This window comes from Lupinus angustifolius, chromosome LG05 (assembly GCF_001865875.1).
Source record: "Lupinus angustifolius cultivar Tanjil chromosome LG05, LupAngTanjil_v1.0, whole genome shotgun sequence".
In the NCBI taxonomy this organism is placed as follows: domain Eukaryota; kingdom Viridiplantae; phylum Streptophyta; class Magnoliopsida; order Fabales; family Fabaceae; genus Lupinus; species Lupinus angustifolius.
This window is the reverse complement of record NC_032013.1, coordinates 21397608-21513522: the sequence shown is the minus strand read 5'-3', so window position 1 is coordinate 21513522 and position 115915 is coordinate 21397608. Positions and strand designations below refer to the sequence as shown.

At 32.2% G+C, this 115915-nt stretch overlaps 10 protein-coding genes and 1 long non-coding RNA gene across 18 annotated transcripts in view; 8 read left to right on the top strand and 3 right to left on the bottom strand.

Moving 5' to 3' along the window:
- The window catches only part of LOC109348088 (probable leucine-rich repeat receptor-like serine/threonine-protein kinase At3g14840), an 11204-nt gene extending 525 nt beyond the window's left edge, over positions 1-10679 (top strand). Inside the window, exons 2-24 of the mRNA XM_019588307.1 lie at positions 60-207; positions 3356-3427; positions 3517-3585; positions 3774-3845; positions 3931-4002; positions 4474-4545; positions 4647-4718; positions 4808-4879; positions 4977-5048; positions 5174-5245; positions 5531-5602; positions 6235-6300; positions 6449-6514; positions 6615-6647; positions 6775-6815; positions 7101-7492; positions 7778-7973; positions 8061-8189; positions 8487-8605; positions 8724-8934; positions 9054-9291; positions 9413-9566; positions 10066-10679. Of these exons, the coding sequence (XP_019443852.1) occupies positions 60-207; positions 3356-3427; positions 3517-3585; positions 3774-3845; positions 3931-4002; positions 4474-4545; positions 4647-4718; positions 4808-4879; positions 4977-5048; positions 5174-5245; positions 5531-5602; positions 6235-6300; positions 6449-6514; positions 6615-6647; positions 6775-6815; positions 7101-7492; positions 7778-7973; positions 8061-8189; positions 8487-8605; positions 8724-8934; positions 9054-9291; positions 9413-9566; positions 10066-10467 (2912 nt within the window). The 3' untranslated portion in view covers positions 10468-10679. The remainder of the gene's footprint in view (positions 1-59; positions 208-3355; positions 3428-3516; positions 3586-3773; positions 3846-3930; positions 4003-4473; positions 4546-4646; positions 4719-4807; positions 4880-4976; positions 5049-5173; positions 5246-5530; positions 5603-6234; positions 6301-6448; positions 6515-6614; positions 6648-6774; positions 6816-7100; positions 7493-7777; positions 7974-8060; positions 8190-8486; positions 8606-8723; positions 8935-9053; positions 9292-9412; positions 9567-10065) is intronic.
- On the top strand, positions 16186-27864 carry LOC109348087 (probable leucine-rich repeat receptor-like serine/threonine-protein kinase At3g14840). Its single transcript, XM_019588306.1, has 24 exons — positions 16186-16311; positions 17156-17330; positions 19540-19611; positions 19724-19792; positions 20587-20658; positions 20733-20804; positions 21242-21313; positions 21534-21605; positions 21715-21786; positions 21877-21948; positions 22101-22172; positions 22557-22628; positions 23397-23459; positions 23634-23699; positions 23791-23826; positions 23915-23955; positions 24162-24538; positions 24737-24932; positions 25021-25167; positions 25902-26020; positions 26134-26344; positions 26497-26734; positions 26922-27072; positions 27243-27864. Exons 1-24 carry the CDS (start codon positions 16224-16226, stop codon positions 27639-27641), a joined length of 3024 nt encoding a protein of 1007 aa, XP_019443851.1. The 5' UTR covers positions 16186-16223; the 3' UTR covers positions 27642-27864.
- Positions 37115-42133, top strand: LOC109348085 (protein trichome birefringence-like 41). Its single transcript, XM_019588305.1, has 5 exons — positions 37115-37525; positions 38874-39045; positions 40531-40706; positions 40809-40967; positions 41670-42133. Exons 1-5 carry the CDS (start codon positions 37254-37256, stop codon positions 41959-41961), a joined length of 1071 nt encoding a protein of 356 aa, XP_019443850.1. The 5' UTR covers positions 37115-37253; the 3' UTR covers positions 41962-42133.
- On the bottom strand, positions 40806-41661 carry LOC109348086. The gene is made up of 2 exons (XR_002107699.1): positions 41056-41661; positions 40806-41013 (listed from the first exon to the last, which is right to left on the bottom strand). It is a non-coding gene; the product is annotated as an uncharacterized LOC109348086 (long non-coding RNA).
- Positions 46588-50854, bottom strand: LOC109348084 (B-box zinc finger protein 22-like). Its single transcript, XM_019588304.1, has 3 exons — positions 50657-50854; positions 48367-48792; positions 46588-47163 (listed from the first exon to the last, which is right to left on the bottom strand). Exons 1-3 carry the CDS (start codon positions 50837-50839, stop codon positions 46891-46893), a joined length of 882 nt encoding a protein of 293 aa, XP_019443849.1. The 5' UTR covers positions 50840-50854; the 3' UTR covers positions 46588-46890.
- Positions 56759-60366, top strand: LOC109348082 (zinc finger BED domain-containing protein RICESLEEPER 1-like). 3 transcript variants are annotated; one of them, XM_019588302.1, is made up of 4 exons: positions 56759-56943; positions 57805-59799; positions 59896-59961; positions 60053-60366. In XM_019588302.1, the coding sequence occupies exons 2-3, from the start codon at positions 57831-57833 to the stop codon at positions 59943-59945; spliced, it is 2019 nt and encodes a 672-aa protein (XP_019443847.1). In that variant the 5' UTR covers positions 56759-56943; positions 57805-57830; the 3' UTR covers positions 59946-59961; positions 60053-60366. The 3 variants fall into 3 exon arrangements, with proteins under 3 accessions (XP_019443847.1, XP_019443845.1, XP_019443844.1); XM_019588300.1 differs by having other exon boundaries at positions 57816-59799; positions 59896-60366; XM_019588299.1 differs by having other exon boundaries at positions 59896-60366.
- LOC109348083 (trifunctional UDP-glucose 4,6-dehydratase/UDP-4-keto-6-deoxy-D-glucose 3,5-epimerase/UDP-4-keto-L-rhamnose-reductase RHM1-like) lies at positions 62438-66510 on the bottom strand. The gene is made up of 3 exons (XM_019588303.1): positions 66398-66510; positions 63457-65030; positions 62438-63227 (listed from the first exon to the last, which is right to left on the bottom strand). The coding sequence occupies exons 2-3, from the start codon at positions 65017-65019 to the stop codon at positions 62781-62783; spliced, it is 2010 nt and encodes a 669-aa protein (XP_019443848.1). The 5' UTR covers positions 65020-65030; positions 66398-66510; the 3' UTR covers positions 62438-62780.
- Positions 75265-78496, top strand: LOC109348081 (bidirectional sugar transporter SWEET2-like). 2 transcript variants are annotated; one of them, XM_019588298.1, is made up of 7 exons: positions 75265-75511; positions 75635-75671; positions 75920-76136; positions 76219-76377; positions 76477-76596; positions 76731-76878; positions 78075-78496. In XM_019588298.1, exons 1-6 carry the CDS (start codon positions 75451-75453, stop codon positions 76845-76847), a joined length of 711 nt encoding a protein of 236 aa, XP_019443843.1. In that variant the 5' UTR covers positions 75265-75450; the 3' UTR covers positions 76848-76878; positions 78075-78496. The 2 variants fall into 2 exon arrangements, with proteins under 2 accessions (XP_019443843.1, XP_019443842.1); XM_019588297.1 differs by having other exon boundaries at positions 75266-75511; positions 76731-76869.
- Positions 89620-92851, top strand: LOC109348079 (bidirectional sugar transporter SWEET2-like). Of its 2 annotated transcripts, none has more exons than XM_019588296.1 (7): positions 89620-89866; positions 89990-90026; positions 90275-90491; positions 90574-90732; positions 90832-90951; positions 91086-91233; positions 92430-92851. In XM_019588296.1, exons 1-6 carry the CDS (start codon positions 89806-89808, stop codon positions 91200-91202), a joined length of 711 nt encoding a protein of 236 aa, XP_019443841.1. In that variant the 5' UTR covers positions 89620-89805; the 3' UTR covers positions 91203-91233; positions 92430-92851. The 2 variants fall into 2 exon arrangements, with proteins under 2 accessions (XP_019443841.1, XP_019443840.1); XM_019588295.1 differs by having other exon boundaries at positions 89621-89866; positions 91086-91224.
- On the top strand, positions 94291-109099 carry LOC109348078 (protein NEOXANTHIN-DEFICIENT 1). Of its 4 annotated transcripts, none has more exons than XM_019588291.1 (12): positions 94291-94309; positions 104071-104115; positions 104276-104343; positions 104456-104539; positions 104912-104975; positions 105407-105453; positions 107011-107065; positions 107323-107361; positions 107928-108096; positions 108208-108268; positions 108420-108476; positions 108761-109099. In XM_019588291.1, exons 3-12 carry the CDS (start codon positions 104279-104281, stop codon positions 109047-109049), a joined length of 930 nt encoding a protein of 309 aa, XP_019443836.1. In that variant the 5' UTR covers positions 94291-94309; positions 104071-104115; positions 104276-104278; the 3' UTR covers positions 109050-109099. The 4 variants fall into 4 exon arrangements, with proteins under 4 accessions (XP_019443836.1, XP_019443839.1, XP_019443838.1 ...); XM_019588294.1 differs by lacking the exon at positions 94291-94309 and having other exon boundaries at positions 103959-104115; positions 108761-108837; positions 108877-109099; XM_019588293.1 differs by lacking the exon at positions 94291-94309 and having other exon boundaries at positions 103960-104115; positions 108214-108268.
- Positions 95396-99121, top strand: LOC109348076 (probable sodium/metabolite cotransporter BASS1, chloroplastic). Its single transcript, XM_019588289.1, has 7 exons — positions 95396-96009; positions 97506-97599; positions 97681-97714; positions 97804-97858; positions 98311-98394; positions 98475-98762; positions 98872-99121. The coding sequence occupies exons 1-7, from the start codon at positions 95488-95490 to the stop codon at positions 99031-99033; spliced, it is 1239 nt and encodes a 412-aa protein (XP_019443834.1). The 5' UTR covers positions 95396-95487; the 3' UTR covers positions 99034-99121.

Genomic DNA, 115915 nt, shown 5'->3' with positions numbered 1-115915 from the left:
ATATATAATGTTTTATCAGTAATGACTTTGCTAAAAGCACTTTGATTTGTCTATTTTAGTGGAAGCTCTTAAAGATATAGGTAGAACCCTTGGTAAGAAGGATTGGGACTTTAGCATAGATCCATGCAGCTGGGATAGGACACTGGATAATGTGGTCCATTGCAATTGCTCAATCTCCAATGACAACCTCTGCCATGTTGTTAAAATGTATGCCAATTGTTCCTTTGTAGTTCTTATATACTTTTAAATTATGATCATCGATTGCGAGTTGAGTTTTGGAGATAAATAAAGGGAAATAAAAAACTTAATTACAAAATACATTTGTCATATAACTCTGAAGTTTTTCCTTTCTTCTCCAAACCTCAACTCGCAAAGAATCCGAAACCACACAATGAAAATATACTTCAATGACATCTAAAATGTAACAAAAGTTAGTTGGGTCCTTGTTATGGCGTCTCACAATATCTGGGTAAATAATCTCTGACTGATCAAATAGGTAAATATATATACTCCTATGAAAAAAAATGTAAAATCATTAACTTTTGTTTTGTAATTTAGTTTTAAGAAAATATTTCAAACATGCATCTAATTTATTTTTTATAATAGAAAGGATTGGAAAACTTGTTTAACTTTGATGCATTAAAATTTTCCATTTATCTTTAATCAATACAAATTACAACAAAGCAGTCATTTGATGGGTTGGTACAGCGGAAGAGATCGTTGCGCAGCGTTGACCACAAACAATCAAATAAAAGACATAAAATAAATATAAGAGAAGAAGACAAGAGAATTTGTTAACGGGATTCGGCCAATTATGCCTATGTCCTCGAGAGCCCTGAGCGTCGAGCGTCTACCAAAATATTAATAGAGAATAATGATTACAAACCCTAGCACACTCATGGGCCCACCTGCCCATGTGGTGTTTCTATTTGGTGCTTATATATGGTGCATATTATAACAAGGGAGTTGAGTCTAATGTCTAACATTGGTTACTTACTCTATTCTAATATTAGACAATGTGAGACTAACACAATAACATATTTCAAACATCCCCAACAATCTCCACTTTGATTGAAATAGACGAATATCTCGCTCCTTAGGAAATCTACACAAGAATCTATACCTTAGCGAATATATGACTCCACCTTGTTCAATGCCTAATTTTCTTTAATTGTTCACCTACAGCATAACCTTTTGAGTATCCTTCATGATGTTACCAAGAGCCTAGCTCTTCAAACTTTGTAGTGCAGCTTCCCATACCGCCATAAAAAGGAACACGCTGCCTAGCCACCTATTGCTAGGTAGTCTTTCGATATTGAAACCTCTACACAAAAGTTCACCAACAATCATCCTATTCAATACTCAGTCAAACTGACATTGGAGCTTCATTGGAAAACCTCAACCGCTACCACCATTGTCTACTCTGACAATCCTAGTTCAAAAGAACTATCATACTCCACCATAAGGAGTATACCCATATTGCATCAATGTTAACTAATGTTTGTGTTACATCCTTGCATCCAAGCCAATGTCCATGTCACACCCTTACATCTCTACCAATACTTGTGTTATAACTTGCATTAAAGCCAATGCCCATCTTATACCCTACATCAAAGTCAGTCAACGCCTCTGTGCTTTTGTGGATCTGCTAACAATTAACATTCTTTACTATGACGTCTCAGATACGCCATTAAGATATTTCACTTCTCATCTCAAATGAGAACATTCTCTCAATATCTAGAGATATATTGTCAGCACCACCTGTCTCTAGGTCAAACTCAACAATGAACTTTTGGGGTTCTGGATCAACATATATCGCCTCCACCATAGTTATGTCATATGTCCTTCTCCTTCAACTCATCTGATTTATCCTCATGCATTACCTTTGATAGACCTTGTCCAACCAACACGTTCTTCACCCTCCTTTATCATAATTTGGCGTCTGGGTCAAGAGCCATCAATTATTGGTGCAGCGGAAGTGATCATTGCCTAGCGTTGACCACAAACAATCAAATAAAAGACATAGAATAAATATAAGAGAAGAAGACAATATAATTTGTTAACGGGGTTCGGCCAATTATACCTATATTCCCAGGAGCGCTGAGCGACTACCAAAATATTATTAGAAAATTAGGATTACAAATCCTAGCACACCCATGGGCCCACCTGCCCATGAGGTGTTTCTATTTGGAGTTTATATCTGCTGCATATTATAACAAGGGACTTAAGTCCAATATATAACATTGGTTACTCTACTCTATTTCAATACTAGAAAATATGAGATTAACACAATACCATATTTCAAGCATCCAACATGATGAAAATTCATTAAAAATCAATTTTTCCAATGAAATAGGTCACATGAAGTCAATTGATGAAAATTATTTTGCTTCAAAGGTCAACAACTAGACTACTCCCAAAACTTACCAAATCATGCATGATAGAGTATTTAACCCACATTCATGTGAAAAAAGATAACTCTAGTTGCTGAGTTTTGACCATTTTATCTGCCATTGATTCTATAGTTGAAAGGGTTCTTTGTATCTTAGCTTCTTTTTAAGTACAACAAGAACATGTATGCTTAAATTTGGATCTTCTGTAAACTAACAAAATCTTGATTCATGACCATTAACCTGTTCCTAGATTACAAGTATCTTATTATGCTGTGTTTGGCAACTTTTTGTATCCTTCTTTGTATCACTATCATTTTTATTTTTGAGTTAAATGTGTGTGGACAGACACCGTAAAGCTTTTTATATTTTTATGCTCATTATTTATGTGTATGACTTTTACTTAAATGACAATAATTATTAACATGTGAATAATGAATTGCATAAGAAACTTGTACATATGCACAACCTCTTTTCTCTTAAAGCATTTGAGGATAGTCCAACTTGAAAAGGTTAGATTATTAGTTGGGGAGCTTTAATGACTTAAATACTACATTGAGTTTATTATGATATCTTGTGAGATTCCTAATATAGTTGTCTCCTTTAAGGGTCAATTTTCATGTAGGCTTTTACTTTATCGCCATCAACCCATTGATAGTTATTTCTCTTTTTTAATGGCTTCATTCACCTATCGGTATTTGGTAATACACCTAATTCAGGTTGCCTTTTCTGTGGCACGACTCTCAATGAGAGGAAAAATTATTAGGACTTAAACTCCCAATAAGAGTCCAAACCAAAAGACTAATCTCTTAGATGACAAAACCTAATAACTTAATACCATATTGTGTTTGCTCTGCTACCGGAGACTCGTAACACCAACATGAGTTACTAACTAGGAAATTGCAATCTTGTTACAAACTTACAATCATTTTCAACTTTTTGCTGTGTCTTAAATAAACTGACAGAGTTCTGAAATCACAAAGTCTTCAAGGCATTCTCCCACCAGAACTGATCAGGTTGCCTTACCTCCAACAAATGTATGTAATGCCTTTTATTTGAATGACAATGAATTCACCTTTTTCTGCATGTTTCACAATGAATCTATTTGATTTTCTCATTTTGGCAGTGACCTTACCAGAAACTACCTTAGTGGTACAATTCCTAGAGAATGGGGCTCCTTGAATCTTCAGAAAATGTGTGATTTCTTTCTCTACTTTCAACTTTCCTGTTTTAAATTCCTTCATTATATGTCTTAAGATATGATTCTGTTATGTGAGGAAATTGTTTTATGCCAAATATATACATATTTGTATGCATATAAATTTAACTTATACCTTATACTTGTTTCATGAATATTTTTTGTGTGTTCCATTCTTATTGTAGCTCACTTCTTGGAAATAGACTAAGTGGTCCAATCCCAGTAGAGCTGGCAAACATTACCACTCTCAAACGATTGTGAGTTTCGGGCTATTCTATTTGATTATGCATTTTTTGTAACATTTCAATAGTATGAGTATATAACTTAATTTCAAATCGATAGGGTTCTCGATTTCAATCAATTCAATGACACACTTCCTCCAGAACTTGGGAATCTTGCCCACATTGAAATGCTGTAAGCCCTGCATTTTGATTGCCATCAAAACATACTATTGTTTTCTTCCCCTTGTTTTTAATGTCTCTACATAAGTTATTCGATTCGTTTTCACAGTTGAAATGTCTGCTAGGAGAGTGAAAATATATTTCTTCTCTAATTTTTATTCACTGTTTCTTGAAATAAAAGTGAAATCAGACAATGTTTGAGAGGTGCATAGACAAAATGGAATAGAAAATGAACAGAATATTAATAGAGTGGTTCTGTTATGTTATATTTGGCTTCGCCCCTTTTATTGCAAGCAAAATGTTCCACTTTTTAACCCTACGTTGTATGTTCTATTTATAAAGTTGCACTAAGGAATAGATTGTGTTCATTCTAACGCATCTATCAAACGCTACCTTCCGACTTTCAACTAACCTTTGTACTATAGAAATTGTTAAAATTCCTGTAACATGATATTGGTGCTGAATATTTCTATTGTTGCTAAAGGCATCTAAGCTCCAACAACTTTACTGGAGAGTTGCCTATGACTTATGCGACACTGACTTCATTAACCGAATTGTAAGGTTCCTATTTTCATTTTCTGTAGTTCATTTGAACTATATTGTTATTTTTTGTTCTGAATTAGTAGTAATGTTCATATCTATTTTCACATGAGGCAGCCGAATTAGTGACAATCAATTCTCAGGAAGCATACCTGATTTTATTCAAAGATGGACTAATCTTACGATACTGTAAGGACCATTTATTTTTGGAATGAAATTTAGTTGTGTTTCTATTGTTGATCTTTACATCTGTAATAAACGTACTCGTATTTTGACAGAGCAATTCAAGGTAGTGGTTTAAGCGGACCAATTCCTTCTGGAATTTCATTTCTGCAAAATATTACCGATTTGTAAGTATAGGCCATTGGAGCTTTGTACCTTAACCAGGGTTTCTAAGTTAAATTGCTTTCTAATTGTAATCTTCCATCCTCAACATATGAAACACAGGAGAATTAGTGACTTGAGTGGATTTGATTCTACATTTCCACAAGTTGGTAATTTGAAAGGATTGAAGACATTGTGAGTGAATTCAATTGGTTGTCGGTTTAATTTTGATTTATTTGCGAGCCATTAAGGAGTACAAATCTAAATAATGAGATACTAACAGTTTTTCAGCAGAATTAATATATTTGATTGTATCACAGGATATTAAGGAGCTGCAATATTAATGACATACTTCCTCAAAATCTTGTAAACCTGACAAATTTGCAAGTCCTGTAAGTGCTCATTCATTCCTTTTCGAACATTTACTTGTGCTAATCGCAAAGTTTTCTTTTCTTAGTTTCATATTTAAGATCAGTTCAAATACTTGCAATTTAAAAAGTCCAAAGTGGCCAATCAAAAACACAATGCTAGCCACACACGTTCAGACCATGATCATCTCTTTGGTGAATATGATATAAGTGTGTGTTCTTTTTGTCATGGCATCTACAAAATAAATAATTTAATGTTTCTGTACTTCAGCATTTTTTAACTTATTTTGGACAAAATTTCTTTTGCAGGGACCTCAGTTTTAACAAATTAAGTGGAGAAGTGCCAAGAAACCATGAAGGATTAACGGGAGCAACCTACATGTAAGGAACTTTTTACAGTTTCCGTCCTAAATTTTAGGCATACCACCCTGTTGAAGGTAATTAATAATCAATAAATTTTAGGCTTCAGAATTATACTCCATCCTGCTTGTTAGTCTATGATATCTTAACCGATTTCTTGACATAAAAAATTCGCTTTGTCCCTGGTTAAAATGTGTAATGGCTGTCTAAATCCATTCGAGTACTTGAAGAGGGAACACAAACATAAAAAATTGATGTCAGCCTAGTGGAGCTTAAGTAGGCCAAGTTTGTGACTATGCAAAATGAAATGAGGTAATTTTATGAATCAGATGTGGGCGATGTTCTGAATAATACTACTACATGGATAAGATTGTAGCTGAGAGGGATTTATCATGTGTTGAAAGCATATCCTCTAAAGTTCATTATGGACATTAATCTTTGTCAGCTAGATTCTCTAATTAACTAAAAATATCCATGCAGTTAAACCAATTAGGTTAATGGAAGGATCATTTTAACAATTCAAATTAATTGAATTATTTTTAGGAAAATAAAAGTAAATTGAAGCTGAGATTACAGATGACTAGCCCATTTATCAGTTTGATGGGTTCATCAGTGATGTTTTATATGCTTTGTTTTAATATTATTTCACATAGATATTTGACAGGAAACTTTCTCACTGGACCAGTGCCTAATTGGACAGTGAACTCTAATAAATACTTGTGAGTTCTATTTCAAACCTTGTTTATATGTGTCATTGGATAATTCAAATATTCATCATCATGGAACTACTAGATACACAATTTTCTCCCTAACAGTGACATTGTTTTATCTACTACGTTTCTGAATTACGTTATGCACGTTACACAGAGATCTTTCGTATAACAACTTCAGCATCGAAAACCCAGAGCCAAAGACATGTCGTGCGCAAAATGTGTATGAATATTTGAATTCACGTGATTGTTTGTTTTGTTCTCTTTATTTGGGTAATTTCAAGCAGCAATAAGAGTGCTAATCATATCGTTATTTGCCATAGGAACATGTTTGCAAGCTTTTCAAGGAACAACTCGTAAGTTTTATATTTCATGCACTACCCTTTACCACATGTACATATATACCTTTCCTTTCTATGAAATTTTTAGTATTTATGGTTTGATTATACTGACTTGTTCTGTTTCTTCATTATTCTCTCATAGACCTGTTTCTTGTGAAAGCAGCACTAGAATCTGTACTACAAGTAAGTTAATCTGACATGTAATTTCTACGAACTCAACTGCATTACTCGTAGAGCAAAGCTATGATTTGTGACACTCTTATGTCAACATGTGTAGCAAGATAAAGCGATAAGCAGCGTTTTCTTGTCTAGACAACTATAATTCATTCTCCATTCACAAAAGAAAAGAAGGAAGAAAGAATATAATAAGAGAATGGAACGATATAATTTGACAGAATTTCTTATTGTGCCTGTTTCTTGTGCATGACTCTTCTAAATGTTTCTGAAATCCGACCCTTTTTCTTGCAGCCGTTAACTCTCTCCATATAAATTGCGGTGGAAAGAAGACTATCATTCGAGGTATAACATATGAAGAAGATACAGATCCAGCTGTACCAGCAGTATATAGACAGAGTAGAGGCAACTGGGCATATAGCAACACTGGCCACTTTTTGGATAATAATACAGCATCTGCACAAGGACAGTTTCTCCCTTATACCTCAGAGAATCAAACTAGGCTTTATATGACTGATATTGAACTGTATAGGAATGCACGCATTTCCCCCATTTCTCTTACTTATTATGGATTCTGCCTGGAAAATGGAGATTACACAGTAAAGCTCCACTTTGCGGAGATAATGTTCACTGATGATAACACATTTAGGAGCCTAGGGAGACGTGTATTTGACGTCTACATTCAGGTACATGGTTTCATTATTTCTGTAACTCAACCAAATGTTTGACATAAAACAAGGGCTTTTAAGTTTTAACTGATTGATCACTAGTAACCAATGTTTAGATCCTTGTCAATTTAGTTCTGTGATATATTTATAAAATATCATATTATATATTTAGAGTTGGCACTAATCAGTACTTTGAGTTGATCTGAAGAAGCAGTTGCTAAAATGTTTTCAAAAGAATTCCGTCTGTTTATTTAAATTTGTAAATAACGAATAACATTTAGGTGTGTATCTGAAACATTGCAGGGAGAGCGGGTACTGAAGGATTTCAACATTGAAGATGAAGCACAAGGAGTTGGCAAGGAAGTTATAAAACAATTTCCGGCTCATGTGACTAGTAATGACTTAGAGATCCGCTTCTATTGGGCTGGCAAGGGGACTACTGCTGTCCCATATAAATCAGTATATGGTCCTCTAATATCAGCTATATCTATCAAGCATGGTGGGTTGTCTTCTCTGTTAAGTTTTTAACTCCGGTGTTGTTACCTTGACGGTATCATCTGATATTCTTTATGCAATAATCAAGCAGACACTCCACGTAGCATATCAATATGGGTTGTGGTCGCAATTGTTGCTGCAACGGTGATTATTGTCATCCTGGTTTCTGGTATACTTTGGTGGAGAGGTTGTCTTGGAAAGAAACATTCATTAGATACAGGTGATTACAAAGCAATTAGTTTGCTATCATGATTACCACCCATCTTTCTGAAACATTGAGGAACCGTCATGCACAAAATTGGCTTTTTGTTAATGATATCTACAGTTAATTATCTAACAAATTCTATAGAATATGGTAGAGTCTATGATGACGAATCTTATTAAAACTTTGGTGACTAAATGTTTTACCTTTTTCTAGGCAATGAGGTTTAATAATACTTATTCTTCCTAAAGTATTGATAATGTAGAATTTTCTCAGGCGAATAGATCTCTGAATTTAGTTTGCTTCTAATCACAGAGCTAAGGGATTTAGATCTTCAAACTGGTTTATTTACTTTACGTCAAATCAAAGCTGCAACAAATAACTTTGACATTTGCAATAAGATTGGAGAAGGAGGGTTTGGATCTGTTTATAAGGTATCCCACAAGATATAAAATCCAGTGATATTTGTTTGATCCATTGTAATTGTTGATAATAGTCATTAAACTTGTGTTCTGAAAATATCAGAAAATGTATATCATTCCCTAATTGCAGGGCATTATGTCAAATGGCATGGCAATAGCCGTGAAACAGCTTTCGTCCAAATCAGAACAAGGAATACGTGAGTTTGTAAATGAGATTGGTGTGATCTCAGCTTTGCAACACCCTTGTCTTGCTAAACTTTATGGATGTTGTGTTGAGGGAGATCAGTTATTGCTGGTATATGAATATATGGAAAACAATAGCCTTGCACATGCTTTATGGGGTAAATCATTGCCTCATATGCTCAATTTTGGTTCCTTTTTATGTGATATTCCAATTTTAATACTTAATAGCATGCTTAGCTAAATGATATTGCTATCTAATTTTGTCACACTTGTAAAGGCCCAGAAGAATTTCGTCCAAAATTGAGTTGGCCGACAAGGCAGAAGATCTGTGTTGGTATTGCTAGAGGTTTGGCTTTCCTGCATGAAGAATCGAGACTGAAAATTGTTCATAGGGACATTAAGGCCACTAATGTGTTGCTTGACAAAAATATGAATCCAAAGATATCTGATTTCGGTTTGGCCAAGCTCAATGAGGAGGAAAATAGCCACATAAGTACCAGAATAGCTGGGACCTGGTGAGTTCATATACTTTATTTGCTGATCAAATCCAATTCAGAGAGATTTTAGAATTTAGATATAAAATCATAAGCATTATGTTACCTGAAGTTGCTGCAATACTATATTTCAATCATGCAGCGGATATATGGCTCCTGAATATGCAATGCATGGTTATTTAACCGACAAAGCAGATGTGTATAGTTTTGGAGTTGTTGCCTTCGAAATTGTTAGTGGAAAGAGAAACACTATTCACCGGTCAAAGGAAGAAGAAGTGTTCTATCTTGTTGATTGGGTAACTTCTATTTTCATGGTCACCATTGTTCATGTCAATCTGAATATTTGTTGTATACAATATAATGCTTTCTGTGTTGTGTGAAACAGTTAATGTCATTTAATTTTCATCTCTCTAGAAAGCAATATTTTATACATTTCACCTTTAAGTAGCTTTTAACATGTAGACAGATCAAAACTGAGTGTCGAGTTGTATTCGCTTTTGATTCCACCCTTTTAGTGAAACCGAAATATCCCGCTTAACCCCTTTGTCATATTCTTTTCTAATTATGAAATACACCAAATGTATTTTGTTTTATCGCGTTCTAGCATGTCTGCGAAATGATATCATTCTCATGCTATTTTGCGAAATTCTAGTTTGTGTCCACCACACAAAAGGACCAATGTCCTATGCTAAAGAAACTTTCAGGCTAGGACTTCTTGGCTTGTTGCTATGCTATAGCTAGTATGTGCCAATTACACTCTCATATCAAACTGAACTTTGTTTTTCCTTTCAACAGGCACTTCTGTTGAAAGAGAAAGGTAACCTCATGGAGCTACTTGATCAAAGATTAGGTTCAGATTTCAATGAAGAGGAGGCAAGAGTAATGATCAAAGTGGCTTTACTGTGCACCAATATGACTTCAAGTCTTAGGCCTACCATGTCTTCTGTGCTAAGCATGCTTGAAGGCGGAACTACGGTTCCGGAATTAGTCTCATATCCAAATAAGGTAATGAATGAGATGGAAGCAATGAGACAGTTTTACAATCTGATTCAAGAAAATGAAAAAAGTGAGACAAGAAGTTTGAGCTTGTCTTTTAATGAGCCATGGACTGCTTCATCTTCATCTGTTGCAGACTTGAATCATTTCCAACTTGATGCTTCCTATTTGGATCAAAAGAAACTCAGAGAGTCAGTATAAATTGCATCCATCCATGCATTATAGAGAAACTTTATTTTTTTCTGTAAATTTTCTATCATTTCATATTACATCAAAATATCAAGGAAGTATTAGTTTTTTGCCATTAGATTTTACCATCTCAACTAAATGATCTTACTTGTATGAATAAGACCACTAGACTATGTTGGATCATAAAACCTAAAAACCAAGCTACACTCGTATTTTTTTATCGGCAAATATTAGTATGTTAGTATTTGTTGTAGGTGAGACTCAAACCCTTAACATCCTTCATTCCACTTCTTCTCCTTAACCATTAAACCACCTTATAACACAATTTTTTATTTTTTTTAAATTTGTTATGAGTGAGACTCGAACTTACAACTTTTTTCACTCCATTCCTTAGACCCCTCCACATATATTAATTTTTGGTAAACCCTCACTTTCCTAGCTTTTGGGGTAAGTTAGGCTGATCATATTAATAAAAGTATAATAACTTTTGAGTGTAATGAAACTCGAGCCAAAAATCAACATGGAAGATCATGTTTTGTCAATATCATGTTATATAATTAGTTAAAATAAGTAAATAACACATTTACCAATATCATGTTGTATGACATACATATAGAACATATAAATCTAAATAAAAGTGCACCAAATAAGTTGGAGTGTAATTAGAATTATAAATCAAAACACAATTATTTAATATATAGATTAAACGTTCTAATCCATCCAAGTATCATTGTCTTCATATTTCCTAAATTGACATTGTCGGTTAAAGATACAATTCGAGTGTAATTATCTACATCTTCTTGAATCTTGAAGAAAGTAGTCCAAGTTAAGCGCTCTACTTAGTAATTCAGAAACAATAACATTAAAACTGAAATACTAAAATTATACTGAAATACTAAAATTATACTGAGATACAAAAACAAGAGAACTTAAATACTAAATATACGTGGGCTTAGCACTAACAACAACTTGAATACTAAATATACGTGGGCTTTGATCACAGTTAGCACGTTTATGTGATGATAAGTTAGTGAAAATGTGATAAAAAATTTGGTCGGGGAGAGAGAGTTACCTGGAGTGGGTGGGTTCAATATTTAATTAAAAGTATGCACAAAGGAAGGTGAAGAACAAAAGTGAATTATAACATATATAGTGAATGGCATGTAACTTAGACACAGTTTGTGTCACACTAGGGGTGGCAAAATGGGTTTGACCCAACGGACCAGCCCGTTCGGATATGTGTTTTTAGTGAGTTGGATTGGGGGTTTTAGCCCAAAAGCCCGTTTTGGAAGCCCGTTTTTAGACGGGCCAAGGAGGGTCGGGCCAACATTAAAATTAAAGTTCATTTGTCTATCATGTTTGCAATTAAGATTAAACTTTTACAAATTTAACTTATGTTTGAATCTTTAAGCATATAATTATCATTTCTCTTTGTAAAATGGACATTTAATATCTCATTATGTAATTATTTATTATCTTCACTCTTATCTAATTATTGTGCTTGTTATGAGAAGTTGGAGTTTCACTGACAATACAATTAGGGGTGTTTGAATCAAGTTTAAACATTTAATTAATTGAAATAGAAAATTGGAAACTCAAAGAACTACTGATTTTGATTCCTTTTGGAAAATTAATTGAATTCGACTGAGTTTCAATTTATATTTTTAATGTAGTCGAATTCAAATTAAATTGAGTAATATATATTTTATTGTGATTGATTTATAATATAATAGTTTTGATTCTTATACATTTTTAAAACTTAGAGTTATAAGCTCTATTACGAACTAGGAGTCTAAAAGTTTAAGACTGTGGTGATTTATTGTTTAGAATTTATAAGTTTTGTACTAATGTAATATGTTATTATGAGATTGTGTCTTTTGTTTGTGATTTTTTGTTTTAAAAGACATTTATGAATTGTTTGAATTATTTATTTTTGTCTAAAAGTTTTTATGTGTGTTTTAAAAAAAACAAAACGGGTCAGCCCGCCGGCCTGCCAAATATGGGTCAGGCTGGCATTTTGAGCCTTTTAACAATAAGGGTCGGGGTGGGCCAACCCATATTCTGACGGGCCAAAGGCGGGCCAGACCAGGCCGGGCTAGCCCGTATTGCCACCCCTAACTCTATGTGTCGTGGACTTTTGATTGGTTAGAAAAAATATATTTAAATTAAAATTTAATTATTAAATATTTTTCTGACCAATCACAAATTTATGGCACATGGACAAAACTTATTACATAATAACATATTACAAAATATTTATGGCACATGGACAAATTACACAATCTCATAATAACATATTACATTAGTACAAAACTTATAAATTCTAAACAATAAATCACCACATTCTTAAACTTTTAGACTCCTAGTTCGTAATAGAGCTTATAACTCTAAATTTTAAAAATGTATAAGAATCAAAACTATTATAATAATAAATCATAAATAACAAACTGTAGAATAACAGATATACTCTTATGAATGGCAAAGGATATATCCACAAATAATATCACATAAACAATATCTTAACTAATAAAACAAACAATGAAATCGTTCCACATCTCCACAAAGCACAAACATTGAAGGTGACTGCGAAGGACGGCAACAACTAAGTTTTCTGATTTCTCTCTATTTCTTTTTTCTCGGATCTATTTGTAACTTTCTCCAAGTTTTGTATTGTTTTGTGATTTCTAATTTATTTATTTTTAAATAATTGGATTGGCCATTTTAATCAACCGAGTTATTCCTAATTTAGTTACACCAGATTAACTATGGTACAAAATGATGTGGGAGTAATTCTTGTTTAGTGGGTAGTACCGTAATACGAGGTCACAGAACCGGTCAACGGTTGGACTTTCTGTGCTGGTTGTAATTTGTATTACTTTTTTCTCCAATCACTATATTATTTACTTTTAGTTTTCTTAAGAATTAATAATAATAAATCATAAATAATAAATGATATAATAATAATATATAAATCATTAGTTCATCCATTTTTTTCTCATCACTTTTAGCAACACTTGAGCTTGGGCAATTATTACAATTTGATCTAATAGTGTTTTTTGAATAGTATAAATTTAACAACTTTTCTTACACAAAATTAAATTATTAGTATATATTTCTTTTAGTTTTAATTTTTTATCTATACAAGTACCTCCAGTAACTCATAAACACTAAAGAATAACTCAAAATTGTCACAATTTAGTCGTAAAAATATCATTATCTTAAGCAGTTGATTTTATTATAGTTTACAAAAACATTTAATGAGGATATTTTTTGTCATAATATTTCCCTCAATCATAGGTGATAAGCACATGAAACCCCTACAAGAAAAAGTGCATTTAGCGTCAAATATTTTGCAATATGTATAAGCTGAAATCACTTCAAGGGTAATGGGTGCTTTTCCATTTTTCTTCTCCCTTCTCCAAATGATTGGTTCATCTTCTCAACAAGTGTTGACCAAAAAGTTTCTCCATCATTCTACCATAATCCTACACATAGTCTCAATCTATGAAGACTAATCACTAACTTTGATCCTTATGTTTGTCAATGAACCATATCACTTGCATAACCATGTGCTACTGTGTGCCACCGTTTAGGACTATTTGTTGTCGTCATCTGTTCTCATGTGTAGAAGAGGGGTTGTCAGTATCTGGGTTACTTTATTGAACTGGATAGTAGCGAACCTTGGTGGGTTGTCAGAGCTAGGGCTCAGGGCTGAAGTAGGCAGTAGTCAGCCTTCGAGAATTGTTGAAGCTTGAGCTTAGGCCTAGACAAGGCGACCTTAAGTGGGTACCTAGAAAAACGCATTAATATTCAAGTCAATATTTATAGGAGTATGATTATAGAGTAGTTGAGAAAATAAATTACCACTCCCTTAAGGTGACTTCATGTATTTATTACGAGCTGGAGTGGTTTGTGTCCCAAGGGAATATGTCATCATGCTGGACGGTATGACCTTGTTCTTTTGGTAGCCTTAGACTCACAATATTGTGAACTTGGACTACCTTTATCATGGAACAATATGAATTTGTCGCCTGTAGGTGACTTTACCTTGCAATTGGCATGAAAGGAGATTTTTCGGCATAACCGATGTAACATCTCAATCTTAACATGCGATCTGACCCATAAATGTATTAAGTATATCATCTTAGAACTTAAATACTCTTTGCATTATTTTATTTTCCCTAAATGGAATTTCCCATAGCATAAACCTATGACATAAGAAACTTATAATTATTGATTTCATTGAGTTGCTAAACTAAACTACAACAATCAAATAAATCATGGACTTATGATCATTTAAATTGTTTTGGTCAAATAACATCAAATTTTATACTGCTCAATAATTTCATAAAGTACGATTTCTTACCTCATTTATATATGACAAGGAGAGCGTAATAAATTACACATAGAGAACTTGCGTGAAGCTTAGGTAGCTTTTCCACTGCATGCAAAGGGATTTCCTACGTTGACTTTCTGCTACTTTTGTTTTTTTCTGTTCACACTTCTTTGATTTCATATGCAGAAATCGAAATCAAATCTAAGTCAATCAAGTCAACTATAATTTAATCAAAACAAGATACTAGTAGTATTACTCCTTTTTTATTATAAAAAACAAATTTGATGTTTTTGGTGTTCCTCTTCATAAAATATTTTACATTTTCTATGTAATATTTTTTCTTATTTGATGTGAAACAGTGAATTTTTGAAATTTCCAAAAAAAAATAAGTTAAGAAAATAAAATTGTATTATTGTGTTATTTTTTTAGGTTCAAATAACTTCCCTTCTAAATCAAAGGAATACCAAATTAGCTAACAAAACTAGGGTGGATAATGAACCGAAATAATTTGGTATTCATCCGAAACTCGATTCATTATTTAGCTTGACAAACTTGGTTCATGTATCAAATGAGTCGAACTTGAGGTGAAAATTGTGTTCGCTAAATAAACAAGTTGAACTTAAACTGAATACAGTTAGACTCGTTAGGTTCATGAGTTGAATCGATATATATAAACTTTTTTATGTTTATTGTTATTATATTAAGAATCATGCATTATTTTTTATATTTATTATTATTAACTTATTATATATAAAGAAGGTTATATTTACATATACAACCTTTATTTTTTTAAATGAATTAATTATTTGAGTTGTCAAAATGAACCAATTCAACTTGAGCTGAATAGTTTATAAACTTTAACCGAGCTAAAACTTAAGCTAAAAAAATAACTTATAATAAACTTGAATCGAGTTTCAAACTGAATCGAAGTTCGACTCAGTTCTACTCCTTTTCACCCTTATACAAACTAAAGAAATCATACTTTATACAGATTTCAAGGTTTACAACGTGTATCCATCTTTCTAAGAATTTATAATGTCATATGTATTTAAGAACCATTATTCTTTTGATTAATTAAGAGATATTTTTTTGTTTTTACATATAATAATATAATAAAAGTATAATATAATTATATTAAAAAATAAATGTATGATATTCTTATATTTTTTCATATTATTTGTGATGTATTTGTCTCGTAATTAATTAAGAGGATGATGACTCCGTATTTAAGTAAATTAACATCAGTTTCAAGAAACCTTCCACTTGTTCGTGCTGTAGTGCATAATAAAAAAAATACAAGTTGGCAAGTGATAATAATACTTGATGTTCACGAGATCTAATGGACTTATTCTCCTTAATTCCTATATCAACAATATATAATCTCACTATTCATGCTTTTACATTATCATCAGAAACTTCTACCAGAAACAATATGAATTTGCCTCAACTTTTCTGCTTTATGCTTCTTGCATGTGCCTTTGCTTCTTTGGCTTTAGGAGCTACTCTATCAGAAGATGAAGGTAAATAGCTACATATATACTATGTCTCTTTTGATTATTTCCTCATGCTTTGTTTGAGATTGTTATTTTGTAAGGGCAAGGAAGGAAAGAGATTGTTTTGGAATGAGTTTTCCTTGTTTGAGAGTTGAGTGAAAGAGAGTGAAGGACTTTGGAGATTTTCTATCGACTCTAAAACTCTTTACGTGCCAATTTTCATACTTCCCTCAATTTAAGGTTATTTTTGGAGAGAAACATATCAAAATAACTAAATGACTTTAGTAAAATGTTATAATTATATTTTTTATATTTTTCATTGTTAATTACATTTTTTAAGGAATAATAAAAAATATTATTGCATTATCATTATTTAGTTTCCACTTATCTAATTTCACACTCCCCAAAAGAGATAAATTTGTCTTCCTTTCCCCTTCCCTTTATCATTGCCCCTTGATCCTCTCTTTCTCTTTCCCTTGTAACTCTCAAATATACCATTGGTAAGAAATTATATTGGAATTTATTTTGAACATCCGGAATGAATATAGAAATATCTCTTATTTTAAAGTAAAATAGATATAACTTATTCAAATGTGAGTTTGAGTTATAATAGAGATATCTCATATTATGGGACAGATGAACCATGTTTGGTGTATGTTTTTCTATTGGTTCTATCCAAAATGAAACATTTTGGAATTGTGGAGACAAGCCAGATAATTATGTCATATAGCATTTCATCATGTTAATAGGAAATATTTTATATTGTAAAGTCCTAGATTGATATTTTTAGTAGAATAATAATAAACAATATTGTAGGAAAACAATTCAATTTGGGTGCAACACTAATTTGATGTTGATTTTGAATATATAGTTGAAGTTATGAAGGACATAGGTAAGACACTTGGGAAAAAGGATTGGGACTTTAGTGTTGATCCATGCAGTGGAGAAGGTAACTGGACATCATTTGTTCAAGAGAAAGGGTTCCAAAACGTTGTCTCATGTCATTGTTCTTTTGACACTGGCTCTGTCTGCCATGTTGTTAGCATGTAAGTGTTTTCAGAATAAAGTATTTCCTCCTATAACGAGATAATTTATCTCTGTCAATAAAATTATGATATGAATACTATTTTATTTGGTTTAAAAATGTTTTTGTAGAAAATAAGATATATGTCATAATTTTAGTAATTAGATGAGATAATTTATCTTTTTATATCAATAAATACTTTATTTTCAAAAGTGTTTTATATCTTCATCTTTGTGTTTCCTGAAAAGAAAAATCTTAGTGAAGAAAGGTAAGAAAAAGGTTTATTCTTTTTTCTTTTAGAATCAAAATTTTGAGGAGAAACAAAAAATAGAAAAAAGGATTTTGACCCTCTGAGTCATTGCCGGGTTGTTTTGTTTTTTGTTTACTTGCCAAAGTTTAATTTGGTTTTAGAACTCGAATTTTAATTGATTTTTTATATTTCGTAGTAATTTCTACCACAAATTAAAGTAGCCTTAACTAAAGTCACATCAAATCATTTTGAAGATTATTTGACATCGGAATTTTTAAAAGGACTTTGGAATTGAATCTTATAAAATACATACATTTTCATTTTCCCTTACATCAAATCTTAAACCTCATCTCTAAGAATTTTTTTCACAAAAATTGACAAAAATAAAAAAGAACAAATAATCTTCGGATAAAGTATGTACTCATGATAAAAAATTCAAATACAGTTATCATGGTTATTTTTTTTCTCTAGTATGGATGTTTCCATGTATCTGGTTATCAAATTTATATAAATAATAATTTATTTAGTAATTTATATAAATGTTGGATGATACAGTGTATAGCTTAATAAATAGAGTATGATATATATACAGTTATACACTATATATAAAGATTTATACATAATTAATATATTATTCACCATCTGTTTGTATTACTTTTTTTGAAAAGTCAATCATGGTAAAATGTAAATGATGAACTGATGGTGTATAAAAAAATTTCATTATTAATATATAAATATTTTTCTCTACTAAATAACGATATTAATTGTACATATTTTACTAAGTAAACAGAATCATTAACAATGATAATCTAAAGTAAATGAAAAACGCATCTTAAGTAAGGCAAAAAGGTAAACCGTTATATAATACTATTTTTTATAGTTTAAACTTTGAAGACAAATCATCCAACTAAGTTGATTCTTTTACAATTTTTCATGTTTCTTATATTCCAAGCATACCACTTAGAGTACTTTTCTCTTTCACATTATGCTATCTACATATATGCTTAATTTAGTGCTCCTACTTGTATTGTTTATTATAAAAAAGTAGAATAGATCTTTGCATTACATGTGCAAATAAACAAATTTTGGTTTCATTTTTTATTAAGCTTGATAATATATTTCAGAAACATAATCTTACATAATCTTTCACTAATGTTTAATTTGTCAAGACTTTGAATCTATAGTGGTTTGACATTCCATGCTCCCATACACACTTATACGTCATTAGTTCATTTCTACATTTTTTTTAATTAGTGTATTATTCATAATTCATGTATTAATTATTATTGACTTTTATATAGAATTAATATATATCATTAGTAAATAATCTATAACCGTATATATAAGATTAAACTGGTGAGTAAATAATATAAGTTACATGATGGTATGATACATTAATAAATAATATATGTTTAATTCAATTATAAAGGTATATCATACATATACACTTCATCCATTTTTTTCATTCCCTTCTCCACACTTATTTCCTCTTGAAACTTGTGATGCCCAAAAGAAAGAGTAAGGATCATCTTTATTATTGAAGAGAGAAATAATATTTTTACTCTTAATTTCAAAAATAAAAATGTTATTATAAATATAAAAAAAGATGTCATTATATTTTAGTTTTTTTGCTTTTTTTTACAGCACTTTCATCTCTAATAATAAAGAGGAATAAGACTATAAACAGAAGTCCTTGAAAAAAGTTATATTCTTAAAACAATATAATATTAATGAAAACAATACAATATAGATGGACAATAAAAACTCATTTTAAAAAATAAAATAAAAAATCAGTTTTGAAAGTATAATCCAAATATGTACCCCAAAAAAAGTGAGAATAACCAACATAACTCAAAACAACTATAGAAATGCAATTGATACCAATTCTCCTTATAAAGTTATAATTGTTTTTGTTTAGTTGATTCTATGTTGTTAATCTAAGTAATGAATTTTGATGTTTGGATGTATAATAATGATACAGTAATCTCAAGTCACAAAATCTTTCTGGCACACTCCCAAAGGAACTAGTGAGGTTGCCTTTCCTCCAAGAAATGTATGCACTTCTCAACACAAAACTTCACTCACTCTTTCCTCAATTAAATTTACATCATTTTTTATCATATAATGTAATATTATTCATTTTTATTGTTCTCTCTTTGTTACAGTGATCTAACCCGCAATTACCTTAATGGTACAATTCCTCCACAATGGGGCTCTATGAATCTTGTCAATATGTACTCTCACTCTCTTCTATGATTTATTACCTATCATTCTTTTGTTTATTAATTTTGATAAGGTTTTAAATTTTAGTTTTGGTTAAGTTACACTTATCTGTGTTAATACGTGGAGGTGCCATGATTTAAATATGTGTTGGATTACTTTTCAGATTGTTAATTTGGTTTTGAGATGAAACTTACAACTTATGAAAAATGATATCATAGGTCCTCCTATAGTTAGAGACACTACTACAACATTAACATTATGCCTCAATTGTAGTTGTGTACTGAAAATTAAAACATGGTATGTTTGCGAGTTGGTTTTTGGAGGTTAAGGGAGGGAAGGAAAAGACTTAAGAGCTATAAAATATACTTATAAGATGGCTTCAAGCCTTCCATTTTCTTTCATTCTCCTCCAAAAATCAACTCATAATCAGACCCTTAAGAGGAAGGTTTTAAATGGGAGCCCGTAACTATAGTTGAATCCACAAAGTTAAGGTTTATCACAACTACAATTGCAGCCATATTTTCCCACATTTGTCTGCCATTTGGTAAACAATTTTCCATTTAAAGCGATTCTGAAATCTGATAAATAGGTTTTGTTTCGTATTATTTTTTATATGGTTTTAAATTGTGGTTGCGTTTCGGTAGTTGCATGCTGAAGCACGGCAATTGTGGCCAATGTGGTCTGCAATTGCCACCTGGTGTGTCTGCAGCGGCCCGTTGCGACCGCATCGCGCAATTTAAAACATAATGATAGTATATATATGAAACATGAATCTAATTATACATGTATCTATGTGACATGGCAGTTCACTTCTTGGAAACAGATTAACTGGGTCAATCCCAAAAGAACTGGGAAACATTACCACCTTGAAAAAATTGTGAGTTTTTGGATATTTTTTCGATCTCAATTTTATGAAAAAGTTGTTATGGAAGTTAAACTTGCAATGGATAGGGTCCTGGAGTTCAATCAATTATCTGGAAATCTTCCTCCAGAGCTTGGGAATCTTCCCCAGCTTGAAATGCTGTAAGCCCTTATGTTTTACACATAAATAGCTTTTCACTTTTCAGCAAAAATAAGTCTGCAATTAGTACTAACTATTCTTGCACAAATTAATTTAATCCAAGCTTCTTTATGGCCTGTTATTTTCAGTTATGTTATGTTTTAAGTTTTTGACTGATTTTTACTGCTGACACTTTATTCTTTAGTTTTCACTAATAGATTTTTATATTTATGATTCTGTGGTAGATTTTTCATTTGCATTCTATGCCTTTGACTTAGCTCCTTTAAATGCTTGGACAATCATTGATGAGAAACTATTTACAAATTCATATATTGCTAATGTTGCTTGTATTATATGAAAATGTCAATTGTGGAATTTAGCCATTTCAGACTTAACTAAAAAGTGCAATCTACTGTTTAAGGAATCCTAATCCATATTTTAAATTTCAATTTTTCTGTAGGCTTCTTACCTCCAACAATTTTACTGGAAATTTACCTGCAACATTTGCTGGGCTCACTACATTGAAACACCTGTAAGCATCTTTCTGTTATTTTTCTTTAAAAGGGTGGCCGAGTGCACCACACGGGGCTCCTGTTTAGTGAAGTCGTCTGCGGAGATTAGATATACGCAATCTTACCTTGCTAAGATGCTGTTTCCAAGATTTATTTTCTTTCAGTTCACTAAATTACTTTCACTGTGTTTTTCCATATCAATAATACATTTTATTTGTTGCTTACTCTCTTGTATTGCAGACGAATCGGCGACAATCAATTCTCTGGAACTATACCCAATTTTATTCAGAGCTGGACCAATCTTGAGAGGCTGTGTGAATCTTTTCTCTCTTCTTGCAAAAATGTTTATCTTCAATTGTTTCTAGTGGAATTACATATTATTGAATTGCTTTATCAAAGGAAAGATTTTCAATTGTGATAGGGTGGTGCAAGGGAGTGGTTTGAGTGGACCAATTCCTTCTGAGATTTCATTTCTAAAAAACCTCACTGACTTGTAAGTATGGTGTTTTATTTGGTAGCCAAGGTTTCAAAATTCATTTTTCTCTCTTATTTTGTTTCACCATGTTTAAAATATGTCACACAGGAGAATTACTGACTTGAAAGGATCAGATTCTTCTTTTCCACAACTTAGTAACTTGACAAATTTGGAAACACTGTGAGTTAAAATGCTTGGATTACTATTTTTTTATTATGATTTTCATTTTCTGAGTGAATGTTTCAATATTTCTAACAAAAGAAAGAAAAAATGAGAAGAGGCTAATGCCTTTTTGCAGTCACAAATTTACATATATTTGAATTGTTTCTCAGAGTGCTGAGGAGTTGCAACCTAATAGGAACCATTCCTGAATATCTTGGAAATGTGACTAGCTTAAGATCATTGTAAGTTATGCTTTATTTATTGAGTTTAATTTAGATGCAGTATCAACCAATCATACATCACTGCATATATGAATTTTCAGATAGTTATTAGAAAAATCGATATTGTTAATGATATGCCAATACATGATTGAATGACAATTTAAAAAACTTTTACAATTTAATTACTTATTTATTTTCAATTCTTTTTCTTGGTGTTGCACTCAAAAGTTTCTTGGATTAGAACCGTTTATAATTCATGCATTTTTAACCAGTCTTCTTGATAAAGACCCTCAACATGCTTCTGTACATTGGATTATAGAGACTGAACATTTTCATGCTGCTTTTCTGCAGCAACTTCTTCTATCTCTTAAATAACACTTATACTTAACATAATTTCTTTTTCAGAGATGTCAGTTTTAACAAATTAAGTGGAGATATTCCAAGCACCTTTGGGGACCTAGAGAACATGAATATACTGTAAGCATTGTCTTTAGTTTTCAATGTGATTTTTTATTACGCCAAAATGAGACAGATATCTCTTGATAGTTGGGTGGTGCTGTTCAATTTTATCTAGTGACTATGATTAGTAGGAATCAGAAAGTGCTAATCAGAAGTTTGAACCTGTCAATTAATACCCTTTTATCTTCCTTATTTGTACAATACTACAATCTTACTTTAGGTCCTGACTGGGATGGCTAACTAAAGTACTAAATGCCTAAACCGAATTCTTAAACATACCATGGGAACCATGTGAGAAAGAAAATGTCGAGAACATTATAAATTTATAACGCACTCATTTGCATATAAGCACAAGAATGCATGCAAAAGAGAGAATCAGATTGATAATTCTGCAAATTTTGTTTTCATTTCAAGTCCATCTGCATATCCATCAAACAATTTTGTTTTTAAGTTCAATCCAATAAATATGTACTTCAAGAAGTACCATGAGAGAATCATGTTCCTGCTTCTCACTGATAAAATGAATTGAAAAACGAATAGAGAAGAGGAAACTGTATGGGGGAGATAAGCAAGTAGAAGAGAACAAAAGAGCTAGTGCTTCCTTAATGTCAATGATCTATGATCTTGTCTAAATTAGATATGATCAAACCAGCTAAGTCAATGAAAGAACCCTTGGGGACCATTCAAATTATTGGGAATAACGATTTAGTTATTGGTATTTACCATTTTGATCATCAGTAAATAACAAGTTTTATAAATTAACTTCTTGATATTGTTTTCACTTAGATACTTAACTGGTAATCTTTTCACTGGACCACTTCCCAATTGGATTGATAGACCGGACTACACGTGAGTAATCTTTCAATTGCTACTTATATGGTTTACTATGTTGAATCATATTTTTTGCACAGTAAATTATTCCATCATTATTCTTTGGATTTTTCTTTCCCTCAAGTGTTTCATGAATCAAATGGTTTCTTTTTGCCATATTTGATTCTGAATCACATTCATAAATTATTACAGAGATCTCTCATATAACAACTTCAGCATCGAAGACCCTGGGCAGTTGACATGTCAACAGGGAAGCGTGTAAGAATTGTTGCTTTTGCCTAGTTTTTATTTTTTGTTTTGCCAATTTTAACTAGCTATCTAAGCCTTGAGTATTTACTATGTGACTTAGGAACTTGTTTGCATCATCTTTGAAGGCAAACAACTTGTAAGTTTTATAATATTCTCACTAATTACTTTTATCATGTGTATATAGCTTGTGCTGACTTGTTATGCAACCTCCACTATTTTCTCAGGGGAACGGTTCCTTGTTTGGGGAACATCAACTGTCCTAAAAGTAAGTTGATATGTCTTGGATCTCCTAAAGACTGTTAAGATCTCAGTAGTGCTTTATAACACAAACCAGTTCATTTTTAAGAGGGTGGAAGGTTAATTTATAAGATGGTGGAATATAATATTTGTGCAAATATATTTTTCTAATGTGAGATTCATATTGTGCTTTATTCCTTTTACTAGATTTTAATCCTTTTCTGATTGTCCCAGCTTTGTACTCTCTCCGTATTAACTGTGGTGGAAAGCCGGTAAATACTAACGGAAGCATGATTTATGATGATGATTCACTTGAAGCTGGACCAGCAAGATTTCACCGGACTGGATCAAATTGGGCATTTAGCAACACCGGTCACTTCTTTGATAGTGGCCTTGTAGACTACTATACCTGGCCTAACACAACTAAGCTTGCTATGGACAATGCTGAATTGTACATGGATGCACGTGTTTCTCCTCTTTCGCTCACTTATTATGGATTTTGCCTGGGAAATGGAAGCTACACAGTAAATCTCCATTTTGCTGAGATAATGTTCACTGATGATCAATCATATAAGAGCCTTGGGAGGCGTGTATTTGACATCTATATTCAGGTGCATGGTTTCATCATTTTACACCACATGCTTATTGTTGAACAGATGCCCTATAGCCAACTTGGCTAGTGTTAGTTTTCTGTTCATGTTTACAATTTATAGTCGCTCACTCTAAGTTTTTTTAAATCAACTTCTAGACTGAAAATGTAAAAGTTGTAACCATAATGAATTATTTGTGTTTGGATTGAAGCATTGCAGAAAAAGTTGGTGCTAAAGGATTTCAATATTGCAAAAGAAGCGGGAGGAGTTGGTAAGGCAATTATAAAAAAATTCACTGCTATCGTGACTAGCAATACCTTGGAGATTCGCTTACATTGGGCTGGAAAAGGAACCACTGCTATCCCATTTGGATCAGTATATGGTCCTCTTATATCAGCTATATCTGTTGATCCTGGTAAGCTCTATTTCTCTGCAAGTTCTTTTTCTTCTGCCATACCCTCATTATATAATCTAATATGTAAACCTCTTGTATAATAACACAGACTTTCCACCCCCTATGGAAAATGGAAGCAGCGTAACTGTGCGGTCTATTGTTGCAATTGTAGTTGCTGGAGCCCTTTTTATCATCATGTTATTTGGTATACTTTGGTGGAGAGGATGTCTAGGACAGAAAAGTTCGTTGGAAAGAGGTATGCCGTATGCACTAAAAAGCTACTATAACTATTATTGTTATCAACATTTTAGGCTGAAATTCGCAGAAACTTTGATGCACCAAAATTGGGATTTTGCAAGCATAGGACATGAATTTAGAAGGGGGGAGTGCATGAGGTGGTAGGATCAACCAACTTTTGGCAAATCCCTTGGAATAAAAAGAGTAGCTTTTCTATTAGTACTTCAGGAATGTAAAAAGATAGTGCTTCTACAGAATGTATTTTCATGAAAAATGTGGACATGTATTTTATGGGGACATGTACATTGTTTTAGATAATATCATATGGAAATACTGTCTCATATTGTAAATTTGTGATTAACTATTTTTGCAATTTAAATTATACTCGAGAAGAAAAGTAGTTGAAAAAACATATACTTTCAGTGGTTAAGCAATAAAGTAAGTAGATGTGTTGCTTGTTAATTGACATTCATTTTCCATATATGGAAAATTTCACACTTTTACCATGTTGTATAATTGCACTTAGGAAATAGAAAGATATTGGTACATAACATGTCATATAAGTATGTATTGACCTTGATCCTAGTTAATTATCTTGTAACTCGTATAAACATCATATGGATTGTCCATTCAATGATGCTATTGTGTCCAGACTCTAGAATAAATGTATATTCTGCCAAATGTAACAATGTGGAAATTTTGAAGAAAAAAAAATCTCTGATATATTTGTTGTCCTTTCCATTCAACTGACAGAGCTAAAAGGTTTAAATTTGCAAAATGGCTTTTTTCCTTTACGGCACATCAAAGCAGCAACTAACAACTTTGATCCTGCCTTTAAGATTGGAGAAGGAGGGTTTGGTCCTGTTTACAAGGTATTCTCTCACAATGTCAATCAACTGTTTTGTTTGGTTCTCTTTGAATAATATTATCTATTGTTGCTTCTCTACAACTCCAAACAAACCTTATACCTATCCCGGAAATGCAGGGAGTTCTTTCAGATGGCACTGCAGTAGCAGTTAAGCAGCTTTCTTCTAAATCGAAGCAAGGGAATCGTGAGTTTATAAATGAGATTGGCATGATTTCTGCTTTGCAGCACCCTTCTCTAGTTAAGCTCTATGGATTTTGCATGGAGGGAGATCAATTGTTGCTAATATATGAATACATGGAAAACAATAGCCTTGCCCATGCTTTGTTTGGTAATATTTTCTTCTTTGTATACAAATTCGGCAGGTCTTTCATTAATAACCTACAATCTTGTAGATAAAGCCTATATACATATATATGCGAAGTTACAAACACATGACTAAGTAGTTAAGTTATCTAATATCTATGGCAATTTCAAATGAAGCTCAAGAAAAAAGTCAATTGAAATTGGATTGGTCAACAAGGCAGAAGATTTGCATTGGTATTGCTAGAGGTTTGGCTTACCTCCATGGAGAGTCGAGGCTTAAGATAGTTCATCGGGACATCAAGGCCACTAATGTGTTGCTCGATAAAGATCTAAGTCCGAAGATATCGGATTTTGGTTTGGCCAAGCTCAATGAAGAGGGCCATACCCACATGACCACCCGAGTAGCTGGCACTTAGTGAGTATATTCATTTCTTTTTATGTCGTTTGTTGATCAATATTCGTTATTTTGTATACGTGAATGCACTGTAAGGCAGAAAATAAGAAAACATGAGTATCGAAAATATCATTTTATCTCACTTAATATGTATTTACAAAATGTATTCTCTACTGATTGAGTAATATATGAATTTTGAATACTGCAGTGGATATATGGCTCCCGAGTATGCGATGCATGGTTATTTGACTGACAAAGCAGATGTTTATAGTTTTGGAATTGTTGCTTTGGAAATTGTTAGTGGGAAGAGCAATACCAAGAGCTGGCCAAAGGAAGAATGCTTCTCTCTTGTTGATTGGGTAACTTATTCTCTCATGACTTTTTGCATTCATGACAATATGAATGTCCTTTGGAATATTTAGGAAGACCATTTTGTTGTGTAAAAAGCATTAAAAATCTCATTCATTTTTCGTCTAATGCCACTTTGAAGAGTAATACAATTTACACTATCTTGTATTTTGTTTACTAGGTGCTTCTATTGAAAGAAAAAGGTGATCTAATGGACCTAGTTGATGAAAGATTAGGTGTAGACTTCAAAAAAGAGGAAGTAATGGTCATGATCAATGTGGCTCTTTTATGCACACATTCTTCTCCAATGCACAGACCTGCAATGTCTTCAGTGGTAAGCATGCTTGAAGGAAGAACTGATGTTCAAGAAGTGGTGCCAGACACCGAGGTATTCGACGACAAGAAGTTGGAGGCGATGCGGCAGTATTATCAGCATAGGGAAAAAAGTAAGACATGGCAGACTCAAGAAGAGAGCATTTCAATAGATGAAAATTTTGCAGCTATGTCTGATACAGATCTCATTTTTGTTAACCAAGATGATTATTCTTCATCCTATGAGGAAAATACTATCACTATGTAACCAATAAAAGTTGCATCGCTTTCATCACTTAGTAGATACTACATATTTACTCTTTGCTAGTTTTCTCTTTATATCCATTGTTGATTATTGAGAACAGGAAATATATGCTATAGAAGTTATTTTGTTTTGTTGCATATGTATTGTAATAGTTTATACTATTGAAGAGAAGAACAACTTGGCTTCTGAAACACATTTGTAGAGTCCAAAATTTAAAAACAGATATAGTTTTATTTCCATTATATATGACCAAATCAAACTAGATTTGGTTTTTTCTTAAGAATGTAATATATACATATATAGGAGAGATTCGTTTACACTCAAGTTACACTCAATCTCAACCATTCATTTTCTTAGATCCAACGGACCAAATGAGTGAGTTCAGTAAGTTATTTAAGATTTTTTTTCTCGCTCATCACTTAGAGATTTTGTTAATATATCCCTGATTGCTGACAGTTAAGGATTAACAGTTATTACTCATCCTTATTACTTGAAAAACAAAGTATGAAAAAAGATTGAAGTTAATCGAGAATTTGATCCTTCAAATATCAACATGCTGTTATCAATTTAGCTTTTTAAAGAAACTTGTCACCATTTAGAAACACTATGGCACAACTAACCATCATCAAACTACCTAATGAAAATGCTTTATCAATTTTAAATTAGTTTAACTATAATGGATTTATAAAAAAAAACAATTTATGTTGGTTTTTTACAATTGAAGTTTTAATGTTGTAGTAGGTATATATGGCATCAAACTATGATATTTTGATTACTAGATATTAATGGGAATAGCAACACCATTACTAGCCTGGCTAAGGAAGAATGTTTCTCACTTCTTGATTTTGGTTACTTATCTTTTCTTAATTTTCATATTTTTTTCAATGTTGTTTGTTTTATGACCTAAAACTCTTCCGTTCAAATCCTTAAATAGTTTTCCACTTACGAGAATAAGAACGTTGCTACACATCTGTTGTCCCATACTTTATGTCTCATGTACATATGACTGATCAAAAAAAAAATATTTAAGTTAAAATTTAATTATTAAATATTTTTCTGATTAATCATAAATTATAAGTGTGTGACAAGCTCCTCGTATATCTACTTTGCAGGAGACCACTTTTTACCTCTTAATTTTCTGCCTTCATGCCAACTTTATAGCAAGTCTATTCAATTTTCATTTTTTACAACCTTTTAAAGACAAAATCATTTTGGAACTGAAACTGTTCTAACTAATCAAAAATACTATAATATATTCGTGATACAAATTGTGGATGTTAATTTAACTTCTCAAGTACTTAAATATTGGAAATGTTAGAACTTGCAATTTGAATGGTGTGAAAGAAAGAAAAGCAGTGAGGAAATTAGGAGAAGATAGAAGATGATGAATAGTGTAATTTTAAAAGTGGAAATTTCTGGTTGTTGATTAACAACCATTTCTGCTAGTTATAGTAAGTTTCAACTACAACCTCAATTACTCATTATACAAGGCCCAACTTATTTCCTAATGTCTAAGCTATTGTGAACATCCAATTTTTTCAGCCCAAAAGACATTTTTCAAAAAAATAACAAATAAAAATAAAATAAACATTTTGGATTTCTATAAAAAAATGTCATTTTTTATGTGTTCAAAAATAAAAATGATTTAAATTTGAATTCATGACTTTTATTAAATTTGAATTTTAAACATCATAATATCACAAATCAAAGTTTTGAATTTGAATTAAAAGCAAAAATCAAAATCTCATTAACTTTGTCTTGGAAGTTAATAGGGGATTTGATTTCATTTTCAAACATGTGTCAAAATTTAGCTTTAAATAGGCATATGAGACATGAAATCACGGATCCACAATCCCAAAAATCTCTTATAGACAACAAATTCATATCATCCACAACAACCTCAAAGTCTAATAATAATAAAATAAAATATTTTCTTTTTTGGTAAACATATAGTTAATAATTCATGCAATATAGTAAGGGTACCGTTCAAACGGGCAACTAGGGAGCTAATACTTTCCCTAGTCTGTAATCATTCCTGAACCTGGATATCAAAGTTCAAGGTCCAATGTGATTGAGCCAAAAGATTTTTCTACATTTTTTACTGAAAAATGTAATAGCGACTCTAATAAGGTCGTGTAACCAAAAATCAAGGCACAACATCTATTGAATTACAAGGTATTATACTCAACATTCTCCCTTAATTCAAACTAGCTTGACTTAGAACTCCTAACCTTCTTCTCTATTTTTCGAAATTCTCCTTCTTCAAAGGTTTTGTTAGGAGATCTGCTTGTTGTTCCTCTAATGGACAAAATTTCAGCCTTGAGTTTCCTTTCTCCACTTGACCTCTTAGGAAGTGGTACTTGGTATCTATGTGCTTACTGCGACCATGTGACACTAGATTCTTAGCCAGACTGATTGCAGATTTATTGTCCATTAGTAGTAGCATTGAATCATCACAACATACTCCAAACACTTTTAGTAGAGATTGCAACAATAATCCTTGACAACCATCCAGGCAGGCTGCAATATATTCAGCCTCACAAGATGGGAGTGCCACCACTTTCTGCTTTTTCGAGCTCCAACTAATAGAGGTTTCACAAAGTTTAAACAAATACTTTGTGGTACTCTTTCTGTCATCCTTGTCTCCACTCCAATCTGCATCAGTGTAACCATAGACTGTGCTTGATTTGTTGTCTTTGTTGACAAGGAACAATACTCCAAAGGCAATGCTTCTCTTTAGGTATCTAAGTATTCTCTTAACTGCAATCATGAGTGTGTCTAGGATCTTCCATATGTCTACTAACCAAGCCAACTCCGTAGGTTTTGTCTGGTCTAGAGTTGCATATGTATCTCAATGATCCTATCATCTACATATAGAGAGAGTTGCATCAACTGTTTGTTCATCTGGACTTCCTCTGCACAAGACATTTCCAGTTTCAACTGGTGTGGGAGATGAGTTGCAATCAAACATATCAAATCTCTTTAATACATCAGATATATATTTCTTCTGGTGCATCAGTATGCCTCCACTTGATCTCACAAATTCTAACCCAAGGAAGAATGACAAAGTTCCCAGATCAAACATTTCAAACTCTGATTTCATCTTTATTTTGATGCCTTCTATCTCTTCATCTCTACATTATATTATCAAAAGATCATCTACATACAAGCATATTATTACTGATGTTTCTGTAGGTGAGCCTTTTATGTAGATTTCATGTTCACTAGTGCATCTGAGGAGACCTTGTTTCATAAGGAAGTCATCTATCCTTTATTTCCATGCCTTGGGGGCTTGTCTCAGCCCATAGAGTGCCTTGTTTAGCTTGTAGACCTTTTGTTCTTGACTAGGAACCTCAAAGCCTAGAGGTTGTGACACAAACATTTCCTTGTCCAATGGACCATTCAAGAATGCTGACTTTACATCCATTTGGCTCAAGCTCCAATTTTTTGAGCTCGCAATAGCTATCACAAGTCTTACAGTCTCTATTCTTGCAAATGATGCAAACACCTCATCAAAGTCTAAACCAGGCTTTTGAAAGAACCATTTAGCAACCAACATGGCCTTGTACTTGGCCACTGATCCATCTTGTTTGAATTTCAACTTGTAAACCCATTTTACTATAATGGCCTTCTTTCCTTTGGGTAGCGTTGTGAGTTCCCAAGTATTGTTCTTTTCAATTGACCTAATCTCTTCCCTTATAACTTCAGTCCAGCATACTTCTTTGACTGCTTGATCAAAAGAGATAGGTTCCATTTCAACTAAAAGGGCGATGTGAACTAAGTCCCCATCTGATGTAATTGTGGTATCAGAAAAGACTTTATAATCCCTCAATCTTGTTGGCATATTTCTTTGTCTTTGAGGCCTCTCATTTGTGTCTGCATTGTCTTCACTGGTTATAGCATTCATAAGAGTTCTTCTGCAGTGCTTATGTCCATCTGGCTCATCTGATTTGAGGGTGAGTCAATTGAATCCCAATCCTAGGACAGTGTCTCATCAAACCTGAGATCTTTATTATATAAAATAACATTGGTATATGGATTATAGACCTTATATGCACAATAGAGTGATATCCTAGGAAGATCAATTTCTCCCATTTATCGCCCAACTTTCTTCTCTTGTTATTAGGAATGTGTATGTAGCGAATTGCCCTAAACACTTTGAGGTGTCTCACACTTGGTTTAATACCAGACCGAACTTCTTCTAGAGTTACTTTGTTCAATCTTTTTGTTGGAAATCTGTTGATTATGTAAGTTGCAGTAGCCATTGCTTCAACCTAGAATTTATTTAGAAGTTTATTTGTCTTTAACATACTTCTTGCCATGTTCAAGATAGATCAATTTACCCTTTTTAGCTATTCCATTATGTTGGGGTGTAGGGAGCAACTATCTCATGAATGATGCTTTCTCTATCACAATAGTTATGAAACTCATGAGATGCATACTCCTCCCTCCATCACTTCTTAGAAACTTCATCTTATTGTCACATTGCTTTTCAGCCAATGCCTTAAAGCTTCTGAATTTGTTGAAGACTTCATTTTTTTCTCTTCAGCAAATAGATCCATAGTTTTCTAGTAAACTCATTCTTTAAGGTCACAAAGTAGTTGTTTCCTCAAAGGGACTGAACTTCTAGAGGCCCACATACATCAGTATATACTACCTCTAATGGTTTGGTTGATCTAGATGGTACTTGTGTTTTGAATGAATTCCTGGACTTCTTACTTGTGATACATTCCTCACACAATTCAGTTAGAGTCTTCATGTTAGGTAATCCAATTACCAATCTTTCTTGGCTTAGCATTTCTAAGCTTCTGAAATTCAAAGGACCAAGTCTTTGGTGTCATGTCCATGTCTCTTGAGCTATGGTCTCTAGACATCTATTGTCACCAAGATTGATGCTAATCTTGAATGTCCTGTTATGTGAAAGAGGTGACTTTAAGATGAGAACACTCTTCTTGTTGAAAACCTTCAACATCATGCCTTTCATCCTCATTTTGTACCCCTTTTCAAGTAGTTGGCCCAAGCTTATCAAGTTGTTTTTCATCTTTGGCACATAGAGTACATTTGAGATATATGAGGTTGTTCCATATTTCCTTCTTATCACTACCCTACCAATTCCTTTTGTGATGATGTAACTATCATCTACAAACTTTACCCTTGTCTTCACAAAGTCATCAAAGGACATGAACCATTCCTTATGCCCAGTCATATGATTTGAGCATCTTGTGTCTAGGTACCAATTGTTGGATGAGAGTTGTTGATCATTTTTTGTAGTGACCATTAGCAGTTTCTCATCTAAGCTTCTTATCTTCAAATCAGAAACATCTCCTTCTACCGCCAACAAGACCTCTTCATCTGAGTCTTCTTCTTTGGCTAGACTGGCTTCTGCATCCTTACCCCTCATCCTGAGTTTATATTTTGATGCAAAACGGCCCCATCTTTTGCAATTAAAGCATTAGATTTTGCTTTTGTCCCTCTTCTTATTTCCACTGAACTTATGATTTCCTTTCTTGGCATTCCCTGACTCAACATAATGATTTAAGTCAGTTGAGTTGCTCCTTGGAAATCCTTTATAGTGTTGTTTAGCTTCTCTTCCTCAACCTTCTTCCCTGAATTCCACTTGCCATTGTCCTTGTTGTGTTTGTCAAAATGCTCAAAGTTCTTTTTCTTCTTGAACTGAACACTTAGAGCTTGCTGAGATTGTCTATCTGACATCCTCTCAAAAATCTATGCTCATGTTCCTTAAGTGAACCTTGTAACTCATCAATTTTAAGAATTTCAAGGTCTTTTGATTCTTCAATTTCAACAACAACATTGTCAAATTTGGTAGAGAGTGTTCTCAAGATCTTCTCTATAATACTTTGTTCTGGTATTCTTTCACCACGGCTTCTCATTACATTGGTCAAAGTACGAATTCTTGTGAAGTAATCTGCTATGGTTTCTTGGTCTTCCATTTGCAACAACTCATATTGCTTGCGCATCATTTGCAGCCTTACTTTCTTCACCTTCACCCCACCAGAATAACATTTGTCTAGAATTTCCCAAGCTTCCTTCGATGATGTTTTTGTAGAGATCTTTTCGAAATTGACATGATCCACACATTGATGTATTAAGAAAGTTGTCTTACAGTATCTTTTATTTGCATCTCTGAATTCCAGTTTCTCCGCTTCAGTTGAGTTCTCCTCAATTTCTTGAACCCCTAGTTGCACAATATCTAAACATTCTTCAAATTCAAAAATAACCTTCATTTTGATGTACTAGTGATCAAAGTTATTCCCATTAAGAATGGGTAGATTCATATTGAATCCATTTGAGGTTGTAATTTCTCAATTCGTTTGAGTTGACTCTTAATCCTTGCCCACTGTGGACTTTCTACCACTGAATCTCCTTGAATCGTTGAAGGGCTCCACCACATGTTCCTTGATTGTATGGCTCTTGATCCCACTATTAGAACTTGTAATTTGAATGGTGTGAAAGAAAGAAAAGGAAAATAGTGAGGAAATTAGGAGATGATAGAAGATGATGAATAGTGTAGTTTTAAAAGTGGAAATTGATGGTGGTTGATTAACAACCACTTCTGCTATTTATAGTAAGTTTCAACTACAAGCCCAATTACTCATTATACAAGGCCCAATCTATTTTCTAATGTCTAAGCTATTGAATTACAATGTATTATACTCAATAGGAAAAACTAAGTGTTAGTCTAATTGTGTAAGGATTCATTATATCCCTAAAATAATTAGAAGGTCTAAAATCTAATTTCTGCGAATTATGTTTATTGAGAGAAATAATCACACAACTAAAATAATTAGTTCTTTACTAATAGGATGATGAAATACTGTATACTATATATCACTATACATGTTTCATTAAATGATTACTTGGGTGCTACTGCATTAATACGTGGGGTTGAGTGGTCCTTGTGTCCTACATTGGTTGGGCCTTTACGCATGGGGTTAAAATCTCCATTAGATTGGGTCTCTTTTATGAGCCTCTTGATGTCACCTGCATTAAACAATTTATTAAAGGTTTTACTTTATAGTAAATATACTTATTTTTAAATTCATGTATTATTTACTTCTTTTGAATCAATTCCATTCAATTTTAGATTATATTTTAAATATGGTAATGAATAATCGTCCATATTTTTTTAATATAGCTTTATTTGATATTAAATATATTAGTTACTATTAAAATATATTTTATATGTGTTTAAGTTCATGTATCTAAACTAAAACTTATAATAAACTTGATACCATAATCGAAAATAAATTTATTATGTAAAAATATTATAAAAGTGTATATTATATTATTTTCATAATAATGAACTGAAGAAACTAATATTCTAATAAATCCTAAATCTATATAAATAATTGATAGGCAAAATTGGAAGTAAAAAGTAATAATTAATATATTTTATATTTAACATGTATTTAATTTTTAATATTAGTATCTAGAATTTTGAGCTTTTATAAGTGACTATTTTTAATTTAATTTTCATTTCAAGAGCATAAAATAAGATATGATAAGAGTCGTGATTATATATTAAAATTTCATTAAATTCACTAGTTATGTGATTAAAAGTATTTAAGAGGAAGAGTAAATTATTTACACCTCCTAAATTTTAGTGAAATTAAATAAATCATATATCATAATTTATATATATACATTATAATGACAATTTCTATAGTAGAGATAAGTATAATTTTTTAAACAAAAGTGTAATAAATATAATTAAGTTAAATAAAATATGGTATTATTGAGACAAATCCAAATTGTATAAGAGTCAATATCTCTTTAATATTTTTGGTTTGTTACAGTAGTATAACAATGATTTAATCAATATTCTCAAAGAGTTGTTGATGTATTTTATAACGAACCAAAAATAATAAAAATATATTGAATCTTATATTATTTGGACTTATCTTTACATTATATCGTATTTTTCTTAATTGAATGACATTCATCACTTTTTTGTGTAAAATATCACATGTATTTCTCATGCATGAGAAATTAGTGTAATGTATGAATATAAATAGATATAATTTGTGTAGGTACAAAAAGATGAGGTAATTTGTAAATAAAATTTTACTAAAATTAAAGGATATCATTATAATTTACTCTAAAACTAATTATTTTAATTTGATTAAATGGAATCAATAACAAATAATATATTGGTTGTGAGCCAACTTCCTCCCTGAAGAACATAAATGAAGATATGATACAAGTCACAAGCTATTAAAATTACATTAAATATATTAATTACATGATTAAAAGTATTTAAAAGTAATTATTTTAATTTGATTAAATAGAATCAACAGGAAAGATAATACATTGATTGGGAATTGACTTCTCAATTCAAGGTGGAAAATGAAGATATGATAAAGCGTTAGTCAAGCTGATAAAATTTCATTTATGTTATTATCTAATTATTATTTTTATTAATATTTAAAAATGTAATTTTTATTATCATTTATTAAATAAAATATTTTTTATTATTCTATTAATAATAATATTACAATTAATTTTTTATTAGCAATTATTAAAAAATATTTTTAGTAATTATTTTATTAATGAATACCAAAGATCTCTTCTACCAAATACCTTAAAGACGATGCAAATATCTTCTGTATTTTTCAAGTACATCTCTATGTTTTTCTCTTAATCTATGAGTTAAATCTAACCAATAGTCCCCACCATGTGGCAACAACCACCGATTTTTTTGTTTCCATTTCTTGGAATCAAATAACAGACAATGAATATCAAGTTTCACCTCCCTAAGTTGGCAAGTACAATCCCTCAAGTTTCAATTATTCCATAGATGTTGATACATAGCATTAATTATATAGCTGTTATCACATCATAACCCAAAACATATTAAACATCTATATATTTCGAAATAAATAAACTTGGGAGAAATTTAAGAAATAGAGGAAATGGGGTTGAAGGTTTAATTACCACTAATAACAAAAATATTAATATCGAGTAATGTTACATCATTGGATTAAATCGTCGTAGTGTAATATTAAACTCACAAGAAAGCGACATATGTCACTTATTAATCAATAACTCACTAATAAATAAAGAGTTTAAAATCTGTGCACTGACAGTGTAAAGTTTTTTACACTGTGAGCTCATCACCCACCATTGATTTGTATTACTTTTGTTTAAGAGTCAATGATAGTTAACAAATCAATGATAGATGAATCATTGACAGTGTAAAAACACTTATACTGTCAGTGCATACATATTAAATCTATAAATAAATAGTATCATCTTATGATAATGTCACTTTCTTATAGATATGATAATTAGTAGAAAAATATATCATTTTCTATTAATATTATAACACTTACCCATTAAAAAACAATAACTCTCTTCCAAGATAATAGTCGGGAATAACATATTCACAAAAATGACTCTTCCAAGAATGTCCCTATATGTATGAATAAATACATGCAGCAAAGTCCTATATAAATCCTAAGAGTTGTAGTGCTTAAATGCCAACATAGACAAACAAAAGCTCCTCCTTTTTAGTTCCTTTTCCCCATTACCTTAAACCAACTCTCTCTTTCTCTCTTATCACATTAGAGAAAGAAAGAGAGAGATTTTGAGAAAATGGGTATGTACAATTTCTTCTCTGGTTTTGTTCTCTTCTTTGTTATTCATCATCTCTTCATTGCTGTGATAAGAGTGAAGGGAAAGGGTTTGGGTTTTGGTGAATGTGATTTGTTCAAGGGTACATGGGTTAAGGATGAAGATTTGTATCCACTTTATCAGCCTGACACGTGTCCATTCATAGAGAGAGAGTTCAGGTGCGAAGGGAATGGACGGCCAGATCTCATGTACACTCACTATAGATGGCAGCCACTTGCCTGCAACTTAGTCAGGTTCTTATCATTCACCTCTTTCTACCATACACTTTTTTTCAATCTTCCAATAATATGAATAATATATTGATTATACATAAATCTTTTTATACTAATAATAAATATATATTATACTTTTTAATTATTATCAACTTTTAAATATAAATAATACATATATAATCGTTACTTAATAACAAAAGTTACTAGTATAAATATTTGTCTAAAAAACTTTTGCACTTAGGATGAGATTCTGTGATCATTAGCTTCCATAATTTTTAATATTATTTTATTTTAAATATTTCATAATATTTACTAAGTATCAGACTCTTCATTATCCAAGAAGATAGAACTTCATCCTTATGAGTATATGAAATATAAGGAAGATTATGATACGTGACCTTTAGGATATAATCCTATCATTCCAGGATACACTTTGTGCCACACATATTTTTTGTCCCATACTTTGTGCCATTTCATGTGTCAAAAAAATATATTTAAGTTAAAATTTAATTATTAAGTATTTTTCTGATCAATCATACACTCATGATATATAAAGTAGTACAAAGTGTGGGACAGCAGATGTACTCTCATCATTCAAGCCAGTAAAATAATGGAGAAATTTTGTTAAAACATGAAAAGACATTATTAGCGGGAAACTAGAGGTACCCGAATGTTTGGCATAGGGTTGGCAGCCGCAGATTCATGTGTAACAGACAAACCACTTTAGCAGCTGTTTAGGAAAAAAGTGCATTCTAGATTTTCATACCAATATGTTTGGATTTAGATTTGTGAGAATGTAACAAACATCATACCAATATATTTAGATTTTTTTTAAGAAATATTGTATATTTGGATTTTGATAATATATTCTCTTCAGTAATAATGAAATATGTTTTTAAACATTGTGTATGCTATACTTGTTCTTCATTGATATAAAAAAGTCTAACTAGTTTAATAAGCATGGTTCTCGGCTTCCTTTGTCCTTTATATTGGATAAGAATTTATTGTGTTAAAACATATCCTCAAAACTGTCCTAAATCAATTAAAATAAAAAAATTATGAATATTAAATTTTTCAATTGATATAATATATTTTGATTATGTCCATATAGACTTGGAGACCTGTCTTGGCACTTTTTTTTGGAAGGAAAAATTTGTTCTGGGAAATTGAATAATGGTTTTTTTATACACTTTTTTACGTTTGATACCTTATATAGTGTCATAAACCAAATGACAATGGTTAACGTTCTCTTCTTTTATACATGATTTTATCTTTATTATGTTATCTTTTAAACATGATTTTACTATGCCAATAATTGTAGTGTGTTCGTATTTTTTTATTTATTTCATATTTGAATTAAGGAGTGCAGATTTAATGCGCTAGATTTTCTGGAGAAGATGAGAGGAAAGAGCATTATGTTCGTTGGAGATTCACTGAGCCGAAATCAATGGCAATCTCTGACTTGCATGCTTCACTCATCACTACCTGATTCCACTTACACTTTGGACAGAGTCACAGATGTTTCTATATTTACATTTACGGTATCAATCTATTACTCTAAACATTTTACCAACAAAAATGATGTATGCAACTAAAATTAAGAGATTTATAAATTATTATTGTATCATCATATGTTATCTATTTTTATTTATTATTGATTTTTAAATATGATTATATATAAATCATTATTGCGATGATGTATAAACATTACACTTATTATTTATTATAAATGTTATTGTATCATGCTCTATGTTAATACAGGGAATATATATGTTGTCCATATTTAACTTTTTTAACGAAAGAAACAAAATGAAGTTATAACATGTTAAATTATGATTTGTTTAAATAAACAATTTTTTTTTGGGTGATGCTGATGATAATTATGTTATCTGACTTATGATTAGTAAAGTGTAGGAAAAAGAATCTTTTCTTTAAATGATGGTGGTGTTGAGTTTGCAGGGGTATGGACAATGTGAATTAAATTACAAATAGTTAAGTGATAAGTGGTCCCCTTTACTTGTCCATAGCCATAAGTAACTTGTGCAAGTAGCTACCTTCACATTGGCTATTATTCTAATTGGCTTCCATTTTCACACTTTGGTCCCCATCAACTTACAAGCCCCACTGCTTTGCTATATCTTAACTAGATTTTTTTTTGTATTACTAAGCATATCCTTTTACCTTAAGGGTAAGAAATTAATATCTTTCGATGTTGTGACTGTCTTTTCTAACAAGTGTCGTTCTAAAAAATCGAACTCCTAATTTTTTAATCAGTTTTAAGATTTAATGAGGTCTTATGACAAAATTTTATTGATATATCTTATCTTGGAGTGAAGCTGCTTTCAGAATTTAAAGGCCAGAATCTTCAGATAGTCATCCTTTTTTCTTATCTTTATCACTCATACCAAAACTTTCTTCTCTTTTCATCTTATCAATGTATTTGTAGTTGCCCAATATTGTGAGGATATTTTGATAAGTACTTTCAAGCAAATATTTATAACTATTCTATTATTAGCTTATATTTAATAAAAAATAAGTTATACTGATAAATGAAATTATTTTAATAAGTTACAAGCCGCTCCTATTTAAAAAACTACTTGAAGTAGTTTATGATTAATAAGTTATGGTTTACTGACTTTTCATTTAGTATGTGTGAGTGTCATTGAATTTTTGACCACTTAACCTATTTTTCTAGCTTTTAACTCCTAACTAACTAAAAGTTTTTAGCTAACTTCAGGTTTTCACCTAACTTATTATTAGTTAATTGTGTAACTTATCAGTTAATTGTACAAAATACATTCTAGATTATTAGATGGATTTATTTGTAATATTCTATTAGTACAAAATGTTATAAAGTAGCTAGATTCCATTACCGAAAATTTGTTTTCTATAATAATCATTTTAATTTTACAATTATGAAAAAAAAAACTTCACAGTTACAATAAATTAAAACTAAACTGACTATTCCATCATTTTCTTATGGGATCTAAATTATATATGTTCTTGTTTTAATTTTTTTTTTGCAGGAATATAATGTGAAAATAATGCTAGATAGAAACGTGTACCTAGTAGATGTTGTTCGAGAAGATATTGGAAGGGTCTTAAAGCTTGATTCAATAGAAGGAAGTAAATTATGGAGAGGAATTGATATGCTTATATTTAACACATGGCATTGGTGGTCACGTAGAGGACCTACTCAACCGTAAATTCATTAACTATTTCTTTAACAACTATTAATTATTTATTCATAGTTTTACATTTTTTTGTTATTAAATGTGTTTATGGTGAATGGTTTTTTTTCCAGATGGGATTATATTCAAGAAGGAAGTGAAATTATGAAAGACATGGATAGAATGGAAGCTTTTGAAAAAGCACTGAAGACATGGGGTGCATGGGTAGATGCTAACATTGACCCTGCAAAAGTAAAGGTTTTCTTTCAAGGGATTTCCCCATCTCACTACAAGTAAGTAGCAAAAAAATAAATAACATTCATTTTTGGAATATTATTGCTTGCACTCTATCTTTTAGTTCTTTTTAGTTACTCCTATTACATTAAGAAAATGTAATTTGGTAAGTGTGTTTGTTTTAGTTTTAATATCTCAAAAATAAAAAATAAAACATATATGGAATGGGTTTGGAGCCCTTCTAGTTATCTTAGTTGTATTGTGTAATGTCTTTAGAGATAAGAGTATTACTTGTTTTCTTAATACTCATTATTTACTTATTTATTAAATGAATCACCGATCAAAAAAATTCAACTTGAAAAGAAGTTTAACAACTTATCTTATCTAATAAAGAGAGGAAACTCGCAAGAAAATGATATAAAAGGAGCATTACCCTTTATTTTATATTCCTATTATTCAAAACTCAATTCAAAAAGAAATTTAGCAAATTATCTTATTCAATAGAGAGGTAGAGAGAAAGCTCAGCAACCTCATCACAACTAGATGAAGTGAAAATAAGAAATAATTTTGCATAATTGAAATTTGACCAATTTTAGAAGTTTATATTAGTGTTGAATAAAAAAAATTCACTAATTTAGTTTTAGTATGTATAAGAATATAAGCATTAATTAGTGGTAAGTTTTTGGACTATTGGGTCCAAATATATAAATGATTAATTATTATGATGACCTAATGTGTTTATTTGACAACATTGATTTCAGTGGCAGCCTATGGAATGAACCAAGTGCAAAGAGTTGTGTCCGGGAAATAACTCCGGTGGTTGGATCGACATATCCGGGTGGTTTGCCACCGGCAGTGACGGTGTTGAAGAGTGTATTAAGAACAATTAAGAAACCAGTGACACTACTTGACATCACAACTCTCTCATTGCTTAGAAAAGATGGACATCCTTCAATTTATGGACTTGGTGGAGCAACAGGAATGGATTGTAGCCATTGGTGTCTTCCTGGTGTTCCAGATACATGGAATGAAATACTTTATAACCTTATTTAATTGAAGAACAAAAATGATTAATCATTGAATTTTATTAGGGGTATTTAGTGGATTCATATAGAAAAATTTGTATAGATTATAATGGTGGCTATATCTTATTTTGATAACTAGCCACCTTGATTGTTATATGTCTTGTGCTCTACAGTGAATAATAGTAAAACTATTCAGCATACATTAATCTATTTATAATTTTTCCTGCCTTAAAAAGAACAAAGAAAATGGAGAAAAAAACTTCCCTTCAATTCATTAGTGGATCAAAAAAATTAGGTCTTCTTAGCTAACTATCCTTGCTAATTATATTTTTTAAAAGTCCTTGAAACTTATCATACTCAGGAGAGTCAGGACCTATGTAAGTTGCTCTCAAAGTATATAAACCTAATTAAAATGTCAAACTATAAGGACCTATTGAAAAAACGAGGTAAATTGTAAGGATAAAATGATTAATTTACCAAAATATGATATACTCTAGTACATACAATGAATCATGGGATACGTGAAAAATTAAATAATTAAAAAACACATTTTTGGGTATTTATTATGCATGTTTCGTGGGTAATTAGTATGAAAATCTTGAATTTATATATTGTTACAGTTGAATTATTTTTCTTTCATTATTGAAAATATGCGGCGTTGTTTTCATGTAGTACATAGAGCTTCTTAAATTAGTCCTCTTATATCCTATATTATGGTCAATTTGCTGCATGCTCAAAGCAATTATTAGTAACGAAATTAATACAATTAAAAGTATAAGAATATATTAATTATAATGAAGATTAGTGTCAATCAATGGGATGCATACGATGCAAGCTTGATGCATATTGTAGTAGTGTTCCAATCAAATTTTAAAATTGAAAAAACAATAGCTTAGTTCCATTTGTCGGTGATGTACGTTCTCTTTTTAAATACATGTTATTAAATGTTTGATGCATGTTCTTTCTAGTTTCTATCTACAATTATTAGATCCAACTAAGTTCATGAACAATAAATTGCTTTCACAAGCATCATCAAATGGAATTAAAAAAGAGACTTATGTTGACTACGTATCTAACACAGCTATGTGATGCATATTGTTTATCTTAACCTCTTTTTATTATATGTTGTTAAAGGTAAAATCGGCATCATAAAATTTGTATATCTTAGCATTAGTTAGTGGGTACATTTACACTACAAAATGTTGAAGAAAAAACTAAAATTCCAAAATAATGTCACATGGGAATATTTTGAAAAGGTTGAATAAAAATTGGAAATTTGAGTTTGATTACCAAGTTTTCCTTATTCGTTTGACAATATGCAAAATCCACTATAAATAATTCTTAAAGTTGATGCATTCTTTACCGTGTGTATTTTCCTCTATACTTTTTTTAGTACCCCTTCTACCAAAAAAATTTAATGAACTTCCTAGTTTAGTTTGTATTAAATATATGTTATAACTTATTACATGGCCTTAACCATCCATGTGAATATGTGATGTCTATTTATGTTATTTGGATATATAGTAAAAGATATGGATCGTTTGATTGCGTGCAAGGGACCACTATCTTGGTTAGCTTGACGTATACAATCAAATTTCAAGCTTTACAAAGTTTCTTCTAGTTAAGGCATTGTGACCTTTGTTTTCTTCTTTATATACTTAAAACTTTAAGGTTATGATCGATAGAAATGAAAGAAAGAGATCAAAAGGTAAAGACGAGGAGGAAGAGAAGGGGGAAAAATTGTCACACTTGTTTGAAATTGTAAAGTTTAGATGAAAGAACCGAAAAGTAATAATAATGCAAGAATACTTTTTTTCTTAAAAAATATAATTAATAATTAAAAAATGTACAATAATATAATTTATATTATTTTATTAATTACATTTAGATATTTTGACATTTTCTCACTAGAAAAATTTCAAATTGAGGGAACTAAGAAAATAGATACATGAAAGATTTTATAGGGCTTTAGAAACTCTTCAAAGGCTTCTCATCTCTTTCATCCAACTCCCAAATAAGAGATAGACTTTTCAAAGCATCTTATCTCATCTCTTCCTTTCCCTTTCCCTCCGAAACTAGACTCCCAAACAAAGTCAAGTATTCTTAGTAGGGGTGAGCAGGACCCAGCCTTACCCGCTCACCCGGCACGACACAATCATGATCGAGCCTAAATAGGGTTGGGTTTGATTGGGTATGGAGTCGGGTTTTGGGTTCAAAAATAGACTCAGTCAATATTTAGGGTCAGTAATGACCAAACATGATTCGGCCCGTCCCGTCCCATGGTAATTTACTCATCTTGTTTGTATGTATTTCTACTCAAATGTGTACAAAATAATGATACATTTTGGGTGAAAATATCAGTGATTATCTAATTTTTAATCATATATGTGGTTAATAATATATATATATAATATTGCATATATCATTTTATATGTCAAATTATATATTCATAATAATAAATAATAATGAGAAATTTTTATCTAAAATGAGTGCGCTTTATATTTAATCGGGTCGGGTTTAAAGGCTAACCCATTCAATATTAAGGGTCGGATAAGCTTCGAATGTAGGGTCGGGTTCAAAAAATGACCTGATCAATATTTAGGGTCGGGTAAGAACAAACCTTAACCTGTCTCAACCCTGCCTATGCTCACCCTTAATTCTTAGTACATACATAAGTGACAACTTGGATAACCCAAAGTCAGGTGCTATAACATGGTGTGTCACTATTAGGGGTGAGCATAGGCCGGGTTAAGGCTTGTCCTTACCGACCCCAAATATTGGTCAGGTCATTTTTTGAACCCGGACTCGGCCGTAGACCCGAAGCTAACCTGACACTAAATAATGTCCAGGACAACCATTAAACCCGACCCGACTCTAGATCCGACTAAATATAATGCATACTCATTTTAGATAAAGACTTCTCAATATTATTTATTATTATAAATATGTAGTTTGATATATAAAATGATATATGTATATATATTATTAATCATGTATATATTGTGAAACAATTAAAGAATAATTGATACTTTCGACCAAAATGACATCATTACTCTCTACATATTTAGAAACACATGCAAACATGATGACTGAGTGACCATGCGACGGACCGAGTCATGCTTGATCCCTACCTGACCCTAAATATTGACTGAATCTATTTTTTGAACCTAAACCCACCCTAGACTAGACCCAACCCGATCCTATTCAGCTTTGATCAGCATCAAGCCGTACCGGATGAGTAAGTAGGGTCGAGTCATGCTCACCTGTAGTCACTGTGTCTTGGACCAATTGCAAGGCCCGAAGGTCCAGCCATTGCATAATTGATTACATCAATTTGGACATTCACACTCAGTTTTCTCAATGAATGAAAGAACCATGGTACCATAGCTTAATCTGGAAAATTTAGTTGTTTTTTTAATGTTTGGTATAAGTGTGTGAATATCCCTCTCAAACTAATTTTAATCTGTGAAACATTTTATTGATGGAGATATTAAAATGTTTTAGAAGTTTAGTTTTAATCTCTTAAGAACCAAAACTAAAATTTAATGGATAAAATGTATTTAAGAGCCAAATATACTAAAAAGATGTCTTGAAACTTTACTTTCTCTGTTACATTTTCAATTTAATGGCCATGAATGAGGCCTCTAGTCTCTAAGAATATCCTTCTTGTAGGTTCCCTAGACTGGAATAAATCACTGTTCAATAAATTTATGGGGTCAGTAGCTTTTTTTGTTTGTTTTTGTTTTCAATTCTTAATGTATCAGTTTCCAACATCCCAAAAGGGTGACCAAATAAAAAATGGAGAATAATATATGTTCTAGTATAAGGAGATAAATTATATTTTTCAACCAATAAAATCATGGCATATATCCTAATTAATTATTTTCTATAAAAATATTTTTAAAACTAAACAAAATAGTACACATGTCATATTTGTACTAGCGGTAAAAGATAAGTTATCCCTAGATATGAGGAGTTCTATTATTAAAAAATAATGTTACTTTTACCATCAAAATTTTACAGTTACATTAAATGAATTTATTTTTCATTTTTAGTTATCTTACATTAGAAACAACACAAAAAACAAATGGACAACTATTTAATATCTCAAATAGTTGTACATAAAAAATTTCTAAGGGAAGCAAAAATATTATGATGCAGTAGTGAACTTTCATTTATTTATTTAATTTTTTTTTTTTTTTTTTGCATCCAATGAAAAAATTATTTGAAAAGACTGAAGAATAATAATGGTTGGGCAACTTGCTCCCTCCTCTATTAAAAGCTCTCAATTACAGATATGATACCAACTTCTATTTGAGATTTAAATTTTTTCTTCTCTTAATACTTCATAAGTTTTTATTTCATAAATTATACCCATCCTTTTTTTAAAATCTATGTTAGGCCTATAAGTTTTTATAACTACAATGATATAAAAATTATCTCATTCACCTATCTGAATAAGGTTCATACTAAAATGAGTATGAATATGATATTGTCATGTGATGGAGCAAAACAATTGACACAAATAAAACAACAAATATATCATCAACACATTAAAATTTAGTGGTAGAAGATCTCGCTAGATCTCAGAAAGACTAAAAGGTCAAGTACCTAAAAAAAATTAATGCAACAAATATTATAAAGATCTCTATGATAACCAAATATGTGGATCTACATTGGATTATAGAACTGCATTGAAGTGAGAATGCTACATGACCAAAACTTAAATGAAGACCCTTTTATTTACATTCCTAATATATTTATTGCTGCCTCATTTATCAAAATTTCAAAGACAAGTGGAGAGAGTGAGAGATTCACTCCAAAGAATAAACTGAGACAGCCATGAATAGAAGAAACATGTAGCTAGTGAAGTGAAACTTCTATGTAAGAGGAGAGCACATAACCAATCAAAAGCATTGACTCTAAGTTATTGAGGTAGGGATAAAGAGATAACAAGTTAGAGATGCATACTTCTTGAAAAAACACTACTATTCTGAGGCTGTTGCATGTGAGAAAATAATTTGTCAGGAACAAACATTGCTCTATCAGATGAATATTGAGGGACTTCTGGCCAACGTAGCCCTGAAAATGTAGGAGGGGAAGATATTTGAGGAACTGTCCACGATGAATCCGGAACTCGTCCCAAGTAGTCGTCATCGTTGTCTTCCATTTCGTCTTCAATGGATCTTAAAACTGGAGAATCAGAATCCTCAAGCTTACCACTGTCAGCCTGCACAAACTCATTAGGAATAGAAGAGGTGAAAAAGGAAATCACAGTACAAAACACAAATAAACACTAGTTAAGGCAAAAATATTGCTACACATGCAGTAGCATAAGATAGACATGACAACAAGATGAATCAAAACACCTAAGTTTTATTTTATGTTTGCTGTATTTAGAACAAAACATGAGATTAAAAAGCAGAAAATTTTAATTCCGCAAAGATGAGTGGAACCACAGAGAGAACAAAACATCGCCCTTCCGTCCTGTTCTATCCAGGCTAAACACTACCACACTAAACAAATACAAACCTTGGTGCAATGAAAGAGATCATTGCACAATGTTGGTCTGGCCATAAGCAATCAACTAAAGGATAGAGAATAATTGAATTTGTTAACGGGTCAATTGTGCTCCCGACCAATTGTGCCTAAGATAGTAAGATTAAAAACTCTAGCCTACCTACCATGGGCCCATATATAGGGTGTTTCTAATTTGTTCATGTGTTATAACAAGGACTTGAGCCCAATAAATAACACTGGCTACCCTCTTTCATTCCAATACTTGGCAACATTGGACTTCTGACAATAATATGTTTCAAGCATCCAAACATAAACAATTGAATGAGAATTCAACCCCAAGAATAAGTGTTTTAGTAAAAAGACTATTGAAAACATCTGTGTTTGATATGTACTTTTATAACAAAATAAGTACAAAATTCCACACTCACATACAAATGATATAATGTTTTAACAACTCAAGTGGAATAGGACTATAGTTATTTGATCATGGATCAACATTGAGGATAGTCACTCCATAGTGATGTGGCCAATAACTTATCTCTAAGATGTTTGTTTACTAATCTTTACAGAGAGCAACCTGCTCCGATTCAACTACCTGAGGCATGTGCACTGTGTTGTGTTCAATGCACATGCACAGGAAACAGTGAAAGGAGGTGTTCTTTCATAAGATTTTCAACCTAAGACAAAATACGAATCTGAATTCTGGAATTATGCACTCCATTAAACTATTTATTTATCAACCGAGATTTTATTGAAAATAAGTACCAGCAGTACTTCAAAAGTTACAATTTGATGCCAGCCATAAAACAAAACACTAAAAGATAGAAGTTACTCAAAAAACTGAAAGTCTGCAACCATGATTTGGATAGGAAAACACTGTCGAGGGTATATATTGCAAAAACTATGAACATACCTTCGACGACCCTTCAATGTAATTATAATTCTGACTGAATTCATTCAGGACAAGAAATTCATCATATGACCACTGTGAGATGTTTCCAGCAGTAGAACCACCACCAAAAGACACTTTATCTGGCGGAAACTCCTCAACTTTTCCAACTTCGATAGGTACCATTTCATCATAATCTGATGACTGAGGCATTGGGGAAACCTTTTTACAGATGGAAGAAGTCTTCGTATCAGAAACTTTCTCCGCAGAATCTGACTTCAAAGAAGTTGAGGAAGCACCAGGGTCAGTAGCTTCAAGGCCTACTCTTACACCAGTGAGAAGAAACCTTTGATGTTCAGAGACATAAGCATTCGAAGTGTGTATTGCCAAATCACACTTTTGGCATAGTAAAGCCCGATCCTCTAAGCAGAAGAAATAGCCAAATGCTTCCTGTAAGGAGTAACAAACTCAAGCATCAACACAAGCTGATCCAAAATGACAAACACTTCTAACTCAACAAGAATGCCAACAATGGATTCAGACACATAAAGATACTCAAGAACTCAAGACAAAGCCAAAGGTTCAATATTTCCTTAAAGAAGAAGCAATGATTTTTCTTGGCTAAATATAACTACTAGAGACTTCCATTTCCAAGGGAATAGATTTTAGTTCAGAATTTAGATGAAAACAAAAAAGAAGCAATTGATGAAATATCTCATGCACTTTCCACTTGCTAACTTGTCATGAGAAGAAAACAACTGAATATCTCCATGAAGCACTAATGTGACAATAAAACATGTCAGGAATTGTTTTACAATGGCTCATATTCAATGGACCTGGCCTTTTTTCATCATAACAACAATATAAGTTATAGGTTTGGGCTGATGTAAAAGGGTTGAGGTAGAGGCTATATATTTATGTGTTACGTAAACATAATGTAATAAAGGAGAACAATAGCTAAACACAAATCATAATTCTCTAATATATAATAGTAGCATCTCAATACTCCTAGGGACGTAGGCACAATTGGCCGAATCTCGTTACCAAATTTCTTATGTTATTTTCTCTTATCCTCATTTTTACTATTTGATTGTTTGCTTGTTCCCGACATAAATAAATACGACTATATGAGAATTAGAATAATGCACAATGGTTATATTAGGCACAATAATATAAAGTAGTTTCAACTTGTTATCAACATGGTTCAATACAACTGTTACTAACACTAAATATCCATCTAGATATTTATGTTCTAATAAGATGCCCCAAAATCTTAGAAAGGCTATACATCCACGCAATAACATACAATTTGTATAGGACATAAATACCCTTATCAAAGCCAATCTTGGAATTTTATGAATATAAGGGCAAGGCTGATATTATATAATGAGTAGCTTGACTAAAGGGAATTTAACCATCAACAAAGTATTGATCTAGTGGTATAAAACTCTGATATATCTCAGGATGACCAAAAGGTCAAAGGTTCGATTTCTGGGAACAACACTTGTTGGGAAGGGCAATCATGCATATCGAAAATGATTAGTTCATTACCCAAAAGGGTGAGGGATACCCTTCTTGATAGTACAAAAAAAAACTTAACATATGAAAGGCTCCTAATAGGAAATAATAGATCTAGATTTTTATGTAATTAAAGACATGAGTGAGGGACACAAGGGTAACAAGTAAAAGAAAGTGGGAGACTTTGTTTTGTCCCTTTTGCAACAATCATTGATTTGGGCCCTCAGAAAGTGAGTTTACATGAACAAAATGATAACTCAACATAGATATCCTTAATCTGAATGAGATGGAACTTTTGTACTTGAAATACCAAAATTTTGGTCGAACAAAATTCTCCAAATATAATGACAAAGAGTTTCAATAAGAACATAACAATATCAATGAAATCCAAAAAAACCAGAAAAAAATGAATATAAAAGATAAAAGGAGTGCTGGTAGGATACATTTTGAGCTTTGTTTTCAATTCTACCATATAATACAAAGAATATGCTATAACAAAATTTCCTAGATTGGTATTACATAGCAAAATCAGCTGCATATTTTGTCACAATCCAAAAAGAAGTATCACTTTTTTTGTTACTGAAAAATATGTCACTTCATGTATCACTTTCTTTACTAAATCAAAAAAATACTTTATTATTAAATTTTATGGTATCTTTTAATCCAACCCGAATTTTTCCCCAATGGACTTACCAGATAATAGTTGAAAAAACCAATAGAAAAATTATCTTTTGTAATACCCCATTAAACCAAAACAAAGGAACATAAAAAAATGAATATAGAAAACACAAAATACCTGACAAATATCACATTTTGGCATATGAGAGGAAGACATAGAAAGAGAAACTCTTTGATGCTTAATAGCAAGCTTGTTAGCAGCATGAACCTTCTCATCACACTCCCAACACAACGTTGCTTCATCAGCACAACACAGAACCTTCGCCTCTGCAGCTTCACACACGTTGCACTGAATCTTCATCCTTTTTAATTTTAATCACAAACCCAGTTCTAATTTCTGTATAAAGTTTCAAACTTTACACGAAAGCGAAGAATTTTGAGAAAGGTAAACCTGAGAAATCGGGTTTAAGAAGTGAGGGAGAATTAATGGGGATATTTTTTTGAGGCGGGAACATGTACACGTGGCAATAAACGGGTAGTGTCGTGGCACAGGAAACCGCCATTGCTGTAAGAAAAACAAATTATTTAAAATAATAACAAGAATCTAGGATGTTTTTTTAATCAGTTTCTTCTGTTGACGTAAAAGTGATTAAATCGAATGTACTGCTTAATTAGATAACTAATTATGATAATTAATAATTATTAAATTATACATCATTCCTTACTATCTATTTGTCTTTTTTAAGATTTTTTTTCTTTTATATATGTTTCTTCTACTCATGCATGGTTCTGCCATACCTCTGCGTCACCGAAAGATTAAATATTAGAGTATATGAGTGATATTTGATGAGAGATACACTCATTCATTCCAAAAATTATTAGTTTCTTATTCATATAGTGAATAATATGTATAAAAAAATATCATTTTTAAGTTGAACCAAATATTAATCAATCAACTTAAACTTAATTACTTTGTGAGATGAAGATAATAGATTAAAATTTTAGAAATATCTTTGTTTATAATGATAAGGGTTGGGCATATCTATTGTACAGCCTTTATATACTATTTTTAAACTTATGTTAGAAAGTAAGGAGAGATAAATGTATATGGAGGAAAAATATAATAAATTTAATACAACTCACAATAATTATTCTTATAGGCAATGCATTTTTTTAATTGGACAAATAACAGCAACAAATGAAATAATTGTTAATGAATTATTTATAAAATTAATTGATGTACTCGATTTCGATATTTTATAAAAGCATTATACTCTTTTTTTTCCTTTGTAAAATTTTTCTTAATCAACTATCAATTTATAGAAATATGTTTTACTTTTTCATCAAAGCTCCATCAACTAATAGTTAAAGAATAATATATTCCGAGACATAGGATAACTAAAATAGTTTTTGCATTTAATAATAAAAACAATAATATAATTGAAATTTATTCTTTCCTTTCCTTAAATAAATGAATTTTGCTCTTAAAAGAAAACAATTGCATGTTGTTTAGTAGTATATATTTGTATTGTTTGATTATTTAAATCTAATAAATTTTTTGAATATTTATGTGAAAATGTGTTGATTTTATTTTATCTTTATTTTAATTGTTAAACTATTAATCCATAAATTAATTTATTAGTGTTTAATCTATAATTTTTTTTCCTTATTTGTCTATTTTCAAAATTCAATGTAATATTAATTACTTTTTATCAATCATCCCCCTACTACTAGGTGTGTCCACGGTCCATTTAGATCGGTTTTTAGGCAAAAATGATCTGATCCAAACATGTAATTAACATGCAGTCTGGTATGTTATATTAAGATGTCCGATCCAAATATAATATGCGGTTTCGGTTCGGTTTTTTTTATAAAACATTAAAATTGCACTTATATTCAAAACTCATAAAAATGACTAAATATTAAGCATAAAACAACTATAAAAATAATGTTCAACAACATTGAAACAACATTAAAATGTATGTAACAATAGTATAAGTAAACAACATCATAAAATAGTAATAAACTATAAGACAATAATAATAAAAGTAAAAAATAGTAACAACAAAAACAAGATATCAATAATAACAAGACAACAAAACAATAAGATATCAATAACAATAATATGAGTACGAGTAACGTAATTTTAACAGTTACAATGTTCCACCGAGAATTAATAACAATAATACTTTCACAACAATAATACTTCAATCCTCTTTATTTGGTTGTGAGATTGGTTTAAGTTCTAAAAAGTGTATCAAATATAATCTGATTTAAAACATAGCAACATATATATAAGTGTGTGTTATAGAATCATATATATAAATGTATTAAGTTTGGAAGACATTTAAAAGTATTACACACTTAAACTTTACATACAATTTCGGTCCGGTCTGGATCCAAGAGGTGAAACCAAAGTCCGGACCGGACCAATCGATCTTTAAAAAATAAGTCAATTATGATCCAAATGCATTCGGTTTTTGCGGTTTCGATCTATTTTGGATCGGTTTTCGGTTTTATTGTTAGGTCAGTCTGAATTTGAACACCCTTACCTACTACCACTCAATCCGGAGAGAGAAAACAATTTTTATGGTAAAAAGGAGTAGGAAATGACAATGTCATAATAGGAAAGTGTTGAAGCGGAAGACTCATGGAGAAAATATAATAGATAACATGACACCGAGAATTTAATGTGGTTCGATAATTTGCCTACATCCACAGCTGAAGAGCAACAAGGATTATTCCACTATGATAAAAAAGAGAACTACAAGTGTTTCACTGACTTCCCAAAAACCCAAGTACACCCAATTTCACTCTCACACAAGTATTTCCCACACAATTAGAACAAGAGAACAAGAATAGAGAATATGCGCTAAGCTAAGTATTTGGTGTATCTTACAATGGCATGGAACACTCCTATTTATAGCCAAAGCTCTTGAAGATTATGTGGCCAAAGAGAAAAGAGCATTAATGTTGGTTTCACTATAGCCACTTCTTTTTACTTGGCTAGAAATTCTCTCTTTCTCCAAGATGATCTTTAGCCACTTCTTTTTTTGCTTGGCTCAAGAAAGTCTTTTCATCATCTTTTTCTTTTAGCCAATATTCAATAAATCTCTACCTTGGCTAAAAGATTATCATAGTTATTCTCCTGCTACTCTTCTTAATGCTCACTAGAGGTTTTGAACATTAATCAAGTCTAGACAATGTCTGAACTTGTTAGTTGGAACTGGCTTCGTCATCATGTCCGCCGGATTATCTGCAGTTGATATTTTCTCCACTCTAACAACTCCTCTCTCCACTATGTCTCTGATAAAGTGCATCCGAACATCAATATGCTTAGTTCTTTCATGATACATTGGATTCTTTGTCAGATGTATAGCACTTTGACTATCACAATATATGGTTGTTTCTTTGAGTTGTATACCAAACTCTTCAATTAGACCTTCTTTCTTCCAAATAGCTTCATTTACAGCTTATGTTACTGCGATGTACTCTGCCTCAGTTGTAGACAAAGCAACAATTGATTGTAGTGTTGCTTTCCAACTAATAGTACAACCACACAGTGTAAAGACATATCTGGTGAGCGATCTTCGTTTATCTAGATCTCTAGCATAATCCGAGTCAACATATCCAGTAATCTTGTTCCAACATCTTTGATTTTACCATCGAAAGCCCTATATTTGTGGTACCTTTTAGGTAGCGCATAATCCGCTTCACAGCCTTCCACTGAACTTTACCAGGATTCGTCATATATCTACTTACCACACTTACTACATGAGCAATATCTGGTCTAGTGCATATCATGGCATACATGAGACTGTCAACCGCACTAGCATAAGGTACACTTGACATCTCCTCTTTTTCATTCTCAGTTTGTGGACACAAAGCCATTGAAAGTTTGAAATGGGTCGCCAATGAAGCAGTGACTGGTTTAGCATTTTACATGTCAAAGCGTTCCAACACTTTCTCAATGTACTTCTTTTGTGACAGGAAGAATGTCCCTTCTTTTCTATCCCTCTGAATCTCCATTCCCGGAATTTTCTTTTCAACTCCTAAGTCCTTCATTTCAAACTCTGAGCTCAATTGAGCTTTCAAGTTTCTAATTTCTGACATGTTCTTACATGCGGTCAGCATGTTATCAACATATAAAAGCAAATATATGAATGACTTATTTGCAAGCTTCTTGTAGTAGACACAACTATCATGTTCACTTCTGGAATATCCATTCTCAAGCATGAAGGTGTCAAATCATCGATACTATTGTCTGGAAGATTGCGTTAGGCCATATAAAGATTTATTCAGCAAGCAAACATGATCTTTCATCCATTGAACTTCAAATCCTTCAGGTTGTTTCATGTAGATTTGTTCCTCCAACTCACCATGCAAGAATGTCATTTTGACATCTAGTTGCTGAAGTTCTAGATCAAAATGAGCTACAATTGCAAGTAGGATGTAAATAGAGCTATGTTTTACCACATGAGAGAAAACTTCATTGAAATCAATGCCTTCTCTTTGTGTAAAACTTTTGGCCACTAATCGCGTCTTGAATCTTGCATCTTCAACCCTAGGGATTACTTCCTTCTTCTTAAAGACTCATTTGCATCCAACAATCTTTTGAGCCTTCGGCCGCTTCACAAGAACCCAAGTATGATTCTTGTGAAGATACTCAATTTCCTCTATCATGGCATAAATCCATTTAGAAGCTTCTTTGTTGTTGATAGCTTCTTCATATGACTGTGGTTCACAATTACTGATATCATCAGCAACATTTAGAGTGTATGACATCATATCAGCATAGCATAGCCATACTTTTCTTTTGAGCCTTCGACCAATCTTTTGAGCCTTCGACCGCTTCTTTTTACTTGGCTAGAAATTCTCCCTTTCTTCAAGATGATCTTTAGCCACTTCTTTTTTTGTTTAGCTCAAGAAAGTCTTTTCATTATCTTTTTCTTTTAGCCAATATTCAATAAAAAGCATTAACATTTTTTGTTCATAACATTAAAAAAGTAATATATTCCTTGATTAGTATAAACAATTGCCCTATAAATTATAAAAATATTAAATTATTTAATATATATTGAACACCAAGGGGTAAATTATCTGGTATACTAACTTAACAAGAGGTTTTGATGGGAGTATATGTGAATGCAAGTCCGTGAATAATTATGTGCACAAATTCAAACAAAATTGTATCCTAAGAAGAACAATTCCGGTTCATTGGAACTATTTTAAAATGCTTAATTCAAATTAAAAAATTAAATCAATTCTCCATATATTATTTATTAGACCTTATTGATCTTTTACCAATTTTCAATACTCCAAATATAATATGTGCCACATTTATACGTTAAAATACAAATGTGTTGTTTTATTATCTTTTATTTTAATATTATTAAATTAATAAAATTCTTTGATAATATTTAAATGTAAACATGTTGTTTGTCCTTTATCTTTTACTAATTCTTAAAGTTTTATCTCAAAATTTAATTATATATATATATCTCGCTCTTCAAAGAATAGGCAAGTAAATGACATAAAATTTTAGTTTGTTTACAAATCTCACTCTGTCACTAGTTCAACCAAGAACCAATTGAGTCGCCGGTTTTTTAAAAACCCGATCGAGTCTCACCAATTCAAACCGGTTCCTTTGCACAACCGATCGTACATGTAGCTTGGACTAGTTTATTGTTTGGTTCCTGGTTCAATCAGTTGGTCCGAGTCGATTTTAACAATAAGGATTCCAAGTTTCATGCAATAGTCATCCAACTAAACAAATATCAATGTGCTCCAATATAAAATTTAATTGTCTCTATTTTATATTTATTGGTTTTTGTTCTCACCAACGACCATTTTCATAATACCTTAACCTTATATCTGAATGATGAATTAATCAACACTAACTTCTATTTTCACCAATTATCATTTTGATGGTTATTATACTAGCAAGTTCTCTTACTACTCATGATCATTCTGATGATATATTTTCTCCCATTAATAAATTATGTTAGTGGTGATTCCTTTCTAATTGATCATTATTTAGATGGTAATTATATTTCTCCTTTCTCTTTCCTTTAAAGATCATTTTACTAGTGTAATTTTTTCATTGATAAATTATGTCATTAATAAATCATTTTCTCATTTTAACGATAATTCTGTGGTGATTATACTTACAGATTTCGTAGTTACAAGACATTTCTAATAATTTTGTTCAAATTGCAAAAATAAAATAAAAATATCTAATAATAATAATAACCCAACCCAACCCAACTTGACTCCTTCTAGTTCTGACCCAACAAACCGGATCCTATGATGAACCCAATCTTGACCCACCCATTTCTCTTTCTCTCTCTTTCTCCTTCTCCATAATCAATCTTTCTATCCCAAATCCCAATCCACAACCCTAATTCTGCTGCTCCGACTCTGCAATTCTCCCAACACCGCAACCCTTCTTCTTTGATTTTGTTGGTGAGCCTATTCCCATTCATAACTTCCATTTTTTATTCTTTTTGTTTCCTCAAAATTATTACTTTATAGCAAAACTTTGATGTGGGTATTTTTAATAAGTGACGAAATTTCTCAGGCCCTTTATCCAAATTGGAAATAAAGTTTGTATTTTTAATGATTGTTTCTCAATTATGTTTTTTTGCTCTGAATTAAGGTACCTTCATGTTCTGTTTATATTGTGTATGTATGCTATTGCTATGCAATGAACATATCCAAGTAAAGTGTAGCTGGAATTGATCTCATGCTAGTTCCCTATTACTGGGTTAGGTTTTTTGTTCATGCATTTTGTATGGGAAGAGTTAATTGCATTTTCCCTAGTGGTATGTGTAGATGTTAGAAGGGGAAGTGAGTGAATTCGTGGCGGAAAAAGAAGAAATGGGAGGGATGGGCATGGAATCAATGGAGCTTATGTAGTGAATTTCATTCTTTTTTGTTTGGATGTTTAAAATCTTCCAAAATTCGGGGGAGCTCTGAAATCTTTATGAAAAAAAATGAATATAGAGGATTGAATGAAAACCCTTCATTTTGTTCCCATGTTTTTAATCATGTTATCTCTCCCTGGCTTCTCTGTTAAGAATGCACTAATTGAACTGAATAAAGTGTGCATACTACATGCCTCTATATCTTTCTTTTTTATTTCTCCCTTATTCTTTCACTTTTGGGTAGCAATGACTTTTTCTGTTTATTTCCTTTAATTCTTTGCTGCTCTATAACTTTTGAGGTTTTGCTTTTCACCCTTATTTACAATTTTAGTTGTTTTTGTAAGTTATTGTATTAATACTACTCGATGTGTTTTATGTTCTAATTTTGTGTTTCAAATGGATTATTTGTAGTCCGGAGCCTATTTGATGGAAATCGCCAATGATACAGTCATTAAGAAATCGAAAAGGCTGACATCTGTAGTATGGAATCACTTTGAAAGAGTTAGGAAGGCTGACACATGTTATGCTGTTTGTGTGCATTGTAACAAGAAACTTAGTGGATCAAGTAACAGTGGAACTTCTCATCTGAGGAATCACTTGATGCGATGTCTGAAAAGGTCGAACTTTGATGTGTCTCAACTACTCTCGGCAAAGAGAAGGAAAAAAGATAATGCTGTCACCGTTGCGAATATTGGTTTTGATGAGGGTCGGGTCAAAGAAGAATACATAAAGCCAACAATCATCAAGTATGAACCGGATCTCAAGAAAGACGAAATCATCAACTTTGGGGGTCGGAAATTTGATCAGGAGAAGAGTCAACTTGATCTCGCACGCATGATCATATTGCATGGGTACCCATTGAACATGGTTGAACATGTGGGGTTCAAGGTCTTTGTGAAGAACCTCCAGCCTCTCTTTGAGTTTGTGCCAAATAGCCTTATAGAGATTTCTTGTATGGAAATCTACGGGAAGGAGAAAGAGATCGTGTATAATATGATAAACAAATTACATGGCAGGATTAATCTGTCAATTGAAGGCTGGTCTTCAGCAGAAAATTCTTCATATTTGTGTATAGTTGCACATTATATTGATGAGGAATGGACATTACAGAAGAAGATCCTCAACTTCGTGACACTTGATCCTTCCCATACTGAAGACTTGCTTCCGGAACTGATTATTAAATGTCTGAATGAGTGGGATATAGACCGTAAGCTGTTTGCCTTAACATTTGATGATTTTTGCGTTGAGGATGACATCACTCTTATAATCAAACAGCGAATTTCTGAGAGAAGGCCATTTCTTAGTACCCACCCACTACTTGACATCCGCTCTGCAGCACATCTCTTGAACTCTATGGTTCAAGATGCCATAGATGCACTGCATGAGGTGATCCAAAAGATTCGTGAAAGCGTCAGATATATTAAAAGTTCACAAGAAATACAAGGGAAATTTAATGAAATTGCTCAACAAGCTGGGATTGACTCTCAGAAGGCCTTGATTCTTGATTTTCCAGTTCAATGGAAGTCAACATATCTCATGCTTGAGACAGCAGTAGAATACAAGACTGTGTTTTTGCTCTTCCAAGAGCAAGATCTCTCCTATTCATCAGCTCTAACGGATGAAGAGTGGGGATGGGCAACCTCGGTTACTGCTTATTTGAAACTTTTCCTTGAAATTACCAATGTCTTCTCTAGCAACTTATTTCCTACTGCAAATATATATTTCCCAGAGATTTGTGACATCCATATCCAATTATTTGACTGGTGCAGAAGTTCAGATAGTTTTCTTAGTTCTGTGGCATTGAAGATGAAAGCCAGGTTTGATACGTATTGGAGCAAGTGCAGTTCGGCTTTAGCAGTCGCAGCTATATTAGACCCCCGGTTTAAAATGAAGTTGGTTGAATACTACTACTCCCAGATTTATGGCAGCACTGCTTTGGATCGTATCAAAGAAGTTTCTGATGCAGTCAAAGAACTTTTCGATGCATATTCTATCTGTTCAACTATGGTTGATCAAGGGTCGGCTTTGCCTTGCAATAGCTTACCTAGTACAAGTTATGATGCTAGGGATAGACTGAAAGGCTTTAACAAATTCCTTTATGAGACATCACAGAATCAGAACGTAGCATCAGACTTGGACAAGTACTTGGAGGAACCAATCTTTCCTCGTAGTTCCGATTTTAACATATTGAACTGGTGGAAAGTACACATGCCAAGGTACCCTATCTTGTCAATGATGGCACGTGATGTTCTTGGCACTCCAATGTCAACAGTGCCACCAGAATTGGCATTTAGCACTGAAGGGAGGGTGTTAGATCCTATTCGTGCTTCATTAAACCCTGATACACAACAGGCATTAATATGCACAAAAGATTGGCTCCGGAATGAATCAGGAGGTATGTACTTATTTGACTCTCTCCCCTCCCTAAGAACTATCATGTTTGTTTAGGGCTTATCTCTTGATTCAATATTTTTACTGATACTTTATGCAGATTTAAGTACATCCTCAAGCCATGTTGCTCTACCCCTTCTCATTGAATAAAATCAAATTTTCCGTGGTATGCGCTGTACAACTTGTATCATGTTCCTAACCCCTCCATATTTCGTTGAACATTTTGCTTTCTACTTAACTGTGTTTTGCGTTGCAAGGTTATCGGATCTGCCAGCTCATAAGATATATTTTATCATATATGTTGCTTGGAAGCTTGGAAATTCCTATCAACAAAAAATGTAGATTACTAGAACAACCAAGTAGATGCTTGTGTATATGACCAGATGGCTTTTACCTTTATCACTGGCTGAGCCATATGCTGTTATTGGACTATTGGTTTAGATGAATCAGAATTTGTACAGAGGGTTGCATGCCCTTAATATTTATGAGTTCTCATGCTTACTAGTGTATCATTGCCCAAGAGTAAGACAGTGACATATATTGTCAGAATGATTTATAGTGATCTTTGCAACTGATCCAGGAGAAAATTAACCGAATTAAGGTAAATCACAAAAACTGTGTTGTTAGTTGTTACAATTATTCTGTGTGAATTGGTGATTGTTCACAAGGTTAATCACAAGACCAAGATATTGCTATTCTCCCTGTAAAGCTAATCTTAAAACTTTGTGATGCTAGTTGGATAAAGCACTTAAAGATTTGTTTCTGTTATAGTTTAATTGCTCATCAAAACTGGTTTAAATAGCTTGCCTGAGTGTAATGAAGTAGAACCATACTATATTTTGTTTATTCAATTGTTTAGGTGGTTTAAAATTTGATGGAATGAATATAACCAGGTGCATAGGATAATTAAGCATAGAACTTAGAAGGTATATTTTGTTTGGAAAAATAAATGCATTACAAGTTTGTCTTATGTAATTAGCTAAGTATTATAGTTAAAACCCCAGTAACTGCACTGCACAATTCCTCTATCCATTCATAACATTGTCAATAGAAAAAAATACATTTCAAATTTACCCATTAGATACACCAAAAAGGATGACCAGTGCATTCATTAAATACACAATTTCTATAATATTTACAATGGCATAAGCATCCAACAACAATTTTATTTTCTTCAAGCTTTTATGTTTCAGACACAGTGTTGCTTTTCTCCTTTGATTCATATGCTCCACTTGGCTAATATACTTAGTGGAGCTTACCTCTTCATTTTGCTACAGTCCATGTTAGCTACACTAGCTAATATGTTAAGGTGTTGACCTTGCTTGGCACAGCAATAAAGGTGTCTTTAGCATATGATTTTTTTATCTGCCAAACAAAACAGGTCTGATGAAATAATTGAATCTACAGCAAAGTATAAAATGCAGCAAAGTATGCTCCACTTAGATGTATAAATGTATAAAATGCTACAAATATGAGAAACTATGCAAACTATTTGAAGGTCAAGTTAATTAAGAGAATATATTTATGAGATTGCTCACTTCACAAAAAGAGAAAATAATCTTACGATATGTATTAAGGGTTTGTTTGCGAGTTGATTTTGATTTTCATGGTTCACAAGTCCTTCCATTACTTTCACTACCTTTTAGAAAACAAACTTGCAAACAACTCTAAAAGCTGGAAATGCTGTATATGCTTGGAGCATTGTGTCATTCATGCAGTTATATGTTTGTCTTTATCAAAGCATCTCAAGGATCCTCAGAAACTGCTTCCTGTGAACATCTCTATGCTTCTTAGTATTCATACCTAAGGAATCCTCCAATCCCAAACAATGGAAAAAGGGTTATGATACAATGAAGGGGCCTGACAGTGCTGAATGGATGTAAGAAAGAATAATTGAGCATTTGAAAAAGAGCACACTGCATAGATTTATAAAGCAACATTATTAACAATTGTGTTTAGAAGAACTTATTTACTATCCAAAACAGTTTATAACAATTGTGTTTAGGAATGGAAGAACACAGACAAATGTTCGGTATACACTCGAATCCTCAGACGATATTATTTCATTTCGGAAGGAACTAGTCGCTGCATCTTCTAGAAATGTGGATACAAGAAAAGAAAAATGGAAGATTGATATCTACCAATAGAAAGATAAAGAATGAAGGTTTCTTAGTTCCATAGTTCCTTGTACATGTTCATGTTTCATATAGTTAAGTTTACTTTCTCTTCTATAAATGGAGAATAGATTAGTCTCATAATTTCAGTGATCTGCATATGCAGTCTTGAAACTTGAAAGGTTACGCCACAACATTTTGTTCCAACTAAAAACTAGATTTTTGCAATAATTTTAGCAGTACAGAAGTATTAGAAATGAACTTGAGGTACTCCCACAATTTTTGTATTGAAAGTATGGTACTGGGTTCAGTTAATAAAATTCAAGTTTGTATTTTTCTTTCAAGCCTCACTTGAATATTTCACATCATTGAGGCCCAAATAGGGCATACAGAAGAGAAAACTGCATGAACATGAAGCTACTTTATATTTTTATCAAGGACCAAAAACCCCACTGTTATCATAATTGTATTTTGCACACAACTTCAAGTGTTTACATCACACACTAACTTCTTTAACTGGATGAAATAAAATGAATATATCCGTAGCATGCTTTCAATTGCATAGAGAAGTGTGAATACAATACAAGCATAACCCACAAAAGGGATATATATGAACCATAAAAGAATAAATGTCTTGCAGGATGCAAAAGTTGCTCACTACAAGCTTAAAAGAGCACACTAGAAAACTATAATAATAAAGCTGTAGCAATGAAAACTTAGGAACCAAGCCTAACACAAATGATAATACTTTTCACCCTTTAAAATAACTAGATGGAGCTACTAATTAAACAACCAGTGATCTGTGTAGCCAGACACAAAAATGCAGAGAATAACTGTGGTGTCTCTCAAGAATGAAAGTGCCTTAACTTTTTTAAGCAGTTTTCTTGTTTGGCTCAAAGACAAGCTTGACCAGTGATTCCTTGATGGAAAGCAACTCCGGAAACTCATTCTTCAATTTGGAGGCATCCATCTCATTGTTGCTTCTTGCTGCAACTATTACCTTGGCTTGCTCTTCGAGTGTGAAGTTACTCCACTTGAAGTTGGGATCAATGTAATCCCTGTACATCTCGAGAATCTCATTATGGCTAACAGCCCCTGGATTTGTGAAGTTCCATATGCCCCTCAGGTTCCTCTTTGCCATCTCAATCGAAATCGGCAGAAGTTCATCCAAAATAGTCATGCTGTTTGGAATGTTAACTACCTTGTTATAGCGAGAAATCTTGGTAATGAAATTGCGTGGATTACTCAGGTCTGATGAAATTGGCATGCGAACCCTGAGGGTGCATACATTGTCATATTCTCTCAATAGCTCCTCAACCTTATAACAATTCAAAGAAAAATTAATTAATACAGTCATGATCATATAATGGAAACAAAGAACTTTTTGAACATCTATGCTCGACAACTTTAAGACCCTTGCAATTTATGATGCAGAGTACAAATAATTTGTAATCAGTAAAGTTGTCCCGTAGTTGACGGAAATAATGTATAAATTGCAGTACATTAATGGAAAGGAAATAAAACCATATCATGTAAGAAAAAATTACCATGGCCTTTGTCTTGGAATAGAAAGAACCCATGAAGTTGGGTTTGTCTTCCTCCTTAAAACCAATGCCAGAACCCTCTGGATGAGCTGCATCATACTCAAATATGCACCCAGTTGCATAATTTATCACCAAGAGTCCATGCTCTCTGCTCACATCAGCCAACGTTAAAGTCCCAGCAACATTGGCGCGGATGGTTTCTGTTTTATGAGTTTCACACCAATCAACATTGGGTCTGCCAGTCACTCCAGCAGCATTAAAAATATGTGTTGGTTTCACACTTTGAATGTCAGCCACGAGTGATGAGCGATCCTCTAAGCGCCCTTTTCCATATTCGTACGGAATCCCTTGCTTTTCACACAATTTCCCCAGCAAGCCTCCGATCCATCCTGTTCTACCATAGATCAAGAACTTTAGAGGATGTTTCTGTGAGGCCCCAACACTCTTGGACGGTGGAACCACCATTCGAGTATTAGTTGAGACATATGACTCGGGTTTTTCGTCTTCAGATCCATCGAGATGCCTCTCTAGCCCACCAGGCATCATCAGCATCCTTGGATGAGGAAGCAATGCACCACTAACATCACCCCACCAATCTGGATTCTTGGTATACCAGTCTAAGGTTTTCTTCAACCCCTCTTCCCAAGTGGTCCTCTCGGACCAGCCCAAGATCTTTAGCTTTTCATCATCAAGGAAGTATCTCTGGTCATTAAATGGTCTGTTCTCTACGAACTTTATACTAGCATCTGGGTCCATCGAGAAAAGTCGGCATATATCTTGGGCTACATCAATAACTCTCCTTTCCTTCTTGGTTCCAATATTGTAAACATGCCCAACCTCTCCCTTGTGAAGGATGACTTCAAAAGCCTCAGCAACGTCTTCACAATATAAATAACTTCTCACATTAGAACCATCCCCATGAATTGGAAGAGGCTTGCCTTGCAGAGCCAGGAGGATGAACTTTGGAATTAACTTCTCGGGAAACTGATTAGGCCCATAGACATTGTTTCCACGTGTCGTGATCACAGGTAACCCATAAGACCTACCATATGCCATGACAAGCATTTCAGCCCCAGCTTTTGTTGCAGAGTATGGATTTGTGGGAAGTAGCTGAGAAGCCTCATGGTTTCCGACAATAGCATCCTCATCTGTCTCTCCGTAAACCTCATCAGTGCTCACATGGATGAACCTTTTGATCTGTCCAGTTACCTTGCAAGCTTCTAATAAAACATGTGTGCCATATATGTTGTTCTTAGTGAACTCAAAGCTATTACCAAATGAGTTGTCAACATGAGTTTGAGCAGCAAAGTGCATTATTGTGTCGATAGATTCAGTGATGAGAAGATAGTTGACAAGGTCAGCACTTCCAATATCCCCCTTCACAAACTTGAAATTGGGAGATGATTTTGATGGAATAAGGTTCTTCAGATTAGAACAGTAATCAAGTTTGTCAAGCACAACAATTTTGTACTCAGGATAGTTCCGGACAAGCCGGTTGGCAAAGTGAGATGCTATAAATCCAGCAGCCCCAGTAATGAGGATATTTTTTGGGGTATGAGTAGCCATATCAAGCGTTTCTACAGTAAAAGTAATGAAAATGAAAACATATCAGTAATAACCAAAACAGAAAACAATCAAAATACTATTTTACAAAATAATCACATAAAGTAAAATAAAACAAAACAAAACAACATAGCATCTACCAATATTAAAACATAGAATCCTTCTACATTAAAGTAAGAAAAATGTATGAGAAGTTAAAGACAGAAATATGAGGAAACCAAGCCAACTAAGGCATAGGTTTGGTCAGCGTCCAAAGGTGGTAGGTTGAAAAGTTGAAACCTACATGTGATGTGTGCACCAAAGAGAAACAATATCGAAATTGTGCATATGTAGGTAAATCATCAAAAGATGACAGCAAAAAAAGAAGTCCAAGAGCGAGAACAAAACGGTGTAATCTGTATCACAAAGCAATAAAACGCATTTTCTTGATCCAGTTCATAAAGATGAAACAAAAGGATGCCCAATGCGCTAGGCTTCCACCAATTGGTGTTTGCGGAGGACAGATGCATGCAGATTTACCCTACAAGTGGAGAAATGGTCTTCAGGATTTGAACCCATGACAACTCAGTCACTAAACAACAACTTTACCATTGCTCAAAGACTCACCCTCAAGCTCATAAAGATGAAATAATAATAATAATATTATAATACAACAACAAAATAACAACCAAGCATTAGTCTCACTACCTGACATCAGCTGTACATGAATTAAACGACAACATAATGTTTTGCCATAAATCATGTTCCATTTCTAAATCTTTACTAATCATTTCACCTAGATGAAATAATATTAATAATTATAATAAAAATAAACCGTTATATATAAAACCATTACACCATTCTGCAATCATTGCACTAAGAATATCTTCGGTACAGTTTTTCTCATCAACCCATCAACAATTTAAAGAATAGCAAACAAGAGAAAGCTATAGTTTTTCTCTCCACCTCCACTCAATCTAAGCAATGGAAATGAGAAAATAAAATAGATGAACGAAAAGAAGAAAATAAAAAAAACGACTCAGATTCAGATTCCGCACAAACACTGCAAAATACAATAAATGTTCACACATATAAACACTCTAGCATCAGAATTGAAAATCAACCACAGATCTGATTAATTCACTAGCATCGAGCTAAACAATCACGTGGATCAAGACAAAACACTCACAGAAATTCATAATCACTACAGATCCAACAAAATGGATCAATACCCCAGATCACAAAAACAACCAATTAACCCAAATTTCAAATCTTTTAATGAAAAAAATTCAGAAACCCCAAATGGGTCATCAGAAAATGGATCATCAAGGTAAATAAACAAAAAAATAATTAGAAATAGAGAAATGGATCAAAACAGAGGAATAATGCAGAAACAACTTACAATTTGGTAACTCTGATGAATACCCACGAAATGAGGAAGAAGAGAAAAAGCGAAGACAATAAATATAACTTGTATTGCAGAGAAAAGTAGAAATGGAAAATTGAAAATTGAAAATTGAAAATGGAAAATGTGGTATTTTGAGTGTATATTGTTTCTCTATATATAGGCGCTATGAAATGAGTGTGAGTGAGTTAAGGGGAGCCAAAGGATGATGTTAAATTATGTAATTGCCCCTTCCAAATTATTTATGTCATTATTATATAGGGTTGTTGATTATAATTTGAAGGTCTTATTATAATCCATAAATAATAACTTGTTAAACATACTAGTGATTAAAAGAGATAATGAGTTGTTACCAAAATAGTGGGATATTTTTTTTATCAAAAGAGATAATTAATTAAAATACTATAGGGAAGTAGATAAGGGTAAATTAGACAAGTGGTATGTTAATTTAATGAGAATAGATTCAATTGTATTTGGCCATACTTTTTTATGGCTTAAAAGCTCCTTATTTTGTTAAAATACTATAGCTTTGAAAATAAAAGTAAATTTTTTGTTGATTCATATTTTGTCTAATTAAAAACTCATTTTAAGCTAAAAGTTACTTATAGTTTCATGTTTTTTTAACTTAATATGGAAAATATTAAAAACTAAATATGAAAGGGAAGTTCAATATCGTATATAGCATTAATGCATTTAAAATATTCATTGTAATATACAAGTCAATAATAATTCTTGTCTATCTCTATTTGCAACAATTTCATTACTATTTGAGTTTGAACGCTTTCTATAAAATCATCATTTATACAGGAACTCCTTTAAGCATCAACATTTATTTATTCTTCATATTCAGGCATAATCGATGATTATTATCACATTTTTCAATTTTCAGATCTTCAACCCCACACATTGGTATGAAGTTATGAAGAGTTATGGTTACAATCACAATCTTCTATTGTTTGTTAATTGGAAATGGTACCATTACCATACTAGTTAATATATGCTATTTTTTCTTTCACGTACTCAATAAAGATTCAATGACTTGCATGCTAATGTCAAAAGTATTACATGTCCCAAAAATTCCTTTCCATATCTCTTAAGCTAATCATATTTCGACAAGTAATACAAAATAAATTATTTTTTATTGAATTAAGAGACAATAAAACACCAACTATTAGAATAGATGAGGTTCATTATTCCCACGCTTCTAGTATAGGTGCACACAATCTCTTAGAGGTGTGATTTTACAAATGGAACTAAGAAAGTGTTGTTGTGATAATCAGATTGGACCGGGTAGATCGACCGGTTTGATTGTTGACCGGACTTGAAAATAATATTGGTTTGTAGTTTTAATTGAATAAAGGTTGAACCGCTTTGAACCGAAGAAATTCCGGTTTGATCGCGTTAAACCTGATTGAACTGGAATAGCCCGAAAAGTGAACTATATAGTCCACTTAACTTTTTTTTATAAATAAAACACTGTAGTAATGTTTTGTTTTACTCCAGTTCATAAACGGATGGAAATATGTTATTTGAATATAATTGTACAAAATATTAATTATATTAAAATTTGTATTTATATATAAAAGTGATAAATTATATATGAAATTATCCAATCCGATCGAACAGCTTAACCATTTAAACTTTAATACGAGATATCTTTCGATTTGTGAGGAGAAGGATTTCACAATCCAAAAGTGGCAATAATATATCCATCCATATGTAATTGATAAGAGTTATTAGCAGTGATATTAACCAAATTTCTCTACCAGTAATAATAACCATATAAATGCAATGATGTAACGTAACTGCTGCATGGAATTTTAAACTTCCTCTCTTTGGTCAAAACATATTTTACTGAAGCAAACCATAACAAGAGAATAGAGTTCACGCCTGAATATTCATTATTATCAGCAATTTTTATGCTTGTCATTTCATCAAACAACTAGCATACATGAAATAGCACATAACTAGCTAAACTAAAACTACTTCCTTAAACTCCTCAAATCATCAAAAATCCTAATACACAAAATATATTATCTAGTGTAAGAGTTTTATACAATATCAGTATATTATTTACTATTCATATTTAATCATCATTGATTCTTCAAAAAATTAATATAAATAAACGGTAGATAATACAATAATAGTAGTATATGATGAGATAAATTATCTTCTACAACTACTAAAATTATGACATGTACGTGTCTATATTTTTAGTGTTTAAGAATATCTTTTATAGAAAATGATTAATATGAAATTTTAGTAGCCAAAAGAAATGATTTATGTCCATAAAATACTTTATTCTCATAAATTTAAAGAATAAGTGGGATTAAAAGGTGTAATAAAAAGGGATAAAGAGCATGTGGAAAGCATGGTCTACCAACCTAACAGGAAGGCTGATTGGCTGGATATTAACTAATCATTAAAACTGTTGCTCACATCATTCATTCACTCTTTTTTTTAATTAGTAGTTAGAACATTGTGCTCATGCATCAACCTTGTTAAATTGTGTGCGAGATTTAATTAGAATGGACCAAACATGTTAGCTAGATGGTTTTTGTGGAAACTAATAAGAGAAAAAGATATAGGCAATAAAATTTAAGAATTTTTTATATTATTACTGTATTATCTACTGTTAATTTTTAATTATTATTTACTTTTAAATAAAAGTAATATAATAAATAAAAGATAGTGTATTAACATTATGCAAATCTTTATATGGTTAATACATAGATATCACACTCATTAAAGAAATGAAAGACTTCAAAATCTTCTTAAAATTAATATTTTATGACTCCCACTAATTTTTCCCAAAAAATTAACTAGTATACCTGTGTGTTACCTAATTCAATATTATTGTATCATATTAGTATATTTTCTCCAAAATATTATCTTGACTCTTTATTTTTTTAACTGGGTTTTTCAAAAAATCAAATCATCTATCGTTTAACTATTATTTGTTTCTCAATTTTAAGCTTTCCTATTGGGAGTATTAAATTTTCATAAGCATATATCAAATTATCAAATAAGATGCGGCCCTTAACTAAAGTCCTCTTTTTATTTGGATTAACCTACAATATGTCTGGTTATTTAACTTTGAAAATAACTTATCTCCTTCCGCTAGTAAAAAGTAAGTATGAAATATGTATCGTTTTGTTTTATTTTAAAAATATTTTTATAAAAAATAATTAAATAAGACATGTTAAAATTTTATTGGTTGAATAAGATAATTTATCTCTTTATATTAGGATATACATCACTCTCTATAACAAAACACTTGACAATCTCCAATGAAAAGTTAGTGAAGTAAATGGCAAAACATAAAACAAGACTCAAGAGTAATAATCATTCACAGATAGCTCAATGGAAACTAAGCCATTAAATTCATCGGTAATTTATTTGTTGCACTAATGAAGTGCAACCTATGGCAAGTATAGAATTTAATGATATGTTTGGTATGGGAAGGAAAAGTTGAGGGAAAAAGATTAACGAAAAAAAAGTTGAGGGAAGAAAAATAATAGAAAGTGATATGATTTTTTAATTGTTTGATATTATGGAAAAGGAAAAGAATTTAAGGAGGAAAGAATAATTTAAAAAATACTGATTTTTTAATTGTATAATAGAAAGAAAAAATACATATTAGTGAATTGAAAATATTCAAAAACAGAAAACAAGTCTTATTAATTTTAAATTAAAAGTAAATATGACTTTTTTATCTATTTTTCTCCATATATGTAAAGAAAAGTTTTTAGTGGGTCTCGTTACTTTTTTTTCTTTCCTTCTTTTGATTTATTTCCTTCTTTAGTATGACATAGCAATAGAGGATTTGAGTCAAACTAGATTGGAACTAACCATGGATTGAGTTTGAATGAGTATTTACATAGAGAGCACAAATATGAACTATAAACCACACTTCTCATAGTGGTCTCCTCTATTTACTCTGCTAGTACCTTGTTTGATGGAAGGTCTAGTGACATTATGGATATGTTGAGCGTGGGATGGGATGAGTTAAGTATGTTCCTCACCTGTCCCTAAATATTGATCGGGTCAATTTTTGAATTCGAACCTGTCCCTAATTACGATGGGACACGTGAGAGATGAGTCTAAAATGAGACGAGTTTGGATTGGAAAATGACAAAATGACAAACATATATTTTTTCTCAAATATTTAAGTATGCACAATCAAAATTATCACAATCTATATATAAACTCAACTAAAACCCGCATCTCACATATATCAGTTTATAAACTACAAACTGTAAATTACATCATTCAAACTAAAAACTATCACAATAACATGACTGAAAGTTATAGAAGATATTGAAAATTTCAGAACAATTTAAACTATCAAGTGTCAACATAAACTGAAGTCTTCTTTTAAATGATAAAAAAATACACGAGAGCTGAAATGACAACAACATGTCAATACTCAAAAGTTCACACAAAAATGAATACAATAACTAGCTATTAACTGAAAAATAAAACTTAAACTGAAGTTCACACAAAGTACACAAATACTAAAAATTAATTGGTTTTCTATCTATCAAGATTCATAGTTGCATGCTCATCTTGATATATAATTATTCTTGATATATGACTATAAGGGACGGGTCGGGTGACCCAGACATAGACTTGAACTCGTCCTTCTCTATGACGAGTCTGTCCCTTTAATCGGGTCTGTCCTTTTTTTATTTATTTGGATGAGTCAGACTTGTCCTTAAGTCAACGAATTGAGACAAGTCTACGAGTTGGATCGAGTCTTGCTTACCCATAATATCTTCTAGTGATACTTGGTTTGGCATGCGTGTATGTCTAGCCCTATTGCATGAAATAGGTGGATCTGGACCTTTTGTCATGTCCTGAATTTTATGGGCCTTAGCGTTTGCTACCAAATTTGGACATGTGGTGAAATTGAAAGGATTGGGGAAGCAATGTTCTGTTGAATACCAAATTTGAAAGGACTTGCTCCTGGTATAGGTGATGCCCAAAATGCAATATTGGAGTTGCTTGAAATGTGTCCTCAACCATACTTTCCTCCATCCTCATCATATTATTTGTTTTTGGTGACAATAGTTCCTTCAAGGATTGAAGAAAAAGGAGATAATTGAAAAGGAAAGTTGTGCATTATATTTTTAAGGTGTATGCAACATGCTTAATTTGTCTGGGTGGATATCTTCTGTTTAAAAAAAGTGTACTACTTCATACGCTATTGTATATGATTAGTCAGAAAAATACATAATTATTAAAATTTTAATTTAAATGCTTTTTTCCAACTAATCACAAACAATAATATATGAAGTGACACACTTTTTAATATAGTAGATGTGCTTCCAATTTTGACCCACCTATTCCAAGTCATGGGTATATTTTTTGTTAGAGGTGAATTTCCAAGTCACTGAGTATGATTTTCACTTCCAAAACTTGAGCTAAAATGATGTATACAAAGTGATAAGATGTTTTTATATATGTGTGCACTCAAAGATAAAGGATGTAAATTTGTGACATAGCTTGAATGTACGCACATGTTTTTTATAAGCACACTGAGAGGCATGTCTTACCAAAAACAGACATCACCTTTTTAATATTTCATGAACCAATATAATTATTGATTAATGGAGGATTTCCATAAAGTAACACATCTTCCACTCAATAAATAACAATTTTGGTAACTTTCGTGGAAGTGTGAGGAAAGACCAATAAATATATATATATATAGATTTGGGAAAATCCTCTCACATTAACTAAATGTGAAGATACATTTGGGACTTTCAAAATCAGGCTCTATGGAGTTGGTGGGTGTTGCTGAAGTGAATGAGAATTGAGGAATTGACTAACTAGTAGAAGTAGCGCATTGGATGATCCAAATGAAGACATTGAAAAATTAAATGCGGACGCAAATTGAGGCAATTTGCTATAATGTCAAATAACTAAAATTTACAAATAAAGGGTTGGTCTAAAGATCTTGTTAGATTCCTAGAAAGATAAATAGTTCAAAAATTCGATTTTTGAGAACGACACTTGTTGGATAGATAATCACATACTCAAGAAGAGATTAATTTCTTACCTATAAGGTGAAAGATATTCTTAATAATATCAAACAAAATTAACAAGAAAGAATTTGTACCACTCTTTGAGCTAACTGAGTTGGATCTTCATTAATAGTTACATGGTTGACGTGTGTTGTACTTTATTCTATACGATTTGTTTATAGGTTTGTTTTTGCCTTCACTATCTATAATTTATAAGTTTTTCATTCTTCCTAACATACACTATTTCATAACTTGGAGTTCCTTCTTTTTTACTAGTATTGTATTGTATCATATAATTAGTCAGTTTACTTAATAGTAAAGAACTGGGTTAATTAATTAGGTTAAATGAGCTCACATAAATGTTATTCAAAACATGATAATAGTTTATTTTCTTTATATTTTAAATTCTCAAAATCACATTTTAGTGATAAGAGGACAATTACATAAGTCCTCTTGATTATACAAATAATAATCTTCTAGGTGGGTTGGTGGTATAACTGAAAAAAATAAATTTGATTATAATCAAATATAATTATAATTATTTGATTATAAGATGGATTTATTTATGTTTGAATATACTTAATAAAATGATTTTATGATAATCATTTTTGTTTTGGTTGCGTAAAGGAATCGATTTTAGTAAATTATAAGTTGAGTGTTAAACTATTTGTATAATATTTTTAGAAAAATAGTAAAAGCTTTATTACCTATAACCAACAAAACATAGATAAATCTTATTTTAATTAGCAATTTTTTAAGAAGGGTTCTGGCTAAAGAAAGATCCTATGCACCTCATATATAGCACCAAACAAGAAACAACCATCGGTGAATACAATCATATTTGAATAAATCTTTAATAATATTGATTTTGTGAGAGGTATAATAATGGGTAGAAAATAATATAGTTAAAAAACTTTGATTTTGTATTAAAGCTTGGGCACAGTTTTCTAAGCTAAAATAAGCTACTAATTTAATAAAAACAGAATAGTTACATTAAAAATATGATATGAGATATAATTGATAGTTATCGTCATAGCTTAAGTATATCCACAACTTAACATATATAAAATTAAATGTTAACTTCTTGACTTCTTCAAAATAATTGATGGTAATACACTCAAACGTGAATTGCAACATCATCCCTAATAGAAGGAGATAGTGAATGTGACATCAAACTATTTTTAATCATTTAGATTTTAAATTATTTTAAAATAAAAATATAATATTTCATCTACCTCATATTCAACTATTGGAAAGTTCAATATTGAAGAGTCTTTTAACCCCTCATCATGATGTATAAGTTATTGGAGTGAAAAACATAATGGATATAAAAAGATCAAATGATTACATGAAACTTATGATTAGTTGATGAAAGTAGATGGATGCAACTTTATTTAGCCAATAGATTAAACCCATGACTCATGAGAATTATTTCATCTAATCTTTTTTATAAACAAATTTAACTAATTAATATATATTAAGGAAATTAGTTAAAAACCAAATATTTGCTTTGAATTAATAAAAATTATATACAACTACAATGATGATTCTGGATGTGATCTCATTTAAAAGTGGTATCAAAAATATTAAAAAATAATTATATCTACTTATATTTGTTTCCATTAATGAAATTTAGTTAGAGGTAAAAATAGCATGTCATATAAGCAACCTTTTCCTTATAATTAGACAAAAGATAATAAGCATCATATAACTTTACTAATTTTACTAACTATAAATAAATGCAATTATAATACTTTCTAAGTACCTGTAACTGCTTTAAAAAACTTCAAAACTATATTTTTTTACTAAATTAATCAAAATGACAATTATACTCAATACAATTATCTAACATAAGCTTAAACAACAATCACCAAATCTTATTCATACACAAAGATGAATGATAAATTTGGATGACAATGACATTCCAAGTCATATGTGTTTCCATTCCAATGAATGTATAGAGACAGAGATATATCATGTCCCACATCCCTCATCATGATTCTAACAGCTCAGCAATGACACAAACTTTCCTCTCATTGTTGCAACTTATGTGGACATGAATAAATGTTATCTACACGTTTTGTTTTTTTATATACTCCTTCCTAGTGGTTGAATTTTACACGAGTCACCCTCAATAATATAAGTTTTTCACTCATTAATAGCTCATATGTGGCTATATATTCACAATATAAAAATATTATATTTTTATATAACTAGGAATACTCGTTCATCTTATAATTAAGAAATTAATCACTTTTGATATATATGATTATCATTCTAACAAGTATTGATCCAAAAGATTAAACATTAGATCTTTTTGATTCAATAGAGTCTTACATTATTAGACCAATAATGTTTTGTTATTGTTAATACTTACAAATATTAAAAACATGTTAAAATATTAAAAACACTCTTTAATGAATAATGGTATACAATTTAGCTCTTGATTTTTTAAAATCTACAAAACGGATTCAAAACAATCTTTCAAAATTAAAATTCAATGAAAAATGTTATTTGCAAAGTGGGATCTTCTTAAAGCATGTTTTGAAGTTCCAAAACTAAATCACATATGACACAAAATATAGTGAGATATCTACGTTAAAAGATCATGCATAAATCAAAGTTCCTGTTTTCCCCACAATTTTAAATTAGTAGAGTAAATCATACATGTTTTATAAAAATTTCCCTTATATTTTTATTTGTGAACCCTTTTGTTTTATGAATTATTTGTGAAGTCCTTAGCAATGTATGGCCAATGATGATAACTATATAAGAAGGTGATGACAGCACAGAGGAGTGGGTAAACAGCTTAGTCTTTATAATTGTCACCCTAAAGTACAAAACTTATATATAGTGTGAAACCTTATTATTAGAAATTAAAGAAAGCATCTTAGTGAGAAAAAAGCATATTGGGCATGTCTCAAATTTCACTATCAACTTTATGATATAATAAATAGAGGCTTTGGTTTCATTTGGTTATATTTGATTCTGTCTGAATTAGTGTTTGAACTTTGAATCATAATGTCTATGTTTGCTGCATATTCCATCTATACAGTTGCCAAAGATGCAGCTGGAGTTGCAGGTAACTTCTCTCAATTTTAAGGATTCTTTTCATAGATTTTGTTGATTTTTGATGAATCATTAACTAATAAAAAACCCATTTTTATAGTATGCTTATATTGATCAAAATTCACAATGTTTGCAGGGAACATCTTTGCTTTTGGGTTATTTGTATCTCCCATGTAAGTTTTCTTTAAGAATACTTAAAAGGTCTGTTTGCGAGTTGATTTTTGGAGGGAAAGGGAAGACTTGGAAGCCATGAAATACACTTGTGAGATGACTCTCAAGCTTCCTTTTCCTTTCCTCCCTGTCAAAAAATCAACTCGCAAACAGACTATGAGGATAATTGAGCAAAGAAGTTTCTGTTTTTTGTTTGCTTATTGATTATATCTCTTTCATTGTTTGATTCTTGTTCTGTTTTGAAATCTAGACCCACATTTAGAAGAATTATCAGAAATGGGTCAACAGAATTTTTCTCAGGGTTGCCATATGTTTATTCTCTCATCAATTGCTTGATTTGCATGTGGTATGGCACACCTTTGATATCACCAGATAATTTGTTGGTTACCACTGTTAATTCAATTGGAGCAATCTTTCAATTTGTGTACATAATCATCTTCATGATCTATGCTGAGAAAGAAAAAAAGGTTAACTTTATGATACAATTAGAACCTTATACTTATGATATGATACAATTTTCACAAGCTGAAATACTCTTAACTCTGATAGGTGAGAATGTTAGGATTATTGCTAGCAGTTCTTGGCATATTTGCAAGTATAATAGTCGGGAGCTTGCAAATTGCGGACGATGTAACGCGCCGTCTCTTTGTTGGATCGTTGAGTTGTGCTTCTCTCATTTCAATGTTTGCTTCTCCATTGTTCATAATTGTAAGTTTATCTTTTCCTAGATTCAACTATTATCATGTTCTATCTAGTAGCTAGGTGAATTTGCTTACATTATCTATAATTTTAAACATTTCTTCTCAGAAATTGGTCATTCAGACAAAGAGTGTTGAATTTATGCCATTTCATCTCTCACTTTCCACCTTCCTAATGAGCACATCTTTCTTTCTTTATGGATTACTCAATGATGATCCCTTCATCTATGTAAGGTTCCTTTTAGCTCATTTTTTCTTCTTCCTATTCATTCTTTGAGTACCTATTTTAGTTTGAAATGTTTATTTTGTTATGGTATATATTTATGTTATAACATGTACCTATTTCTATGTTTGATTTTGTAGACACCAAATGGGATAGGAACCATTTTGGCAATAGTACAATTGATTTTGTATTTCTATTATGAGAATAAATCTAGAGCAGACGCTAGCGCCGAACCCTTGGTAGTGTCATACACATGATCAGCATTGCTGATAAAAAAAGGTATAGACAGTGTATTCTTTATGCAGTTATTTGAATCTGAATGTTCTTTTTTATTTCTATCCTTAATCTTTTTGTTTCATTTCTGAGCATATCTTTTGTCTACTCGATAATAATTAAGAACCAATGTCTTTTAATCAGAAATTAGTTCATACATATTTAGGACTTCATTCTCTTCTGTTACCAGGATACTCCTCTCTTTTTGTTGCATCAGGATTAGTTTTCTTAAGACAAGATTATCAAACCACAATCTTAAGTTTGTCCTCATTTGAGAAGTTAAAAACCTGTTTTTCTTTCTATCATTACTCTGACCAAGTCCTGTTGTTACTTCTATTACCAACAAGATGTTGGTGTAGTGGTGTAAGGCCCCATTGGGTCCCCAAGGTTGAAGGTTCGATTCCTATGAGCGATAGTTGTTGGGAGGGGCAGCCACGAACCCCAAAAAGGATTAGTTCCTTATCCAAAAAGGTGAGGAGATACCCTTGGCAGTATAAAAAAAACTATTGATCGTGATTGCCATTTTAGTATAATGTCCTTTATTAACTTACCTCAGATATCATGACAGATTGATAAAATAGTGGCTAACCTCTTCCTAGACCAACCTTAGATCTTAATCTTATATTCCCAAAGTAGTTGGTAATCTAACAACATTAACCCCTGATTAATAGGTTGCATTCTGACCATAAAGATTATTCTAGAACTAGATATGTTAAGTTTTTAATTTATAATTTATAGTTGAATTGCATGTGAGCATAAATAATTTAATTATAGTATTGTTGGTAGTCTATAAAATTATGAATGATTTCCTACTAGGTGACATGCTAATTGAAGCAAAACTCATTTCTTTGTTTTAAATGCTCTTTTTTTCCTAGTGGCTATTTATTTTTCCACTTTTGCTGCTGTAAGCTGTATTTAGTAACAAACTGTCATTTAATCATATAAAACAAGAATGGAAAGTTTCATGCAGTTTAGAACTATTACTAATGAAATGGAAATACATAATGTGATGAGTCTAGGACAAAACTGCAATTTAGTGAAATGAACATTGCATATTAAAAACTTTGTTACATATCTCTATGTGAAATCTATTATCTGTTTGTTACACTCAACAAGAAAAAGAAAATCTATTGACACAAACACAAGTACTATATCAAATTTTCAAGAGTACTCTCACACCAACTTCTGTTTTTTTTTGTTTTACAAAACAGAACAGGGATTAGAAATGAGCAAAAGTTGGTAAATGTGGTATGAAACTAGAGATGGCTACATTCTTATTTTGATTGAAGCAATTATTGTTGCTTCCTTGAGAGCTACACAAGTTCATATTGTCTATATATTTATCCATTCATTGAGGATTTGCACCATGCTTCAAAATGAGATTATAGAAAGAAAGCCATATTGCACCATTCATGTTGTTGATTCGATCTTGAGCAACGCCGCCATTGCCAAGTATCCGATGCTTCACTACTATTTATAAGTCATATTTGAGCATCAAGTTTTGAACATTGTAGTAGACATCTGTGTATATTTATCTGTTTTTATCATTGGTTTTTGTCTTCTTTTGATATCAGTATTTAATAGGTACATGATGCTCTATTTTGCTATTCAAGAACACAATTCTTTATTTATAGAGTCTCATGTTGTTCCATATTGATTTCCATTTGAATTGTGATGGCAACAACCTGAATAAAGGGCAAGAAGTGATTACACTTAGGTGGATTAAATATCTAGTGTTCACTTTGACTATAACTATGTTGTGCACCAAATAACTTTTCTGTCATTGTTTATCATTGTTTTTATGTTAGAGTAACCTTATTCAGAATACTTTTGTTTATCATAAGTATGTAAGAGATGTGTTTTTTTTACTAAAAAAAACATAAACATCAGTTTTCACTAGGTAAAATCATTTCCTTTAGTTTTTATTAATATTCTAAATACGAAACTGCCAATCCTATTTAATGAGATAAATGTTTGGATGGTGTTGTTCAGAACACAAAACTACTTATGTTTTTCATGAAGATCTTAAAATAAAATAAAATGTTTCTTTAGAATCACTTGTTTAAAAGTGACCAAAAGCTACCTTGATGTAGTTGATAGGAAGAATGAACTTAAAACTGCAAGATGGTAGCTTATTCTTCAAAGTTTTCTAGCAATTTGTTTTTCCTTATGAGAATCATGAAGCAATGTTCCCTTTCATCATAGATAGAGTAAGACCACTAAGCCTTACTAGCACTTTCTTCTTTCCTCCCCTCTAAGTAATTGGTCTTTATTATGGATGGGGATCTATTGTCCACAACCATGTTCCCAACTACGTCCCTGACCAATCATAATGAAACAAAACTGATAAAGTTATGAATATTTAATTTTTTTAACTGACGTGACATAATATAATTGGTCTGAGACATGGTTTGAGACAACAGATCTTTATCGCTTTATTATGATGCAGATTTCTGGCTTTGCCATCCAATTTCAAGATCATGCAACATAAATCTTCCCTATAAGTTTCAAAAAAGTCACATACATTATCTAAATCATTCAAATAGGTCTCATTTCTTGCAACAAAAATGGTTTTTAATTGATACATGACATATTGACATGTATATATAAAGATAAAATTAGTCAAAAAATAAAGATAAAATTTAAATAAAAACATTTAACATATAATTTAGTAAGTGTCCAATATTTTTTTCTTTAAGTTCTTAATTTAATAACTGTCTAGTATGTATTAATTAAATTGAACATATTTTAAAAATTATCTCGACCAGAAGAGGACAGAAGCCCACTTAGAAGGAGAATGCCAACTTTAATGATTAAGTTCTTTTTGACAAATGCACTAACAAATATGAAAATAATAGCAAATTTTTTAGAAACATAATAAGTAGTGACCTTTTTTTTTCTTCCAATAATCTCTCAGCTAATATTTTGGGAATAGAGACTTCCTCTTCCAATAATTATTATTTAAAGGATTTGAATTTGACCACAAGACAAAACAACGTTTAAGGATTCAGTTTATCTACCACTAAATTTAGTCATTGATCTAGAAATATTATGTTGTTAGAATTATATATATATATATATATATATAAACTTATACCATTAAATATATTTTATAAATAGACATATTATATTAAATATTCTCATAAAATGGGGGAGTTGGTCTACAATCCATTCAGTAATAATTACGAATGTGCCCAACCAAAAGCAGATCATATAATTTTTTGATAAATGATAGTATTTAACCACATGCAGTGAAATTTTATAATTATTTTCTGGGCAGAGTTTTTGAAAACATTGAATAATTCTGTATCTTGGATATTACCAAAATAGACAATAGTCTGATTAGTGACATTGACATTATAAATATATTTTATTATTTTATTATGTTAGCACATTTACCATTTAATAATTATTGATTATTCAATAAAAATAATAAAATAATGTTGGATGACGTATACATCCTACAAAAAATTATCCTAACAATCAACATATATTAAACTCAAAATTGGAAAATACATTTATCTATGTAGATAATCAAATAGTGCTTCAACCACTATCAAAAGAGAAATTTTTGCTCAATAGTTAGGGTTCACTTACAAAGCATATGCATAAACAAGATTTTATTTGAAAATGGTGTATCTACTTTGGTGATCCAATGATTTATGAGTTGAAAGCATATGTGTTTGTTATTGCACATTTTTTAGGGTAATTTATGAGTTGTGATGTTGTCAAATATAAAGCATTTTGATGATGTTTTCTTATGAGCCTAGATACTAACTTAGATTAACGTATGAAGGGAAGAACTTATTTTTGCTTTCTTAATTGATTTCTTGAAGGTTGAAGTAAGAAATTTTATACATCTCTGTCATGTAAACTAAACCAAAGTGTATCAGTTTATACAATGTGTTGTGTTATCATTTCCACCGAAACGAGAGTGATGACATCAGCATGGCCATGCATATGTGGGCTCTAGAAGTAGAAATGGAAAATTGAAAATTGAAAATTGAAAATGGAAAATGTGGTATTTTGAGTGTATATTGTTTCTCTATATATAGGCGCTATGAAATGAGTGTGAGTGAGTTAAGGGGAGCCAAAGGATGATGTTAAATTATGTAATTGCCCCTTCCAAATTATTTATGTCATTATTATATAGGGTTGTTGATTATAATTTGAAGGTCTTATTATAATCCATAAATAATAACTTGTTAAACATACTAGTGATTAAAAGAGATAATGAGTTGTTACCAAAATAGTGGGATATTTTTTTTATCAAAAGAGATAATTAATTAAAATACTATAGGGAAGTAGATAAGGGTAAATTAGACAAGTGGTATGTTAATTTAATGAGAATAGATTCAATTGTATTTGGCCATACTTTTTTATGGCTTAAAAGCTCCTTATTTTGTTAAAATACTATAGCTTTGAAAATAAAAGTAAATTTTTTGTTGATTCATATTTTGTCTAATTAAAAACTCATTTTAAGCTAAAAGTTACTTATAGTTTCATGTTTTTTTAACTTAATATGGAAAATATTAAAAACTAAATATGAAAGGGAAGTTCAATATCGTATATAGCATTAATGCATTTAAAATATTCATTGTAATATACAAGTCAATAATAATTCTTGTCTATCTCTATTTGCAACAATTTCATTACTATTTGAGTTTGAACGCTTTCTATAAAATCATCATTTATACAGGAACTCCTTTAAGCATCAACATTTATTTATTCTTCATATTCAGGCATAATCGATGATTATTATCACATTTTTCAATTTTCAGATCTTCAACCCCACACATTGGTATGAAGTTATGAAGAGTTATGGTTACAATCACAATCTTCTATTGTTTGTTAATTGGAAATGGTACCATTACCATACTAGTTAATATATGCTATTTTTTCTTTCACGTACTCAATAAAGATTCAATGACTTGCATGCTAATGTCAAAAGTATTACATGTCCCAAAAATTCCTTTCCATATCTCTTAAGCTAATCATATTTCGACAAGTAATACAAAATAAATTATTTTTTATTGAATTAAGAGACAATAAAACACCAACTATTAGAATAGATGAGGTTCATTATTCCCACGCTTCTAGTATAGGTGCACACAATCTCTTAGAGGTGTGATTTTACAAATGGAACTAAGAAAGTGTTGTTGTGATAATCAGATTGGACCGGGTAGATCGACCGGTTTGATTGTTGACCGGACTTGAAAATAATATTGGTTTGTAGTTTTAATTGAATAAAGGTTGAACCGCTTTGAACCGAAGAAATTCCGGTTTGATCGCGTTAAACCTGATTGAACTGGAATAGCCCGAAAAGTGAACTATATAGTCCACTTAACTTTTTTTTATAAATAAAACACTGTAGTAATGTTTTGTTTTACTCCAGTTCATAAACGGATGGAAATATGTTATTTGAATATAATTGTACAAAATATTAATTATATTAAAATTTGTATTTATATATAAAAGTGATAAATTATATATGAAATTATCCAATCCGATCGAACAGCTTAACCATTTAAACTTTAATACGAGATATCTTTCGATTTGTGAGGAGAAGGATTTCACAATCCAAAAGTGGCAATAATATATCCATCCATATGTAATTGATAAGAGTTATTAGCAGTGATATTAACCAAATTTCTCTACCAGTAATAATAACCATATAAATGCAATGATGTAACGTAACTGCTGCATGGAATTTTAAACTTCCTCTCTTTGGTCAAAACATATTTTACTGAAGCAAACCATAACAAGAGAATAGAGTTCACGCCTGAATATTCATTATTATCAGCAATTTTTATGCTTGTCATTTCATCAAACAACTAGCATACATGAAATAGCACATAACTAGCTAAACTAAAACTACTTCCTTAAACTCCTCAAATCATCAAAAATCCTAATACACAAAATATATTATCTAGTGTAAGAGTTTTATACAATATCAGTATATTATTTACTATTCATATTTAATCATCATTGATTCTTCAAAAAATTAATATAAATAAACGGTAGATAATACAATAATAGTAGTATATGATGAGATAAATTATCTTCTACAACTACTAAAATTATGACATGTACGTGTCTATATTTTTAGTGTTTAAGAATATCTTTTATAGAAAATGATTAATATGAAATTTTAGTAGCCAAAAGAAATGATTTATGTCCATAAAATACTTTATTCTCATAAATTTAAAGAATAAGTGGGATTAAAAGGTGTAATAAAAAGGGATAAAGAGCATGTGGAAAGCATGGTCTACCAACCTAACAGGAAGGCTGATTGGCTGGATATTAACTAATCATTAAAACTGTTGCTCACATCATTCATTCACTCTTTTTTTTAATTAGTAGTTAGAACATTGTGCTCATGCATCAACCTTGTTAAATTGTGTGCGAGATTTAATTAGAATGGACCAAACATGTTAGCTAGATGGTTTTTGTGGAAACTAATAAGAGAAAAAGATATAGGCAATAAAATTTAAGAATTTTTTATATTATTACTGTATTATCTACTGTTAATTTTTAATTATTATTTACTTTTAAATAAAAGTAATATAATAAATAAAAGATAGTGTATTAACATTATGCAAATCTTTATATGGTTAATACATAGATATCACACTCATTAAAGAAATGAAAGACTTCAAAATCTTCTTAAAATTAATATTTTATGACTCCCACTAATTTTTCCCAAAAAATTAACTAGTATACCTGTGTGTTACCTAATTCAATATTATTGTATCATATTAGTATATTTTCTCCAAAATATTATCTTGACTCTTTATTTTTTTAACTGGGTTTTTCAAAAAATCAAATCATCTATCGTTTAACTATTATTTGTTTCTCAATTTTAAGCTTTCCTATTGGGAGTATTAAATTTTCATAAGCATATATCAAATTATCAAATAAGATGCGGCCCTTAACTAAAGTCCTCTTTTTATTTGGATTAACCTACAATATGTCTGGTTATTTAACTTTGAAAATAACTTATCTCCTTCCGCTAGTAAAAAGTAAGTATGAAATATGTATCGTTTTGTTTTATTTTAAAAATATTTTTATAAAAAATAATTAAATAAGACATGTTAAAATTTTATTGGTTGAATAAGATAATTTATCTCTTTATATTAGGATATACATCACTCTCTATAACAAAACACTTGACAATCTCCAATGAAAAGTTAGTGAAGTAAATGGCAAAACATAAAACAAGACTCAAGAGTAATAATCATTCACAGATAGCTCAATGGAAACTAAGCCATTAAATTCATCGGTAATTTATTTGTTGCACTAATGAAGTGCAACCTATGGCAAGTATAGAATTTAATGATATGTTTGGTATGGGAAGGAAAAGTTGAGGGAAAAAGATTAACGAAAAAAAAGTTGAGGGAAGAAAAATAATAGAAAGTGATATGATTTTTTAATTGTTTGATATTATGGAAAAGGAAAAGAATTTAAGGAGGAAAGAATAATTTAAAAAATACTGATTTTTTAATTGTATAATAGAAAGAAAAAATACATATTAGTGAATTGAAAATATTCAAAAACAGAAAACAAGTCTTATTAATTTTAAATTAAAAGTAAATATGACTTTTTTATCTATTTTTCTCCATATATGTAAAGAAAAGTTTTTAGTGGGTCTCGTTACTTTTTTTTCTTTCCTTCTTTTGATTTATTTCCTTCTTTAGTATGACATAGCAATAGAGGATTTGAGTCAAACTAGATTGGAACTAACCATGGATTGAGTTTGAATGAGTATTTACATAGAGAGCACAAATATGAACTATAAACCACACTTCTCATAGTGGTCTCCTCTATTTACTCTGCTAGTACCTTGTTTGATGGAAGGTCTAGTGACATTATGGATATGTTGAGCGTGGGATGGGATGAGTTAAGTATGTTCCTCACCTGTCCCTAAATATTGATCGGGTCAATTTTTGAATTCGAACCTGTCCCTAATTACGATGGGACACGTGAGAGATGAGTCTAAAATGAGACGAGTTTGGATTGGAAAATGACAAAATGACAAACATATATTTTTTCTCAAATATTTAAGTATGCACAATCAAAATTATCACAATCTATATATAAACTCAACTAAAACCCGCATCTCACATATATCAGTTTATAAACTACAAACTGTAAATTACATCATTCAAACTAAAAACTATCACAATAACATGACTGAAAGTTATAGAAGATATTGAAAATTTCAGAACAATTTAAACTATCAAGTGTCAACATAAACTGAAGTCTTCTTTTAAATGATAAAAAAATACACGAGAGCTGAAATGACAACAACATGTCAATACTCAAAAGTTCACACAAAAATGAATACAATAACTAGCTATTAACTGAAAAATAAAACTTAAACTGAAGTTCACACAAAGTACACAAATACTAAAAATTAATTGGTTTTCTATCTATCAAGATTCATAGTTGCATGCTCATCTTGATATATAATTATTCTTGATATATGACTATAAGGGACGGGTCGGGTGACCCAGACATAGACTTGAACTCGTCCTTCTCTATGACGAGTCTGTCCCTTTAATCGGGTCTGTCCTTTTTTTATTTATTTGGATGAGTCAGACTTGTCCTTAAGTCAACGAATTGAGACAAGTCTACGAGTTGGATCGAGTCTTGCTTACCCATAATATCTTCTAGTGATACTTGGTTTGGCATGCGTGTATGTCTAGCCCTATTGCATGAAATAGGTGGATCTGGACCTTTTGTCATGTCCTGAATTTTATGGGCCTTAGCGTTTGCTACCAAATTTGGACATGTGGTGAAATTGAAAGGATTGGGGAAGCAATGTTCTGTTGAATACCAAATTTGAAAGGACTTGCTCCTGGTATAGGTGATGCCCAAAATGCAATATTGGAGTTGCTTGAAATGTGTCCTCAACCATACTTTCCTCCATCCTCATCATATTATTTGTTTTTGGTGACAATAGTTCCTTCAAGGATTGAAGAAAAAGGAGATAATTGAAAAGGAAAGTTGTGCATTATATTTTTAAGGTGTATGCAACATGCTTAATTTGTCTGGGTGGATATCTTCTGTTTAAAAAAAGTGTACTACTTCATACGCTATTGTATATGATTAGTCAGAAAAATACATAATTATTAAAATTTTAATTTAAATGCTTTTTTCCAACTAATCACAAACAATAATATATGAAGTGACACACTTTTTAATATAGTAGATGTGCTTCCAATTTTGACCCACCTATTCCAAGTCATGGGTATATTTTTTGTTAGAGGTGAATTTCCAAGTCACTGAGTATGATTTTCACTTCCAAAACTTGAGCTAAAATGATGTATACAAAGTGATAAGATGTTTTTATATATGTGTGCACTCAAAGATAAAGGATGTAAATTTGTGACATAGCTTGAATGTACGCACATGTTTTTTATAAGCACACTGAGAGGCATGTCTTACCAAAAACAGACATCACCTTTTTAATATTTCATGAACCAATATAATTATTGATTAATGGAGGATTTCCATAAAGTAACACATCTTCCACTCAATAAATAACAATTTTGGTAACTTTCGTGGAAGTGTGAGGAAAGACCAATAAATATATATATATATAGATTTGGGAAAATCCTCTCACATTAACTAAATGTGAAGATACATTTGGGACTTTCAAAATCAGGCTCTATGGAGTTGGTGGGTGTTGCTGAAGTGAATGAGAATTGAGGAATTGACTAACTAGTAGAAGTAGCGCATTGGATGATCCAAATGAAGACATTGAAAAATTAAATGCGGACGCAAATTGAGGCAATTTGCTATAATGTCAAATAACTAAAATTTACAAATAAAGGGTTGGTCTAAAGATCTTGTTAGATTCCTAGAAAGATAAATAGTTCAAAAATTCGATTTTTGAGAACGACACTTGTTGGATAGATAATCACATACTCAAGAAGAGATTAATTTCTTACCTATAAGGTGAAAGATATTCTTAATAATATCAAACAAAATTAACAAGAAAGAATTTGTACCACTCTTTGAGCTAACTGAGTTGGATCTTCATTAATAGTTACATGGTTGACGTGTGTTGTACTTTATTCTATACGATTTGTTTATAGGTTTGTTTTTGCCTTCACTATCTATAATTTATAAGTTTTTCATTCTTCCTAACATACACTATTTCATAACTTGGAGTTCCTTCTTTTTTACTAGTATTGTATTGTATCATATAATTAGTCAGTTTACTTAATAGTAAAGAACTGGGTTAATTAATTAGGTTAAATGAGCTCACATAAATGTTATTCAAAACATGATAATAGTTTATTTTCTTTATATTTTAAATTCTCAAAATCACATTTTAGTGATAAGAGGACAATTACATAAGTCCTCTTGATTATACAAATAATAATCTTCTAGGTGGGTTGGTGGTATAACTGAAAAAAATAAATTTGATTATAATCAAATATAATTATAATTATTTGATTATAAGATGGATTTATTTATGTTTGAATATACTTAATAAAATGATTTTATGATAATCATTTTTGTTTTGGTTGCGTAAAGGAATCGATTTTAGTAAATTATAAGTTGAGTGTTAAACTATTTGTATAATATTTTTAGAAAAATAGTAAAAGCTTTATTACCTATAACCAACAAAACATAGATAAATCTTATTTTAATTAGCAATTTTTTAAGAAGGGTTCTGGCTAAAGAAAGATCCTATGCACCTCATATATAGCACCAAACAAGAAACAACCATCGGTGAATACAATCATATTTGAATAAATCTTTAATAATATTGATTTTGTGAGAGGTATAATAATGGGTAGAAAATAATATAGTTAAAAAACTTTGATTTTGTATTAAAGCTTGGGCACAGTTTTCTAAGCTAAAATAAGCTACTAATTTAATAAAAACAGAATAGTTACATTAAAAATATGATATGAGATATAATTGATAGTTATCGTCATAGCTTAAGTATATCCACAACTTAACATATATAAAATTAAATGTTAACTTCTTGACTTCTTCAAAATAATTGATGGTAATACACTCAAACGTGAATTGCAACATCATCCCTAATAGAAGGAGATAGTGAATGTGACATCAAACTATTTTTAATCATTTAGATTTTAAATTATTTTAAAATAAAAATATAATATTTCATCTACCTCATATTCAACTATTGGAAAGTTCAATATTGAAGAGTCTTTTAACCCCTCATCATGATGTATAAGTTATTGGAGTGAAAAACATAATGGATATAAAAAGATCAAATGATTACATGAAACTTATGATTAGTTGATGAAAGTAGATGGATGCAACTTTATTTAGCCAATAGATTAAACCCATGACTCATGAGAATTATTTCATCTAATCTTTTTTATAAACAAATTTAACTAATTAATATATATTAAGGAAATTAGTTAAAAACCAAATATTTGCTTTGAATTAATAAAAATTATATACAACTACAATGATGATTCTGGATGTGATCTCATTTAAAAGTGGTATCAAAAATATTAAAAAATAATTATATCTACTTATATTTGTTTCCATTAATGAAATTTAGTTAGAGGTAAAAATAGCATGTCATATAAGCAACCTTTTCCTTATAATTAGACAAAAGATAATAAGCATCATATAACTTTACTAATTTTACTAACTATAAATAAATGCAATTATAATACTTTCTAAGTACCTGTAACTGCTTTAAAAAACTTCAAAACTATATTTTTTTACTAAATTAATCAAAATGACAATTATACTCAATACAATTATCTAACATAAGCTTAAACAACAATCACCAAATCTTATTCATACACAAAGATGAATGATAAATTTGGATGACAATGACATTCCAAGTCATATGTGTTTCCATTCCAATGAATGTATAGAGACAGAGATATATCATGTCCCACATCCCTCATCATGATTCTAACAGCTCAGCAATGACACAAACTTTCCTCTCATTGTTGCAACTTATGTGGACATGAATAAATGTTATCTACACGTTTTGTTTTTTTATATACTCCTTCCTAGTGGTTGAATTTTACACGAGTCACCCTCAATAATATAAGTTTTTCACTCATTAATAGCTCATATGTGGCTATATATTCACAATATAAAAATATTATATTTTTATATAACTAGGAATACTCGTTCATCTTATAATTAAGAAATTAATCACTTTTGATATATATGATTATCATTCTAACAAGTATTGATCCAAAAGATTAAACATTAGATCTTTTTGATTCAATAGAGTCTTACATTATTAGACCAATAATGTTTTGTTATTGTTAATACTTACAAATATTAAAAACATGTTAAAATATTAAAAACACTCTTTAATGAATAATGGTATACAATTTAGCTCTTGATTTTTTAAAATCTACAAAACGGATTCAAAACAATCTTTCAAAATTAAAATTCAATGAAAAATGTTATTTGCAAAGTGGGATCTTCTTAAAGCATGTTTTGAAGTTCCAAAACTAAATCACATATGACACAAAATATAGTGAGATATCTACGTTAAAAGATCATGCATAAATCAAAGTTCCTGTTTTCCCCACAATTTTAAATTAGTAGAGTAAATCATACATGTTTTATAAAAATTTCCCTTATATTTTTATTTGTGAACCCTTTTGTTTTATGAATTATTTGTGAAGTCCTTAGCAATGTATGGCCAATGATGATAACTATATAAGAAGGTGATGACAGCACAGAGGAGTGGGTAAACAGCTTAGTCTTTATAATTGTCACCCTAAAGTACAAAACTTATATATAGTGTGAAACCTTATTATTAGAAATTAAAGAAAGCATCTTAGTGAGAAAAAAGCATATTGGGCATGTCTCAAATTTCACTATCAACTTTATGATATAATAAATAGAGGCTTTGGTTTCATTTGGTTATATTTGATTCTGTCTGAATTAGTGTTTGAACTTTGAATCATAATGTCTATGTTTGCTGCATATTCCATCTATACAGTTGCCAAAGATGCAGCTGGAGTTGCAGGTAACTTCTCTCAATTTTAAGGATTCTTTTCATAGATTTTGTTGATTTTTGATGAATCATTAACTAATAAAAAACCCATTTTTATAGTATGCTTATATTGATCAAAATTCACAATGTTTGCAGGGAACATCTTTGCTTTTGGGTTATTTGTATCTCCCATGTAAGTTTTCTTTAAGAATACTTAAAAGGTCTGTTTGCGAGTTGATTTTTGGAGGGAAAGGGAAGACTTGGAAGCCATGAAATACACTTGTGAGATGACTCTCAAGCTTCCTTTTCCTTTCCTCCCTGTCAAAAAATCAACTCGCAAACAGACTATGAGGATAATTGAGCAAAGAAGTTTCTGTTTTTTGTTTGCTTATTGATTATATCTCTTTCATTGTTTGATTCTTGTTCTGTTTTGAAATCTAGACCCACATTTAGAAGAATTATCAGAAATGGGTCAACAGAATTTTTCTCAGGGTTGCCATATGTTTATTCTCTCATCAATTGCTTGATTTGCATGTGGTATGGCACACCTTTGATATCACCAGATAATTTGTTGGTTACCACTGTTAATTCAATTGGAGCAATCTTTCAATTTGTGTACATAATCATCTTCATGATCTATGCTGAGAAAGAAAAAAAGGTTAACTTTATGATACAATTAGAACCTTATACTTATGATATGATACAATTTTCACAAGCTGAAATACTCTTAACTCTGATAGGTGAGAATGTTAGGATTATTGCTAGCAGTTCTTGGCATATTTGCAAGTATAATAGTCGGGAGCTTGCAAATTGCGGACGATGTAACGCGCCGTCTCTTTGTTGGATCGTTGAGTTGTGCTTCTCTCATTTCAATGTTTGCTTCTCCATTGTTCATAATTGTAAGTTTATCTTTTCCTAGATTCAACTATTATCATGTTCTATCTAGTAGCTAGGTGAATTTGCTTACATTATCTATAATTTTAAACATTTCTTCTCAGAAATTGGTCATTCAGACAAAGAGTGTTGAATTTATGCCATTTCATCTCTCACTTTCCACCTTCCTAATGAGCACATCTTTCTTTCTTTATGGATTACTCAATGATGATCCCTTCATCTATGTAAGGTTCCTTTTAGCTCATTTTTTCTTCTTCCTATTCATTCTTTGAGTACCTATTTTAGTTTGAAATGTTTATTTTGTTATGGTATATATTTATGTTATAACATGTACCTATTTCTATGTTTGATTTTGTAGACACCAAATGGGATAGGAACCATTTTGGCAATAGTACAATTGATTTTGTATTTCTATTATGAGAATAAATCTAGAGCAGACGCTAGCGCCGAACCCTTGGTAGTGTCATACACATGATCAGCATTGCTGATAAAAAAAGGTATAGACAGTGTATTCTTTATGCAGTTATTTGAATCTGAATGTTCTTTTTTATTTCTATCCTTAATCTTTTTGTTTCATTTCTGAGCATATCTTTTGTCTACTCGATAATAATTAAGAACCAATGTCTTTTAATCAGAAATTAGTTCATACATATTTAGGACTTCATTCTCTTCTGTTACCAGGATACTCCTCTCTTTTTGTTGCATCAGGATTAGTTTTCTTAAGACAAGATTATCAAACCACAATCTTAAGTTTGTCCTCATTTGAGAAGTTAAAAACCTGTTTTTCTTTCTATCATTACTCTGACCAAGTCCTGTTGTTACTTCTATTACCAACAAGATGTTGGTGTAGTGGTGTAAGGCCCCATTGGGTCCCCAAGGTTGAAGGTTCGATTCCTATGAGCGATAGTTGTTGGGAGGGGCAGCCACGAACCCCAAAAAGGATTAGTTCCTTATCCAAAAAGGTGAGGAGATACCCTTGGCAGTATAAAAAAAACTATTGATCGTGATTGCCATTTTAGTATAATGTCCTTTATTAACTTACCTCAGATATCATGACAGATTGATAAAATAGTGGCTAACCTCTTCCTAGACCAACCTTAGATCTTAATCTTATATTCCCAAAGTAGTTGGTAATCTAACAACATTAACCCCTGATTAATAGGTTGCATTCTGACCATAAAGATTATTCTAGAACTAGATATGTTAAGTTTTTAATTTATAATTTATAGTTGAATTGCATGTGAGCATAAATAATTTAATTATAGTATTGTTGGTAGTCTATAAAATTATGAATGATTTCCTACTAGGTGACATGCTAATTGAAGCAAAACTCATTTCTTTGTTTTAAATGCTCTTTTTTTCCTAGTGGCTATTTATTTTTCCACTTTTGCTGCTGTAAGCTGTATTTAGTAACAAACTGTCATTTAATCATATAAAACAAGAATGGAAAGTTTCATGCAGTTTAGAACTATTACTAATGAAATGGAAATACATAATGTGATGAGTCTAGGACAAAACTGCAATTTAGTGAAATGAACATTGCATATTAAAAACTTTGTTACATATCTCTATGTGAAATCTATTATCTGTTTGTTACACTCAACAAGAAAAAGAAAATCTATTGACACAAACACAAGTACTATATCAAATTTTCAAGAGTACTCTCACACCAACTTCTGTTTTTTTTTGTTTTACAAAACAGAACAGGGATTAGAAATGAGCAAAAGTTGGTAAATGTGGTATGAAACTAGAGATGGCTACATTCTTATTTTGATTGAAGCAATTATTGTTGCTTCCTTGAGAGCTACACAAGTTCATATTGTCTATATATTTATCCATTCATTGAGGATTTGCACCATGCTTCAAAATGAGATTATAGAAAGAAAGCCATATTGCACCATTCATGTTGTTGATTCGATCTTGAGCAACGCCGCCATTGCCAAGTATCCGATGCTTCACTACTATTTATAAGTCATATTTGAGCATCAAGTTTTGAACATTGTAGTAGACATCTGTGTATATTTATCTGTTTTTATCATTGGTTTTTGTCTTCTTTTGATATCAGTATTTAATAGGTACATGATGCTCTATTTTGCTATTCAAGAACACAATTCTTTATTTATAGAGTCTCATGTTGTTCCATATTGATTTCCATTTGAATTGTGATGGCAACAACCTGAATAAAGGGCAAGAAGTGATTACACTTAGGTGGATTAAATATCTAGTGTTCACTTTGACTATAACTATGTTGTGCACCAAATAACTTTTCTGTCATTGTTTATCATTGTTTTTATGTTAGAGTAACCTTATTCAGAATACTTTTGTTTATCATAAGTATGTAAGAGATGTGTTTTTTTTACTAAAAAAAACATAAACATCAGTTTTCACTAGGTAAAATCATTTCCTTTAGTTTTTATTAATATTCTAAATACGAAACTGCCAATCCTATTTAATGAGATAAATGTTTGGATGGTGTTGTTCAGAACACAAAACTACTTATGTTTTTCATGAAGATCTTAAAATAAAATAAAATGTTTCTTTAGAATCACTTGTTTAAAAGTGACCAAAAGCTACCTTGATGTAGTTGATAGGAAGAATGAACTTAAAACTGCAAGATGGTAGCTTATTCTTCAAAGTTTTCTAGCAATTTGTTTTTCCTTATGAGAATCATGAAGCAATGTTCCCTTTCATCATAGATAGAGTAAGACCACTAAGCCTTACTAGCACTTTCTTCTTTCCTCCCCTCTAAGTAATTGGTCTTTATTATGGATGGGGATCTATTGTCCACAACCATGTTCCCAACTACGTCCCTGACCAATCATAATGAAACAAAACTGATAAAGTTATGAATATTTAATTTTTTTAACTGACGTGACATAATATAATTGGTCTGAGACATGGTTTGAGACAACAGATCTTTATCGCTTTATTATGATGCAGATTTCTGGCTTTGCCATCCAATTTCAAGATCATGCAACATAAATCTTCCCTATAAGTTTCAAAAAAGTCACATACATTATCTAAATCATTCAAATAGGTCTCATTTCTTGCAACAAAAATGGTTTTTAATTGATACATGACATATTGACATGTATATATAAAGATAAAATTAGTCAAAAAATAAAGATAAAATTTAAATAAAAACATTTAACATATAATTTAGTAAGTGTCCAATATTTTTTTCTTTAAGTTCTTAATTTAATAACTGTCTAGTATGTATTAATTAAATTGAACATATTTTAAAAATTATCTCGACCAGAAGAGGACAGAAGCCCACTTAGAAGGAGAATGCCAACTTTAATGATTAAGTTCTTTTTGACAAATGCACTAACAAATATGAAAATAATAGCAAATTTTTTAGAAACATAATAAGTAGTGACCTTTTTTTTTCTTCCAATAATCTCTCAGCTAATATTTTGGGAATAGAGACTTCCTCTTCCAATAATTATTATTTAAAGGATTTGAATTTGACCACAAGACAAAACAACGTTTAAGGATTCAGTTTATCTACCACTAAATTTAGTCATTGATCTAGAAATATTATGTTGTTAGAATTATATATATATATATATATATATAAACTTATACCATTAAATATATTTTATAAATAGACATATTATATTAAATATTCTCATAAAATGGGGGAGTTGGTCTACAATCCATTCAGTAATAATTACGAATGTGCCCAACCAAAAGCAGATCATATAATTTTTTGATAAATGATAGTATTTAACCACATGCAGTGAAATTTTATAATTATTTTCTGGGCAGAGTTTTTGAAAACATTGAATAATTCTGTATCTTGGATATTACCAAAATAGACAATAGTCTGATTAGTGACATTGACATTATAAATATATTTTATTATTTTATTATGTTAGCACATTTACCATTTAATAATTATTGATTATTCAATAAAAATAATAAAATAATGTTGGATGACGTATACATCCTACAAAAAATTATCCTAACAATCAACATATATTAAACTCAAAATTGGAAAATACATTTATCTATGTAGATAATCAAATAGTGCTTCAACCACTATCAAAAGAGAAATTTTTGCTCAATAGTTAGGGTTCACTTACAAAGCATATGCATAAACAAGATTTTATTTGAAAATGGTGTATCTACTTTGGTGATCCAATGATTTATGAGTTGAAAGCATATGTGTTTGTTATTGCACATTTTTTAGGGTAATTTATGAGTTGTGATGTTGTCAAATATAAAGCATTTTGATGATGTTTTCTTATGAGCCTAGATACTAACTTAGATTAACGTATGAAGGGAAGAACTTATTTTTGCTTTCTTAATTGATTTCTTGAAGGTTGAAGTAAGAAATTTTATACATCTCTGTCATGTAAACTAAACCAAAGTGTATCAGTTTATACAATGTGTTGTGTTATCATTTCCACCGAAACGAGACTGATAAAACCAGCATGGCCATGCATATGTGGGGTCTAGTATCACTCTGTCAGCTTCCACAATTGACATCACAACACTTCATCAACAGTATATCGGACAAAAGAGATTTATTTTGATATGATATGTCAAAGTTTTGGGAGTCACCGAAACAATATGTGGTGACTGCAGCTGTTGCTGGCGTCCCACATTTGTCTCAAATTTAAAAGTTTTCGAAGTTTCCGAAACAATTATCGAAACCATTATTTAAAACCTTTGGGGTTCCCTTTGATCAGCAAGATGGAGTCAATCTATGATCTTTGATCAGCTAGTACATTGAACAACGCTCTGTGAAAAAAATGCAAACCTCAATTGCATGCTCTTCACATCCACATGGAAAAGTTCAATCACACTCCAACCTTGTTCCAACAATCATTTCTCCCAAACCCATCTCTATTTTGACTCTAACCAAATCATCTTCTCACCTCATACTACCATGCAAATTTCAACCTCAACCTTTCCTAAACCTTTCCACCTTATTTCCCACATCAAAATCACCCATAACTTTTACCTCCAACGTTACTCCACTTCGGTGTGGCATTTCGTCGAATAGGTACAGCGCCAATGGAGGTAGGAGCATTGGGGAGTGGGTTGAGTTGGTTGGTGAAGCGTTTTCAACCGTGTTTCCTTTGTGGGTAACGGTTGGATGTGTTTTGGGGTTAATGAGACCGAGTTATTTCAAATGGGTCACTCCACAATTGAATATTGTGGGGCTCACCATCGTCATGGTTTGTATGGGGATGACCCTCACTCTTGATGATCTTTGTGGGGCTCTTGCTATGCCTAAGGAAGTTCTTTCTGGGTTTGTTCTTCAATATTCGGTTAGTATCTATATCTCGTCCTTTCTCTACTTTGTGCTAGTTATTTGGAGTTTGAATAATTTAAGAGTGTAATATCTATACACCACTGAGGTAAATATTTATACATGGTCAATATATTATCTATCATTCATTTGCATTTTTTAAAGAGTTAATGATCATAACTTTTTCCATAATTTAAAGGTGTTTATCTTGGTTTGATGTGAATTTGAAGTGATAATAAGGTGAGGGGAGAAGTCTCTTAAATATAAGGGGAAAAGACACATAAGCTTGATTAATTTTATGAGGTATAAGGTCACAATGTAATGTCAATGGACAATGACCAGTTGTCATAAAGAATATCCCAACGACAATGAAGGAAAAACAGAAAAAATGATAACTACGCTTGAACGCATTTCAAGGAGAACCAATTAGCTCTGGGCTCGAGTGGCATTTCACCCCCAACCACAACTCATTCGCTGATTCTTCAACATCACTCAGTTCGGACCTCCTCTTAGTTTCACCCAAGCTCCATCCTCGTCATGGATAGATCGCCCTTTGACATGATATGTTTTCATTGGTTTGAGATATACTCTGGGACAACAAATACTTATTCAATGCCAACTTTACTTATGTGATCTTTATGGTGTTTTGGGTCCTCCAAGGTATCAATTTGATAGTTTACCTCATATGAGTATTGTAAAGAAGGTGATCAGGGAGCAAGTAAGAGCCTTTGCCACCCAATTTGGAGATGTCATTTTTTGTGACACCCTCAAATGCTGGAGTGTGAAGAACTCATACTTGTGGGGAAGTTCGATAATAAATTTAAGTAAGATGTAGGCAAAGAAGTAGGAGATATTGAAGATTTCATAATTGGAGAAGACCCTGCACAAGATGTGGTGTCAAAGATACTTATGTGTTTCTTTGCTTAGCTCATTAGATACAAATCTTATGTGTGTTGGACTCTCCAATTTTAACCATTTTCAATTCTTTACTTTTTTTCTTTCTCGAAAATTTTGTTGTTTTTTAAAGGAAAAAAAGACAAGAAACAAAATCAAATAAGTTCATTTTTGTATTTATGAGTGAAACCATATGACCTGAAAATAAAAGTAATAAATAAACCGAACAACGCCTTGGTTTGTTGTTGACAGTGGAGATTTTAGTTTACAGGAGGCGTAACACAAAATGATTTTTAATGTGATGGATGAAGTTTATAGCTATTTGTACCTATACATGGATATGAATTTGATGGTGTATAAAGTGCACCTTCTTTGCTTACACCTACACTTACTGCAGGCTAGGTCAATTATCAGATTTCTCTATTGATAGGGATATCTAAATTCCATTATAAATTCTCATTTCTCACTTAGTTGGTGCTATTCCTTTGTCTTGCATACTTTCCTCGTAATCTAAACTGTTTTGTGCCCAAAAACTGCACCTCCTTTACCTCTAAACTACCATTCTGCACCATTTATCTTGATGCGCTATCCTTGTTTATGTGAATTTATGACCATTTTCAGGTGATGCCATTATCTGGATATTTTGTAAGCAAACTCTTAAATCTTCCATCACATTATGCAGCAGGTTTAATTTTAGTTGGGTGCTGTCCGGGAGGTATGAATTTTAGCATGGTGATTTATTCTTTCCATCCATGCTTTTCCTATTTTAACTTAAGTAGTCTTTCATTCGTTGCAGGTACATCAAGTAATATTGTTACATATCTTGCACGGTATGTTGATTCTCAGAAATGTTAGTTCAAGCAATGCTATTGATGGATTTCATGAGTTAGATGATCTGATGTCCTGTTTGTTTTGGTAGCGGAAATGTGGCGCTTTCGGTGATAATGACAGCTGCAAGCACTTTATCAGCTGTGGTTGGTTCACTATTAGTATTACTTTAGTCCTATCTTTGGTTTTCCTATTTGACGTGGAATCTTGATAACAAAAATGTGGTACCATTTCATGGAAAATAACTATGGACATATTTTCTCTATATTTATGTGCTGAAGCATAAATAATTATATCCTCTTCTATTTGTTAATATTTTGATGCTTGATGCACAAAAGTATGTTATTTTTCTTATGATTAGTTGAAAGATAGATGTTATCAGGAACAAAAAATGATCTTGCATGGAATTTAATGGAATACCAATGGAACTATTTTATGTGTGTTACACCTCAAGCCTTTCAACAAACTTCTCAAGCACCAATTTATTATCCTAATCAAATGAGAATTAGAATGAGAATGATCTTCAGATGTTCTATAAAGTATAAACTACTTTTGTAAACTTGACCAACATTGTCTGGTTGAAAACTTAACATTGCAGGTCATGACTCCTTTTCTGACAGCCAAACTTGCCGGTAAATATGTAGCTGTGGATGCAGCTGGCTTAATGATGTCAACATTACAAGTAGGTTCTTTTTAGTGCTGTCTCTGTTTCAGTTTGTTATGATGCTCTTTTGTCAATGACACTCCTTTCTATCTCAACAGGTTGTGCTCTTACCTGTATTGGCCGGTTCATTTCTGAATCAGTATTTCCAACCTCTTGTTAAATTTGTCTCCCCAATAATGCCACACATGGCCGTAGTAACTACGGCGATTTTAGGTGGAAATGCAGTCGCCAAGAGTTCTTCAGGAATCCTTATGTCTGGTGGACAAGTAATTCTAGCGTCCTTCCTTCTTCATGCTTCTGGCTTTTTCTTCGGTTACGCACTTGCAAGGATGCTTGGGCTAGATGTGTCATCGTCCCGAACCATATCCATTGAGGTTGGCATGCAGGTATAATATTCTTCAACTGCATTGCTAAGCAAAGGTATTTTACTTCAGCTTTTTGTTATAATTGGCTCAATTCCACGTCTAACTAACCATTTTCGGCTTCATGTTGCAGAACGCAGTGCTTGGAATTGTTCTGGCTACTCAGCACTTTAGAGATCCCTTAACTGTAGTGCCCATTGCAGTTTCAAGTGTGTGTCACTCAATCTTTGGTAGTATTCTTGCTGGAATTTGGAGATGCTCTGTGCCTGCTGAGATTAAAGACTCAAAAATCTAGTTGGACATGGTTTTGCATGTAATTAGGACTGTTCCTTTGCTGGCTTGAAAATAGTTTCTGGTCAGCATGTAAAATGCATCTTGGTTATCAAAGTCCTTCTATTATAGTATTTTCAAGTATTTGTTTACCCCAGCGCAAATATAATGTTGCTTGCCTTGTGACTTAGAGGTACAGAGTTTAAATCCTGGAAGCAGTATCTTCGATTGCGAGGTAAGACTGAATATATTTATCCTCCCTAGGTGGAAGTTTCATGTACCGGGCCACCCATTTTGTTCAACATCATCCTTGCAATCAAGTAGGAGGCATGCAAGTGTAAAGTTCCAAATGCTTTGTGTATATCATTTACTAAAGTTCCAAATGCTGTGTGTATATCATTTACTAAAGTTCTGTTTATAAATTTTATAATTAAACAAGTCACTATATGTGTGAAGTAGAAATTGTGGCTACTGAGTTATTTTGGTAATGGTATCTACAGTCTCATAAAATCTATGGTAATTTTTCTGGAGTGAGGGTTTGTTAAGTTAATTGGCTCTTCAGCTTCACTCTTCAAAACAAGGGGGCATGTTGTGGAGGTTACATCTTCATGCTTCACTCTCTCATCTCCACTCCTTATCTCATAGAAAAGAAAGAGAATTATGAAAAAAGCAAGGTAGAGAGATGAAGGTAAGAGTAGTTGAGCACACACCACCCATATCACCGTCCACATAGCTCCTTGAAGTTTCATCATCCATGGCACGACATTCTTCACTCTCCAACAGCCCAGTGTAGTCCATTTTCCCATTCACTCATTCCTCAACTTTAGTATCCATTTTTCACCACTTTCGTATATTTGCATCTATAAATGTCACTCTATATTTGTACCTTTCATTCCACTTCTTCATGTGGCTCCTTGAAGATTCTCCATCTCCTGTGCATCATAAAAAAGTGTCATTTCTCTCTAGCTGCTCACCAAATATCACCAGGAGTTTGCAAGAGTCTACAAAAAAAAGATAAATAATATCTTCCATCCTCACAATCTCAAATACACTATTTTTTACCTCTCCGAATATTCCAACAAAAGTCTTCCAGGTATGGTGAAGGTATCATCGGATAATATCAACCATCTCAATCTCTCTTCTTGATGTGGCGATCGTGGTTCCTTTCGGTGACGATGGGGAAACAATCGTTGATCACCGGTTTCATGACACGAGGCACCATGACCCCCACCAAATGCACCAAGTTCTTCACGTGAAAAGCCTTCAGCCCTTGATATGATTGTTTTTTTTGGGAGTTTGTTAACATGAAATAAATCTAGAGGCTTTGTGGTTTGAAACAGCTTTGCTGGTTGTGTTAGGAAATATGAACAAACAACAAGACAACCCTTCAATCTTCATGGCTGGAGCCACACAAAAATGGGATGTTGAAGAAATGCTCTAGTATTGAAGAATTTATGTGGAAAGCTAGAATCAAATTTTTAGGAGGGGGGAGTGCAGTTGAGACTTATGCGGACAAACATGTGGTACCAACAAGTTTGAAATGCTATGAATATACTTGTAAAGATCAACAATGCTTCTATCAATGGCTGGTGTTATTTTAACAGTGATATGTGTCTTTAGTGAACCAATTTTAATCTTTCTAGGACAAGCTCCAAGTATTGCATCAACTGCTGCATTATTTGTCTATGGCTTAATCTCTCAAATCATTGCATATGTTGTGAATTTCCCAATTCAAAAGTTCCTTCAATCACAAAGCATAGTGGCACCAATTGCATACATAGCAGCAACCACGTTAGTGGTGCACCTTTTATTGAATTGGTTGGTTGTGTATGAGCTTGGTCTGTTGGATGCCTCATTGATGATCGTTATCTACTCATGTTCACTTGGTCACTATATCTTACCATGAACCAGGAGAATTAATATGGAGAATCAAAGCCACAAGGAGTTATTAGTCAAAGCTCTTTTAGTTGAATATGTCATGGTGCCTATTAGTGGAAAAGTACTGGTTGATCTTAATACTCTTGGTGATTCTAATATTGTTACTAAGCTGCAATAACCTACGGGGATAGAATGCAACACATAGCAATCTAGTTAAGTCAAAGTTCGTGCAATAAAGCCATCGTGTCTTTTGGCTAAGGTAGAAGAACAATATTTCAATGTGATGGTTTATTCAAATAAGAGTTATGCGCTGAAGGACAATGTCGGTAACTCCCCTATCTAATTGATTCTTAAAAATACTTTCGTTTGAGAATTTTGCTGTGATGAAAGCTATTTCAGAAGGTAACTCCAAATGTCTCAACCAAGTCTATGTTTCTGGTGAACTCTCGTAATATGCATGTTACATATTTATATTATTTTCCCTAACTCATTACAAATATTACCTCTTTAACTAATTATCAAAAATAACTTCTTCAATATTCGTATCCATAAAATATATATTTTGCGGAGTTTGAAAAGCCCGGTCTACGGCCCGTGTATCTTTCTTTTCACTCTAAAAATTGGAAGAAGGTTTACGACCAATGCTGTCTTTAAGCTATCAATTCCATATATAAAAGTAATTCATAACAATTGAATCACTTAATTTCATATATGAAAATTGTCCCTAACCATTTTATCACCAAATTAATTACGGAATTTTTATAGTAAGATTATGATTCGAATTGTCTAACTCCTCCGAAAATGAGAAGAAGGTCTACGACCAGCACTGTCTCTAAACTATTAATTCCTATATATAATTAATAAACTATTTTATCACTAAGTTTTGTATGTATAAATAATTAGAAACTATTTTACCAAATAAATTTTATAGGAATTTTTATAGTGAGGTTACGGCTCGAGTTGTCTCTAACTCCCCTGAAAATGAGGAGAAGGTCTACGACCAACATCGTTTCTAAACTATTAGTCTCATTGAATCGAAACAATTATATATTTTAAAAAATATTTTGTTTAGAAATTGAATTTTAATAAACAAATTTGTTTAAGGGTATAAGAGTTCATGTGATTAGCAAGGGTACCGTTTTAATACGGGCGGATGGGGTGCTAATACCTTCCCTGATCCGTAATCGACTCCCGAACTCAGAATCTCTGTTTAAAGACCATAGTATCCAAGTTGGGCATAAAAGAGAGTTTTTTATGTTTTAACTGCAAAAAACGTAATGGCGACTCCAAATCAATTGAGAGATGTAGAAGTCGAGTTCTCCTCTTTCTAAATTGTAGGGCCGGTCCTCCAACCGAAAATCGGATCGCGACAGGAAGTTACAAGAAGTTCAAGAAAAATGAATCAAGGTGAGTGGCTTACTCCACAAGTTCCTATTTATCCAATTAAGGACAACTTTAAGAGAATATAGTTGTCATATAGCTCCATATAGTTGGCAATAGTTATAACACCCTACTCGATATTATAATTTAACCCTTATCATAAATTGAAAAGGTTCTCCCAACTGAAGCTCTTAGGGCATTGATTAAGGAATGAAGAAGAGAAAACATATATTAAAAGGGTGAAATAAATACTTCTAAATACAATTCTACCAAAAATATATATTTCTAAATACAATAATTTCACTACTTATCCATAAAAGAAATCTTCTTTGATTTTGTAACAAGGAGCCCTTAGAGCATAATTAGCAATCTCCATATCTAAATAACATTAGAATAAAGATATTACCCATGAAATATTTTCACATTTCTCTTTTCTTTACCCATACTCTCCTTTTTTAAAGGTCTTTACCCTCTCATTTTCACAAGTAACTATATCCCTCTCTTCCTTCTCATCATCCATGTATGCTATAATATAAAAGATATCAACTTTAACTTTACATCATATAATATAAGTAATATTTTCTCCTCACGTGCACATAAATAAGCAATTTAATTTCTTTTACAACATATCAACCACATTGAATAAGCTATCAACAATGGCAAAAAACCCTAAGGTATTATCTAGTATCATTTAACAATACATCAATGTGAAGACCAAGTAAAAATATCGATACTCAAACTACACAAAAGTTAGTCACAAATATGCAAATGGAGGTAGAAAACAAACATACATAATATATATAATAATATATATAATGATACATCTATCCTTTTAAATATAATAAAATAACATTTTTATCATTAAAAATATAAGAAAATTGAAGTATTTATCCCTTTATTAGAGAATTTCTATTCCGATAATTGTGTCTAGTAAAGTCACACATTCTTGTTTTTATAATGTTGAAGGACTTCCAATAATTATATCAGTTTTAGGGAAAGTACATAAATCATCTCTCACTTTTCTACACCTACAACCCCTAATTTTTATACTTTCATTATATTGACAATCCTTGCATGAGAAATAAGTGTAATCTTTTAAACAAAAAATATGATAAATGCAATTAAGTTAATCAAAACATGGTATATTAGGGAGACAAATCTAAATAATATACAAATTAATGTTTCTTTATTATTTTTTTGTTACAAAATACATCAACAATTTTAAATAGATATTGTTTAAATCGCTCTTATACTATATCGTAACAAACCAAAAATAATAAAGAGGTATTAACTCATATATTATTTGGACTTGTGTCCACAATATATTATGTTTTGTTTAACTAAATTGCATTTATCATATCTTTTTAATCACTTATTTTTCAGGCAGAGGTGATTAGTGTAATGAAAGTATAAAAATTAGGGGTTTATGTAAGTGCAAAAAAATGATGGATAGTTTATATAATTTCACTAAAACTCAAGAGATATCAGTGTAATTGATGAATCGTTAACATTTGTCATATTTTCTATAGATCATTTACTAAGTATAATTTCTAACAATTATTATACTGCATAATATAATGCATAAAATGAAAACATTGAAATACTTTACACTAATAATAATGTTCCATTTTAATTCAAGATATTTAAAATTTCATTTTCCTTATTTTAAGTTTTTGTCCTCACAATATGACACATAGGATAAAGTGTTGTGTTGGTCTATCCATTCATTCCAAGTTCAGTTCCAAACCTTACCTCTTGTGCCATTCTCTTATTCTTCTTTCAACAAATTCCATTATATATAACTACACCAATTTATTCTCATGCACTGTTATTTCTGCTCTTCCTTGAGGTAATATATAACTACACCTTCATTTGTTTATTTCATTCATTTCACTCCATACCATACACAGTTAAGTAATTATTGGTTTGGAATTTAAATGCATTCATTTATAACACAAGTGATGATTAATTGTTTCTGCTGAAAATGATTTATATTTTATTATTCACAGTTCATGGAAGTTGTAAAGGAAAAACCTTCATCTGGGTATGGTAAGCCTCCATGGATATTTAGAGGCAGGTAAGTGTAAAAGTGTAACACATTCATTTTCTTTATAGCTCTTATGTTGTGATCTATGGTTGACACTGATGGTGTGGATTTAACTATTTAGTTTAATTTCTATGCTTATCAGTGCCTTGTATCAACTTCATCTTGTGAAGGCAGAAAAAGCTCAAGCATGCATTCCAAAAGAATTGAAATTGGTTGAAGCTTTTGGGTAGGCACTTCTTGATTTTTCTCAATTTAATTATATTATCTTGCCTTTAAAAATGGAGCAATTCATTTATAACTTTTTTATGAAACTTGGTTAGTATTATTTGAAGAAGGGTATTGTTAAAAAAAATCAAAGTTTAGAAATTAAAGTTAACATTGGAAAATTGAACTTTGAAATCTTGAATGCATCAAATGCAACATTTCCCTTTCAACAATTCAACTCATTTACATATAATCTTCTATGTAAATTTCAATACTTGTATATCCTAACATCTTTAGCATTTGTAAAAAAATTCATTTTCAAAATGAAATCATTTTAATTTAGAAGTTTGATTTTGAAACATGTAATTTGTTGACTTCACTTATTTACTTACAGATACACTCTTGGTGGATTTTTTCTAGCTAGTTATGAGGACAGTCCAGCTGGTGTCTTTGATGAGGTTATGTTATAGCAAATCTGTTGTCCCACTCCATGTGCCAAGCGCTTGTGATTGGTCAGAAAAATACTTAATAATTAAATTTTAACTTAAATATATTTTTTTGACCAATCACAATTCATGGCACATGGAGTGGCACAAAGTGTGACAACAGATGTGTACACTGTTATGTTGTTACTATCACTTTAGCTTCAAATGAGAGTTTTAAGTAACAATCCGTAATAGTAATTGTAGTTACAATATTGTTGTTGCAAAAGTCATGATTACGATTACAATTATAATCATATGGACACCATGATCCACACTTTTCTGCAACAATTGTGGTAAACTTAATGTATCATAACCGTAATTTAAAATCATATTAGAATGTTTCTTTTTTTCTTACAATGCTGAAGATGTTTCTTAACATTAGATAACTTTGTCATGTGTTGCAGCTTGTGGTGATTGCAGGACTTGTATGGAACCGCCCAACATCCTGCGCGTATGTTCCATCATTTTTCACTTCTATTCTTATATTGATACAACTTTTTCATTCTTTTGTATTAATTAATTTAATAAGAGATTGAGAAAATTGGGCTGAATGAATGAATGGCCTTTAAATGGAACACGTGGTTCTAGTTACAAGGTCATAAAGAATTGTGAAAAAAAGGATGCTACCAAATTTGTTAGTTTCCAACATGAGTTGCTAATGTTGCCAACTAGTTGCCCAATCAAATTGGTTTGGCATGAGAATGATAACCTCCAAACAAGCCTATAGTTGATCCACACTTCATTGCTTAAAGCAGTGTTACCGATTTACAATATTCTTCATAGAGAATAATATATCTCTTCATATCAGGAGATAACTTATCTTCTCTGGCCAGTAAAAATGTGACATGTGTGTTATTTTGTTTATCTCTAAAAATATTTTTATAGAAAATGATGAAACATGACATATATCATAATTTCATTGGCAGAAGGAGATAACTTATCTCCTTATACCAGGAGATACTTCATTCCCTTCTTCATATCGGATGCAAAATCAAATTTGCTTCTTTTATGTAGGTGGCATGATTATTAGGGTGAAGGTTTAAGGAATGAAATGAAAAAATTGTGAATTTGAGTCTCACCCACAACAAAATAAAATGAGATATATTACTTATAAACAAATAATTAATAAATAAAATATTACTTTATGACCTAAAGATAAAAAAATTTGTATGAGCTATAAAATATACACCAATCTAATTAAGATTCAATACATGACACAAATTAACTACAATACTTTATAATAAAATCAAGGCATTTGCATGAGTACATACAAATATAAAATTATTGACTCATAAATAAAAAGTTAAGAAAAAAGATACAGAAATATTATTTTTAATCTGCAATTACGCCATAACACCAAGTTGAGTTTACCCTTTCGAAACATTTCTATTAGATATGATACCCATTTGTCATTTTTATTCTATATTCTTGCTTGTACGTTGTTTTTTCCTCTTTACCTAAATTTTTTGGGTAGGTTACTACTTCAAGCCCATGTTTAACATATTGATTATATAGTTGAGAATCACATGAAACTATTACATAGTATAAAATAAATAGTGTATGTAAAATACATAGTTATTAAAGTTATTATATCATTCACTATTCATTTCGATTACTTTTTTGAAGAGTAGTGATTATTAAATATAAATAGACAATGATGCAATAACTGTATAAAATTCATATACATATAGCATATACAATTTTTTCCTCTAAAACAAATGATTCCAATCCAATGCTCATTATTGATGACTTAAAATTAAATGATTCTCTTCCAAATTAATAATGAAGGTGTGATTGAGACCATTAGTTATTTATGATGTAATAATTTCTTGAGAGTCACAATTAGTTCAAACCTTTATTGAGCTTCTTTCCTAATTTTTTATTCCCAGCAATATTTCTTTTAACTTTATATTTTTCTCCAAATACATGCATATTTTATTTAGCATGTTTCTACATAAAGATATAGTTTTCCTAATGGCTTCAATCTTCATATTTTATTCCTCAACAGATGGGCAACAAAGGTGTACGTGAACAGTGATGAGGCTTGTAATCACGGTCGAAAGGTAAAATTTCAAAATTCATACTAAATTAAGTTTAACAAAATTTAATCCTCAAGTTGGCAAATCAAAAATATTTGAGTTGCACAGAATAATTCATAGATGATGTTAACATTTAATTGGCTTACATTCAAGTTAAACATGTGAAATATTCTTTTTATTAGTGCAATCACAATAGTTTTTGAGATAAAACTTTTGTGTTTGATATTAAATTGTGAGTTAATTGAAGTCATTGGTGTAACTTGCTTGCACTTATTCTACAGGAGGTTGGGCTTCCAAGTCAAATGGCTAGGTTTTCCAAGGTAGTTTTTTTTACCCCAATAACATTGTAGTTCATCTTTCAGGTTTATAAATTGCTCATGATGGTATCTGATTTAGAGGTTTTAGTGGTAAAAAGGTTCGTTTGCGAGTTGGTTTTTAGATGGTAATGAAAGAAAATAAAATACTTCAAAGTTATAAAATACACCTGTGAGATGGTTGGCGTGTCTTTTATTTTCATTCGTTTTCCTCCAAAAATCAATTCACAAACGAACCTTTAAAGACTAAACCTTATGAAGTTGCATGTATATGAACATCAAAGGGTAGCGTTTGGACAAATCAGAATGAAACAATATAATACAAAGTGGTTTTGTTCTGTTGTCTTTGATTCACCCTTTTCCATGGAATAAATATCTTACATTTTAAGTCTCATGTCATATTTTTTACTCTATCTATAAAATGCACCAAACATATAATAAAACCTGTGTTATGTTCCCTCTCAATATAACATGTCTACCAAATACTACCTATAAGTTGTATATATCCAAAAGCATGATGCATAATTGTACATAACATGTAAGTTACATGAATTTGTTCATGGTTCAAACAGACAATTGAAGCAATCTCAAGACAACCAAGGGAAAGAATGAGTGGATTTTCTAATATTATTGGAATCAATGATATTTTCTGCAATCCAAAGGATCATATGAATGTTCAAGTAACCAATGTCAAATGTGTAGACCAAGCAGATTCTTGTAATATCAGTCTCACAAGTTCTGGTGAGTGGAATTTGTTTTACCAACCAAACATAAAACCATGAAAAATCACTTCTTTCATGTTTTTACCCTCTAAATTTCAATGATTTTTTTCACTGATTAAAAGCATGTTAGTAGCAGTTCCTGCTTTAAGCTGGATGGGACCAGCAATCAAAATGTCACTTCCAAGTTTTAGGTAAATTACTTGACCAAGCACAATTTCCAATGCCAGATTTTCAATTTTTTTACAACCAAAATGATCTTCATTTTTTCGGCTGATCCACCTAACGAGATTAAGGCTTGTTTGTTGTTATAACGATCTTCATTTTTTTCTCTATAAATTGCAGTGGTGCTACAGTGTATAATCCTAACCTCCTTAAGTACTCTTGCCAGATTGAATGCAGGTTTTGTCCTCTACTACAAATTCTCAAACAAATTAACCAATATTGTGATTTTCCTTTCTCACCATACTAATCACATTCACATGTACCCTTTTGATGTAGTAAGATTGCCACCAATCTAAAACAACTTTATTGGAAATCACTGTTTTAAATTGCGGTTTACGAAATCATGGATAACCATAATTGCGACCACAAGTGTGAAGACAACTAATTTAAAATTATAACATTATGTCTGCCATTACAATTCCTAACCATAATTTAAAACCATGTTGGAAATGTTGGCATAGGGTGCAACCAGTGCAGCCAATGAAGGTTTCAGGTGCAATGCCTTTAACAAATGGTGACAAAGATCAACCTTCAGAAGACCATGGAGCTAATAATCATGTAGTAGGAGATGATCAAAATGATAGACAAAACCTCATCAACAATGTGATGTTGTCAAAACCAATATTAGCACTCAAGTTTAACCAAATGAGGATGCAGGTTGAAGCTCCCATTGTACTCTCTCAGTGTTCAAATTCCACAGAAACTTCTGTCAGTTCTGTTCCATTAAGCAATATAGAAAGATTTGTTTGAGTCTTTACTTATTAGTTAGATATAAAAATAACATTTTTTTTAAAACTTAAGTGGATGATATTTTATATAACATGCTAATGTATTTATATTGATATTATTATTTGTTTTGAATAGTTTTAAATATATTTTAGTTTTAGTATTTCTTTATTTTAATTTTATGATTTAGCTATTTAAATAATGTGATAGGATGTTTGTTATGAGATTCATTATAATATGATAATTAGTTGTTCAGATTTAATTCAATAATTTGAATTGATTATATCTAGAATATTCTTGTATTATAAAATAATGATATTTATATGATCATCATTATCTTAGGAAAAAATAGTGTATTATTCATCTATTAAATAATCGATGAAAATAAAGAATTTAGTGTTTACTTTATTTTCTTGTTGACCATTTTCTTAGGAGTAAATTAATTTCATAGTTTTCTTGGTAAATTATGATTTGCACTCAATCAATTGGTGTTTCCATCTTCTTTTAACTCATCCTTCAAAGCAACCATGTATTATGTATATTATATTTACAATCAATCACCACCTTCATCATCCTTTTATCCATCATATGACACTTATTATCAGCATCATTCTCACTATAACTCAACCTCAACCACCTTTACATTGGATTTCGGAATGACCAACACCACAATCACCCCAAAAACAATCACCACAACCATGTTATTTCACCTCTGAGTCATCTTATTTCACATATTCTTCTCTTCATCAACAAATCTCACAGCCACAACCTATTCCTCCACCACCTCAAATCTATTACACTCACTCTCCACCCTTATCCCTACCATCATCTCAGGTCCCAACACCACACTTTGTCCAACCTCCCATTGTTCAAATTTATTTACTAGATAAGAGAGTTAATCCTTAAATTACAAAAATATTTGGGAACAAATTGTTACAAATTTACTATACTAAATATGATGGTGACTCAAATGTAGATCCAAAAAACAAACTCATGTTAATCTCTGCAAATGCCTCTACACCAAACTCAACAACACCATAATATACAAAATATAGAACAACCTTCTACCATGTCTCTACACCAAACTCAACAACACCATAAGATACAAAAAATAAGAGAAAGAAAGACAAAAGTATGTTTCAGTGACAACTATACCAGCTCCGTCGTACGTTTACGTAGCACTATCCTGCACAACAACCTTATTGCCATTGTCGGTTACCTTCACGAGGGAAACAGAAGATCTGCCAGTTATCATACATCCGTCTTTTGATGGTTCATGGTTTGATTGTTAAAAGTGGAAAATGACTATGAAATTAATGACTTAAAGTTTTGATTTAAAATGTCATATCTCACTTATAAATTTTTACTCTTCTAATATAAAAAATATATATGCTTCAAGCTTTCATTGAATGGAAGACATTGAAGAAGAGAAAAAGCAAATGAAATTTGGATATGAAATTATTTTGGATTCTCTAATCGATTTTGTTGTACCCAAAGACTGATGTGTATTTAATGCTGCCAAAGAATTACTCTTAGTCCCCAAAGACTGATGGACATGTTACCATATTTTATTGCCCAAGACAAAGAAATATATTTAATTGAGAAGGAATTCATCAATCATGACAGAAATAATATAATTAATAGTTATATATAAATACAAAATTTTATATAATTAATAATTATGTATAAATTATATTGAAATAATATATTTTTATCTTTTTTGAACCGAAGTAAAACAAAACATTAGAGTAGTGATTCATATATTTTTTTAATTTTAAGTGAATTGGTTCATTTTTTGGGTTATTCCAATTAAACCGACTTTAACACGATCCGACTGAAATTTCCTTGGTTCAAAGCGGTACAACTCATTTAATTAAGATTGCAAATCAGAACCGTTTTCAAGTTCAATCTCAAATAAGACATCTTAGTCTAGTTCTCACAACATTGAATAAATGTTTTAAATGTATGTTTGATTCCTTATGAGGCCCTTGTAGTTGAGCAATCATTTCTTCACCGCTCAAGGTGCATAATCAACATTCAATTCACATGTACCAAATTCCCATTTTCTTAGTCTACTCGAGCTCTTATTCACTCATGTCATATCCACACCCTCTAACCAATGAGTCTGGTTTCTCTTCATTAATGGAGAGTGTTCCTACTCGGCGATCCAAAGACCCACATGCTTGGTCGCCGAGGTAGGTCTCGTGTGTTTGGCCCACTAGAGTTAACATTGGAGAAATTCCCTGGCACGCCATCTGTACCTCACCAACCCACCTGCCAACACGGCAGGCAGACTGCAGAACGGCTACCAAACCAACCACAGGCTAAAAGACAAGAGCAACGCAGAGTACGGTCCTGGCAAACCGCCTGACACAGAAAAAGCAACCCCCAACAATACCCTTGGTCGGCTACGTGCTACACTACCTGCCAAAGGCCCAAAGTCAGCTCTCCCCCTATAAATAGAAGTCTCTACCAACAGGAAGTATCTTAATCTCTCTACTCTCTAGCATTACTCACTATTACTATCTTCCTTCATACCTCATATTCTAATACACTTATTACCAAGTTCATTTACTGACTTGATCGTCGGAGAACCTTTTCAGGTACCTTCACCGGCGGGTCTAGCTCTTCTACATCATCTTGCCACGTTGACGTCCTTCCTCCTCTCCATCCTCAGCAATCAATCAACTACTGTTCCGTACCTTTGTGTGGAGGTTCCCGAGCCATTGAGCATCGTCCCTCCTCCTCCCAAAGGTGGAGGTGTAGGGTTCCAATGGAGAGGTATCGATGATTACTTGGCCTAACTGCGTGCCAAGTATGGGTCTGTTTTGAGCGACAGTTCTGAGTCTGAGTCTGCGTCTGATGACTCTTGTGATGACAGGTTCATGATGACGAGGACGTACAAGGCCAAGGCCCCTCAACTATCTGTTCCTGCGGAGATGGCGGGAGAGGAATCCCGCTACTGGTGGGTTGATAGGGAGGTGCTTGGAACTCCCAGCACGTTCCCTTACGGAACCCCCCTCAACGTACATGTGGCCAACATGTCCTTTCATGGATTTGAGATCAGCGCCCCTAGGTCGGGGGAAAGGGTTTGCTATAATTTTGCAGAGGAGAAGAGTGACAAGTACACCTTTTTCCTCTGTGAGGCGTACTGCCAGCGTTTGGGGCTTCGCCTCCCTCTGGAGGAATGGGACGTGCAAGTTCTGGAACATTTACAGATCGCTTCTAGCCAACTGAGCTAACTCTTGGGGGTTCATCCGAGCATTTGAGATTATGTGCAAGGCGGCGGACATCCCTTGCACATTAAAGTTATTCTTTTGGATGTTCCGCGTCGGCCATCGCACCAATACTGACGAAGATAAGGAGGGTCGCCACGGATGGACGTGTCTTCAATCTCGGCCCAGGCGGGGGCTATTTACGCCATTTTCGTCAAATGAGAAAAAGTGGAAAGGCGGGTATTTCAGGGTGAATGTCAGGAAGGCATGGAACGACTGGTGCCTTAGCAAATCTGGCACGCCGCAATTTCCCTTCGCATGGAAATGGGACATCCATCAACGCCCTTCCAAGAGCTTTCTAGTGGAGAATGAAGATTTGTCTCTAGAAGAGGTGGAAGCCGCCGAGACCATGACTTACTGGATAGATGAGGGAGGACTTCTCCCTTGTTCGGTCATCCGTGACGGGGGCGGGGCTTTAGTGGACTTTGTTGGTGGGTGGGCCGGATACTGACTGCTTTTATTGCTTCCTTTATGTACCTCTTTATCCTTTCACTGACGATTTTCTTCCTTTTTGTGCAGTCGAACTAAAAGCCAAAATGAGTGAGAAACTGAGGAAAAGCATGTTGTTGAAGAGGGCCGTCGACCTGGTTAAGAAAGACGATGCTGTTTCCAAACGTCAGAGGACGAGGTCCCCTGTACCTTGCCATATTGAGGGGTCTCCCAGCCGGACAACTGTGCAGCCAGCTTCAGAGAGTGGGGGGCGCCCTGCTAGGGAGTCGTCTCTGCCTGAGTAGCCCGAGGACTTGGCGGATCAGGAGTTGGCTCAAAGGGTCGTTGATCCGCCTCTTGCTGCGTCTACCGAAGCGGTTTCTCCCGTTGATTCTATTGGAACTCCTCGGTTTGCACCAACGAGGGTAGAAGAGAGCGCCGGTGCCTCGGCGACCCCTGCCTCTGGGCAAGCAGCTGGAGTGGACGTTGGTCACCCCGCCAATCCAAGCAGGAAGAAAAGTTCCAGGGGGAGTCAAGATCGCCTTTCTTCTGTTGGCGTCCCCAAAGTGATTGATCAGGCGCTTATGAACGCCCAGACCAAGGAGGCTTTTGACAAGTTGCCCTTGCATGTCTTGCTGCAACACGTGAAGGGGAGTGTCGTCCTCATCGCCTCGGTTCAGAAGTACTTGGAGATGGATGGGGTCTTAGAATCGCGGATCGCGGATGGCGCAGTGGTGAAAATCCGGGCTCTGCATGAGGCGGAGAAACAGAAGATGGTTGATCTTCATTCCGCCGAGAAGGGGGAGCTGGTCAAGCTGAGCAAGGTCGCCATGGCTCAGATAGCGGATTTGTCAGCCCGTGTGGGTTTTCTCGAAAGTGAGAAGATGAAGCTTACCGCCTAGGTGATGGAATCTGAGGCGGCAGTCTGTGCCAAAGATGAAGCACTCCAGTGGCGATATCTTGAGATTCGTCTTGTGAAAGAGGAGGCTGCGACTTGGAAGGCTCGTGCTGATGCTGCCGAGCAAGAAAAGGCTGCACTTCTTGTGCAGACGCAGGAGTTAGGGGAGGAAAAGGCATCTCTGGAAACCCGGGTTCGAGAACTGTAGGAGGGGCAGACGACCATCAAAGCTGAAAATGTGCAGCTGGAGAAGCTTGTGGGCGAAGCTGCTGTAGAGGCGTGGGAGAGTTCCCAGGCTCGGCTGGCTCTGGCCTTTCCAAGTACTGATTGTACTTGGATGCAGGTGGGTGCCTATGTTGAAGAGGGACGCCTGCTAGCAGTTGATGAGAATGGCGATCCAGTTTCGATGCCTTTTCCTGGTCAGGACGAGGGGACATTGTAATCTTTCTTTTTTAAGTACCTTGTAATAGTTTCTGTTTAATGGATGAACAGCTTTCACGATTTGTCTTTGTTTAAATTCTGTATCTAAAATGACTTTGTGCATTGGCCGGATGATCCTTTAGTGCGTCTAGTGAAGTGGAGGTGATCCTCCTTTGGCCAGGCGAATGTATCAGGCAAGGGGGACGAAAACCGTCCCCTTGGGTGAATGTAGAAAACCACTAAGTGGGAAGTGATCCGCGCCTCGGGCGAGTGATGGCACCAAGCAAGGGGCGAAAACCGGCCCCTTGGGTGAACGTAAAAAACCACGAGTGGGGAGTGATCTGCGCCACGGGCGGGTGAATTGCACCAGGCAAGGGGGGCGAAAACCGGCCCCTTGGGTGAATGTAGAAAATCACGAATGGGAAGTGATTCGCGCCTCGGGCAGGTGTTTGCACCAGGCAAGGGGGGTGAAAACCGGCCCCTTGGGTGAATGTAGAAAACAACGAGTGGGAAGTGATCAGCACCTCGGGCGGGTGATTGCACCAGGCAAGGGGGGCGAAAACCGGCCCCTTGGGTGAGTGTAGAAAACCACGAGTGAGAAATGATCCTTCAAAACAATACAAAGTATAGAATACCTCGTTATCATATATATTTGAAAAAGATTACAAAAGAACGACCAACCGCGCACGGGGTTGTCGGTTAGGCAGGGGTGGTGAATCCCCGCCGATATAGTGTCCCTCGGACCAAGGTGTACTAAGAGCAACATCTGAGGAACTGTTGCTTCTCTTTTAAATCAGAGGGCAGGTTACCGTGTAAGATGTATCGGATGAAAGGGCCCGTCCAGTTGTCTGGGATTTCCACTTGTTCCACTGCCATGACACTTGGGTGGTAGACTGTGCCCTGGACGACGGACCGATTGTTCCCGAGGCATTTGGTACTGGCGATCTTGGACAAGATATCTGCCCGGGCGTTGCTTTCACGGGGCACATGCTGAATGGTTGCTTCATCGAAGTCGGCCATGAGCTCCTTTACTTTGAGCTGACATTTCCCGAGGAGGGTATCCTTGGTCTGGTATGCACCTGTAATTTGGGAAACAGCTAATTGAGAATCACTGCAAATTAATACCTTATGAGCGCCCATTTCTTTTGCTAATTGTAATCCGGCGATGCAAGTCTCATACTCTGCCTGATTATTGAATGTTGGAAATATGAAGGTGAGAGAATGCTCGATGGTTACCCCCTGCCCATCCTCCAGTAGAATTCCAGCCCTGCTGCCTCTTGGATTAGAAGACTCATCGACAAAGATAGTCCATACCTGCTCTCGATCGCCCTCTAGTGCGGCCAATTCGGTCACGAAATCAGACATGACCTGACTCTTAACGGCCGTGCGAGGTTCAAAATGGATGTCAAATTGTGAGAGTTCTATTGACCACGTGATCATCCGCCCATCCAACTCTGGTTTATGTAAGATTTGTCTGATTGGTTGGTTCTGACAACCGTTGCATGAGATTGGAAGTATTGGCGCAACCTTCGCGTGGCTATTAGCATTGCATAAGCCACTTTTTCCAGCTTCTGATACCTTAGTTCCGGGCCTTGCAAGGCTTTGCTTGTGAAATAGACAGGGTTTTGTCCTTCTGCCGTTTCTCGGATTAGCACGGCTGCGATTGCCCCGTCGGACACGGCCAGATATACATACAGAACCTCGTCAGGCATTGGCTTGGAGAGAATAGGTGGGGCGGCCAAATATTGTTTGAAAGTGTTGAACGCCGCTTCGCAACTCTCAGACCATTCAAACCTCTTGCTCTTCTTCAACAACTGGAATAAGGGAAGTGAATGTTTGGCGGCGGACGGGAGAAACCTGGACAACGC

Bases quoted from the DNA above. Each gene is read 5' to 3' on its own strand.
- LOC109348087 (XM_019588306.1), top strand. From the start codon at position 16,224: ATGAATTTGCCTCAACTTTTCTGCTTTATGCTTCTTGCATGTGCCTTT. The intron at 21,606-21,714 runs GTGTGAATCTTT...CAATTGTGATAG, and splicing joins TGGACCAATCTTGAGAGGCT to GGTGGTGCAAGGGAGTGGTT. The intron at 21,787-21,876 runs GTAAGTATGGTG...TATGTCACACAG, and splicing joins CTAAAAAACCTCACTGACTT to GAGAATTACTGACTTGAAAG.
- LOC109348076 (XM_019588289.1), top strand. From the start codon at position 95,488: ATGCAAACCTCAATTGCATGCTCTTCACATCCACATGGAAAAGTTCAA. The intron at 97,715-97,803 runs GTATGTTGATTC...TTGTTTTGGTAG, and splicing joins ATTGTTACATATCTTGCACG to CGGAAATGTGGCGCTTTCGG. The intron at 98,763-98,871 runs GTATAATATTCT...TTCATGTTGCAG, and splicing joins CCATTGAGGTTGGCATGCAG to AACGCAGTGCTTGGAATTGT.
- LOC109348085 (XM_019588305.1), top strand. From the start codon at position 37,254: ATGGGTATGTACAATTTCTTCTCTGGTTTTGTTCTCTTCTTTGTTATT. The intron at 37,526-38,873 runs GTTCTTATCATT...TAAGGAGTGCAG, and splicing joins CTTGCCTGCAACTTAGTCAG to ATTTAATGCGCTAGATTTTC. The intron at 39,046-40,530 runs GTATCAATCTAT...TTTTTTTTGCAG, and splicing joins TTTCTATATTTACATTTACG to GAATATAATGTGAAAATAAT.
- LOC109348081 (XM_019588298.1), top strand. From the start codon at position 75,451: ATGTCTATGTTTGCTGCATATTCCATCTATACAGTTGCCAAAGATGCA. The intron at 75,672-75,919 runs GTAAGTTTTCTT...TTTGAAATCTAG, and splicing joins GGGTTATTTGTATCTCCCAT to ACCCACATTTAGAAGAATTA. The intron at 76,137-76,218 runs GTTAACTTTATG...TAACTCTGATAG, and splicing joins ATGCTGAGAAAGAAAAAAAG to GTGAGAATGTTAGGATTATT.
- LOC109348079 (XM_019588296.1), top strand. From the start codon at position 89,806: ATGTCTATGTTTGCTGCATATTCCATCTATACAGTTGCCAAAGATGCA. The intron at 89,867-89,989 runs GTAACTTCTCTC...CAATGTTTGCAG, and splicing joins AGATGCAGCTGGAGTTGCAG to GGAACATCTTTGCTTTTGGG. The intron at 90,027-90,274 runs GTAAGTTTTCTT...TTTGAAATCTAG, and splicing joins GGGTTATTTGTATCTCCCAT to ACCCACATTTAGAAGAATTA.
- LOC109348084 (XM_019588304.1), bottom strand. From the start codon at position 50,839: ATGAAGATTCAGTGCAACGTGTGTGAAGCTGCAGAGGCGAAGGTTCTG. The intron at 48,793-50,656 runs GTATTTTGTGTT...TACTCCTTACAG, and splicing joins CAAAATGTGATATTTGTCAG to GAAGCATTTGGCTATTTCTT. The intron at 47,164-48,366 runs GTATGTTCATAG...GAGTTTGTGCAG, and splicing joins ACATTGAAGGGTCGTCGAAG to GCTGACAGTGGTAAGCTTGA.
- LOC109348082 (XM_019588300.1), top strand. From the start codon at position 57,831: ATGGAAATCGCCAATGATACAGTCATTAAGAAATCGAAAAGGCTGACA. The intron at 59,800-59,895 runs GTATGTACTTAT...TACTTTATGCAG, and splicing joins GCTCCGGAATGAATCAGGAG to ATTTAAGTACATCCTCAAGC.
- LOC109348083 (XM_019588303.1), bottom strand. From the start codon at position 65,019: ATGGCTACTCATACCCCAAAAAATATCCTCATTACTGGGGCTGCTGGA. The intron at 63,228-63,456 runs GTAATTTTTTCT...AATTGTTATAAG, and splicing joins ATTCCAAGACAAAGGCCATG to GTTGAGGAGCTATTGAGAGA.
- LOC109348078 (XM_019588291.1), top strand. From the start codon at position 104,279: ATGGAAGTTGTAAAGGAAAAACCTTCATCTGGGTATGGTAAGCCTCCA. The intron at 104,344-104,455 runs GTAAGTGTAAAA...TATGCTTATCAG, and splicing joins CCATGGATATTTAGAGGCAG to TGCCTTGTATCAACTTCATC. The intron at 105,454-107,010 runs GTATGTTCCATC...ATTCCTCAACAG, and splicing joins AACCGCCCAACATCCTGCGC to ATGGGCAACAAAGGTGTACG.